The sequence below is a fragment of the Phyllobates terribilis genome, unplaced genomic scaffold (genome assembly GCF_046119375.1).
Source record: "Phyllobates terribilis strain yellow unplaced genomic scaffold, ASM4611937v1 Scaffold_2__4_contigs__length_985480577, whole genome shotgun sequence".
Lineage (NCBI taxonomy): Eukaryota > Metazoa > Chordata > Amphibia > Anura > Dendrobatidae > Phyllobates > Phyllobates terribilis.
This window is the reverse complement of record NW_027362762.1, coordinates 700,653,690-700,797,868: the sequence shown is the minus strand read 5'-3', so window position 1 is coordinate 700,797,868 and position 144,179 is coordinate 700,653,690. Positions and strand designations below refer to the sequence as shown.

Here is a 144,179-nt window from a genome sequence, read left to right as displayed (position 1 = left end):
GACCCTTGCTCTTTTTGGGCTTCCAATCTGGATAAATGGCCGGAGTTAGCCACTTACGCCTTGGAGATCTTGTCATGCCCCGCAGCCAGCGTTCTGTCTGAACGTGTGTTCAGCGCTGCTGGTGGTGTACTGACAGATAAGCGCACGTGGCTCTCCACTGATAATGTAGACAGACTCACGTTCATAAAGATGAACAAATCATGGATCCGAAACGACTTTTCTACCCCTGTGTCATCCTGGGGAGAGTAAAAGCTTGATGATTGGTTAAAATCACCCTAACAACCGTTTTAAGCTTTCAAATTACTAATCATGTTTATCTATATCTTGGCTGGAAAATAATTTGGGCTTTGTAGCAGTGTGCAGCACTGATTCTATTAGGCCATCTATAATAAGCTCCACCAGATTTAAAATTACTAATCATGTTTATCTGTATCTTGACTGGAAAATAATTTGGGCTTTGTAGCAGTGTGCAGCACTGATCCTATTAGGCCATCTATACTAAAGCTTCACCAGATTTAAAATTAATAATAATTTTTAGCTGCATCTAGCCCGGAAAATAATTTTGGGGCTCCGAGATGCGCAAGACACATAAGTGCCTTCTTGCTGCACTACCTGCAGCATGACCCTCATATTGTCAGAATTCGAAGTAATCATGACTACTGGGTTGCCACACTCTTAGATCCCCCAAACTTTTCGATCAACCTTTTCATTTTAATAAAGACCAAAAAAATGGTCATTTTTGAAATTATAAGCATTAGCAGGTTGTTAGAAACTGAAATCAAACAGTTTTCAACTCAAAACTTTATTCTAGGTGATGTTACATTTTCACATAGGACCCCTTGTTCGAAAGGAGCTTCTGAACTCTCTCGTCCATTGAATTTGTCAGGTTTTGGATGGTTTCTGCTTCAATTGTTTTGCATGAGGACAGAATACCCTCCCAGAGCTGTTGCTTAGATGTGAACTGCCTCCCGCCATCATAGACACTCCTTTTAATGATGCTCCAAAGGTTCTGAATGGGGTAGAGGTCAGGGGAGCATGGGGGTCACACCATAAGTTTGTCCCCTTTTATGCCCATATCAGCCAGAGATGCAGATGTTTTATGTGCAGCATGAGATGGTGCATTATCATGCAAAAAAATGATCTTGCTGTGAAATACACGGTTCTTCTTCTTGAACCATGGCAGGAAGTGCTGTTTGAGAAAATCCACATACATTATGGAGTTCATCTTTAGCGCCTTCAGGGATCCTAAAGGGGCCGACAATCTCTCTCCCCATGATTCCAGCCCAAAACATTACTCCACCTCCTCCTTGTTGGCGCTGTAGCCGTGTTTGCGTGGGGTGTCCATCAACCAGCCATCCTCCACTCCAGCCATCTGGACCATCGAGCGCTGCACGGCACTCATCCGTGAACAAAACAGTTTTGAAATCAGTCTTCATGTAATGTTTGGCCCACTGGAGCCATTTCTGCTTGTGTGAAGTGGATAGAGGAGGTCGACAGGATGGCGTATGCACAGCTGCAAACCTCTGAAGGACCCTGCATCTTGTTGTTCGGGGGATGTTGGAGGCACCAGCAGCTTCAAAAACTTGTCTGCTGCTATGACAAGGCTTTTTTGCCGCTGCTCTTTCAACCTGACGTAATTGCCTGTAGGAAAGAGTCCTCAATTTGCCCTTATCAGCACGCACACGTGTGTACTGTGAATCAGCTACATACTTCTTGATTGCCAAGACACTTCATCCTGATCATCGCACAATGTTGATTGTAGTCATGCCTTGACCTAAACACTCCACAATTTGTTGCTTCTCAGCAGCCGACACATCCTTTTTCTTTCCCATTTTGGCAGAAAATGTAGGCTGCTTAATAATGTGAGACAGCCTTCTTAAGTAGTCTTGCCTTTCATTGGACACACCTGCCAAACTAATTAGCACAGGTGTCTGCAATTGCTTACAGTGATATAAAGAGCCCTGACACACATCACCATCAATGAGTTTAACTGACAAACAAACAAATTCTTCCCTTATCACTCCTAAACACTTTTTGCATAATAATTTGGAACACAGTGTACATGTGCTTTTCCACAAAACACCAGTGGTTCACGTAGTGAATATTACAGTTCTAACTTGCCAACCGTGGTCTGTATGGAGTTGTTCAATAAAGGGCCCAAAATTAAGATAACATAGATGGGAGAGGTCTCTATGAATAGGAATTCCTAAGTATTTGATACCCTGTGAGGGCCAGGCAAAGGGAAAGTTGGACTGGATGGAATCCTATATGGATTTGGGGAGGGAGACATCGAGGGCCTCAGACTTCGCTGCATTGATTTTAAAATTTGACCATGTAACAAAGTGATCTATTTCAGCCATAACAGCATGGATGGATATATGTGATTGAATGATATATACTAGGACATCATCAGCAAATAGAGAGCACTTGTACTCGGTGCCTCCCACCTCAATCCACCTAATATTGGGGTTATGGCTAATTGATGAGAGCAGGTGCTCCGTCACTAGGATGTATAAGAGAGGGGACAGAGAACATCCCTGCCTTGTCCCATTGGTGATTGTGAAAGGTGATGAAAATGTTCTGACGCGGACCCTGGGCCTTGGGACACCCGGAGCCGGACCCTTTTTGGTGGATGCTGGTGGTTGTAGTCTCCGTGGCGGCGACCCGGTTCCGTGGCTCAGGGCGGTCAAACCAGTGGCGGAACTATTTATGTGGTTTTGATGTTTAAATGTCCGACTACGCCACCCGTGGATTGCGGTCAGAGTGAACCGCCGCTCCAGGGCAGACCGCTGAGGCTGGTGTTGTGGGTGCAGCAGAGCGTAGGAGTATAGCCTCAGGGCAGTGTATGCGGAGGATGGGGGTGATGGTGCAGGGCAGCAGCAGTAACGACACGGAGTCAGTGATGCAGTCCAGGGCCTTTACTCACAGTTCTTATTATCCAGACCACGTCTGCAGGTAACGGCTGCCCACGTCGTACTGTGCTCACCAGGTGAGGGGCTCAGACAACTCCCAGATAACTTTGGAGCGCTTCACAGGACCCCCTTTGTGTGTCCTTTGTCTGGCCTTTCTTACCAACCCTTCTGTCCGGCTGCCTCGGGCCTCCTCTTGGTAAACTTGGCGCCAGTTTCCCTGACCCTATGTGGTGCCTTCCTAGCGGGTGTAGCGAGGGGCTGCGCCACATAAAATGTCACAGCCTCCTGTTTCTGGCTGAGGGTCGTTTCCTGCCTCCACTAGTTTCGGGGACCGGTCTCCCCCTTTGGCCTGACCCCTCCACGCAGGTGGATTCGGGCGTGCGGTGGCGACTCGCCCGTCCGCACCCCTGGGATCCCTTCGTTCCTCGTTCCTGGAGCCTTCTCCGCTCCTCTTCCTTCCTTCTCCCTCTTCCAGGCCTGGGCCTCTGTTACTAGGCCCGCCTCCGGAGCAGAGCTCATGCAGAGCCCCTGCTCCCTGCCACTTCTGCTCAGACTTCTCTGCACTGAACTAAGATGGTGCCCACCTTTTATACTCCCTTCTCAATGCACCCAGGAACTGCTTCCTCCCTGCTCCTGCACTACAGGGTTCCCCTTCCTCAGTGTTCCCTCCCCCCACTCCAGCCAGGGACAGGGACTGTCGTGCCCATCTCAGGGGCATATTGGTCACCCTGCCCCACGGCAATGTGGTGTAATACATGCAGGTGTCGGGTCCTGATCCACACTACATCCTTACCTGAGAGTGAGATATCACACCTCTGGGTGAGGTGCAATACCTCTGTAGCAACCGAGCCCTCAGGGTGCTACAGTTCCATTTATCTTCAGCCTAGGTGACGTATTGCGATACAGGGCCGTGATTTTGGCTATAAAAGGGTCCCCTAGACCCCTACCCCAAGCTTTTTAAGAGAATCATATATGGCGTGCCAGGAGACTCTATGGAATGCTTTCTCAGCATCCAACGAGAGTATCTAATTACAAATTTTTAACTGCATCTAGCCCAGGAAATACTTTGTGCCTAGTAGCAGTATCTGCTAGTCAGCGGATTATCCCGGCTGTTAAGCAAGCTACACCACCTGTAGTTTGGACACTTAATTTTTTCAAAGGAAATGCTTCGGGACCACGGGATACTCAGTGAAGAGCATCAGGAGGCACCCCAAGGCATAGGGGCTGGGACTGGCAGTAGGATGCCTTGCGGTGGACAGCCGAGCTCGATCCTTATAAAAGCTTTTTAACTGCAGCAGCTTTAGTGGACGCTACTGGAGCTGGAATTACGCGGCTGCTGGCATGAGACTTGCCCTCCAATAGATCCTTGTAAATGGATTTAAAGTGTATTCATTCAAATTAGAGAGACAATTTAAATTAAAAAGCTTAGAGCTGCCTCCACCACAGGGGGGCTCGCTCGACCCACCAGCGGACAGGCACCAGTATTGGGAGAGGGGGGCTGGCCGTCAGGGTTCACCGCGGCTCTGGCACAAACCCGGCGACGCGGAGGTGGCACGGGCAGGAGCGGACTGAACGTGTCGGCTTCTCACTTTTTGGATTTTAGAAGGGCATGACATGCCTATATCTGTGTCTCCCCCTCCTTTTACTCCTCCACCTCTTTTCTTTTCGCATGACTATATGTACTTGTCACTTTTCCATGTGTTAGTTGTGTCTTCTGAGCAGTTTGTCAGCTTTTGGACACCTTTGAAGGTGTTTTCTATGTGTTTCTATGTGTTTTTGTTTGCCTGCCATTGGTTTTAACGGTGTTCGAAGGTGTTCGACGAACAGTTCGACGAACAGTTCGGCGAACACACGGGTGTTCGACGAACCGAACCGAACTCGAACACTACGGGGGTGGCTCAACACTAATTATTAGGGCCGTCATATGGGATAACGTCTGATGGCCACTGTTTCAGGCAGTCGCCTAATAGTATGGTATTTGTCAGCCACCAAGTGTCAATTGGTTGAACAAAGCACAGGTGGATGACTTTAAATGGAGTGGAATATTTGGCATGCTGAACAAAATTTCTGTATTATTATGGCAGTCATATGGATCACGTGAGTCTGATCATTGAAAAAACTTCCTCTGCTTTTACAATACCGTAATATGAATAAAACTAAAAAAATCTGTCTGTATTCTGCGAACAAGCAAATGGAGCTGTAAAATGGTGTAAACTGACACATTGCTACAATCTATAAAAGGAGGACAATATTTGCCACTTTCACTACAAATGGCTGGAATTGAACCGCAGTTATATGTGATACATATGACGGAGAACCACGGTTTTAAATAACAGGCCTGTAGTTTACTAATACTGTTCTTCACAAAGAACTAGTGTGAATAGCTTGACCGACACACTGTAACGAAATGGAAGGCAGAAATGGCTGCTTTTGGAACGCTGTTATATGTAATACGTCTGACAGAGAACCACAGTTTTAAATAGCAGGCCTGTAGTTTAATAATACTATTCTTCACAGAGCCCTAGTTTGAATAGCTTGACCGACACACTGCAACAAAATGGAAGGCAGAAATGGCTGATTTTGGAACACTATTATATGTGATATGTCTGACAGAGAACCACGGTTTTTAATAGCAGGCGTGTAGTTTACTAATACTATTCTTCACAGAGACCTAGTGTGTATAGCTTGACCGACACACTGCAATGAAATAGAAGGCAGAAATTACTAATTTTGGAACGCTGTTATATGTGATACATCTGACAGAGAACCACGGTTTTAAATCTCTCCCTGACTCAGCAGTAGCTCTCCCTACTCTGCCTGGTTCCACGGTAGAATATGACGAGCATAGTGGCGCCAGGTCTTATATAGACCTGATGACGCTGTGTGGCCAGCCAATCACTGCAATGCCCACAACCAACATGGCTGCTGCATTACAGTGTGTGACAAGCAATCCCTGCATGTTCATTGGCTCTCCGAAGAGTGCCAAACATGCAACCCGGAATACTCGCCGAGCTTGTTGAGCACCGTGATGCTCAGGCGAGTACTGAGCAATGGCGAGCACGTTCTCTCATCACTAGTGGCGAACCTTCCTAGGAGTGGCCGGCCAACCAAAATGACACCAAGAGCGCAGCGATGACTCATCCAAGAGGTCACTAAAGACCCAACAATAACTTTCAATGAACTGCAGGCCTCACTTGCCTCAGTTAAGGTCAGTGTTCATGACTTCACTATAAGAAAGGGACTGGGCAAAAATGGCATGCATGGTAGAGTTCCAAGATGAAAACCACTGCTGAGTAAAAAGAATGTAAAGGCTTGTCTCAGTTTTGGCAGAAAACATCTTGATGATTGCCAAGACAATTGGAAGAATACTCTGTGGGCTGACGAGACAAAAGAATAACTTTTTGGAAGGTGTATGTGACTCGCCCCCTGGGCCGTGGGGTACCCGGAACCGGGCCTCTGTACGATGCTGGGGGTAGTAGTGGCAACCCGATCCCGTGGCTCAGGGTGGTCAGACCAAATGTTGTGGCAGCCTAATTGTAGATTTATGAATGTCCGACTACGCCACCCGTGGAGATAACCGCCGCTGCGAGGCAGACCACTGAGGCTGGTGTTGGTGCGCAGCGCAGGGATGTGATAACTCCCCACGGGAAGAGTGTAGCCTCAGGGCAGTGTATATGGATGCTGGGGGTGATGGTACAGGCGCAGCAGAAATCACACAGAGTCCAATGATGCAGTCCAGGGTCTTTTACTCACAGTTGTTATCCAAGTCACTTCCGTCGGCAAGGACTGCCCGAGCCGTGCTGCGTCCACCAGGTGAAGAGCTCGGTCAACCCCCAGGCAATTCAGGAGTATGGCACAGGGCCCCCTTCTGTCCTTTCTCTGGCCTCTCGTGCCCCACCAGTGACCAAACTTCTGTCCAGCTACCGCAGACCGTGTCGGGTAAGCGTTGGCATCCACTTCCCGCTATCCTATATGGCGCCTTCCTAGCAGGTTTGGCGGGGGGTCGCACCAATAAATGATCACGACCTCAGGTTCTTGGCTGAGGGATGATTTACCTCCACCAACGTGGGAATCCGGTACCCTTCCACAGCCTGACCGTTCACCCGATATAACGCGGGTTTGCAACGGTTGCTGTCCGTTCTGCTCTCTTAGGGTCCCTTCTGCCTTCTTGTTTCTGGAGCCTTTCTACTCCTCTGTCTCTTCTCCTTCCTTCCTTCTCCTTCTTCTCTTCTCCTCTCTGGCCCCGGCCTTCTCTCTAGGCCTGCCTCGTGGAGCTGAGCTCAGGATGAGCCGCAGCTCCCTGTCAGCTCTCTCTCCTTTCTCAACTGAACTGAAATTCTCTACTGACTAAAGATGGCTCCCACCTTTTATCTGCTTCTCTGTGTCTGAGCTCAGGTGACCTTCACCCAATGAGCTCCTTCCTATGCTCCAGAAACTGTCCCCTTTCTGCTCCTACACCACTGAGTTCTCTCCCCCCTCCCCACTCCAGCCAGGGACATGGTCAGTTGTGCCTGCATAAATGTGAGCATCGTCGAGCTGTCCCCCGGAAATGGGGTGAGTGTGTGTATGCAGCTAACTGAGCCCTGGTCCACACTCCATCCTTACCTGGGAGTGGAATATCACACCTCTGGTTGAGGTGCAGTACCCCTGTAGCAACCGAACCCTCGGGGCACTACATAAGTCCCATTACATCTGGCAAAGAAGTAACACAGCATTTTAGAAAAGGAACATCATACCAACAGTAAAATATAGTGGTGGTAGTGTGATAGTCTGGGGCTGTTTTCTGCTTTAGGACCTGGAAGACTTGCTGTGGTAAATGGAACCATTAATTCTTTTGTCTACCAAAAAATTCTGAAGGAGAATGTCCAGCCATCTGTTCGTGACCTCAAGCTGAAGCACACTTGGGTTATGCAGCAGGACAATGATCCATAACACCCCAGCAAGTCTACCTCTGAATAGCTTAAGAAAAACAAAATTAAGACTTTGGAGTGGCCTATTCAAAGTCCTGACCTTAATCTGATTAAGATGCTGTGGCATGACCTTAAAAAGGTGGTTCATGCTCGGAAACTCTCCAATGTGGCTGAATTACAACAATTTTGCAAAGATGAGTGGGCCAAAATTCCTCCAGAGCATTGTAAAAGACTCATTGCCAGCTAAACGCTTCATTACAAATGTTGCTGCTAAGGGTGGCCCAGCCAGTTATTAAGTTTAGGGGGCAATCACTTTTTCACACAGAGCCCTGTAGGTTTGGATTTCTTGACACATTATGAGTAAATATTCAAATTACGTCTTGAGTGTACCCCAAAAAGAACATTACTATACAAATACCATCAAGCAAATAATAGTTCATGTACACAATATACTTTAAGCATGACTAGAAAAATGTATTTATGAAATTTCAATACATATAACAAGCACAACATATACAGATGAAATTCCCCTAAAAAATCTATAAAAAACACACTTAAAACCACAAAACTGGAAAATATACACTTGTTATGAAGTACATAACACATAGGTACTACTATGACAGTATGTAGTTGTGCATTGGGTCTTGATACCATATAAATGGGCTGCACTATAAATGTATATAATGCCTCCAAAGATTTCTAAACAGCCTCCTATCTGGACAAAGTGCTGTACTGTTAGCAGAGGTATAACATATAAGTGAAACATAGATAACTAGTCATGTAGACATAAATACAGATCTAAGTAGGTAGCAGTCCTAGAAAATCGATCCATTGAATATATACATTGCTCAAAAAATAAAGGGAACACTCAAATAACACATCCTAGATCTGAATGAATAAAATATTCTCATTGAATACTTTGTTCTGTACAAAGTTGAATGTGCTGACAACAAAATCACACAAAAATCATCAATGCATTAGGAGGAGCCCAGGGCCAACTGCACAAGCATATGGCCTCACAAGGGGTCTGAGGATCTCATCTCGGTACCTAATGGCAGTCAGGCTACCTCTGGCGAGCACATGGAGGGCTGTGCGGCCCTCCAAAGAAATGCCACCCCACACCATTACTGACCCACTGCCGAACCGGTCATGCTGAAGGATGTTGCAGGCAGCAGATTGCTCTCCACGGCGTTTCCAGACTCTGTCACGTCTGTCACATGTGCTCAGTGTGAACCTGCTTTCATCTGTGAAGAGCACAGGGCGCCAGTGGTGACTTTGCCAATCCTGGTGTTCTGTGGCATTTCTTTGGAGGGCCACAAAATGGTTGACAGCCATTTTCTGGTCTCTCCAGAGATGCTCAATTTGGTTTAGGTCAGGGCTCTGGCTGGGCCAGTCAAGAATGGTCACAGAGTTGTTCTGAAGCCACTCCTTTGTTATTTTAGCTGTGTGCTTAGGGTCATTGTCTTGTTGGAAGGTGAACCTTCGGCCAAGTCTGAGGCCCAGAGCACTCAGAGGCCCAGAGGTTTTCATCCAGGATATCTCTGTACTTGGCCGCATTAATGTTTCCTTCAATTGCAACCAGTCGTCCTGTCCCTGCAGCTGAAAAACACCCCCATAGCATGATGCTGCCACCACCATGTTTCACTGTTGGTATTGTATTGGGAAGGTGATGAGCAGTGCCTGGTTTTCTTCACATATACCGCTTATAATTGTCCAGAGAATCTTATTTCTCATAGTCTTGGAGTCCTTCATGTGTTTTTGAGCAAATTCTATGCGGGCTTTCATATGTCTTGCACTGAGGAGAGCATTTCGTCTGGCCACTCTGCTATAAAGGCCCGACTGGTGGAGGGCTGCAGTGATAGTTGACGTTGTGGAACTTTCTCCCATCTCCCTACTGCATCTCTGGAGCTCAGCCACAGTGATCTTGGGGTTCTTTTGTACCTCTCTCACCAAGGCTCTTCTCCCACAATTGCTCAGTTTGGCTGGACAGCCAGGTCTAGAAAGACTTCTGGTGGTCCCAAACGTCTTCCATTTAAGGATTATGGAGGCCACTGTGCTCTTAGGAACCTTGAGTACTGCAGAAATTCTTTTGTAACCTTGGTCAGATTTGTGCCTTGCTACATTTCTGTCTCTGAGCTCCTTGGGCAGTTCCTTTGAGCTCATGATTCTCATTTGATCTGACATGCACTGTGAGCTGTGAGGTCTTATATAGACAGGTGTGTGCCTTTCCAAATCAAGTCCTATCAGTTTAATTAAACACAGCTGGACTCCAATGAAGGAGTAAATCCATCTCAAGGAGGATCACAAGGAAATGAACAGCATGTGACTTAAATATGAGTGTCTGAGCAAAGGGTCTGAATACTGTAGGGATTTGTACTCATTGAGCCGCGTTGGAGGTAGGCACAGGTTCACACAATGATGCAGCCCACGGTTCAAACCAACTTTTGGTTTATTTAGTGTCCATACGCCAGTGAGGAAACAAAAGTAACAGCCTTTTCGTGGCACAAAAAAGGAATAACAGAACAAAGCTCAAAATAACAAGTTCATGCAGCACGGCCTCAGCTGTTTAAACAAAGTGCACACACATAGACAGACTTAGACAGGCACAGATGTCTTAAATCAGCCTTCCAAGACCTGGACTGGAGGTAAGTGAGCAGCTGTGTCCCGCCCCCCCCCCCCCAGCTCTTTCAGCTGCTCGTAAAACCCGGCCCTGTAATCCGGGCCCATTAAATTCCTCTCAGCACTATGTGTGCTGGAGCCTGCTTCTCCGGGTCCTATATCACTGAAGCTTGGCACTTCAGGGACACATACCTGCCGTCCACAACCTGTCCTGCAGCCACCTTACAATACTTATGACCATGTGATATTTCAGTTTTTCTATTTTAATAAATTTGCTAAAATTTCTACATTTCTGTTTTTTTCAGTCAAGATGAGGTGCAGAGTGTACATTAATGAGAAAAAAATTAACTTTTTAGAATTTACCAATGAAACAAAGAGTGAAAAATTTAAAGGGGTCTGAATACTTTCTGTACCCACTGTATATACAAGAGCAATCACATATATGCAGAGCATGGAAAGTTGATATACATAGCAGAGATAATACAGCTTTCTCAATGATATATATACAAATATAATGAGATCATCAGTGGTTCCGAAGGTGCTTGTTATTCTTCATTTCATATATGTGGCACATTCTTAATAATATTTTCTATATCTATAAGTATAAGGAGAGAGGGGTTTGAGAATAAATATACAGCCCACGAGAGGCATGTACAAAATTTACATGTTAAAAACAGATATATAAAGGGACCCAAACCCTTTAGCCCACAGCAAATTTATTAAGTTACAAAAGAAATAGAGCAAAATTCACAAGATCATTTAGACCCTTTGGTTTGACAGTGTTAAGGATAGTGATCCACTTTATTTCTCTCTGTGCAAGTATTTTCTTTAAGTATCCACCCCTTGCTCCTAAGTGGACCTGATCTATCCCTCTAAATCTTAAATGATGCCAATTACAGTTGTTCTATTCTTTGAAATGTTTGGAATATTTTTAAGCATTTGGATTTTGTCAGGTGTGTCCGCTTTTTTAGCATTTTTTATGTCACGAATATGTTCTAGGATCCTGACTCTAAATTTGTGGGATGTGAGGCCCACATACATTAGTCTATAAGGGCATATGGCCCAGTAGACTATGCCTGTGGACCGACAGTTTATGTATTGTAGAATTTTATAACTTTTAGAATTAATGGAGTTTAAAAATTCAAAGGATCTATCAATTTGGACACAGGCCCCACAAAAACCGCAGAGATAGCAGCCCCATTTTTGAATATGACTCTCTGAGAACACTGGTTGTGGAGGTGGTGGGACATAATCACTATGAACCAACAGGCCGTTAAGGTTTTTAGATCTTTTAAGTGTAATAGAAGGGTTTGGTGAAATGATCCTGTTAAGCGTGTTGTCAGCTAATAGAATTGGCCAGTATCGTTTGATAATATCGGTCATCTCCCTCCATTGGGCATGGTATGGCGTAATGAGCCTTACCTGGTCTTCTGTAGCTCGATGAGTAGGTTTCAAGCGTTGGCCCCTAGAGGTGTTTTTGGCCCAATCGAAACCACTCTGAATATTTCTGCTGTTTTAATTGCAAGCTTTAAATTGTCTTTCCAGTTCTTTTGCTTGCATGTTTAAAAGCTCATCCGTCAAGCAAATTCATTGCGCGCTAAGGAACTGTACCATTGGTATAGATTTCAACACCTGTGGAGGATGAGATGATAGGGCACTTAATAGAGCATTTACCACTATTTTTTTCCTATAAATATCCATTTTTAACGTCCATCATCTCCTTTGAAGATTCGTAAATCAAGAAAGTCAATTTCCGTCTAATTAGATGTATAGGTAAGGTGAATATTACAATTGTTACTGCTTAGTTTTTGAAGAAAATATTAGAGATTGCAAGATTCATCTTGTCAGATAATAAATACATCGTCTATAAATCGAACCTACATCTAGACCGCCCCATCTGTCTTGTCAGGGAAATTTATGCCCTGTTCCCAGTACCACAGGAAGAGGTTTGCACATGAGGGCGCACAAGATGCCCCCATTGCAGTACCTCTCTCCTGTAGGTACAGTCAGTCTTTAAATATAAAAAAGTTGTGTGTAATAGAAGCAGTAAGAGATCTATCAAACTTTGATCAAGGTTGGTTGTTTTTAGGTAGAACCTGTAAACAATCATCATGTTTGATGTCATGTAATGATGTCATAGTCGAATAAATGCGGGTCGCATTTATACATATAGCATTTATGCATATTTTTTCGAAGTCCTGCCACAGTTAGACATGGCAAATCTAATATTCATTTTTCTTCTCTTCTTACAGGTATATATATCTCATTCATCTGTTGTGTTTTAACCCTTCTGAAGTCTGCATTGCATCCCCATGCCTGTATTGCTCTGCTGCTATTCATTGGTACATATATCTCATTCATCGGCTGTGTTTTAACCCTTCTGATGTCTGCATTGCATCTCCATGCCTGTATTGCTCTGCTGCTATTCATTGGTATATATATCTCATTCATCTACATTTTTTAGCCATGATGCTTTAAGGTCATCACACTTACTTGACCACGTTTTATGATCCATATAGATCTGCTAGTCTGTTTTTGTTTCTGCAGTTTTAATGTCTCCTGTTGTCTTGGGCTAGCTGATTGATTGCTAATGGGTTAAATTTGTGTTAGATCTAAGCACATACTTCCCTATATATTGAGACATAGCTAAGGGGCAGAATTTATGCGGGGTGCATTTATGCATATTTTTTCAAAGTCCCATCATTATTTAAAGTCCCAGCACAGTTAGACATGACAGTTGGGCAGGGCAGGAGACAGGTAAGACCTGCAAGACAATTAAACAAACTTGCTTCCAGGTCATCTGCTTTGCAAACAGTGTTCACCATTTGTATTTGTGCCATTTATGTTCTGGCTGCTACAATCATCAACATTCACCTTTCTCCCACAAACTCGGCACACTTCATCCCATTAACCCTCTCTTCACAATGTTATACCGCACAAACCCATTCATTCACACCATATAACACAAGAAACATTCTCACAAATTGCTCAACCATCTGCTCACTCTCTCTCTATCTTCCTACTCTTATTCGCAGGTTATATTTCTCCTAATCCAGGACTTTCTTGTAATAATAACGCTAAGTCTTTCTGTGCTACATTCAGAAACCCTGCTAATCACATTAATATTCACTGCATGCCTTTTGTCTCCTTCAATTGTGTCCTTTGGAACGTGCGGTCACCATGTAATAAACTCTCCTACATCCATGACTTTTTCCTCTCAAATTCCCTCAACCTTCTGGCTTTCACTGAAACCTGGATCCAGCAGTCGGATGCCACCGCCGCTGCTGCTCTCTCATATGGTGGCCTACACTTCTCTCATACCCTGAGACCTGACAACAGATCAGGTGGAGGTGTTTGTCTTCTCCTTTCAACAAAATATATTTTTCAGGTTATCCCCCCAGTACCCTCACTTATCTTCCCTTCTTTTGAGGCCCACACAGTCAGACTCTACCGGCCCTTCTCCCTGCCAGTGGCGGTTGTGTATCGCCCTCCGGGCCCCTCCTATCAGTTTCTGGATCACTTTGCCACTTGGCTTCCAAACTTTCTATCCTGTGACATCCCCACTCTCATCATGGGGAACTTTTACATCCCAATTGGCGATCCCCTCTTCCCATCTGCCCCTCATCTTTATCGCTTCCTCCTTTGGCCTTTCACAGCTTACTAATACTCCTACACATGAAGATGGGAATACTCTTGACCTGATCTTCACCTGGCTCTGTTCAATAGATGACTTTACTAACTCTCCTCTTCCGCTCTCTAACCACAACCTTCTTTCATTCTCTGTCAAGAACTGTCACCCTGCTCTAGACTCCCCCACTTTCCACACTTATAGAAATATACATGCCATTAACACCCAGAAATTAATGAAAATGTTGCAATCATCATTGGCCCCAATCTTCTCCCTCTCATGTCCTGATTCTGCACTGAAGCATTATAGTGAAACATTGCAATGAGCCCTGGATGAAGCCGCAGCTCCTGCACAGAAAACAACTCGGCACAGACAGCGACAACCCTGGCACATGCAGCAAACACGTTTTCTACAGCGGAGCTCCAGGTGTACCGAACGGCTGTGGAGAAAATCTAATCTGGCCGAACATTTCCTCCATTATAAATTTATGCTTAAAACATATAATGCCGCCCTTCACCTCTCCAAACAAACCTACTTTAACAACCTCATCATATCACTGTCCAATAATCCTAAACGCCTCTTTGACACTTTTCACTCTCTCCTTATTCAAACAGCACAGGCCCGACCACTGACCTCAGCTCTGACGATCTGGCCAATTATTTCAAAGAAAAAATTGATCATATCTGACAGGAAATTTTCTCCCAATCCCCAAATGTTATGCATACTCCTCCCTCCCACAGTGCATCTTGCCCATTTTCTGACTTTGAACCAGTCACAGAAGAAGAAGTGACCAGGCTCATTGCTTCCTTCCAGTGACCCTATTCCCTCACATCCCCTTAAGTCCCTTTCTTCAGCTGTCACCACTCAGCTAACTAAAATATTCAATCTCTCCCTCTCATCTGGTATTTTTCCCTCTTTTAAACACGCCAGCATACATCCATTACTTAAAAAAAACAGCCCTCAACAAGAACTGTACTGCTAACTACAGACCTGTTTCCAATCTTCCTGGAATGTCTGGTCCACTCCCGTCTAATCCGCAGTCTCTCAGATAACTCTCTTCTTGGTCCTATACATTCTGGTTTTTGCTCTTTAGATTCTATTGAAACTGCACTCACTAAAGTCTCTAATGATCTAATAACAGCCAAATCGAATTGTTAGAACCCTCCTGTTTGTTTTTTCCATCTTGTGTTTTGCGGTCACGTGACCATCTGCCTTTATATTCCAGCTCCACCCTCCTGGCTGTGCTGGACTTCAGTGTTGTTTTAACTGTTTCTCTAGCCAAATGCTTAGGTGCCTTTCTCTGTCAGTTCGCTTGGTCCTTCTGGGACCTCTAGTACCCTTTTTTCAGTTTGTCTTATTGTGTTCTGCAACAACTTCTCTGTTTAGGAGGTGTTCCATTTTTGTTCCAGTCCTTAGTTCTTTTAGGGACCCCTCTCCTTATGCTATAGGTCTTCGTTCAGAATAGCCGAGGACTAAGGCGGGTCTGTTCGCTAGGAACAGGCAGCCCGCTACATCATAGGGATTCAGCTTAGTCTTACTGTAGGGACAGCTTTCCCCTTTCTTTCCTTAGTACTTGTTGCAGATCATAACAGTAAGTCCAGCCCAAAAAAATTAAAAGGAAAGAAATTCTGGGATCAGTATGGTTTCCGTCCAGGATTTGGCTCAACGCTTGCAGGGATTGTCTCTGGAGGTGGCCGAGCTCCAGCAACACGTGAGTAGCTGTTCTGGAGCGCATTTTGTGGAACCCAAGGTAGGACTGCCTGATGTTTTTTATGGTAAACAGCAAGATTTTTTTCCTTTAAAAATGCTTGTTTGTTATATTTTTGTTTGAGACCAAGGTCCTCTGGGAGTGAATCACAGCGCATTGGTTTTATTATGTCACTTTTGCGCAATGAACCACAGGGGTGGGCCTTTCTCTCCAACCTAATGATTCATGCTTAAGGTCGGTAGAAGAATTTTTTTCTGCTATGGGGCTGTTATATGACGATCCTGATTGAATCTCATCTGCTGAGGCAAGACTCAGGCATTTGAATCAGGGGTCAGGTGATGTTGAAAGTTATTGCACACACTTCAGAAGATGGGCTTCAGATGTTAAATGGAATGATCCTGCTCTGAAATGTTTATTTCTTGCTGGTCTGCGTGAAGGGGTTAAGGATTTGCTAATTGCATTCCCCGCACCTGAGACTCTGCAGGATGCCATGCAATTAGCTGTTTGTGTGGACAGGAGGCTGAGGTCCAGGCTGAATGAGGTAAAGACTCATGTAATGTCAGGTCATAGTCACTCCCTTGAAATGTATTACTCACAAGGTTGCTGCATTTCCCCTCATTATCAATGGAGTTCATCAAGAAATTTTGGACTTGGTTGTATTGGGTAATTTACCCTCTCCGGTCGTTCTAGGTTTGCCTTGGTTAAAACTGCACAATCCTTTACCGGACTGATCTACTAATGTGATTAAGTCTTGGAGTCCGAAGTGCTATGATAAATGTTGTAATGGTCGCATTGCGGCTGTGGAAAAAGGGGAATTACCGGTACCTATTCAAGATTTTTGGAGGTTTTTTTCGGAGGAGGAGTCGCAAGTTTTACCTCCTCATAGCGATTATGATTGTGCCTTCTTTTTGAAAAAAATTTCGGAAACCGAACTAAATTATGATGTTGGAAATCGGGAGTTGCTGGCTATTAAACTCATGTTTGAACATTGGCGTCATTTTTCGGAAGCCACTAGATTATATATTCAGGTTTTCACAGATCATAAGAATTTGATCTATCTGGATGCTGCCAAGCGCTTGAATGCCCATCAAGCTAGGTGGGCACTTTTTTTTCTCGGTTTCATTTTTCTGTTACCTATATCCCTGGTGCTAAGAATGTTAAAGCCGATGCTTTATCTCTCAGCTTCTCTCCTACGGTCGGTGCTGAGGAGGAGGAGAGCATTTTAGAGAAAGGAGTTGTGGTGGCGGCATTGGACTCCGTTTTGGAGAATGGGATTCTGAAATCTCTAAATGATGCCCCATCTAACACTCCCCAACGGAGGTTGTTCGTGCCTAGAACCTTTAGGAGAGATTTGTTTGTGAAGTGTTATGAGTCTCGGTTGGCAGGTCATCCAGGAATTTCTGAGACTAAGAGACTTATCAGTCGCAGTTTTTGGTGGCCTGTATGGCAGAAAGGAGTGCGTCAATGTACTGTGTGTGCTAGGTCAAAGGCTTCACATACTCCTGCTGAGGGGTTGCTTTGACCTCTGGAGGCTCCTAGTGCACCTTGGACGCATCTCACAATGGATTTTATTACTGATCTTCCTGTGTCCAAGGGTTTTACTGTCATCTGGGTGGTCGTGGACCATTTTAGTAAGATGTGTCATTTGGTTCCATTCATTAAGTTGCCCTGCGCCAAACACTCGCTAAGGCTTTTGTTAAGGAGACTGTCAAGCTTCAAAGCATTCGCACGGATATTGTTTCTGATAGAGGACCTCAGTTTGTTGCTTGCTTTTGACGTGCTTTTTGTGACAGGTTGCGAGTCCATTTGTCATTTTCGTCTGGGTATCATCCTGAGTCTAATGGACAGACTGAAAGAAAGAACCAGGATGTAGAACAGTTTTTGCGCTGTTTTGTGGTGGACAATCAAGAGGTGTGGTCTGAGTTTCTGCCTCTCACGGACTTTGCTCTTAACAATCATACATCCTCCTCTGCTGGGTGTTCTCCTTTTTTTTGTTGTACTGGGAGATATCTGTCTTTTGGTTCGTTCTCCAAATTGGGGTCGGCGGTGCCGGAGGAGGAGAATTTTTCCGGTGATTTGGAGAGAGTTTGGACTAATGTACGTTGCAACCTTCAAGAGGCTAACAAGAAGTCCAAGAAGTATTTTGACAGGAAACGTAAGGAGGTTTTGTTTACTATGGGCGACATGGTTTGGTTGTCCTCAAAGAACCTGCTGTTGAGGATTCCCTCTAAAAAACTGGGTCCTAAGTTTATGGGTCCATTTAAAGTGCTTCAGGTTGTTAACCCCTCTGCTGTTAGGTTGGATGTCCCTACTACCTGGAAGATTAATCCTGTGTTTCATGTTTCCTTGTTGAAAAAGGCTGATGTATCAGATAGGGATGCCACTGTCACAGTTCCTCCTGTGGTGGAAGACGGCGAATATGAAATTTCTTGTATCTTGAATTCTAGATGGCATAGAGGGAGATTACAGTATCTTGTCTCCTGGAAGGGTTTCGGTCCCGAAGACAACTCCTGGGTAAGGACATATGATGTCTCTGCTCCTAGGCTTGTTAAAGCTTTCCACAAGAGGTTTCCGGATAGGCCTGGGCCTAGAGGATCAGGAGGATCCTCATAAAAGAGGGGTTACTGTTAGAACTTTCCTGTTTGTTTGTTTTTTCCATCTTGTGTTTTGCGGTCACGTGACCATCTGCCTTTATATTCCAGCTCCGCCCTCCTGGCTGTGTTGGACTTCAGTGTTGTTTTGACTGTTTCTCTAGCCAGGTGCTTAGGTGCCTTTCTCTGTCAGTTCGCTTGGTACTTCTGGGACCTCTAGTACCTTTTTGTCTGTTTGTCTTTTTGTGTTCTGCAACAACTTCTCTGTTTAGGAGGTGTCCCATTTTTGTTCCAGTCCTTAGTTCTTTTAGGGACCCCCCCCCTTAATCTATAGGTCTTCATTCAGACTAGCCGAGGACTAAGGCGGGTCTGTTCGCTAGGAACAGGCAGCCTGCTACACCGTAGGGATTCAGCTTAGTCTTACTGTAGGGACAGCTTTCCCCTTTCTCATTCATCTCATTCATGCATCCCATGACACCTGACTTACAGGCAGCGATGGCCCTGCTGATCTTAGACGGGGAGGCTCAACAGACAATTATGTTCTGACAACCCCAAGACCGTGATACAGTAGATAAAGTGAATAGGATCCTTGAGGACATGCATGGTGACACTACTGACCTGGGTAATTTACGCATATGCCTATTCTGTCGGGTTCAGTGGGAAGAAGAGACAGTGCCCCAGTATGTGAATGTTCTCCAGGAACTAACGGCCCACATCACTAAGAAGACCCATGAAAAGTAATGGGGATTGGGACCACTGGATGAGGCGCTGAGGGACAAGTTAGTTGCGAACCTAAGGGACCCTTATCTGAGGCAGGCCCTGAAGGAACGTCTACACTATAACTCCGACATGAGTTCCTGGAGGTCGGGGAGGAAGCTAGAGTCTGAAAACGCGAAGCTCCAGCTGTGGTAGGTGTAGCCAAGAGCCATGAGGTAACAGCCTGTGCGCTGCCAAATGCCAAGCTGGATTGGGCCCGAGAATTACGGCAAGAAATGTGAGAAATTAGAGGGAACTTTTCAGCAATGTGAAACCCCCACAAATACCACAATGTTTACTACTGCGACCTGGTACGAAGAGAAGTCAGAGCAGGGGTACCCCCACCCCAAGGCCAACAGCATTGGCCGCGTCACACACCCGGGGAATGTGGCTCAAATGCTGGACCTGTGAAGGAAGAGAGTACATCTCCTGGAATTGCCCGACACAGACTTTGCCCTTTCCAGGGAGAAACCAACCATATGGCTGAAGGCTGCCAACCAGCTGCCTATTCCTATGGCAGGAGTAGTGAGGATGATATTCCAAGTATGCGGAAAGGATCTGTATAAGACAGGGATTGTATTAGTGAAAGGCCCCCTTGGAGAAGGATCCATCGTGACTTTGGGAATGAATGTTCTAAGAGAAGTGGGACAGTTCCTGGCAGGCAGACGGCGAGGGAGCGGCTGGACCCGCATGACTCGTTACCATCCAAGTAAGAGTGTGTTCCAACAGATCATCAGGATTAACAAGATTCAGAAATTGCCAACTGTGTCTCAGTACTTCAGAAAAGTGTCGAACCCTCAGAAGAAGGGGAAGCAATGCCAGGACTACTGGTTGCTTGTACCCTGGCACCTTGTAACAGGGATGGGTGCTGGTGAGGTGTATTAACCTAAGTGGGGCGAGCCTACAGCTGATTCACAGGAAGGAAGTGGCTCAAGTGTATATGATGCCAGAGGACCTCACACAATCTGATGCCATAGAATTGACTCCAGTGAAAAGGCACCCAGAGGAGGAAGCAAAAGAGTATACAGACCTTACAGCACGGGATCACAGCTGATTCTTTCTGTGAGGTTAAACATTTCACTGCCTGTTTTTAAGCAATGTTTCACTTCACAGAAAGAATCAGCTGTGATTCCATGCTGTAATGTGTGTATCCTTTCTTTTGCTTCCTCCCCTGCCCAGGAGATGTGGTATGATCAGACCATGTACCTGCACGGTCAGACACAGCCATTATTCAGTACATTGCAGGGGCACATTTATAAGATTATCTCAGCACCGGAACATTTTTGTAAACACATCCAATTGTGAAACTTACTGTTATTCAAAGATCTATTGATTATAATGTTGATTAAGATTAACTTTGTTCATGGAAAAACCCCTCTAAATACAATGCATGATCAGTTTTGTAGCTATTGATAACATTGTTCTGCATAAAAAGCATCTGATACCTGATGTAAACTTCACTGATTCTTCATATGTCAATTAAGAGAAAATGGAATCAGTCAAGAGATTTCTGAATTTAGTGGATCTGTCATATTCTTCATGGATTATGTATACTGTATCCTCACCCATCCCTTGTAGACTGTGAGCCCTCGCTGGCAGGTTTCTCTCTCCTCCTGTATCGGTTGCATTTTTCTTCAAGATTTTTGTAATTGTTTTTGCTCTGTATACCCCCTTTTCCCATGTAATACGCCATGGAATAAATGGCGCTATAATAATGAATAATAATAAAGGAAATACAAACGTCGGGGTGCACAGAGCCTTGGGCCTGGATCACATCACAATTCCTTGTTTCCCTTTATCTTATAGACAGCAAAAAGCTCATCACGCAAGGGTTAAATGGGAGCTGTGATGAATACAGAACCCAATAGCCAAAAGACAGTGTTTTGACCTTTTCCCCAAAATTAAAATGTGTGTGTGTGTAACGTGGTTCAGGGCGGTGGCAGCGGACTAGGCTCTTGTCTTCAGCGTCCCGGCATGTTACATGAAAGTGTGGGTCTTGACTGGGTGTGTAGACTTGTGCTGTGAGGGCCTTATGCTGTTGTGGGCTGGCCAAGACCAGATGTTTCATAGTTCAATGAGGGAGACCACCATTCAAAAATGAACTCTTTACTGAATGGTAACTTGGTAAGGGTTATATACAAGGGATATCGGGTACAAAGCCTTATAGACGTTTCCTTTACAGCATGAAACATTTTTCCACACAGTATCCTTCCCCTGTGGTATACTCTAGGGCTTTCAAGGCATACTACTTCTCCCTACTTTGCCACAATCCAGCTTTAATGCTACAGTCCTGATCAGCAAGTCCCTTTACTTGCTCAGGGCTCTGTGCCCTATTTCTTCCACTACTGGCGCCCAAGTCCTATTTCTTCCACTACTACGGTCAGACGTTTGACCTGCCGATCCATTTTAAAATGTGGATAAAAGTGTCCTGTCGGGGATAAAAGTTCCCCATTCTTCCGATCGGTGTGGTTTTCCAATGGTCGGAGTCTACCAATCAATAAGTTATCACCTACCTAACCTGTGGATCGGTGATAACTAGTGTTGAGCATTCCGATACTGTAATATCGGGTATCGGCCGATATTCGCGGTATCGGAATTCCGATACTTAATTCCGATACTTTGACAATATCGGATACCGGAATCGGAAGTTCCCATAATTCCTGTGCTCTGCAGTGTCTCTGAAGGATGACAAGCTGGATGGCAGCGCTCAGCTGAGATCCAGCCTGTCATCAGAATGCCATCCCAGCGTGGGAGAATTCTCCTGATTGTTTAAAAGCCAGCGGGCGGTAAAAAGCCGCCGGCTTTTAAACAATCACACAGCCCCATACTGCTTCCCCGCAGCCTCCCACCCCGATCCTCCGCTCCCCTCGCCACCTCCCATCCCGATCGTAAGCTCGGACCGGGCGGGGAGCGCAGCACCAAGGAGCGAAGGACCCGGGCGGGGAAGCCGGCAATGAAAAGACTTCACCGCCGGCTTTCCCGTTCTGTGCTGCGCTTTCCCGCCGATTATTTCAAATGAACAGCTGAGGTATCAGGTGATGCCGATCAGCTGTTCATTTGAAGTCGCCGCGGTGCCCTCAGAGGGTTCATGTGAGTTCATGCTTGACTGCATTGCATGAACTCACATGAACTTTCCCACGGCCGCACAGGTCAGCCTCACCTCCCAGACCATCAGCCCGTCATGATTAGTGTGTGTGCGGGTGTGTATGCGGGGTGTGTGTGCGGGGTGTGTGTGCGGGGTGTGTGTGCGGGGTGTGTGTGCGATGTGTGCGGGTGTGCGCGGTGTCTGTGCGATGTCTGCGAGTGTGTGCGGGTGTGCGCTGTGTCTGTGCGATGTGTGCGGGTGTGTGCGTGCAGGCAGACATAGGCCGATGTGACACTACTACTCCCATCGGCCTATGTCTGTCCCCCGTCCACTCGTGCCAGCAGGATCAGCTCGATGGGAGCAGTAGTTCCCATCAGCCTGATCCTGCTATATAAATTGCCCTACTGTGTCCCCAATAAATTTTAAATACATGTCATTGGTGGCCAGTGGTTACCTACAATAAATTAGTTCATACATTACCTGTCCCCGCCGATCGCCACCTAAAATAAAGTAAAAAATAAAAAACTACACCTATACTCACCTAGACACCTAATTCCCCAAAGCCATCGATCTCCTGTAATAAAATATAAAATAATAAACCACAACCTTATCCTTACCCCTCCGTAGTAGTCCACGAGTGTCCCACGATGATCTCCAGTTCAGAGCAGCCACATAGAATGTGACCGCTCTGAACCGCTGCCGCCGCTAGAATGACGGGGCCGTAAGGGTTCACCGGAGTTCAGGCAGCGCTGCTCCGGTTAGCTCCTTTACGGCCCTGCTGTATCGTGAGAAATTCCCACGGTACAGCAGTGCCGTAAAGGGGGTCTCCAGAGCTGCGCTGACTGAATGCACTCCGGTGACCTCAGTCAGTGGCTCCCGCTGCCGGGAGCGGACGTGTTCCCGGCAGCGTGAGCTTACAGCAGCCATGACAGCTGTCACCATCTCCAGATGTGACAGCTGTGCATGGGAGATCAGCGCAGGAACGTGGACAGGTAACTATTATTTTTAGTAAACTAAGAATTAAATAAAATGGTGTGTTTTATTTCAAATAAATTATTTTTTTCTGGGTGTAGTGTGTTTTTTCTTTTTAACACTTTGTAGGTTAGTAATGGGGGTGTCTTATAGACGCCCATCATTACTAACCTGGGCTTCATGGCAGCTGGCTCTGACATGAACCCCAGCCCTATTACCCCCTGCCACCGCACCAGGGCAGCGTGGAAGAGTGAGGCTAAGTGCCAGAATTGGCGCATCCTATGGATGCGCCATTTCTGGGGCGGCTGACGGCTGGTGTTTCTAGCCTGGGAGGGGGCCAATATTCATGGCACCCTTCCTGGGCTATTAATATCAGCCCCCAGCTGTCTGCCTAGCCTTTGCTAGCTATTAAAATAGGGGGGACCCCACGTCATTTTTTTGGGGGGGGTCCCCCATTTTAATAGCTAGTAAAGGCTAGGTATTCAGCTGGGGGCTGATATTAGTAGCCTGGGAAGCTCCGTGGGTATTACCCCCTTCCCAGGCTTCAAACATCTGGCCCAGCCGTCTGCTTAACCTCCGCTAGAGACTAAAATTATGGGGGATCCCACGTCATTTTTTTTTTAAATAAATCCTTTATTTTAACACTAAATGACATTTGAGGAGTTAATAAAGATGCAGTCCCTAAATTATTATTTATTTTTTAATAAATTTTTCCCAAAACTTTTGACGTGGGCTTCGCCATATTTTTGTATGCCAGCCAGGTACAGCATCCAGCTTCTATGAACGCGCCATTTTCCGGGGCGACTGCGGACTGCAATTTTCAGCGGGGGGGGGGGGCAGAAAGCTTGGGCCTCCCTGCGCTGCAGATTCCAGCCCCCAGCTGCCTAGTTGTACCTGGCTGGACACAAAAATAGGGAGAAGCTCCACGTTTTTTTTTTTTTTAATTATTTCATGAAATTCATGGAATAATTAAGAAAAAAAGGGCTTCCCTATATTGTTGTGTACAACCAGGTACAAATAGGCAGCTGGTGGTTGGGGGCAGCCCGTCCCTGCCTGCTGTACCTGGCTGGACACAAATATAGTGCAAAGCCCCACGTCAATTTTTTTTAATTATTTCAGGAAATTCATGAAATAATTAAAAAAAAATTATGTGGGGCTTCGCCCTATATTTGTGTCCAGTCAGGTACAGCAGGCAGGAACGGGCTGCCCCCAACCACCAGCTGCCTATTTGTACCTAGCCGGACACAACAATATAGGGAAGCCCTTTTTTTCTTAATTATTCCATGAATTTCATGAAATAATTTAAAAAAAAAATACGTGGGGCTTCGCCCTATTTTTGTGTCCAGCCAGGTACAACAAGGCAGCTGGGGGCTGGAATCCGCAGCGCAGGGAGGCCCAAGCTTTCTGGGCCCCACCCGCTGCAAATTGCAGTCCGCAGCCGCCCCGGAAAATGGCGCGTTCATAGAAGCGCCATCTTCTGGCGCTGTACCCAACTCATCCAGGGCCCTGGTGCGGTGGCTCACTGGGTAATAAAGGGGTTAAGGCCAGCTTGGCATTATCAGCTGGCCCTAAGCCCGAAATTCATGGGGTCACGCCAATATTAGACATGACCGCCATGAATTTCTAGTAAAGTATTTAAAAAAAACACAAACACCCAGAAAAAAGTCCTTTAATTGAAATAAAGACACAATTCTTTATTGTTCTAAATTAAACCATACTTACCGTCACGCCCATTCCAGCTGAAGCCAACGATCTCCTGCAATAAAAGAAAAATAATAAAGCAACCTCATCCTTACCTTTCCATGGTTCCCACGACAGCTTCAGCTCTGCTACATCGAGATGACAGGCTGGACCGCAGCAGAACGCTGCCATCCAGCCTGTCATCCCGCAGACACTGAGAAGCGCAGGCATGCTTGCGCTCCTCAGTGTCTGGCTGTGACGGCATAAAGATGAGCCGAGGTCATGTTCAATGAACTCAGCTCACCTCATGCACGTCACTGACAGCGTGGGAAAATTCTCCTGCACTCAGCGCTTCAGCGTGAGAATTTTCCCACGCTGTCAGTGACGTGCATGAGGTCAGCTGAGTTCATTGGACATGACCTCACCTCATGTATGTCACTGACAGCGTGGGAGAAGTCTCACGCTGAAGCGCTGAGTGCAGGAGAATTTTCCCACGCTGTCAGTGACGTGCATGAGGTGAGCTGAGTTCATTGAACATGACATCGGCTCATCTTTATGCCGTCACAGCCAGACACTGAGGAGCGCAAGCATGCCTGCGCTTCTCAGTGTCTGCGGGATGACAGGCTGGATGGCAGCGTTCTGCTGCGGTCCAGCCTGTCATCTCGATGTAGCAGAGCTGAAGCTGTCGTGGGAACCATATAAAGGTAAGGATGATGTTGATTTATTATTTTATTTTTATTACAGGAGATCGTTGGCTTCAGCTGGAATGGGCGTGACTGTAAGTATGGTTTAATTTAGAACAATAAAGAATTGTGTCTTTATTTCAATTAAAGGACTTTTTTTCTGGGTGTTTGTGTTTTTTTTAAATACTTTACTAGAAATTCATGGCGGTCATGTCTAATATTGGCGTGACCCCATGAATTTCGGGCTTAGGGCCAGCTGATAATGCCAAGCTGGCCTTAACCCCTTTATTACCCAGTGAGCCACCACACCAGGGCCCTGGATGAGTTGGGTACAGCGCCAGAAGATGGCGCTTCTATGAACGCGCCATTTTCCGGGGCGGCTGCGGACTGCAATTTGCAGCGGGTGGGGCCCAGAAAGCTTGGGCCTCCCTGCGCTGCGGATTCCAGCCCCCAGCTGCCTAGTTGTACCTGGCTGGACACAAAAATAGGGCGAAGCCCCACGTATTTTTTTTTTAAATTATTTCATGAAATTCATGGAATAATTAAGAAAAAAAGGGCTTCCCTATATTGTTGTTTCCGGCTAGGTACAAGTAGCCAGCTGGTGGTTGGGGGCAGCCCGTTCCTGCCTGCTGTACCTGACTGGACACAAATATAGGGCGAAGCCCCACATCAATTTTTTTTAATTATTTCATGAATTTGCTGAAATGATTTAAAAAAAATTGACGTGGGGCTTCGCACTATATTTGTGTCCAGTCAGGTGCAGCAGGCAGGAACGGGCTGCCCCCAACCACCAGCTGCCTATTTATACCTGGCCGGACACAACAATATAGGGAAGCCCTTTTTTAAAAAAATTATTTCATGAAATAATTAAAAAAAAATTGACGTGGGGCTTCGCACTATATTTGTGTCCAGCCAGGTACAGCAGGCAGGAATGGGCTGCCCCCAACCACCAGCTGCCTATTTGTACCTGGTTGGACACAACAATATAGGGAAGCCCTTTTTTTCTTAATTATTCCATGAATTTCATGAAATAATTTAAAAAAAAAATGCGTGGGGCTTCGCCCTATTTTTGTGCCCAGCCAGGTACAACTAGGCAGCTGGGGGCTGGAATCCGCAGCGCAGGGAGGCCCAAGCTTTCTGGGCCACCCCCGCTGCAAATTGCAGTCCGCAGCCGCCCCAGAAAATGGCGCGTTCATAGAAGCGCCATCTTCTGGCGCTCTACCCAACTCATCCAGGGCCCTGGTGCGGTGGCTCACTGGGTAATAAAGGGGTTAAGGCCAGCTTGGCATTATCAGCTGGCCCTAAGCCCGAAATTCATGGGGTCACGCCAATATTAGACATGACCACCATGAATTTCTAGTAAAGTATTTAAAAAAACACAACACCCAGAATAAAGTCCTTTAATTGAAATAAACACACAATTCTTTATTGTTCTAAATTAAACCATACTTACCATCACGCCCATTCCAGCTGAAGCCAACGATCTCCTGCAATAAAAGAAAAATAATAAAGCAACATCATCCTTACCTTTCCATGGTTCCCACGACAGCTTCAGCTCTGCTACATCGAGATGACAGGCTGGACCGCAGCAGAACGCTGCCATTCAGCCTGTCATCCCGAAGACACTGAGAAGCGCAGGCATGCTTGCGCTCCTCAGTGTCTGGCTGTGACGGCATAAAGATGAGCCGAGGTCATGTCCAATGAACTCAGCTCACCTCATGCACGTCACTGACAGCGTGGGAAAATTCTCCTGCACTCAGCGCTTCAGCGTGAGAATTTTCCCACGCTGTCAGTGACGTGCATGAGGTGAGCTGAGTTCATTGGACATGAACTCGGCTCATCTGGATGACGTCACAGAGAGACACTGAGGAGCGCAAGCACGCCTGCGCTTCTCAGTGTCTGCGGGATGACAGGCTGGATGGCAGCGTTCTGCTGCGGTCCAGCCTGTCATCTCGATGTAGCAGAGCTGAAGCTGTCGTGGGAACCATGGAAAGGTAAGGATGAGGTTGCTTTATTATTTTTCTTTTATTGCAGGAGATCGTTGGCTTCAGCTGGAATTGGCGTGCCAGTAAGTATGGTTTAATTTAGAACAATAAAGAATTGTGTGTTTATTTCAATTAAAGGACTTTATTCTGGGTGTTTGTGTTTTTCTTTAACTTTGACTATGGGGTTAGTAATGGGGGTGTCTTATAGACGCCTCTCCATTACTAACCTGGGCTTGATGTCAGCTGGCATTATAAGCTGACATCAACCCCAGCCCTATTACCCCCTGCCACCGCACCAGGGCAGCGTGGAAGAGCGAGGCTAAGTGCCAGAATTGGCGCATCCTATGGATGCGCCATTTCTGGGGCGGCTGACGGCTGGTGTTTCTAGCCTGGGAGGGGGCCAATATTCATGGCACCCTTCCTGGGCTATTAAAATCAGCCCCCAGCTGTCTGCCTAGCCTTTGCTAGCTATTAAATTAGGGGGGACCCCACGTTATTTTTTTGGGGGGGTTCCCCCATTTTAATAGCTAGTAAAGGCTAGGTATTCAGCTGGGGGCTGATATTAGTAGCCTGGGAAGCTCCGTGGGTATTACCCCCTTCCCAGGCTTCAAACATCTGCCCCAGCCGTCTGCTTAACCTCCGCTAGAGCCTAAAATTACGGGGAACCCCACGCCAATTTTTTTTTAAATAAATCCTCTATTTTAACACTAAATGACAAGTACAGTAATCAACACTGTCACTGTGCTTCTTATATGTGTGACTGACATGTTTCTATCTATCTAATCTTTGTGTGATTCTCTATTCCTTCTATTCTAAATTGTCGGGTACAGATGCTGAATTGCCGGCCGGCTTTTTTAAAGAGACGGTGCACGAAAACACTAATATTTTTTTAAATAAATCCTTTACACTAAATGACAAGTACAGTAATCAACACTGTCACTGTACTTCATATATATGTGACTGACATGTTTCTATCTATCTAATCTATGTGTGATTCTCTATTCTTTCTATTCTAAATTGTCGGGTACAGATGCTGAATTGCCGGCCGGCTTTCTTAAAGAGACGGTGCACGAAAACACTAATATTTTTTAAAATAAATCCTTTACACTAAATGACAAGTACAGTAAGCAACACTGTCACTGTACTTCATATATATGTGACTGACATGTTTCTATCTATCTAATCTATGTGTGAAGCTCTATTCTTTCTGTTGTAAATTGTCGGGTACCGGTGAATGCCGCTGATGAATTGCCGGCTTTTCATGTCATTCTACATTATTCTTAGTTGTTTTACTTCATGTAGAATTAACCTACAAGGAAAGAAAGGGTTTATTTTCATTCCGATATTAGTGTCCCATTGACTTGCATTGGTTTCCGGTATCGGAATCGGCGATATCCGATACTTTTTGGGTATCGGCCCGATCCAATCCGATACGATATTTCCTGATATCGGAAGGTATCGCTCAACACTAGTGATAACTTGTTTTAATCAAAGAACTTTTTTAATGAAAACTACCATAATTGTACATCCCAGTTATGGTATTCGCACAGTAGATGTGGAGGAGCCGCCTGTGTTGTACAGATGACGCTCCACTATAACAGGGATAACTGCTTACAGGTATTTGCATATAGCTGTAGGGTGGGCCCCTAGGGTCAATTCCCCTGTGGGCCCCAGACACCCCAGTCTGACCCTGCATACATTTACATCAATTATCAGGAAGGGCCTAAAGATGGGACACATTTATCAACTTCTCTGCCAGATTTATATAAATATGTCGTAAATAACAGCAAAGTTGCCTCCAGCAAAACAGAACTGAGAAATACTGCACATGATGAATTTCTTTCTTTCTGTGAAATATATGGGTTATGAATGCGAAGAAAACAAAAAATAAATGTGCAGTTATCACACTGTCATCATATCACTGCATTTGCTTTCTGTATGTATATAACTGTTTTTTACATGTTTTTATATTTGTCACAGTCAAATAAAATCTACTGCCCTCCATTGGCCGAAATGTACGATATGCAGACACTTGTGAGGTTTTATTAAAATACAATAAATGTACATCTATACAATAGTTAAGTATTCAATTTTGTAATACAAGGCAAAACCCACTCACGTCTACCCCTATACCCACCCGCCAAACACAACTGCCCTAAAACAGCTCCTTCTTCATATCCACCCATTTTCTTGAGTCATTTTCTTTAGACCTGCAGAACATTTTACCCTTGTACTATTTATGGAGAACATTCAGTTCTTGCTTCCAACACCACCTATAGAACCTCACCCGATTATTCTGTCCTTTGTGTCATCCATATCGTAATTGCTGATTCCAATATGTGATGTTTTCCTTTCTTGCTGTGTAGTCACTTTCAGTGTAATAATTTCCAATAATCTAGGTGGTTTCTCCTGTAACCAATGCTCTTCAATAATTTTCCTGGTATGATAAAGTATTTTCGCATAGCAGTTGTTCTGCAGCTGGACTTGTTAATTCCCCAACATATCCCAACAACCCCACTTTAGATTTCTTGGCTCCCTTACACCATATATTCTATCAATCAATTCTATTATCTCCTCCCACAAGTCCTGCAATGTCTCCACATGAGGCTCCTTTATGTTTCCAATTTGCCTAGACAGCAGTTTTTTATATGCTATTGACATTATTCCTTTTGTGGCTTTATATTAAATGTTAAGCTCTAGAACTGCTGAGAATCTTATATCTAAATTCATTGTTCCAGCTTGAGTATGTAAAACAGCTAGAGCTGAAGAAACTGATAGAAAAGGTTATTATACAACATAAACTCCTTTTTGAGCTGTTTTCAACTTTTCAAAGCTCCTCTGGTGAATACCTGACATAATTATTTAACAATCTTTAGTTTCCACTCTTGAAATCATTCTAGCTTATTTCCCAGAAATACGTTTTTTTGCCATAGTGGCACAGTGTGCATCCATGTAGACCAGGGGTCTCAAACTCGGCTAAGTATATGGGCCGCACATAGAAAAAATGTGAATTTGAAGGGCTGCATTCTTTGCAGAATGATATGAAGTTTTTAATGATACCATATTGTTTTTTCTATACACCTTGTGGATCATTTTTGAACATTTTTGGCTTTTTTATTTTATTCTTTTAAATGGCATTCATTTTATGGGCTATGGTACAGTTTTATAGTTTTTACAATTTTACAGTTTCTATAATTTTTATTTCCTTTTTATGTCCCCTAATTGGCCACATAGTGATTTTTTTCTTACAATTAGCACCATATAGTAATTCTGACCAACTTCTTATAGTAATGTGCCCATCTTGTAGTAGTTTCCCCATCTTGTAGTAATGTCCCCATCCTTGTCTGCATCTTGTAGTAATGTCCCCCATCTTGGTCTTCATCTTGTAGTAATGTGCCCATCCTGGTCTCCATCTTGTAGTAATGTGCCCATCCTGGTCCCCATCTTATAGTAATGTGCCCCTGCTGGTCTCAATCTTGTAGTAATGGCCCATCCTGGTCCCCGTCTTGTAGTAATGCCTCATCCTGGTCCTCGTCTTGTAGTAAGGTGCCCAACCTGGTCCCCATCTTGTAGTAATGTGCCCATTCTGGTCCCCATCTTGTAGTAATGTGCCCATCCTGGTCCCCATCTTGTAGTAATGTGCCCATCTTGGTCCCCATCTTTTAGTAATGTGCCCATCCTGGTCCCCATCTTGTAGTAATGTGCCCATCCTGGTCCCCATCTTGTAGTAATGTGCCCATCTTCGTCCCCATCTTATAGTAATGTGCCCATCTTGGTCTCCATCTTGTAGTAATGTGCTCACCCTGGTCCCCATCTTGTAGTAATATGCCGACTCTGGTCCCCATCTTGTAGTAATGTGCCCATCCTGGTCCACATCTTGTAGTAATGTGCCAATCCTGGTCCCCATGTTGTAGTAATGTGCCCATCCTGGTCCCCATCTTGTAGTAATGTGCCCATCCTGGTCCCCATGTTGTAGTAATGTGCCCATCCTGGTCCCCATGTTGTAGTAATGTGCCCATCCTGGTCCCCATCTTGTAGTAATGTGCCCATCCTGGTTCCCATCTTGTAGTAATGTGCCCAACCTGGTCCCCATCTTGTAGTAATGTGCCCATCCTGGTCCCCACCTTATAGTAATGTGACCAACCTGGTCCCCATCTTGTATTAATGTGCCCAACCTGGTCCCCATCTTGTAGTAATGTGCCCATTCTCGTCCCTAACTTGTAGTGATTGCCCATCCTGGTCCCCATCTTGTAGTAATGTGCCCATTCTCGTCCCTAACTTGTAGTGATTGCCCATCCTGGTCCCCATCTTGTAGTAATGTGCCCATCCTGGTCCCCATCTTATAGCAATGTGCCCATCCTGGTCCCCATCTTATATTAATGTGCCCAACCTGGTCCCCATATTGTAGTAATGTGCCCATTCTCGTCCCTATCTTGTAGTAATGGCCCATCCTGTTCCCTGTCTTGTAGTAATACCTCATCCTGGTCCCCATCTTGCAGAAATGGCCTATGCTAATCTCTAACTTGTAGAACATTCAACTGAAAAGAATCACTGACTTTGGCTGCCCTCAGGACTAGGCCGGAACAATTATGGGGGCTCTGGTGCCTGCGGGCCGCATTAAGCAGCCTCAGGGGCTGCATGCGGCCCTCGGGCCGCGTGTTTGAGACCCCTGATCTAGACCTAACAGTTTCTTGCCAGCCTACAACACTTTAAGCATTAAAAGTAAAGTTGGCTACCTCCTGCCACACTTTTAAGCTTATGACTTCCAAAGCTTCTAATGGTAAAATACCGACTCCTAAATGTCTCATTAGAGTTTCTTTTGACCCCTATCTTGTAACTACCAACCTCATATGTGCTGCTAAGAAATACATGCCTCAGGTAACGCCAATCCTCTTTTTTCTTTGGTAGCTGCTGTTTTTCCAATTTGTTTATTGGAATTCTACTCTTCCATATTAAATCTCTAAAAATATAATAGATTCTCTTGAATCAATATTTCAGAACCCAAATTGGTGCTTTATGAATCATATCACTGATGGACACAGACAGAAGAGGCCCCCTGTGAAAGAACATTATTTGGGCCCTTTGCTGTCCAATAGCTCATCATAATGCAAAATTCCACCTACTTTGAAGGCAGAAATGGACCCTCTTATCTCTTGGGCCCTTGTGCGGCTGCTCAAGTTGCCTCAATGATATGTCCACACCTGGGTCATATATATTTGTTGCATCAACATCATTTTGATCAAATTAGTTCTTCCTAGTGCCGGTAATGGCAATTTAGACCATATCCATCTTATCCTTGTTTGCATACATCTTAGCACTTACAGAGTTTTGCTGTATTCTTTAGTTTATATATTATGCAGTCAAATCAGCTTGCACCTGTTCACAGTCGCTTTATTCTTTTCGGAGGTGCTGGTCAGTTTTCTGTTTTTTTTTTTAGCAATTTTTCATACAACAGATCCAACACAGTGATGTGTGTTCAGTTATGAATGGAGAAGGGGAAAATATCGACAACCAATGGCCCCTTTACGTGACGTTGGTATCGTCAATTCAAGGTGGGTTGGCCTCCCGTCCCCCCTCTTAACTCTAACCCCAAAAACGACAGACATCATGGCTTGGATGTAATTGGCCACAGTGGCCTTTTATTATAACCGAAACAATAAAAACCGTGTTATATATGTACTGTATATAGATGAGTTAAGGTCCTTGAAGCTAAGAAGAGTCTGGTGATCCCAATGACACAACTCCACTTACTCCCAGTCGTGAACCTCAAGCTGTGGAGTACCAATAACCCCTAGAAATGGGGGTTCAGAAACAGTTTAAAACCGCCACACCTGGGACTCGACTTTTTGCCGTGAGTCCCACAAATCGCCAGACCCAAATACCACCATACCAATTTATAACCAACTTCAAGGACCCTAAGCATGCATGCTCTTGTAAGAGGGCCGCCTCAACAAAACATCTAACTCACTAGGAGTCCTCCTATAGCGCTCAGGAGAGGAAAAAACCCCTGTGGAGGAAACCTCTAGGGAACCATGGCTGACAGACTGCCCTTCCCTTGGCCTTAGAAGGATGCTGATCTTAAAGCTTTCAGGCATGTCACAGTTGAACATGTCACAAGATATACAATGATTAATTAGCAAATAAAGTAAAGCATCCCTCCAACTCAGGTTATGGTTGCCTACCGTATGCGAAATTGGCACTATGACCAGTGAATTTTACCAACACAGGGAGGTCGGGTGGGAACTTGCGTTCCCTGGAAGTGGTGAAAAGGGACCAGACCACTCCCACGGTGGCCTTATAAGCAGCCCCCACCCTCCCTATACCTGTCCCCACGTATGCCGCACCCCCGTCATGCCGACTTCCTTCCCAATGTCTTAGGCCAGTGCTCCAGCCTTTTCTTGACATTGGTATCGTCAATTCAAGGTGGGTTGGCCCATCGCCCCCCTCTTAACTCCAACCCCAAAAACGACAGACATCATGGCTTGGATGTAATTGGCCACAGTGGCCTTTTATTACAACCACAATAATAAAAACCGTGTTATATATACAGTACAGACTAAAAGTTTGGACACACCTTCTCATGTAAAGATTTTTCTGTATTTTCATGACTATGAAAATTGTACATTCACACTGAAGGCATCAAAACTATGAATTAACACATGTGGAATTATATACTTAACAAAAAAGTGTGAAACAACTGAAAATATGTCTTATATTCTAGGTTCTTCAAAGTGGCCACCTTTTGCTTTGATGACTGCTTTGCACACTCTTGGCATTCTCTTGATGAGCTTCAAGAGGTAGTAACTGGAAATGGTCTTCCAACAATCTTGAAGGAGTTCCCAGAGATGCTTAACACTTGTTGGCCCTTTTGCCTTCACTCTGCAGTCCAGCTCACCCCAAACCATCTCGATTGGGTTCAGGTCTGGTGACTGTGGAGGCCAGGTCATCTGGCGTAGCACCCCATCACTCTCCTTCTTGGTCAAATAGCCATTACACAGCCTGGAGGTGTGTTTGGGGTCATTGTCCTGTTGAAAAATAAATGATGGTCCAACTAAGCGCAAACTGGATGGAATAGCATGCCGCTGCAAGATGCTGTGGTAGCCATGCTGGTTCAGTATGCCATCAATTTTGAATAAATCCCCAACAGTGTCACCAGCAAAGCACCCCCACACCATCACACCTCCTCCTCCATGCTTCACGGTGGGAACCAGGCATGTAGAGTCCATCCGTTCACCTTTTCTGTGTCGCACAAAGACACGGTGGTTGGAACCAAAGATCTCAAATTTGGACTCATCAGACCAAAGCACAGATTTCCACTGGTCTAATGTCCATTCCTTGTGTTCTTTAGCCCAAACAAGTCTCTTCTGCTTGTTGCCTGTCCTTAGCAGTGGTTTCCTATCAGCTATTTTACCATGAAGGCCTGCTGCACAAAGTCTCCTCTTAACAGTTGTTGTAGAGATGTGTCTGCTGCTAGAACTCTGTGTGGCATTGACCTGGTCTCTAATCTGAGCAGCTGTTAACCTGCGATTTCTGAGGCTGGTGACTCGGATAAACTTATCATCAGAAGCAGAGGTGACTCTTGGTCTTCCTTTCCTGGGGTGGTCCTCATGTGAGCCAGTTTCTTTGTAGCACTTGATGGTTTTTGCAACTGCACTTGGGGACACATTCAAAGTTTGCCCATTTTTCAGACTGACTGACCTTCATTTCTTAAAGTAATGATGGCCACTCGTTTTTCTTTACTTAGCAGCTTTTTTCTTGCCATAATACAAATTCTAACAGTCTAGTCAGTAGGACTATCAGCTGTGTATCCACATGACTTCTGCACAGCACAACTGATGGTCCCAACCCCATTTTTAAGTCAAGGAATCCCACTTATTAAACTTGACAGGGCACACCTTTGAAGTGAAAACCATCTCCAGTGACTACCTCTTGAAGCTCATCAAGAGAATGCCAAGAGTGTGCAAAGCAGTCATCAAAGCAAAAGGTGGCTACTTTGAAGAACCTAGAATATAAGACATATTTTCAGTTGTTTCACACTTTTTTGTTAAGTATATAATTCCACATGTGTTAATTCATAGTTTTGATGCCTTCAGTGTGAGTGTACAATTTTCAAAGTCATGAAAATACAGAAAAATCTTTAAATGAGAAGGTGTGTCCAAACTTTTGGTCTGTACTGTATATATAGACTTGTTAAGGTCCTTGAATCTAAAAAGAGTCTGGTGATCCCAATGACACAACTCCACTTACTCCCAGGCGCGAACCTCAAGTTCGGGAGCACCAAGAACCCCTTGAAACAGGGGTTCAGAAAAGGTTTGAAACCGCCTCACCCGTGACTCGACATTCCTTTTTGCCTTGAGTGCCACAAATCACCAGACCCAAATACCACTTATAACCGAGGGATCCATGTCCTGTGGGCACTCCCATACCAATTTATGACCAACTTTAACCCCTTAAGCCCCGGAGCATTTTTCATTTTTGCATTTTCGTTTTTTGCTCCCCTTGTTCCCAGAGCCATAGCGTTTTTATTTTTTGGTCAATATGGCCATGTGAGGGCTTATTTTTTGCGGGACGAGTTGTACTTTTCAACGCCATTACTAGTTTTACCATATCCTGTACGAGAAAACGGGAAAAAAATTCCAAGTGCGGTAAAATTGCTAAAAAAGTGCAATACCACAGTGTTTTTTTATTTTTATTTTTTACCACGTTCACTGAATGCTAAAACTGACCTGCCATTCTTATTCTATAGGACATTACGAGTTCATAGACACCAAACATGTATAGGTTCTTTTATATTTAAGTGGTGAAAAAAAATTCCAAAATTTGGTAAAAAAAAAAAAAAAAAATAGTGCCATTTTCCGAGACCTATAGCGTCTCCATTTTTCGTGATCTGGGGCTGGGTGAGGGCTTATTTTTTGCGAGCCGGGCTGTCGTTGTTATTGATAACATTTTGGGGTAGATCCGATGTTTTGATCGCCCTCATTATTGCATTTTATTGCAATTTTGCGGCGACCAAAAAACGTAATTCTGGCGTTTAGAATTTTTTTCTCGTTACGCCGTTTACCGATCGGATTAATTCTTTTTTTATATTGATAGATCGGGCGATTCTGAATGCGGCAATCCCAAACATGTGTATGTAGGTTTTTTTTTATATATATATTTTATTTTGAATGGGGCGAAAGGGGGGTGATTTAAACTTTTACATTTTTTTATTTTTTTTTATATTTTTAAAAACTTTTTTTTTTTACTTTTTTCATGCTTCAATAGTCTCCATAGGAGACTAGAAGCAGCAACTGTCCGATCGCCTCTGCTACATACAGGGGACGAGCAGGTCCCCTGCATGCAGCAGAAATGGTCCTGTGCTATGAGCGCCGACCACTAGGTGGCGCTCATAGCGACAAGATCATGACAACCATAGGCGTCTGCTTTAGACCCTGGGTTGTCATGCCCACCCATCGGTGACCCGCGATCACGTGACGGGGTCGCCGGTGGGCGGGGCTTAGGACGCGCTTCCAGGAAGCGCGCGCTAAATGCCGCTGTCGGAGATTGACAGCGGCATTTAACATGTTAACAGCCGCGGGTGGATCGCGATTCCACCTGGGGCTGTTGCGGGCACATGTCAGCTATAAGAATCAGCTGACATGTGTTCCGTTCAGTGAGGGCTCAGCGCAGCAGCCCTCACTGAACGGGCAGTACGCAAATGTGCGTACTAATACGGCACCGGTAGTTAAGGGGTTAAGGACCTTAAGCACTCGAGACCCCCCTTCCTCTCATAAACCTCGCCTGCTCGATGCCCCCCGCAAGGTTTATGACCGTACATCAATTCCGACATCGTTCAAATGAACTCTGTCTCTCAACCAAAAATGCCGACTTGACACCGCATTGTTTTCGGAACCAACCTTGAAACCACCCTGTTCACCTTCCTCTGTGCCCTATTCAGACTCTCTATAGACCTGACGTTTCGCCAATTCTTGCGGAGAACAATCTCTGACCAGACTGACCAGACTGTTGTCATCCCCGGAAAAGATGCCCAAAGCCATGAAAAATTGTGTTTAACGTCTCTAATTTGTTCCCTCCACGACCGAACCCCTGAGTCATTACCCCCAACGTGTAATAGCAGTATGTCTGGGGTGCGATCCATACGAACGAACTTAGTCACTTCCTGCAATACTTGCTCCAACCCATCCCCCTAAACCCCAGCCAGCATATAACGGCTTTGTCCCTTGAGACGCCGAGTTGCCTTCCATCTCATCGCACGTCTCCCCGCACGGCGCCCCAATGGACATAGGAGTGGCCGATTATCCAAACCAGTAGAGAGGGACCTAAGCAGAAGACAATGTATAATTGAAAACACTAATACACATTTATCACCAGTTAACTATCGCTTCCCGTCTTGATTCCCACCTCCCTATGCGTTTTATGGTTTCTGCGTTCAAGCTGCAGGCCATAGCTTCCGTAGCAGCCCCTATCCAAAAGGAGTGAGAGGCAAAATTGCATGGATTCAATCCCAACTTACTCAGACACCTCCTAAAAATGCTAGTGAATTGGTACTGTGATAAAAATGTTCCATCTTCGTGACACAACAGTGGCCCGACCGAATTCCGCCCCAGCCCCCTGAAACGCTGGAAGGTTTTTTAAGGGCACATCCCTCACCCTCCCACCGCTCCCAACCATACCTTCTTCCCTCTCCCCAGCTGGTCTGTTTTTGAATGTCTCAACCCAAATTCAACCCCTTCTTTTTTGCAAACACATCCCCTGTTAGAACCCCCCACCTTTTTTCTTATATGGAGCTACCAGCTCGCTAACCAGAAGAGCCTTATCCCATGCTCAGAGCTGCAGACACCTTGCAGTTCTTTTCTCAAACATTCCAGGAGATTAAACGACACCGGACGTTGACCATCCCTCTGTGCCTACCCCTGATGAAAATCCTTAACTGCCTGCTTTACTAGGGGATTCTTCGTCTGATCCCTAACACCCCTGGTCCTAAAGCTGAATCCCAGGCCAGCGATCAACTGATTTACCTTGGATACTGACCAATCCTCCCGAGCCCCTTCACCTAACCATAGGAGCAGCAAGCCTACCTGGTCTTCTTCGAACAAGCCGTTACCTATACCCCTTCCCCAACCCTCCCACAGCCCCCAAGCTGCTTGATAGGCCTTCCATGTGCTAAGGGATAGGGATGAATTAACTAATGGTTGGGCTGAACAAATACCAAGTTCCATAAGTGTTGCGGGCACTCAAGCCCCCTCTCCTCTGCCTCCGGGGCCAGCGACCGAAAGCGATCCCACTGGAAGCGAGAAAGGGCGTCAGCAATTGAATTCCTTTCACCTGGTATGTGTGAAGCTGTTATGCATGCGTTTATTACTAAACAATCCAATACCAGTTGCCTTAACACCCTGATTACTGGTGGAGAAGATGCCATCATATTGTTAACCACCAACACTACCCCCATGATGTAACAGCGGAAACGAATCCATTTGTTGCGAAATTGCTGACCCTACAGTGTCACTGCCACCATTATCGGAAAAATTTCCAGCAATGCTGTTATGCACACGCCCGGGCTAAGCGGCGTGTGCGTGTGATTGGTAGTGATTCCACTGGACCGTGCCGGAGAGTGTATGCCTGGAGGGGCGTGACTAAGTATTCACCCGATCCGACCAGGGTCGCACGACGGCATACGACGCCAGTGCACCAAGGAGGAACCGAGCAGAGGGACCAGGTGCTACTCCAGGACAGACCCCGGACACGGCTGTTGACCCACACAGGGAATACAGGAACAGGCTGGTAGGCTGGCACACAGACTGGAGGGTATAGGCAGGCACGACTGGTATGCAGGCAGGCGGGTATGCAGGCAGGGGGGTAAAGGCAAGCACAGCTAGAGTGCAGACAGGAGGCACTAGCAGGTAGGAACACAGGCGGGATAGAACCCAGTACACACCGGGACTCAGGAACAATACAGGCAGGATAGGGCCCAGTACACACTGGGACTCAGGAACAATACAGGCAGGATAGGGTACAGGCAGGGCAGGACAGGACTGCCGGAGCAGCGGGCAGAAGCAGGGCAGGACAGGACTGCCGGAGCAGCGGGCAGAAGCAGGGCAGGACAGGACTCTGTTCACACGGAACAGACAGGAAGGGAAAGACAGAGCCAGACACCCACAGGGTACTTACAGTGAAGTAGCGAGTGGACCACAAACTCACAAACGGAAGTACAGAGACAACTGGCAGGAGTTAGGTACGAGTTCAGACTCTGCAGGAAAAGGAAGGGAATGGACATAGACAAAACAGGTAAAGGATAGGAGAGAGTTCAGACTGGAACTGAGTGTACGGAGGAGACCGACACTGCAGCGGGATACAGGAGCGGGTCTGGGAATACTGCCCCCAGAGAGGCGGGACGAACAGGCAAGGAGCGTGTTCAGACAGGACAGACAAGATACAGGAGCGGGTCTAGGTAATCGGCCCCTAGAAGGCGGGAGGAACAGGCTAGGAGCGTGTTCAGACAGGACAGACAAGATACACAGAAAGGACTCAGTTCAGACACGGGAACTAATACCGCAAAGCAGGAGACATACAGGACTCAGTTCAGACACGGGAGCTGACACCGCAAGGCAGGAGAAATACAGGACTTAGTTCAGACACGGGAACTAATACCGAAAAGCAGGAGACATACAGGACTTAGTTCAGACACGGGAACTAATACCGTAAAGCAGGAGACAAACAGGACTTAGTTCAGAAACGGGAACTAATACCGTAAAGCAGGAGACATACAGGACACAGTTCAGACACGGGAGCTGACACCGCAAGGCAGGAGAAATACAGGACACAGTTCAGACAGGCCTGGAAATACAGCCTCCAGGAAAGGCGGACAGGGAAACAGGAACGGGACCTGGCAACTTCAGAGTGCAAGCACACACTGAAAGAAACACATATGCACAGGCCGGGATAGAAGGGAGCTGCTGAGCTATATACCAAGTGTCAGACAGCAATAGGCTGAGGACGCACAAGGGGTGTGACCCACAGCAGGTACAAAAGACAGGAAGTGATCGGGCGCCGCCCTTAAGCAGCAGAGACAGACACAAACAGACAGCATGGAGGGAAGCCAGAGAGACATTCTGGACAGGAGATCAAGTGCGCTCTCTTGCACAGTGGGAGATGGACCACCATGCAAGGACGCCGCCAGGTATGTTACAAATGCTATGTTTTTTACCAGCCCTGCCCCCCTACAACACTTGAGCCATTCCTCCGCACACCACTGGCCCCTGAAATAAGCACCAAAACCTATGCTACCTGCTGCATCCGTGAACAGCTCTAAGTCAACATTGTCCATCACCTGCTCCATTATCAAAGAACGCCCATTATACCCTTCAAGGAAGGTGGCCCACACTGACAAATCCTCCTTATGCTCTTTTGACAAGCTAATGTAATGGTGAGGGGCCTTTACGCCCGCCGTCACCCCCGCCAACCTTCTGGAGAAGACACGCCCCATTGGCATTACCTTACATGCAAAATTCAACTTGCCTAACAGTGATTGTGTCTCCCTCAACGTCATCTTTTTTAGCCACCTAGCCCTTGCAACTTCGGCCCTTAATGCCACCACTTTCTCCTCTGGTAACCTGAGTTCCCACTTCTCTGAATCAATAACGATCCCCAGAAAACAAATACGCGAGGACGGGCCCTCAGCTTTCCCGGGTGCCAGGGGGACACCAAATAGCTCCGCCATCCATTCCATGGCGTGCAATGTGGATTCACACCGCGGTGACTCTTTTGGGCCGAAGCACAAAAAATCGTCCGGATAATGAATGATCGGTTACCCGACCAGACAAGTCCCCAACGACCCATTAAAGGAAGCAACTGAACAGAGAGCAAGGAATGGAACAGCCCATTGGCAGGCAGCGATCTATGAAATATGCTCTGTCCCAGAAACAACCCAGCAGTCGGACACTATCAGGGTGCACTGGCAGTAACCTGAACGCCCCCTCATTGGCCATAAGCTTCCCATCACATTTCCCTAATTTCCTTACCCACGCAACCACTTCATCAAGAGGTATAAACTATGAAAATTAATTCCGCCGCAATGCTGTCGTTCACCGAACTACCCCTCGGATACAAGAGATGGTGGATTAACCTAAATTTATTGGGTTTCTTTTTGGAACCACTACCATTTTCCAACGGTAAATCATTGAATGGCCCTGCCATTCTGCCTAATGCCACTTCCTTTTTTAATTTATCTATGACGACTGATGGATACTGGTAGGCTGATTTCAAGTTTCTATTGGTAAAGGGAACCTCAACCGAGATGGAAGGGGTCCTAAAACCCACCTCGAAGCCCGCCGCCAGCAGCTCCGCTGTTGCCCTATCTGGGAATCTATTTAGAAAGGGAAGCATTTCTAAATAGTCAGTTCTTTGGGAAATGCTGGGAGTGTCCCCCCATCCTTTCTTGAAACATCTATCTGCTCCGTGTGAGGAACCATTACAGAATGAGCAGACGTGCTTATATCTACACCCGGTACCGAACTTACACTGGCTCTCATTAAATTACCAGCATAATCCTGACCTCTGCCCATCTGCTTATCCCGACTGTCCATTATCTTTTCCCCTACTTCCGTGGCCGGGTAACCCGGCCCCGCCTGGTAAACACTGCCCGAACCTAGCCAGGGCCATTACCCTCAACCACAGCCGTATATCCTTCTGGTCCCATCTGTTCGATGGTCTGACTGCCTTTCTTTGCCAAAACTGTTCGTCGTACCTAAGCCAGGTTGCCCCCCGTATACTCTATATGCCTCCCTTATAGCATCTAGATAGCAAAACATGGCCTAACAGTTCTCCGGTGCCTCTTCCCCTATGACATTTGCTAGGATATTGAAAGCCTGCTACCAATTGGAGAAAGTTTGTGGGATTAACCGCCAACTCCGTTTTTTCTCGTCCTCCTTATTATCATCATCACTCTTATTCTTGTCTAAGTTAAACGGCAGGAGGGAAAATATTTTGACGTACTCATCCCTCCAAATCTGCTCTTTCACCTCTTTCTTTAAGTGGGCACCCAGGATGCACTCGTAGCAGACGTATACCTCGCCCCGTGCCCTATCGTCCTCATTACCCTTATCCTCTTTTTCTTTCATGGTCTGATCTGACATGGGCGCAGCACCTGCTGCTGGTGCCTGAGAAACTTCTTCCCCCTGCCTTACCCCCTCACTCCTCCCGACCCCAGCTCCCAATGGGACCCAGGCTGACACTGGAGCTGGTGTTAGACTGTGAGACTCCAGTGTGGCCGCGCAATTTTTCAAAACTGTGAGCATATTCTGGATACTCACCCCTTCTTGCGAGGATACAACTTCTGAGGTGGGTCCCACTGTATTCCCTCCTCCTGCACATCCCTCTAAATCGCCCGCAATCTGACTGCACTACACTCTGTGACATTAATATGGGGGGAAACAGACATGACATAGGGTAATACTCACCGGGCGTGGGTGCCGCCACACCGGCCGGAAATCCAGCATCCAGTCGACCGTCCTGGTCACCAGCTGTTGCCCGTCCTGGTGCTGCTGCTCCCGCTATGATGAAGGCATCCCCTGCTGCCGCTGAAGGGGGGAAGAAGGGAGGAATCTCCCCGGGGGCCAAGGTGCTGGGCTGACCTTGAGTACCAGGCACGTAGGGCTGTGCGAGACTAGCGGGCAGGGCGGACGAAAATGGGACTACAAAAACCTCCCTGCTACACGACCGCAGGTCCTCCTGGTCACATGACCGCTGGTCCTGCAGTTCGCGCCGCCGCTGCCTCTCCTGCACTAATGCCGCCCGCGGCCGCAATGCCTCCTCCAAGGCCAATCCAGGATGTTTCCTTTCATCGTGGCCGGGTGTGCAAGGCTTTCCGCTCACCGTTGCAGACACCGGCCACGACGGCAAATTCCTCCCGTCTGGCAGGAGGGGAGGGCACCGGAGGGTCTATGGAGGGGCTCTTCTGCCGGCGCCTGGGTCTTGGGGCTCAGTCAGGGGACAGCCTTACCGGCGACCTAGTGTGACGAGGGCGCCGCACTTGCAGGGACGATGATCCTGGTCCGCAGCCGGTGATCCGGGCCACTTGTTCCTCCAGCCAGCCAGGGAGGTGCTCCATGGCCACCATCATTAGGGCCTCTAGCAGCTGTTCCACCGACATTATCCAGGTGAGAGAACTTGCATTGTGCCCTGGAAGTGGGGAAAGAGACCAGACCACTCCCATCATGGCCTTATAAGCGGCCCCCACCTGTCCCCATCATCCCTATACCTGTCCCCACCTATGCCGCACCACCGTCATGCCGGCTTCCACCCCACAGTATTAGGCCAGTGCTCTATCCTTTTCTAGACCTGTGTTTGGGCTCCACTTTGTCATGATCCAGAGATGTATACGCACATAGATATTCATACACTCACTGTGTAGATACACAAGTATAATCACAGATAAGTCATCAATAATAGATCAGTCATGCTCCGTGTATTGGCACTCCTTCTAATCACCTGTTCGAGGAGATTTATACTGCTGCATTGTTCACTTCAATGGTACAACTTTGCAATATCTTGAAAAGCCGCTAAAAGAAAATATGATGCAGGCGAGTACGAACCCACCTGCAAGCTGACGTAAACACGAAAGACTCCGCTCTTTGGGTTTGTCTGGTCTACCTCTTTGTGCCTGTGCTGTTGTTACTCCTAGATGCTTCCACTTCACAATGACAGCACTTACACTTCTCCAATGCAGATCCAGCAGATAATACATTTCACAATGTAAATGCAGTATGCTTATCGAGACCCACTGAGCTATTTAGTTTGAGCCATACTATTACCAATGTATATCGATAAAGTTTGCATGGTTGTATTCTTGATTGTATGATCCTAAAAAGCATATTGCAAGCTATTGTTCCCATCTGTAAGCCAGGATGTACTTATCCTGTCAAGTACCATTAATAAAATGTATGTCGGAAAACTGGGAATTCTCACTCAGATTTATGATTGATTACTTCTATAATTCCTATAATAGAGGCTGCCCATATATGAGGGCACAGGACATTGAATGTAATGTGTGGATCTGTTAGAATCAAGGCCCAATCTGAGGCTTCTATGTGTTGGGGGAACCATATTTGCTCTATAAAGCCCTGTGAAGATATGTACAGAAGCTCATGTATACTGCTATTTCAGTATATACTGAATACTAACTTCATTCAAGGTGTCAAATATTCAATTTTTATTAATTCATTCCCTATCAGTATGTCTTTGGAGTGTGGGAGGAAACCGGAGTACCCGGAGGAAACCCACGCAAACACGGGGAGAACATACAAACTCCATGCAGATGTTGTTATTGGTTATTTGGTTATTTGAACCTCAGCACTGCAACATAACAGTGCTAACAACTGTGCTAACGTGCTGCCCAAAAGAGTGGGTACATCTGACTGCGGAAAGTTCAGTATATGTCATATCCAGTAGTGAGAACAGAAACCAAGCCTGGAATCTGTCTCTTTTTTTCCTGAAGCGCAGGTCATGTGATCATAACATGGAGGCCATTTCATGTCTCAAATGCAAATCTCTGCAGGAAGCAGCTGCAATGGTGGAACTAGTCTGGGGTAATGAGAAAGAAAAGTAAAAAGAGGTAGAGTGTTATTTACAGCAGGAGTGAGAGGTGCAAAGCATGCAACATATTTACTTATCTTCACAACTCAATCATATGGCTGCAAGAAGATTCCACGAAAAATTACCCAGATCCTTTTTTTTCGTTTCAGTGTTTTTTTTTAAATACAATTGATACATTCCTGAACACCGTCCTCACAACCAGTAGGGAAGTATGTGACTTTTGGCTAAAAAAAAAAAAGTAGTATAGTATTGTCATAATGATGTCCTAATAGCGTCTATTGTGTTTATCAGTTTCTAGCTAATAACAGGTTATGTAGATGTGAAGATGCTGGGTTTTACATTTGCAGATAATAGAGCTAATGCTAATCCAAGTTGGGGCTTTATTTTAATTCTGGAAAAAAAGAAAATAGAGGCAATCCGGCACCATTTATTACTGTCCTTAACTCCCGGACCACTCACTGGAACCATCCGACACATGGGAACCATACAAAAAAATCCATTAATAGAAAAGATTGAAAGGTGGCACTCACCGTCCCGTAAAAAAAGTTTTATTCAAACTAAATTAGTAACATGGATGCAGGAGAATCTGAGAAACATGGAGGATGACTGCCGTTTCACATCAAACTACGCTTCAACGGGTCCTAGTACGGTTGAATTTAGTTTGAATAAAACATTTTTTTACGGGATGGTTAGTGGCACCTTTCAATCTCCTCTATTATTTTTTTTAATTCTGCAAGATACATGAGAGGATAATGAACATATTTCTATACGCACCTTCAGACTCCATCTCTGCTTGCTTACGATCATTTTCAAAAAAGAGGGCAGTTGCGAAAAAGAAACCTCCTCCAATCACCACCACAAATGGACAAGTCACCATAAGGGTGTACTGGAGACTGTGGAACTGCCATAGAGCAGATTTTGCTTTTCCTTTTTTGATGAAGTCAGATATCTGTAGATATGAAGAGATTAATAGTTATGCATGGGATGGATAATAACTTTCATACATATAAATACATGCACACATTTACCCGGACAGCAGCCACTGGATACTTGTTAGGAGATGTGGTGGCTAGAAAGTTCATGGAAGGATAAGGTGCCTCACTATGGATAGTGGAGGAGCTCCCATCCGCCAGACCACAAACACTGGCTCCAATTCACTCAGCCTCAGTGCTGCAAGTTGTCAGGAGACAGGATTCATGTGGCCTCCTCCTACAGCAGATAATCTGACATAGCGCCAGGTCATCTTGTCTTTGGAGGTCTCTTGTCATGACCACAAGATTAGAATAGTTTGCTTGTATATACAGTAGGTTCTATTTGTTTTCTGTCGGGGTACTGGATTTGTACTGGATTTGTACTGATTCTGCATATTTCTACTGATTGTATGCAGCCTATAGATGTAGCAATAGTCAAACGACCATTTATTACCCAATGAACATTGATGTACAGGAAACAAAGTTCCATGCGTTCATTTTGCTTAATGCAGCCACCCCAATACAAAGAAAATCAGTGTCTGTTTTACAGTAATTGCAGAAGCACTATGCACACCTGTGAAAGATAATTTTACACCTGCTACATCGGTATATTCTGGGTGCTGTATGCAGACATGGAGGCCACAACAAATAATACTGCTTTACACAAGGTCCTGTATCAATAAGACCTCATGCTAAAATGTTCATAAGCCATTCCGGAAGCAATAACATCTACTTACCACTCCGATGAGATAGGGGCTCTCAACTTCTTCCAGCAGGACAGGCACCATATTCGCTATGGCCTGTGCTGTAGAACGTCTTGTGGGAGACACCACATACTGAAACAACAGGATATTCTGAGTAAGTAGAGCAAAGTCACAAAACCCAACAAAACAAGAGAACTTGGACAAAGTGACCAGATATAAAAATGACAATTTTTGAGACATAAGTAAACAGCTCAGTCCACAAGGATAGGCCTTTACTAATATAATTTCAGCTATGATAAGTCTAGCATTTTTCTTTACTCACCAGGTGGATGTCAGCCGCAATGGAGAAGTTCATGGAAAGTAATATCTCTACGATGACTATAAAGACCTGCAGAAAGATAAAAACATTACATATCTGTCTGTCTCTATATATGCATATCTATATATACCTTTGTGTATTGAATGCTTCTCCATACTGGGTTATGAGATACGCTATGTGCACAATACTATAATAACATTAATTATTTTGCTTTTTAATCTATTTATTCACTCTAATTTCCAAACATTTAAAGACCGTCCCCACCATATACCGTAACAATGATATCTAGAGCTCAATACATCAGATTTAATATAGACCCAGTAAATGGATTACAGCAATCTGTGAATCAGGACTTACATAAGTGGCCACAAGATTGAAATCTGCAATAAACAGCGCCAGAAACAAGAAAATGGCGGAGATCAGCAAGCCAACTCCACAAACGATTGGGTCCGCACAAGGGTTATATTTCTTGTATCTGTTAGCTATCTCCACTCCTGCTACAATTCCAAAGGCGCTGGAGAAGACTGTAAGTATGCCGGAAATCAGGCTGCAAGGAAATGTGATACAGAGATTAGTAAAGGAACTCCAAGTAATGCAATATAAATGATGGAATGCTCCAACTAATGTATCTTCTTCAGAGAATTGGTGTTTGAACATTCTCCACTGGTACAATGCCATATTTGTACTAATTGTCTCTAGATTAGCCTTCAAGGTCCCAACTTCAAGAGAAGTCATTGTGATAATCTGCGGCACATACCTAAAACTAACTTTTTAACATTTTAATGGCATGAGATGTGTTGAATGTTTAGTTGAGATATATTTGCCAACTCTAGCAGAGACTTTTTGAAAAAGGTAAGTCCTCGTGAATGAGTTGACACATCTCCAGGGCTTAGTAAAAGTCGTCCAAAACCTCCCAGAAAGTTGATTTTAATGTGACTTAAAGCTTCAGAGGCTTCAGAGGCAGCCAAATACAATTCCAAGGAGGGTGAGGAAGGTGTCAATGGATTGAGGGAAGTGGTCTAAAATGGAGGCATGGCTATATGAGAAAAATTTCTGCGGCACACTCTGAGCCGTGATTGCCCCTCTGGAGTGCCGATTCTGAAAAGATGGCAAGTATGAATTGAAATTTGTTATAACATGGTAAGTAAGAAATTGGAGAAAAATTTACTATGACAGGAGTTCTTTACACCTATCTTTATAAGAAATCTGTTAAAATAAGTTATGCCGAATTTATTAAGATGCAAACTCCTTGTTAAAAGTTTGCCATATGTATGGCAGTTAGTGTGCCAGAAAATCAAATATGCGCCAGCCAAGTTCTGGTGTAAATTATAGTAAATTTGTTACGTCATGGGCATCCATGCCCCCTTGCTTTGTGTGTATTTTTGGAAGCTGCTCATGGCAGAGAAAGAGAAAAAGTTGACAATTATTGAGCAAATATGACATCCACCATAATATGTGACTTTTTGTTAACACCAGGAAACTGGTCTGGCATAGAGAAAATATTATATCACCAACACCCCTCTCCAGTGAAAGTAAAATTAAGGTTTGATAAACTTGTACCTGTCATGATAGTTGCACACTTCAGTCTGACATGGCACCTTTTGTTGAATGACAATCCGTGTTTGTATCAGGAAAGAAGGAGCCCAGAACTCAATGGCACTAGCTACAAATTTTACACTCATAGTCCCAAGAGTAGAAAGTATAAAACTTTTGCTGCAGAGAATGAAAAAGGAAGAAACATGTCAATAACACAGAAGTCTGATGGTAAATCAGCAAAAACAGTCACTACACAGAAAACACTCACTTATTTAACAGCTGTTTCAAATCCATCATCCAACTATTACAGTTTGGTAATTCACTATTGTTCCAGTCAAAAGCTTCTCTGGGAGGTTCCTTGACAAAGCTGATAGTTAGCAGGACTGCTATAAGGCCCAGACCAGGGGTAACCTGTGTCACAGAAGAGAGACATAAGAGGCATTATATGTTATATACAGTGGTATCACCACAAAAAGAAAGTGACCACAGTCTAGTTTAAAGGGAACTTATGTTGAAAATGGTATCTGATCTCCATGCAGGATGTTATAGAGCAGGAGGAGCTGAGCAGATTGATATACATTCTTGTTAAAAAAGTTTCAGTAAAACTCGTATTATATTTATTGAGATCCATATTAGTATGTATATAAGTCCAGTGGGCGGTCCTAAACAGTGATTGATAATCTTGCCCGTATGACTGTGCATGCACAGATAGCTGTCAGTCACGTAGTAGGACCGCCACTGGACTCCTTACATACTACCACCAGGAATTTCAAAGAATAAAATGCAAGTTATACTGAATCTTTCCTAACATACATTCATATCATTCTGTTCAGCTTCTCCGCTATACTGTGCTGTCCGCAGATTAGACTGCATGTACAATGTAAGGTTACCTTTAGTAAACTGTGGATACGGAAGTAGTTCCATTAAGACTGTATAGGGATTATCTTTAAAATTTAGAGATTATCCACAAGAATCCCCCAGGTTTAGTACTTACCCAAAAGGCCCAGTGCCAGTCACCACCTGCCGCGCTTGTCACTTTAGATCCAATAGTGTATCCAAGGCCACTGTTATACAAACAAGAAACAAATTGGTCATCATTTCAGAACATTATATCTATATAGTACTGTGAAAAAGTCAGGCGGGGTAGTAGAAAAACAGCTGCGAAATAAGAATGCTGTACAAGAAATAGAAGTGTAAACCCACTCTCTTCCAATCTAGGAGATTTCAGTTGAACGTGCTGCGGCATGTGTAGGTTGTTTGTAAAATCCCATCCATATCCATTGTACATTTGCAATTAATTGATGGTGCTGAATCCTTATGGGAAATCCACAGCAAATCAATCCACCATGTCTAAACTTACTGTTAGGGTATGTTCCCACAACGTCTTTGTACCACTGGCAGAGTTACTAGGCGAGGCCACTTCCTGAAGAGGCTTCATTAGTGGTTCTTGCCCTCTTTATTTGTGGTTGCTCTACCACCAGAGTTTTTTCTTTTTATTTTACACTATAGTGGCAAAATCACACAATGACTATGTTACTTCATAGTTTCCAAACCAGAAGTTACAGAACACTGAATATGTGCACAGCAATGTTGTTTTCACATTGCTGTGCACTATCTTCATTTTTAGCAGCGGTTTTGAGAATCTTTTTCATGTGGATTTCAGGAGGAATCTGCCTGATGAAGAAGCCATTAGCACATGTTCAGGTAACACACTTACCAGCCAAGAGGTGCAGTGAAGTAATAGATGGAAAGCATGCGGCTGCGCTGTTCTGCCACAAACAGGTCAGCAATGATTGAAGGGGCAATTGTGGAAAAGCTTGCCTCCACGGTTCCAATCAGCCCTTTTATTCCCAGAAAAAGTGGAAAATTCTGTGAAAACATAAAAAAATATTCAGTTAATCTTTCAGGAACTTTTCTTAACAACTGCCTACTTGGTTCTGAAGAGGTATGGGAGTAGGTGTTTGAGGAACGTATTGAAAAAGACATTAAATCCACAAGTCATCATTTAAAATGTAACGGTCATTTTAACTTTTGTTTCATAAATTAAAATTATAAGACCAGCTAAATGTGGCCACCAATGGTGACAGTCACAGTTCTCTCTAGTAGAATTAATGTATATAACAAGCAATGAGAGTTCCAATAAAACGTAACCTTTAATTCAAAATGATAAAGAGTCGTGTTAAAGAAGATACATGTATATATAGACAAAAAGGTGTTAAAAGGAATTAATGCTGATGTGCATACATTCTGGACCATACATAACAATAAAGTGCCCACAGCGACAACAGTGCATGTTAAAAAGCCGGAAAGGTCTCACCCATCTCCGCAGTAATATTGATCAAACAAGTGCACTGCCACTACATTTAAGTGTTTGGGAAGCATAGACAAATTCTTGAGATATGAGAACTTGGGACCTCTTTTTTATTGATTGGGTGCAGAGGGGTAACTGTGATGCAAGACCCAAAAATTATGCATTGAATAGCAGATAAATGATTTTTGGAGGGATAACCCCTGTAAGGCCACTTTCACGCATCAGTATTTTGGACAGTAGTTTGCATAAGTACTTGTAAAAAAAAGTCAGGAACAGAACATAAAGTCAGAAAAAGTATAACAGATAGATTTGTAACTTTTTCCCAGTTTGTCCCGCTTCTGGTTTTAGGTTACAAAATACTGATCTGAATACCGACAAGTGAGAGGCCTACAGAAGATTTCCCATTCAATAGTGTGAGGGCGCCATGTGTCCACCCTTACAAGAGCCATAACAGTGGCCATATTAGTTGAACTAAGTTTTCTGAGAAAAACAATAGCAACAAAGGGCAGAGAAATAGCAATATGGCTTTGTTCACATCACTGTCACAGTTTTCATTGTAAACGGAAATCTGTCTCATGATGGACTAGGCGAGGTCTACCACATTACTTATGATATCCAATATTGACTTGGCTGTAAGAAATACTATTTTTCCCTCCAAAAAACCCTGAAACCGGCTCTAAAAGGATGTGACCTCAGCTTTAAAATAATAGATCTACTATGTTAGTGTTGCATCTGGAGAAAAAACATCTACGAAGATTATAAGCTTCTACCGAATCAGCTTATGTTCTACTTACCTCGTTGGGAATGAAGGAAATGCAGAGGTTCACGACTGTCCAGAAGGACATCCCTGCACACATTATGTTCTTCCTGTTACAGCGGTCACCCAGGTATCCAAAGACTTGATGAGCCAGTACATAGCTGATGATGGAAACTGAAGGGACGAGGGGAAAAAAGATGTCTTTGTAACAAATTATCACTTAAACCCTTATCACTTAACATAGACGTATCAGGACTTTTTTTTCAAGACAAGTTGTCTTTTTGAATAACAACGTTAAATTTACCACATAGTGTGCTTAAAAAAGGATAAAAATCCAACTGCGGTAAAATTGTAAAAAACGCAATTCTGACATTGTTTTTTGGGAATTGTTTTTATGGCTACAATGATCTGGCATCATGATTCTTCTTGTCAGTACGATTATGGCAACGTCCAGTTTTTGTAATAGTTTAAGTGGTGAAAAAATATGGACATTTTTTGTTTTACATTTTTTGATTGTTTTGCCATTTTCCGAGACCAGTAACATTTTCATTTTTCGGTTGATGGAACTGTGCATCGTTCATATTTTGTGGGGGGAAGCATCATTTTTATTGATATCATATTGGGATAGATATGACATTTTGATCGCTTCTTACAGCATTTTTGGATTTTTTTTTTTCTGTATATAGTGTTTACTGATCGGGTTATTTATTTTATATTTTGATAGATCAAACCTTTATGGATGTGTGATATCACATATGTGTATTTTTATTTAACATAAATGTATTTTTAATGGGGGGAAAGAGGGAGTAATTCGAACTTTTGTTTCTTTTTTCGTATAGTTTAAAACTTTTTATTTTTACTGTATTTGTTAGTCCCCTTAGATAACTAGAACCTGCAATCATCAGATCACTTGTACTATACTACAGTATAAAAAGCTGACCTTTTTTGCTGTATACAGGAAAATAAAAGTTCTCCTTTGAAGTCCAGCTCCCTGCTGACATTAAGGTCTATAACAGATCCTCACCCCCTGACTGTCTTACCAACCCATAGGCTTGTTCACAGGACAGCGTATGGGCGTATAGAATGATGCATCACCATGCCATTCCGTTGTTAATGCCGCTTTCAGAAAATGACACAGGTATTTAACAGGTTAACAGCTGAGGGCGGACTCGTCTCCAATCTCAGCTGTTAGGGCTCATACACATCTGTGTATAAATTGAACTAGTGCAATCCGATAGAAAATCGCACTCTGACTAATGTCATTCACTGATTCTGTGCTCATCTGTGATTTTTTTTTCTCAGCTCAGATCAGACTGAGAAAAAAATTGCAGCATGCTGCGAGTGCGGAAAAGAAAAAATCACACAGCAAACGAACCAGGCGCGTGCTTTCTGATTTCTACGCACCCAACTCATAGGCAACCTGGCATTTTATCAACCGAGTACAGTAAATATACAGCGTGAACCATCAGAATAGATAGATACAAAGATGTCAGTGAGCTATATAATTAGTGCAGTGTGTCTGTAGATTACTGTCCATGTATTTAGCTAATAAATATAAAACTAAATGAAAAAAATGGCATGGTGTCCCCCTTATTTTTTATACCCAGCTGAGAGCGGGGGCTGGGGTTATTATTCTTGGAAGAGGCCAATATCCATGAAGCTTCCCAGCCTTTTAATATCAGCTGCCTACATAGTCCATATTGGTTATTAAAAAGGGGGGACCCCACAAAAAATTATGTGGGGTCCCCCCTATTCTTAATAACCAGCTACTAATATCAGCCCACAGCTGTCTGCTTAGCCTTTGCTGGTTATTAAAAATAAGGGGGACCCAATGTAATTTTTTTTTTTCGCATCTTCCTTTTTAATAACCGGTAAAGGCTACGTAGACAGCTATAAGTCGATATTAATAGTCTCGGAAGATCCATGTTTATTGCCCCCTTCCCACAATAATAACACTAGCCTGCAGCTGTCTGCTTTCCCACAGCTGGTTAGTAAAAATAAGAGTGATCCTATGCTATTTTTTCAAAAAAATAATTATTCATTTAATAAGATTAAAAAGGCTAAACACCCTTTAGTTCCACATGAAAGGCACTAAAGGGTGGTAGTTTATTACATGTAGGGGTCTTGTGACAATGAATATCTACAGGACATCTATCCTATTTATTCTATCTGTTCTATCTATATATATCTGTATATAAGATTGTTTTATTACTTAGAAAACTAGCTTTAAATGACAGACAGTAACTGTATGTAAAAGCTGATGTTAAAAATGCATTGCATACGGATGTCATATGGCGGCTACTTGATAAAAATCTCATTGTACTCGCATGACACTCGTCCTACTTTCCTGGAACAACTTTGGAGCAATTTTAATTACGCTGATGCGTGCGAGCCCTTAGGCTATGGTCACACTATCAGTATTTGGTCAGTATTTCACATCAGTATTTGTAATTCAAAACCTGGATTGGGTCAAAAATGCAGAAGTGGTGACGCGTTCCTATTATACTTTTTGTCTGATTGTTCCCTCCTGGTTTTGGCTTACAAATAGTGTTGAGCGATACCTTCCGATATCAGGAAATATCGTATCGGATTGGATCGGACCGATACTCAAAAAGTATCGGATATCGCCGATTCCGATACCGGAAACCAATGCAAGTCAATGGGACACTAATATCGGAATGAAAATAAACCCTTTCTTTCCTTGTAGGTTAATTCTACATGAAGTAAAACAACTAAGAATAATGTAGAATGTATTATGCGAAAAGCCAGCAATTCATCAGCGCATACACCGGTACCCGACAATTTACAACAGAAAGAATAGAGCTTCACACATAGATTAGATAGATAGAAACATGTCAGTCACATATATATGAAGTACAGTGACAGTGTTGCTTACTGTACTTGTCATTTAGTGTAAAGGATTTATTTAAAAATATAATAGTGTTTTCATGCACCGTCTCTTTAAAAAAGCCGGCCGGCAATTCAGCATCTGTACCCGACAATTTATAACAGACAGAATAGAGCTTCACGCATAGATTAGATAGATAGAAACATGTCAGTCACATATATATGAAGTACTGTGACAGTGTTGGTTACTGTACTTGTCATTTAGTGTAAAGGATTTATTTAAAAAAATAATAGTGTTTTCATGCACCGTCTCTTTAAAAAAGCCGGCCGGCAATTCATCAGCGGTACCTGACAATTTATAACAGACAGAATAGAGCTTCACACATAGATTAGATAGATAGAAACATGTCAGTCACATATATATGAAGTACAGTGACAGTGTTGGTTACTGTACTTGTCATTTAGTGTAAAGGATTTATTTAAAAAAATATTAGTGTTTTCGTGCACCGTCTCTTTAAGAAAGCCGGCCGGCAATTCAGCATCTGTACCCGACAATTTAGAATAGAAGGAATAGAGAATCATACATAGATTAGATAGATAGAAACATGTCAGTCACATATATATGAAGTACAGTGATAGTGTTGATTACTGTACTTGTCATTTAGTGTTAAAATAAAGGATTTATTTAAAAAAAAATTGGCGTGGGGTTCCCCTTAATTTTAGTCACTAGCGGAGGTTAAGCAGACGGCTGGGGCAGATGTTTGAAGCCTGGGAAGGGGGTAATACCCACGGAGCTTCCCAGGCTACTAATATCAGCCCCCAGCTGAATACCTAGCCCTTACTAGCTATTAAAATGGGGGACCCCCCCAAAAAAATGACGTGGGGTCCCCCCTATTTTAATAGCTAGCAAAGGCTAGGCAGACAGCTGGGGGCTGATATTAATAGCCCAGGAAGGGAGCCATGAATATTGGCCCCCTCCCAGGCTAGAAACACCAGCCGTCAGCCGCCCCAGAAATGGCGCATCCATAGGATGCGCCAATTCTGGCACTTAGCCTCGCTCTTCCCACTGCCCTGTAGCGGTGGCAGTGGGGTAATAGGGCTGGGGTTGATGTCAGCTTATAATGCCAGCTGACATCAAGCCCAGGTTAGTAATGGAGAGGCGTCTATAAGACACCCCCATTACTAACCCCATAGTCAAAGTTAAAAAAAACACAAACACCCAGAATAAAGTCCTTTAATTGAAATAAAGACACAATTCTTTATTGTTCTAAATTAAACCATACTTACCGTCACGCCCATTCCAGCTGAAGCCAACGATCTCCTGCAATAAAAGAAAAATAATAAACCAACATCATCCTTACCTTTCCATGGTTCCCACGACGGCTCCAGCTCTGCTACATTGAGATGACAGGCTGGACCGCAGCAGAACGCTGCCATCCAGCCTGTCATCCCGTAGACACTGAGAAGCGCAGGCATGCTTGCGCTCCTCAGTGTCTCTCTGTGACGGCATCCAGATGAGCCGACAATGAACTCGGCTCACCTCATGCACGTCACTGACAGCGTGGGAGAATTCTCACTCTGAAGCGCTGAGTGCAGGAAAATTTTCCCACGCTGTCAGTGACGTGCATGAGGTGAGCCGAGTTCATTGGACATGACCTCACCTCATGCACGTCACTGACAGCGTGGGAAAATTCTCCTGCACTCAGCGCTTCAGCGTGAGAATTTCCCCACGCTGTCAGTGACGTGCATGAGGTGAGCTCATGTCCAATGAACTCAGCTCACTTCATGTACGTCACTGACAGCGTGGGAGAATTCTCACGCTGAAGCGCTGAGTGCAGGAGAATTTTCCCACGCTGTCAGTGACGTGCATGAGGTGAGCTGAGTTCATTGGACATGAACTCGGCTCATCTTTATGCCGTCACAGAGAGACACTAAGGAGCGCAAGCATGCCTGCGCTTCTCAGTGTCTGCGGGATGACAGGCTGGATGGCAGCGTTCTGCTGCGGTCCAGCCTGTCATCTCGATGTAGCAGAGCTGAAGCTGTCGTGGGATCCATGGGAAGGTAAGGATGAGGTTGGTTTATTATTTTTCTTTTATTGCAGGAGATCGTTGGCTTCAGCTGGAATGGGCGTGACGGTTTGGTTTAATTTAGAACAATAAAGAATTGTGTGTTTATTTCAATTAAAGGACTTTATTCTGGGTGTTGTGTTTTTTTTAAATACTTTACTAGAAATTCATGGTGGTCATGTCTAATATTGGCGTGACCCCATGAATTTCGGGCTTAGGGCCAGCTGATAATGCCAAGCTGGCCTTAACCCCTTTATTACCCAGTGAGCCACCGCACCAGGGCCCTGGATGAGTTGGGTACAGCGCCAAAAGATGGCGCTTCTATGAACGCGCCATTTTCCGGGGCGGCTGCGGACTGCAATTTGCAGCGGGTGGGGCCCAGAAAGCTTGGGCCTCCCTGCGCTGCAGATTCCAGCCCCCAGCTGCCTAGTTGTACCTGGCTGGACACAAAAATAGGGCGAAGCCCCACGTATTTTTTTTTTTAATTATTTCATGAAATTCATGAAATAATTAAGAAAAAAAGGGCTTCCCTATATTGTTGTGTCCGGCCAGGTACAAATAGGCAGCTGGTGGTTGGGGGCAGCCCGTTCCTGCCTGCTGTACCTGGCTGGACACAAATATAGTGCGAAGCTCCACGTCAATTTTTTTTAAATTATTTCATGAAATAATTTTTTTAAAAAAGGGCTTCCCTATATTGTCGTGTCCGGCCAGGTACAAATAGGCAGCTGGTGGTTGGGGGCAGCCCATTCCTGCCTGCTGTACCTGGCTGGACACAAATATAGGACGAAGCCCCACATCAATTTTTTTTAAATTATTTCATGAATTTTCTGAAATAATTTAAAAAAAATTGACGTGGGGCTTTGCACTATATTTGTGTCCAGCCAGGTACAGCAGGCAGGAACGGGCTGCCCCCAACCACCAGCTGCCTATTTGTACCTGGCCGGACACAACAATATCGGGAAGCCCTTTTTTTCTTTATTATTTCATGAATTTCATGAAATAATTTAAAAAAAAAATACGTGGAGCTTCGCCCTATTTTTGTGTCCAGCCAGGTACAACTAGGCAGCTGGGGGCTGGAATCCGCAGCACAGGGAGACCCAAGCTTTCTGGGCCCCACCCGCTGCAAATTGCAGTCCGCAGCCGCCCCGGAAAATGGCGCGTTCATAGAAGCTGGATGCTGTATCTGGCTGGCATACAAAAATATGGCAAAGCCCACGTCAAAATTTTTGGGAAAAATTAATTAAAAAATAAATAATAATTTAGGGACTGCATCTTTATTAACTCATCAAATGTCATTTAGTGTTAAAATAAAGGATTTATTTAAAAAAAAATTGGCGTGGGATCCCCCATAATTTTAGGCTCTAGTGGAGGTTAAGCAGACGGCTGGGGAAGATGTTTGAAGCCTGGGAAGGGGGTAATACCCACGGAGCTTCCCAGGCTAGTAATATCAGCCCCCAGCTGAATACCTAGCCTTTACTAGCTATTAAAATGGGGGACCCCCCCAAAAAAATGACGTGGGGTCCCCCCTATTTTAATAGCTAGCAAAGGCTAGGCAGACAGCTGGGGGCTGATATTAATAGCCCAGGAAGGGTGCCATGAATATTGGCCCCCTCCCAGGCTAGAAACACCAGCCGTCAGCCGCCCCAGAAATGGCGCATCCATAGGATGCGTCAATTCTGGCACTTAGCCTCGCTCTTCCACGCTGCCCTGGTGCGGTGGCAGTGGGGTAATAGGGCTGGGGTTGATGTCAGCTTATAATGCCAGCTGACATCAAGCCCAGGTTAGTAATGATGGGCGTCTATAAGACACCCCCATTACTAACCTACAAAGTGTTAAAAAGAAAAACACACACTACACCCAGAAAAAAATAATTTATTTGAAATAAAACACACAATTTTATTTAATTCTTAGTTTACTAAAAAATAATAGTTACCTGTCCACGTTCCTGCGCTGATCTCCCATGCACAGCTGTCACATCTGGAGATGGTGACAGCTGTGCATGGCTGCTGTAAGCTCACGCTGCCGGGAACACGTCCGCTCCCGGCAGTGGGAGCCACTGACTGAGGTCACCGGAGTGCATTCAGGCAGCGCAGCTCCGGAGACCTCCTTTACGGCACTGCTGTACCGTGGGAATTTCTCACGATACAGCAGGGCCGTAAAGCAGCTAACCGGAGCAGCGCTGCCTGAACTCCGGCGATCCCGCTTATGCAATGACGGGGCTGCTTTACGGCCCCATCATTCTAGCGGCGGCAGCGGTTCAGAGCGGTCACATTCTATGTGGCTGCTCTAAACTGGAGATCATCGTGGGACACTCGTGGACTGCTACGGAGGGGTAAGGATAAGGTTGTGGTTTATTATTTTATATTTTATTACAGGAGATCGATGGCTTCGGGGAATTAGGTGTCTAGGTGAGTATAGGTGTAGTTTTTTATTTTTTACTTTATTTTAGGTGGCGATCGGCGGGGACAGGTAATGTATGAACTAATTTCTTTTAGGTAACCACTGGCCACCAATGACATGTATTTAAAATTTATTGGGGACACAGTAGGGCAATTTAAATAGCAGGATCAGGCTGATGGGAACTACTGCTCCCATCGAGCTGATCCTGCTGGCACGAGTGGACGGGGGACAGACATAGGCCGATGGGAGTAGTAGTGTCACATCGGCCTATGTCTGCCTGCACGCACAGACACCGCGCACACCCGCACACATCGCACAGACACCGCACACATCGCACAGACACCGCACACATCGCACAGACATCGCACAGACACCACACACACTCGCAGACATCGCACAGACACCGCACACATCGCACAGACACCGCGCACACCCGCACACATCGCACAGACACCGCACACATCGCACAGACACCGCGCACACCCGCACACATCGCACAGACACCGCACACATCGCACAGACACCGCGCACACCCGCACACATCGCACAGACACCGCACACATCGCACAGACACCGCGCACACCCGCACACATCGCACAGACACCGCACACATCGCACAGACACCGCGCACACCCGCACACATCGCACAGACACCGCACACATCGCACAGACACCGCGCACACATCGCACAGACATCGCACACATCGCACAGACACCGCGCACACCCGCACACATCGCACAGACACCGCGCACACCCGCACACATCGCACAGACACCCACACACACCAATCATGACGGGTCTGGGAGGTGAGGCTGACCTGTGCAGCCGTGGGAAAGTTCATGTGAGTTCATGCAATGCAGTCAAGCATGAACTCATATGAACCCTCCGAGGGCACTGCGGCTACTTCAAATGAACAGCTGATCAGCATCACCTGATACCGCAGCTGTTAATTTGAAATAACCGGCGGGAAAGCGCAGCACAGACCGGGAAAGCCGGCGGTGAAGTCTTTTCATGGCCGGCTTCCCCGCCCGGGTCCTTCGCTCCCCGCTCCTTGGTGCTGTGCTCCCCGCCCGGTCCTAACTTATGATCGGGATGGGAGGTGGCGAGGGGAGCGGAGGATCGGGGTGGGAGGCTGCGGGCAAGCAGTATGGGACTGTGTGATTGTTTAAAAGCCGGTGGCTTTTTACCGCCCGCCGGCTTTTAAACAATCAGGAGAATTCTCTCACGCTGGGATGGCGTTCTGATGACAGGCTGGATCTCAGCTGAGCTCTGCCATCCAGCTTGTCATCCTTCAGAGACACTGCAGAGCGCAGGCATTATGGGAACTTCCGATTCCGGTATTCGATATTGGAAAAGTATCGGAATTAAGTATCGGAATTCCGATACCGCGAATATCGGCTGATACCCGATATTTCAGTATCGGAATGCTCAACACTACTTACAAATACTGATGTAAAATACTGACCAGATACTGATAGTGTGACCGTAGCCTTTAGAGGCACGCTCTGTGTGTCACAGCTATTATCTGCCGGGAATATCCTGCTCTATACACCCGCTTTCATCTTGCTCCATACATGTACGGCGGATGTCAGGAATAGGTTAAAGGGTCATGAAATCTTCCAAAGTGGATCATTTTGACACTGAGATGTTATCAAATTTGAGTCAGGGATTTGATATCAGTCCTCCTTCTAATGGCATCTTTCATGGTGACTTACAGAATATAATTTGATATTGACATTTACCTATGTTCTGCCATCCAAGTCCACTGTCCTCTATTATAAAGGCGCTTTGCAGATATGGCCTCACCCCTACAAGAACAAGAGAAGAGCACAAATGATCATTTGTAATTAGAGAACTGTTGTACTTTTTTTTTTTTTTAATAGGCTTCTCATATGCCCTGAAGAGTCAGACAGTCGTGGTGCTATTATAGACACCTTCACAGCTACAGGCTTAAAAAATCTTCCCCCCAGACGTAAAACCTTTTACCCCTCCTTCACCTACCTTTGTCAATAAAGGAATTCATGTAGATTACTAGATTTGTGTAGGACAGAATCAATATAGTAATGATGGAGCGTACATAAGAAATTACACTCCGGCCATTTGTGTCCTGCCTATCAAGTCTAGCTTTTTCCTCATCCTCATCATCAAACATCTGTATGACAGTATGAGCGCATTTCTGGAGAGATGCCATGTTAACAGAGCCCTGTAAACACTGGAGATAGACACAGAAAATGGAAAAAACATTTAATTACTCTCATCATCATCAATTATATAAAGTACAGAAAGTCTGATAGTCCAGTAATAGAAGATAACCTGGACTGGCCTACAAAAGCAGGTGCCATGTAATAATGTTATACTGCGCTATTTTCCTAAAGACCTTGGGGTAACAATTGTTTAATATTTATCTCATAAATCAATGATTTGTAATATATCTTATCACATAAATCAGTCTCTTTCTCCTCCTGGACTGATCTTTCATTTTAAAAAAATGTAATTCACCAGTAAAATCTGTATTCAGTGAAGACAGATTTTCCCATTACTGAGAAATGAAATGGCAGATACTACAGATAAGATACTATGTAAATGAGATGAATTAGAACAGAAGAGCTGGAGACAGATATCCTCCTTCTCCTCCTTCTTCTCTACATAGAATCTTATAAGTAGCAGCTGCCATCTCCTATCTCAGTAATGGGAAAATCTGTCTTCACTGAATACGGATTTTACCAGTGAATTGAGAATTTTGAAAATGAAAGATCAGCCCAAGAGGAGAAAGAGACCAATATCTTTTCTAAGATATATTACAAATTTTCTTAATTTCATGCGCACTATTGATTTATGAGATAAAAATTAAAATGATAACTACACTTTGAGCGATTGTTAATCTTACCTCTATTACCAAGAGGTAATACCAAGGCAAAGGGGATGACTTCCCGAAAATCAATGCTTTAATTTGACCGTGAGTGGAGCAGTGGTCGATTATGTGCTTTGCAGCTCCACTCATTCTAATGGGAGATGAAGACCAGCCGACCATTAATTCCATTAATGCCAGATTACTATAATGTGACTATACTGTACTGTGTATGGATAATTCCAGGCCTGGTAATCCAGAATGGGTTATCTGTCTATAATAGCCTGCAGGTCGTGTCTCAATGTCGGAAGTCCACTCTGACAGAATAGTGAAAATGTGCACCCAATCAGCAGCCACTGATTGGCTGCAGCAGTTTCATGACATAATACTGTCCCATGACTACTGGGAGACACAGTGCCAACATTATAGGAACGGAACCAGTCCAAGAGCTGTTGAGTGTTTTACTTGTATATTGTGCACTCAAGCTGTTAAGAGGGGTTGTCCAGTTATAGACAACCCATTTAGTCACTAGAAAAAGGTTAGACTTACCTTGTTCTCTCCACAAGAGGGCGCTGACAATTCCAATCACTTTTTAAAACTCTCTATACTGTAGTAAGTTTTGCAACACAAGTTGTGAGTGCAACACACAAGAGAAAGTGACTGGGACCAAGGCTTCTCCCATTGTTATAAGCGGGGGCTGATTGTGACATCATCACCTGTCACTCAGGGTTCTAAGCCATCGTGATGTATTTCATAATTAATATTGGGCTGCTATTTAATATAAACTAATTGGTAATGATGACCACCTCCATAGGCTTGGTTCATACTAGCGCTTGTTTGTGATTTAAAAATATGTCAAAAAATATATATAAACAGCAATACAGTAAAAGCAAAAAACAGACATAACACAGACACAGGCGACAAAGAAAGTTGGTGAGTGACAAACACATTCTCAATCTTCTATGTGATTTATTCACTCACCAACTTTCTTTGTCGCCTGTGTTGTGTCTGTTTTTTGCTTTTACTGTATTGCTGTTTATATATATTTTGACTGACTCAATAAAATTGATATTTTTATTAAAAACATTGTTGTACGTTGTTCCTGGCACATCCCCCTTTTTACTCTTTGGTTACATATTGGCTTTTGTGCCTTATGGTGACTCTAATTAATCTAAAAATTTGGGTTGAATTGAGATTTATCTGGCACCATTAGCTTACTTTTGCATTCATGTCATGGCCCACAATGTAGATTATGCTAGCGGTCAAAAATCTATGGTCATATATGCTGTAGAACTAAAGGTTCCAGCATTCCTATACCATCTAGACACACTAAAATGCATTGTTTCCCAGCAATTGGAGCTCTGGTAACCTCACTGTGTAGTGATCACAGTGATGCATGGCTGGGCTGTATAATTTGCAGGGAAATGCTCGCTGTACACATAGTTAGACTTACCTTGTTCTCTCCACCAGAGGGCGCTGACGAACTACTATTACTTTTTAAAACTCTATAGCAAGTTTTGCAACACAAGTTGTGAGTGCAACACACAAGAGAAAGTGACTGTAACCAAGGCTTCTCCCATTGTCATAAGCGGGGGCTGATTGTGACATCATCACCTGTCACTCAGGGTTCTAAGCCATTTTGATGTATATGATGATTTATATTTATATACCTTTCTAGATAGATAGATAGATATGGGATAGATATGAGATAGATATCTATTTATCTAATATCTATCTAGCCCATATCTATTTATCTGTGCCATATCTATCTACTATCTATCTAATATCTATCTATCTATCTATCTATCTATCTATCTAATATCTACAGCAGTGTGAAAAGGTGTTTGCCCCTTCCTGATTTCTTATTCTTTGACATGTTTGTCACACTTAAATGTTTCAGATCACAAAACAAATTAAATATTAGACAAAGATAACACAAGTAAACAAAAATGCAGCTTTATTATTAAGGAAAAAAAGAAAGCGAAACCTACAAGGCCCTGTGTGAGAAAGTGACCCCCCTCCCCCACACTTAAAACATAAATTAACTGGTTTATCACATCTTTGGGAAGCTGAGTTCAATTTCCCTTGTCATACACAGGCCTGATTACTGCCACACCTGTTCTCAATCAAGAAATCACTTAAATAGGAGCTGCCTGATAAAGTGAAGTAGACCAAAAGATCTGGACATCATGCTGCAATACAAAGAAATTCAGTAACAAATAAGAAACAAAGTAATTGAGATCTATCTGTCTGGAAAGGTTATAAAGCCATTTGTAAAGCTTTGGGACTCCAGCGAATCACAGTGAGCCATTATCCACAAATAGCGAAAACAGGGCACAGTGGTGCTCAGGTACTCGTTGCTTACGGTCGAGCAAATTGGAATGCTCGAGTGCTCAGTCCAAGTAATGAGACCAATCTAAGTCTATGGGAAACTCGAGCATTTTTCTGGCGCAACTCCCCACTTCCCCCAGCGGTCTGCGGAGAGCCTAAAAATTGCCCAAATCGATTGGAACAGTGCTCATATGACATGGGAACAGCATGGGGAAGACCCCTGGAAGCATCTCTGACTCCCAGATCACTGCTGTCAACAATGTTGTCAGAGGATTATGCCACTTTTACGGACTCACAATAAAACATACAAAAACTAAACCAAAATAGATTTTCTTGGGAAAAATGTTAAGGAAGATCCTTTCCAGTATAATGACTTGTATATAAGGCAAAATAAATATACAAGAACAAAAATGCTCCTCTACATCTTGGGCTATGTTCACACATTTATACAGTGTTGAAAAGACATGGGAACTGCATGGGAAAGACCCCTGGAAGCATCTCTGACCCCCAGGGCAGTACCTAAAACTGTGGTCATCTGAGCAGACGTAACCTATATAACTGCAGTAATAATATAGATATTTTTGGCAACGTGACAAATCTTAAACTCCATTTAAAATGGGCAAGGTGTGTGTCAAGGGACGGGGAAGTGGACGTTATGGTGATGGTGATAGTGTACGCAGAGGCCGTGGGCAAGGTGAAACTGTGCCTGCTGAGGGAGCACAACAAACACCCACGTCATGTCAAACTACCTTTCTGTCCCAATTTCTAGGGGGCCGTGGAACACCACTATTGAATCCAGTCACAAGAGGGGGATAATGATGAGACATAATTGCCAGAAAGTTAGGAAGAGGTCCAGGCTGCATAAGTGGAAGACGAAGCGGTGGACGATGAAGTCTCTGGCCCAATGTGGCAAGGGGACATGTAGAGCAAGGACAGCAGCACACAGGGGGAGGGAGGAGTAGCACCACATTAGGCTGGAACAAGCAGTGTGGTTGCCACAAACACAAGGCGGGCAACTGCTCCCCGGAACACCAGCAAGACGGAAATTGCCAGTACAACTGTTAGGTCTTCCCGAGTCTGGTTCTTTTTTAAAGACTGTTCAGATAACCCCAAAAAGGCCATTTGCAACATCTGCCAGGCCAGCATCAGCAGGGGCACCAAAACTACCAGCCTGACCACCACCAGCATGCTCAGGCACATGGCAGCAAAGCACCCGACTAGCTGGGCCGAACGCCAAGGTCCAGAAACAGTGTCTGCGGGTGACACCACTGCATCTTCCGCTGTTGTGCGTGCACGCAAATCTCCTGTCCATGGCACATGCGAAGTTGCCTTCCATGCCTGCACCTGTCGTTGCAGACTTGCAATCATCGCCGTCCACGTCCTTGTCCCTTTGCAGTGTTCAGTTGTCCCTACCACAGTCCTTGGAATGCAAGCACAAGTATGCAGCCAACCACCCACGCACACACAGGCCGCAATACTAAACTGCCACATTTCTGGACTGCTTGCACTTGAAATGTTGCCTTTTAGGCTTGTGGAGGCGGAAGCTTTCCACAACCTTATGGCGGTGGTTTCTCCCAGTATCCTTTCCGCCTTCCACAAGCATGGGTCCTAGAACATTACCCATGCCCTCCCCAGTGCACTTACTGGGAATGACTGCCTACCCACAAACACTTGGACAAGTGAAAGTGCCCAGGGATAGTACGGACAAAGTCCACCATAAAAAAGACAGACATAGAGCGTCCGGGAACCTTCCCACACACTTTTCTTATCCAGGGCTGCTTCTCGGCAGGGTTGGACTGGCCCACCGGAGAACCGGAGATTCATCCGGTGGGCCCTGGCTTCTCCTTCAGGAGAGTTCATAGTACCGAGGTGAGGTCGTGATGATGATAGAGATCACCATCTCCTTAGTTTTCTGTTTTTGGAAAGCAAGCGCAAGTATGCATCCAGCCACCCACCCACAGGCTGCAATACTAAACTGCCACATTTTTGGACTGCTTGCACTTGAAATGTTGCCTTTTAGGCTCGTAGTGGTGGAAGCTTTCCACAACCTTATGACGGCGGTGGCCGGGTGTCCATGCTCGGTCGACCACCGCCACTATTTCTCCCGGTATTGTCTCCGCCTTCCACAAGCGCGGGTCTCAGAACATTACCCGTGCCCTCCCCAGTGCACTTAAGTGGGAAGGACCGCCTAACCAGAAACACATGGACAAGTGAATGTGGCCAGGGACGGTTCAACCCAATGACACATTCCACTGGGTTAATATTGTGGAAACCGGGACCCAGTGGGACCCTGGGATGGAATACGTCCTCCTGACGCAGAGGATTGTGGGCACTGGGTCAATCAGGGTTGCCCCTACATTCTACAGCTCCTTCAACACCACCTCCTCCTCTTCAGCCTCCATCACTTGATTCATTTTTTCAGGACATATTCCAGATTATTTACTTACATTTTGAGTGTGCCAATAGCAATAAGCAGAACTGTATGATTAGGCGACAAACCCCACACCGTTGCAGAGTTGTTGAAAGCTGTATCAGAGAACCTGGTGGTGGCTCTGAAGCTAGGCAAGCTTGCACATGTACCATGCCTGGCCTATGTGCTCAGCTTAGTGGTTCTGCAGTTTCTCAAAATCTACATGGATCTGCCAGAGCGGCTTGTGAAAGTACGCCGTGTATGTGTCACGGGTGTGTCGGAGGTGACAGACAGCCGTCCTGCAGTGGCCTGTAGGAGATCACCACGTTTGGCATTGCAGACAGCTTCCTAGATAGGAGGTTATCTTTAAGACCCAGCAACTACCTCCCTCTGGCCTGGGTGTATGTATATCTGGTCTCTCTAGGTGGGCGTCGCCGGTTATACTCATTCCTTCTTGGAGCTTGGCTGAAGTAGCATCATGTCCTCTTTGGAGTCTTGAGGCCGTGTGCCCTGTTGGAGTTTCTTCTAAAGCTAAGTTGTAATTCCCCTGTGTTTTCTTCCCCTTTTGTCTTTAGAGTGCTAGCAGAGGTTGACTAGTGCTCATCTCCTTCCACCCCCAGTTGTAGCCTATGCCAGGGATAGTAGGGCGAGGCACGTGACTGGTGACAGCTGCGGAGGCTGTATAGGGACAGTAGGGGAAGACAGGGTGACGCTAGTCCAGTTTAGGAGGTCACCACTTCCCCTTTCCCTAGTGTCTGGACTCCCTTTACCTTCCCCCCTGTATTGCATTCACATCTGGTGTGATATTATAACCGGCCGAGCACGTTTTGGGGAAAAAAAAAAACGATGACACAAAAATGACTTTTTTTTTGTTTTTCTTTGTGTGTTTTTGGGCATGCACCTTTTTTTTCCTTACTCCCTTTAGTATGAGATCAGTTGCAGACCTAGCAGAGCAGTTCCGCTGTCTGTGTCTGGAGGTGAATGACCTCCGCTGTAAGGTTCAGCAGCGGTTACAGGCCGCCAATGTGGGGGTCTGTGCAGGTAGGCCTGTCCAGCCTGAACCCAAGGTTGCCCTCCCGGACAGGTTTTCAGGAAGTAGGGACAATTTTTTTGTGTTTAAGGAGGCATGCAAATTGTACTTCAAACTTCATCCCTACTCCTCCGGTATTGAGGAGTAACGGGTTGGTAATGTGATCTCTCTACTGCAGGGTGATCCTCAGTCATGGGCATTTTAGTTACCGCAGGATTCGGTTTGTCTCCAATCTGTGGAGGGGTTTTTTGGAGCTCTTGCCCTCATCTATGATGACCCTGACCGAGTCGCCTTGGCTGAGTCTAAGCTACGTCGCCTTCAGCAGGAGATTTGGTCAGTGGAAACATACAGTTCGGAATTCAGTAGATGGGCAACGGATTCCAAATGGAATAACTCAGCCCTTAAAAGTCAATTTTGTGAGGGGCTAACGGAAAGGTTGAAAGATGCCTTGGCTGTATAAGATACCCCTCAGTCCTTGGAGGCTGCCATGTCTTTGGCCATACGTGTGGATAGGCGCCTTTGGGATAGACGGGTGCGACCTCCTTCTCCGGGGCCTTCTTGACGGCGTTGTGTACCTTTTGCCAAGGGAGCGGTCTGGGGGTGAAACAGTACTGGGGGAAGTGGAGGAACCTATGCAGTTAGGGGATGTCTCTACATCATACATCTCTCCGGAGATTCGCAAGAAAAATGGCGTATGTTTTTTTGTGGGAAAAAAGGACACTTTGTTGGGACCTGTCCTTCTATTCCTAAACAAAAGGAGACTCGATTAACTCTTGGTAGTCTGGAGTTGGATAAACAAGGGGTGCATTTGTGGCCAAACTGCAGTTTCCGCTTTATCCTGACTGCAGAGGCGGTGCTAGAGAGTAAAATCGAAAATATTTCTGTGTTTGTTGACAGTGGAGCCGGGGTCAGCATTGTTGATGCTGAATTTGTGAAAACTCATGGTCTCGCTTGCTGTGCTTTAGCTGAGCCTATTTCCATCTTTGCCATTGACTCGGTGCCACTTGCACAGAAAGCATTTACTCAGATTGTACATAATGTGAAACTGAGGGTTGGGTCAGTTCATTGTGAAATCATTCCTTGCTATGTTTTGGAGAATCTCCGTACTCCGATTGTTTTAGGTATCCCCTGGCTTGTTAAATATAATCCACTGGTGGATTGGCAAACCGGGGAAATTATTGAATGGGGAGATTACTACCATGAGAACTGTCTGAATGTTTCCATTGCTGTTGTCTTTACGGAGTTTCTGCCTGCTTTTCTTTCTTTTTTTGAGGACGTTTTTTCTGAGAAGGGGTGTCAGGATTTGACTCCTCATCATGCTTATGACTGTCTACCCAAGTCCAGACTGTATAATCTTTCTGGCCCTGAGAGACAAGCCATGAAGGATTTCATTACGGAAAGTATGGAGAAGGGACATATCAGACCCTCATCTTTGCCCGTGGTGGCAGGGTTCTTCTTTGTGAAGAAAAAAGATGGCGGTCTACGTCCCTGTTTAGATTTCCGGGAATTAAATCAAATTACCATACGTGATCCATAGACTCTTCCTCTGATTCCTGATTTGTTCAGCCAGGATAATTTGCCATGAATAATCATCGTCAAGAATCCACTAGCAGGTCACCGTTCTTCGGAGCATATGGTTATCATCCACAGTTTGGTACCTTCAGTGGGAGTGGAGCTTTAGGAGTTGCTGAGGAGGAACGGTTTGCTTTGTCGCTCTCCTCGGTATGGCAGGGTGTTCTGTGTAATTTAAAAACTATGGGTGACAGGTATAAACGTATGGCTGACAGTAGTGATTGTTTAACCTAACCCGTGCAATGACTGGCACAGGGTAGAGGCGTCGGTGAAGCGGCTTGATAGAAATACGACCATGGCTGCTGCATTCAGAAGGGATTGGAGAGGAGACAGTTTGTTTAGAGGGAGACTGATTAGAAGAGAGTTGCACTAATGAATAAGCGCAACAGTAAGAGTTTTGCAGTATCAAAGGTGAGAAAAGGTTGACTTCTGGAGAAGTTTTTAAGGTGAAGGTGACATGAGCGAGTGAGTGATTTTCCATGTTGAATAAAGGAAAGTTGTGTGTCAAATATGACTCCAAGATAGCAGGCGTGCCAAATGGGAGTTATGGTGGCACCAGCTAAAGGAAATTGCAAAGTCAGGTATAGGTAGGTTAGTAGAGGGAGGAAACCAAAGGAGTTCATTTTGGGAGATATTAAGTTCAGGCTCTTATTGAAGAATTATAACAAAAAAAATTCCCATCTGACAACGCTGGCGGCAGAGGTCACAGTCAGACAGTTCATTGGACAACCAAGGAGTACAAGCGAGGAAGACACAAACCAGATGCGGCAGAGGCAGGAGAACGCTGTCAAAGGTCTGGGACAGTTTTCTCAGACCCTCCCAGTGCCCAGATGTTGATACATGGGGTACTCTGACATGGAAGGAAAAGTGTCATGAACTGTCTTTCTAAGCCTTGAAAGTCCTGGCCGCTAGCTTTTTGTCAGAGATGGTTTTTAGTGCTGCCGCGGGCATTATAACTGATTAAACTGATAGGCGCATCCGCCTATCATCTGAAAATGCTGACAGGCTGACACTTATAAAAATGAACAAGGGCTGGATTGGGTCAGACTTCTCTCAACCAGATGATAGCATCAAACATAAACTCAAATCCAGTGGTTATTTTTTTGAGTGTCTATTCCCATGCACACAGACATGGGTATACCCTTCAGGAATTGTTCTATTTTATATCGCCCTCCTCCTCCTCATCCTCCACCAACATATCACCAGGGAGACCATGATGCAACACCCACATCATTTTTTTAAGGGTGTTTCTGATTATAGACTAGCGAATATTTCAAGATTCGTTTCGGATTACAATCGCCATTTTTGCAATATTCGCCAATGTAATTGTCGAATATTCGCCAATGTAATTGTCGAATATTCGCCGAACATTGCTACAACACCGTACATTCGCTGAACATACACAACACCTTCAAATGGGACCAAAAGCTGCCAAAACACATCAATTTAGGGACAGTCACCAAGAAAGTGCCATCAATTGACCAAAAGTACAAGTAGTATAATTATTATTCATTATTATAGCACCATTTATTCCATTGCGCTTTACATGTGTAAAGAGGTCACTGACTGGTACAAGAGCAGAGAATACCCTGCCCATGAGGGCGCACAAACAGTTTATAAGGAATGGGGAAGGATACAGTAGGTGAGGCTACAGCTGGTCAGTCACCAGGAAAGTGCCATCAATTGACCCAGAGTACAAGTAGTAAAATTATTATTCATTATTATAACACCATTTATTCCATTGCGCTTTACATGTGTAAAGAGGTCACTGACTGGTACTAGAGCAGAGAGGACCCTGCCTGTGAGGGCGCACAAACAGTTTATAAGGAATGGGTGAGGATACAGTAGGTGAGGGTGCAGCGGTATGGTGGAGCGGGGGTTACTGCATGTTGTAGGCTTGCTGGGAAGAGGAGGGTCTTCAGCTTCATTTTAAAGGTTTCAACGGTAGGCGAGAGACTGATATGTTGGGGTACAGAGTTCAAGGGTAGAAGGGATGCACGGGAAAAATCTTGTGGGAAAAGGAGAGAAGACGGGAGTAGATAAGGAGATCTTGTGAGGATCGGAGGTTGCGTGCAGGTATGTATCGGGAGACTATGTCACTGATATATGGAGCAGACAGGTTGTGGATGGCTTTGCATGTCATGGTTACGATTTTTAACTAAAGTCTCTGGCTACTGGAGAGCCAGTGAAGAGATCATAGATTGCAATCTTATAGATTGCTGGAACCACTCCACAGTAAAAAAGCGGACATAGAGTCTACGGGAACCTTCGCACAGACTTTTCTTAGCCAGGGCTGCTTCTCGGCAGGGTTGGGCGAGCCCAACAGAGAACCAGGGAATCCTCCGGTGGGCCCTGGCTTCTCCATCAGGAGAGTTCATAGTGCCAATGTGAGGTTATGATGATGATAGAGGCCACCATCTCCTTAGCTTGCTGCTGGTACTTTTCTATGAGAATTAGCTTGGCTCCAACCAGCCTGGAATATTTCCAGTGAATTATGGCACGACTCCATGGTATTAGCAGTGCCACCAGTACCAGTAGCGAAGCCATCCACAATTTCCTTTTCTTCTGCCCAAATACATTAGTTTCTCACAAAGGAGCGGAAGATACTGAGTGTCAGTAGGTGCAAGCTTCTCCAGCATGTTAGATACCAGAGGGAGAGCAGAGAGGGCAGTGGCTCAGTGGTTAACACTGAAGCCTTGCAGTGCTGGGGTCCTGGGTTCAAATCCCACTAAGGACAACATCTGCAAGGATTTTGTATGTTCTACCCGTCTTTACGTGGGTTTCCCCTTCAGTAAAAAAAACAGCCATAGAGTGTCCAGGAACCTTCCCACAGACTTTTCTTAGTAGGGCTGCTTCTTGGCATTTGCAGGGTTGGACGGGCCCACCAAAGAATCCTCTGGTGGGCCCTGGCCTCTCCATCAGGAGAGTTCATGATAGTGCAAACTTTGCTGCTGCTATGAGGCTCTTGAGCGGGGTAGAGAGGTGGGCCCTCAGAATGATATCCTCTCGTGGGCCCAAAGTTTTTCAGTCTGACACTGCTTCTCGGTGAGTGTTGTATTTCACCACAGCCATATTCTTTAGCTCGGCGAAAGAACTGGCATAGAGGGAAACTGTATCTACTCTGACTGTCATTTCCCTGCCACCAAGTTCCGCCCATTGTCACACACGACCATGTCTGGCTATATGTTCAACGGTGAGAGCCACAGATCAGGCTGCTGTGTTGCAGCTTTCAAAAACTCTGCAGCGATGGGCGGTTTGTCACCTAAGCATTAAGCATGTTATCTTCAGCACAGCCTGTTGCCGCCTGGCCAAGGCAGTGCTGCAGTGCTTCCAGCTTGTGACTGATGTGGTCATTTCGGAGATGGAGGCCAAACAGGAGGAGGAGGAGGAGGTGCAGAAGCTGAACAATGTGATTACATTGAGGTTACATTGGTGAGTCTATTTTTTATACTAAAAAGATCCTACTGTGTTTTTATTTTTATTTATTTATTTTTTTACGTCTCTTCAAATATGTATTGGAGTTCGTCCTAATTTTTGGCAGCCCTTGAAATTGCTGCATATGCAATAACAGTATAGGAAACACACTCCTTAATAATGGGAAGGACAATTCAAATAGATTCTATATTCTAGAATATTAACTAACTTATCTGAAATTCTTTTATGGGTGAGGTATCGCAGTATGGATAGCGTATTACATCGATCCAGCCATGTATTATTGCCTTATACTGCGTGCTGCTGGTGCTGTCAGTCCTTAAAAGTGGTGTAATACTCTGACAACATAGTTCACAGATATGCTATTTGTCAGCGGCCAACTGTGAATAGGTTTGAAACCACAACTGAAATACTTTAAATGGAGTGTAATATTTGACATGCTCACAATAATTGTTGGATTATTAGTAGAGATGAGCGTTGTTCTACTTGAACTGTTCACCAATCTCAAATTCGAGCTGTTTTGGGCGGTGTTCGAGCCGTTCGGCGAACACGAACAATTTGAGAAAAATTCGGCTGTTCGAGGTTATGTTCGATAACTGTTCGTGCACCAAAATCATAACTGGATTTTTTCTCAGTAATGATGAAAATTAATGTTAATACGCAGTTTGAGTGTACAGCGGGGTGGGGGGAGGGGCAGGGGATGGATCTCTGCAGGAACAATGAAGATCTCCATTTTTTTTTTCTCTTTCCCGCATTTACAGTGGGGAGGTGCAATCTGTCAGCCTATCAGCAGCGCACACACGGAGCGAAGTGCTTTTTTTCACACAAGCAAGGGCATGTGTCATTGGCAGTGTATGTCACATGTCCTTGCCCTATAAGACCAAGCCATTTTCCCCGTCGCCACCATTTTCTCACTGCTGCAGCTGCGTGTTAGACGGCATCGCTGTTGCTGTGTGCGCTATACCTTGTTAATTTCAAGCCAGTTTTCGCACAAATCTACAGATAGCTTGGGAGTAGGGAATAGTTGTGATTGCAGTCCTTTTAAGGACTAGGTTACAGCATTTCCTACGACTTTTATCAGGCAGGTCTGTGCTCTTAAATAGATAGATTGTGGGAGTAAAGACTAATTGTAATTGGAGTCCTTTTCAGGACTAGGTTACATCAGTTACTATCAGTTCTTGCCAGGCAGGTCTGTGCCAGTGCTGTGCAAGTTTTTTTCACAGCATTTGGCTGAATCTAGCAAAGCTAATCCTTTTTGGCCTATTGCAGAGTGTGTTAGTCAGTGGAGTAGCCTATCTGTGTTGCAAGATATACCACCTGTGTATAGAATACCAAATTTTTTACTGTACCTAGTGAAGTAAAATCTTTTGGACATAGCATCATTCTATTAGTCCATCTATACTGACCTCCATCAGGTTGCAAATTGAATATAATTTTTTTCTGCATCTAGCTCTGAAAAAATATTGGGCTTCTAGCTGTGTGTGAGACTTGTTGTATTAGTCCATCTATACTGACCTCCATCAGGTTGCAAACTGAATATATTTTTTTCTGCATCTACCTCTGAAAAAATATTGGACTTCTAGCTGTGTGTGGGACTTGTTCTATTAATCCATCTATACAGACCTCCATCAGGTTGCAAACTGAATATATTTTTTTCTGCATCTACCTCTGAAAAAATATTGGGCTTCTAGCTGTGTGTGGGACTTGTTCTATTAATCCATCTATACAGACCTCCATCAGGTTGCAAACTGAATATATTTTTTTCTGCATCTACCTCTGAAAAAATATTGGGCTTCTAGCTGTGTGTGGGACTTGTTGTATTAGTCCATCTATACTGACCTCCATCAGGTTGCAAACTGAATATATTTTTTTCTGCATCTACCTCTGAAAAAATATTGGGCTTCTAGCTGTGTGTGGGACTTGTTCTATTAATCCATCTATACAGACCTCCATCAGGTTGCAAACTGAATATATTTTTTTCTGCATCTACCTCTGAAAAAATATTGGGCTTCTAGCTGTGTGTGGGACTTGTTGTATTAGTCCATCTATACTGACCTCCATCAGGTTGCAAACTGAATATATTTTTTTCTGCATCTACCTCTGAAAAAATATTGGGCTTCTAGCTGTGTGTGGGACTTGTTCTATTAATCCATCTATACAGACCTCCATCAGGTTGCAAACTGAATATATTTTTTTCTGCATCTACCTCTGAAAAAATATGTGGCCTTCTAGCAGTGTGTGGGACTTTCTCTATTAGTCCATCTATACTGACTTCCATCAGGTTGCAAACTGAATATATTTTTTTCTGCATCTACCTCTGAAAAAATATTGGGCTTCTAGCTGTGTGTGGGACTTGTTGTATTAGTCCATCTATACTGACCTCCATCAGGTTGCAAATTAAAAATAATTTTTATCTGCATCTACAGTACCTCTGAAAAAATATTTGGGCTTCTAGCTGTGTGTGGGACTTGTTCTATTAGTCCATCTATACTGACCTCCATCAGGTTGCAAATTGAATATAATTTTTATCTGCATCTAGCTCTGAAAAAATATTTGGCCTTCTAGCAGTGTGTGGGACTTTCTCTATTAGTCCATCTATACTGACCTCCATCAGGTTGCAAATTGAATATAATTTTTATCTGCATCTAGCTCTGAAAAAATATTTGGCCTTCTAGCAGTGTGTGGGACTTGTTCTATTAGTCCACCTATACTGACCTCCATCAGGTTGCAAATTCAAAATAATTTTTTGTCTGCATCTAGCTCTGAAAAAATATTTGGCCTTCTAGCAGTGTGTGGGACTTTCTCTATTAGTCCATCTATACTGACCTCCATCAGGTTGCAAACTGAATATATTTTTTTTCTACATCTACCTCTGAAAAAATATTGGGCTTGTAGCTGTGTGTGGGACTTGTTCTATTAATCCATCTATACAGATCTCCATCAGGTTGCAAACTGAATAAAAAAAATTTCTGCATCTACCTCTGAAAAAATATTTGGTCTTCTAGCTGTGTGTGGGACTTGTTCTATTAGTCCATCTATACTGACCTCCATCAGGTTGCAAATTGAATATAATTTTTTTCTCCATCTAACCCAGCCAATAGTTTTGGCCTAATACCACAGTTTGGCCACTCAGCTCTGCTTGGTTCCTATCCATTGTTTTTTGTGCAAACAACTCCAGAGTTGTGGATTAGTTAACCACCAAAATGAGTGGAAAAAGGCCTGCTGCTGGTGGAAAGGGGAATAGGCGTGTTGGGAAGGGGAAAAAAAGGATGTGTCCGTGGGGTAGGTGTTAAAGCAACAGTAACATCTGCAGAAGAAAGACCATCTTCCAGCCAAACTAAAATGTCTACTTCTTTTAGCGGACAATGTGATAAGATCCCTTTCTTACGGCCACGCCAATCGCTACAAATTCCAGATGAGGCACAAAAACAGCAGGTGCTTCAACGGATATCAAGTGCTCCTTTAAGTGGGCTCTCCTCCACATCAACTTCAACATCACAAATACTCCAGTCCTCAAAGGTGTCACCCCAATCGCACTTGCTTCCTCACAGCTCCCAAATCTCCAGCTGCCCGTCTGAGTATGAGGTAGAACAGATGGTTGAGTCTGCAGAGCTGTTTACTCATACTATAGCCTGGGAATCAGAGGTCGACTCCAGCGCTTCTGTGAATCCAGACGAGGAAATGATCTGCACTGATGCCCAGAATCTTTATGAGTCGGATCCAGGACCAGACGCAGAAGGTTCTGACCATAATGTAGACCCTCATTCCCAAACTGTAACTCCTGTTGGTGGAGACAATGAGGAAGACGATGATAAGACTCAAATACCTGATTGGAGCGACAACTTTAGTTTTTTGTCAGGGCAGGAACAGGTTGGCTCTGAGGACGACGGGTGTGATAACGCACAGGGTGATGATGATGAGGTTGGAGATCCCACTTACTGTCAACCCACAGTCAGCCAAGAGATGAGGTCAGCAGAGGAGGTGGAGGAAGATGCTAGTGACGACGAGGTCAGGTTGCGCCTTCCTGGACAGAGACGTAGTACTGGAAGCACGTCAACAACTGCATCCTCAAACACAACTCTGCCTCTCACCACAAGTCGTGGTGGCTCTTCAGGTCGCATGGGTGCTAAGCCTTGCATAGCCTGGGCATTTTTTCAGATCGATAAAGATGACCCAACTCGTGTTATCTGTAACATTTGTCAGCAAAAGCTAAGTAGAGGCCAAAAAATACATAGTTTGAGTACTTCATGCATGAACCGGCACATGGACATGAAGCATAAGTTGCAGTGGGAAGCTCAGTGTGCTACAATGCGGCCTAGCCGGCCGGGCCAACCACCGTCTGCCATATCTTGTGCATCCGCGGCCTCTTCATCCTCTGTGACTGGGGGGACAGCAGTCACACCTGTTTTGGGGCGCAGACCTGCCACCTCTTTACCCGCAACAGCCAGCGTGATTGGCAGGTCATCATTTTCTTTGGAGGTGGTAACACCAGCTGGTGTTGAGCGCTGTCCGACATCGATAGCACCACCTTTGGATCAAGGCAACCTAACATGTCCGCCTGCATCTTCCTCACAGACCGGCAGTTTGCCGGGGACACCCTTATCAACCCCGTCTAAGCACAATAGCCAGCCCTCGGTCCCTCAGATGTGGACAAGAAAAAGACCATTTCCTCCTAGCCATGAGAAAGCTAAGAGGTTGAATTTCACCATCTGCAAGCTCTTGGCTACAGAAATGCTGCCTTTCTGCCTGGTGGACACAGAGGATTTTCGAGACCTTATGTCCGTCGCAGTGCCCCAGTACCAGATGCCCAGTCGGCACTACTTCTCAAAGAAAGGTGTGCCTGCGCTCCACCAGCATGTCGCACACAACATCACTGCTTCTTTGAGAAACTCTGTGTGTGACAGGGTGCATTTCACCACAGACACTTGGACGAGTAGGCATGGACAGGGGCGTTACATGTCGCTGACTGGGCACTGGGTAACTATGGTGACAGCAGGACAAGGGGCTGCTGTCCAAGTCTTGCCGTCCCCACGAGTTGTGCGTCAATCCTCTTTATGTCAATGTTCCTCCACTGCTTCTGCCTCCTCAACCTCCTCTCGGTCTTCCACCTGCACCCAAAGCCTGTCTGGTCATGCCACAAGCTTTCTAACTGCGCAGAAGGGATCCTGCACACCTCCTTACTATGCTGGCAGTAGGGCTCAACGTCATCAGGCGGTTTTTACATTGAAATGTCTGGGAAATGTGAGTCACACAGCTGAGGAGTTGTGGTCAGCTCTGGAGAACCAATTTCATGAATGGTTGTCTCCACTGGACCTGAAACCAGGGAAGGCCGTGTGCGACAATGCTGCAAACCTGGGTGCGGCCCTTCGCCGGGGCAATGTCACACACGTGCCTTGTATGGCTCACGTGTTGAACCTGGTTGTCCAGCAATTTTTAGCCCACTATCCCAGACTAGATGGCCTTCTGCAGAGGGCACGGTCGCTGTGTGCTCACTTCCGCCGTTCGCATCCCGCAGCTCAGCGACTTACATCTCTACAGAAGTCGTTGGGCCTGCCACTTCACCGGCTAAAATGCGATGTACCTACCCGGTGGAATTTAACTCTGCACATGTTGCAGCGACTGTGGCAGCACCGACAAGCCCTGGTGCAATACGTTCTGACGTATAGCCTGGGCCAACGAGATCCAGAGGTGGGGCAAATCACGCTGGAGGAGTGGTCTCAGATCAGGGACCTATGCACCCTTCTGCACAGTTTTGAAAGGGCGACGAAGATGTTTAGTGCTGACGATGCCATTATCAGCATGACTATTCCGGTGATTTAGATGCTGGAGCACATGTTAAACAGAATTCGGAGTCAGGTGGTGGCACAAGAGGAGGTGGAGGAAGTAGAGGAGGAGGAGTTGTATGCGGAAGGGCTAACATCTGCAAGGTCCAGACGGTCGGCAGCACCAAGGCGGCAGGCATGTGAGGGTGGGGGAGATGGTTTTACCAGGGCGCATGGTAGCAGCCAAACTAGTGAGGAAGGTGCAGGAGCCCAGGAAGAAGTGGAGGACGAACTGATGGAAGACTCATCAGATGAGAGAGACCTTGATCACATTTCTGTTGTGCGAGGTTGGGGGGAGAGGACAGAGGAAGGAAGCATGATTGTTACCTCGCCACCAACACAACAGGGACTTGGTGCTCCTGGATGCACAACACACATGAGTGCCTTCTTGCTGCACTACCTGCAACATGACCCTCGAATTGTGAGAATTAGAAATAATCCTGACTACTGGGTTGCCACACTGTTAGATCCCCGATACAAAAGTAAATTTGCAGAAATTATTCCTGCCATAGAAAGGGATGCACGCATGCAGGAGTATCAGCAGAGACTGTTGCAGAATCTTACATGTGCTTTTCCACAAAATACCAGTGGTGCACGTAGTGAATCTCACAGTTCCAACTTGCCAACCGTGGGACCGTCAAGTGTTCAGCACTCAAACCGTAACAGAACCACAGTATCTGCTGGTAACATCAATTTTGCGGAATCATTTCACCACTTTTTTAGCCCATCCTTTGCAAGGCCACAGGAGACAAGAAGTCTGACACATAGTCAACGCCTAGAGACGATGGTACAGCAGTATCTCCAAGTAAACATTGAAGCCATGACTGTGTCACTGGACCCTTGCTCTTTTTGGGCTTCCAATCTGGATAAATGGCCGGAGCTAGCCACTTACGCCTTGGAGATCTTGTCATGCCCCGCAGCCAGCGTTCTGTCTGAACGTGTGTTCAGCGCTGCTGGTGGTGTGCTGACAGATAAGCGCACGCGGCTCTCCACTGATAATGTAGACAGACTCACGTTCATAAAGATGAACAAATCATGGATCCGAAACGACTTTTCTACCCCTGTGTCATCCTGGGGAGAGTAAAAGCTTGATGATTGGTTAAAATCACCCTACCAACCGTTTTAAGCTTTCAAATTACTAATCATGTTTATCTGTATCTTGGCTGGAAAATAATTTGGGCTTTGTAGCAGTGTGCAGCACTGATTCTATTAGGCCATCTATAATAAGCTCCACCAGATTTAAAATTACTAATCATGTTTATCTGTATCTTGACTGGAAGATAATTTGGGCTTTGTAGCAGTGTGCAGCACTGATCCTATTAGGCCATCTATACTAAAGCTTCACCAGATTTAAAATTAATAATAATTTTTAGCTGCATCTAGCCCGGAAAATAATTTTGGGGCTCCGAGATGCGCAAGACACATAAGTGCCTTCTTGCTGCACTACCTGCAGCATGACCCTCATATTGTCAGAATTCGAAGTAATCATGACTACTGGGTTGCCACACTCTTAGATCCCCCAAACTTTTCGATCAACCTTTTCATTTTAATAAAGACCAAAAAAATGGTCATTTTTGAAATTATAAGCATTAGCAGGTTGTTAGAAACTGAAATCAAACAGTTTTCAACTCAAAACTTTATTCTAGGTGATGTTACATTTTCACATAGGACCCCTTGTTCGAAAGGAGCTTCTGAACTCTCTCGTCCATTGAATTTGTCAGGTTTTGGATGGTTTCTGCTTCAATTGTTTTGCATGAGGACAGAATACCCTCCCAGAGCTGTTGCTTAGATGTGAACTGCCTCCCGCCATCATAGACACTCCTTTTAATGATGCTCCAAAGGTTCTGAATGGGGTAGAGGTCAGGGGAGCATGGGGGTCACACCATAAGTTTGTCCCCTTTTATGCCCATATCAGCCAGAGATGCAGATGTTTTATGTGCAGCATGAGATGGTGCATTATCATGCAAAAAAATGATCTTGCTGTGAAATACACGGTTCTTCTTCTTGAACCATGGCAGGAAGTGCTGTTTGAGAAAATCCACATACATTATGGAGTTCATCTTTAGCGCCTTCAGGGATCCTAAAGGGGCCGACAATCTCTCTCCCCATGATTCCAGCCCAAAACATTACTCCACCTCCTCCTTGTTGGCGCTGTAGCCGTGTTTGCGTGGGGTGTCCATCAACCAGCCATCCTCCACTCCATCCATCTGGACCATCGAGCGCTGCACGGCACTCATCCGTGAACAAAACAGTTTTGAAATCAGTCTTCATGTAATGTTTGGCCCACTGGAGCCGTTTCTGCTTGTGTGAAGTGGATAGAGGAGGTCGACAGGATGGCGTATGCACAGCTGCAAACCTCTGAAGGACCCTGCATCTTGTTGTTCGGGGGACGTTGGAGGCACCAGCAGCTTCAAAAACTTGTCTGCTGCTATGACAAGGCTTTTTTGCCGCTGCTCTTTCAACCTGACGTAATTGCCTGTAGGAAAGAGTCCTCAATTTGCCCTTATCAGCACGCACACGTGTGTACTGTGAATCGGCTACATACTTCTTGATTGCCAAGACACTTCATCCTGATCATCGCACAATGTTGATTGTAGTCATGCCTTGACCTAAACACTCCACAATTTGTTGCTTCTCAGCAGCCGACACATCCTTTTTCTTTCCCATTTTGGCAGAAAATGTAGGCTGCTTAATAATGTGAGACAGCCTTCTTAAGTAGTCTTGCCTTTCATTGGACACACCTGCCAAACTAATTAGCACAGATGTCTGCAATTGCTTACAGTGATATAAAGAGCCCTGACACACATCACCATCAATGAGTTTAACTGACAAACAAACAAATTCTTCCCTTATCACTCCTAAACACTTTTTGCATAATAATTTGGAACACAGTGTACATGTGCTTTTCCACAAAACACCAGTGGTTCACGTAGTGAATCTTACAGTTCTAACTTGCCAACCGTGGTCTGTATGGAGTTGTTCAATAAAGGGCCCAAAATTAAGATAACATAGATGGGAGAGGTCTCTATGAATAGGAATTCCTAAGTATTTGATACCCTGTGAGGGCCAGGCAAAGGGAAAGTTGGACTGGATGGAATCCTATATGGATTTGGCGAGGGAGACATCGAGGGCCTCAGACTTCGCTGCATTGATTTTAAAATTTGACCATGTAACAAAGTGATCTATTTCAGCCATAACAGCATGGATGGATATATGTGATTGAGTGATATATACTAGGACATCATCAGCAAATAGAGAGCACTTGTACTCGGTGCCTCCCACCTCAATCCACCTAATATTGGGGTTATGGCTAATTGATGAGAGCAGGTGCTCCGTCACTAGGATGTATAAGAGAGGGGACAGAGAACATCCCTGCCTTGTCCCATTGGTGATTGTGAAAGGTGATGAAAATGTTCTGACGCGCCCCCTGGGCCTTGGGACACCCGGAGCCGGACCCTTTTTGGTGGAGGCTGGTGGTTGTAGTCTCCGTGGCGGCGACCCGGTTCCGTGGCTCAGGGCGGTCAAACCAGTGGCGGAACTATTTATGTGGTTTTGATGTTTAAATGTCCGACTACTCCACCCGTGGATTGCGGTCAGAGTGAACCGCCGCTCCAGGGCAGACCGCTGAGGCTGGTGTTGTGGGTGCAGCAGAGCGTAGCATAACTCCCCACGGGAGGAGTATAGCCTCAGGGCAGTGTATGCGGAGGATGGGGGTGATGGTGCAGGGCAGCAGCAGTAACGACACGGAGTCAGTGATGCAGTCCAGGGCCTTTACTCACAGTTCTTATTATCCAGACCACGTCTGCAGGTAACGGCTGCCCACGTCGTACTGTGCTCACCAGGTGAGGGGCTCAGACAACTCCCAGATAACTTTGGAGCGCTTCACAGGACCCCCTTTGTGTGTCCTTTGTCTGGCCTTTCTTACCAACCCTTCTGTCCGGCTGCCTCGGGCCTCCTCTTGGTAAACTTGGCGCCAGTTTCCCTGACCCTATGTGGTGCCTTCCTAGCGGGTGTAGCAAGGGGCTGCGCCACATAAAATGTCACAGCCTCCTGTTTCTAGCTGAGGGTCGTTTCCTGCCTCCACTAGTTTCGGGGACCGGTCTCCCCCTTTGGCCTGACCCCTCCACGCAGGTGGATTCGGGCGTGCGGTGGCGACTCGCCCGTCCGCACCCCTGGGATCCCTTCGTTCCTCGTTTCTGGAGCCTTCTCCGCTCCTCTTCCTTCCTTCTCCCTCTTCCAGGCCTGGGCCTCTGTTACTAGGCCCGCCTCCGGAGCAGAGCTCATGCAGAGCCCCTGCTCCCTGCCACTTCTGCTCAGACTTCTCTGCACTGAACTAAGATGGTGCCCACCTTTTATACTCCCTTCTCAATGCACCCAGGAACTGCTTCCTCCCTGCTCCTGCACTACAGGGTTCCCCTTCCTCAGTGTTCCCACCCCCCACTCCAGCCAGGGACAGGAACTGTCGTGCCCATCTCAGGGGCATATTGGTCGCCCTGCCCCACGGCAATGTGGTGTAATGCATGCAGGTGTCGGGTCCTGATCCACACTACATCCTTACCTGAGAGTGAGATATCACACCTCTGGGTGAGGTGCAATACCTCTGTAGCAACCGAGCCCTCAGGGTGCTACAGTTCCATTTATCTTCAGCCTAGGTGACGTATTGCGATACAGGGCCGTGATTTTGGCTATAAAAGGGTCCCCTAGACCCCTACCCCAAGCTTTTTAAGAGAATCATATATGGCGTGCCAGGAGACTCTATGGAATGCTTTCTCAGCATCCAACGAGAGTATCTAATTACAAATTTTTAACTGCATCTAGCCCAGGAAATACTTTGTGCCTAGTAGCAGTGTATGCTAGTCAGCGGATTATCCCGGCTGTTAAGCAAGCTACACCACCTGTAGTTTGGACACTTAATTTTTTCAAAGGAAATGCTTCGGGACCACGGGATACTCAGTGAAGAGCATCAGGAGGCACCCCAAGGCATAGGGGCTGGGACTGGCAGTAGGATGCCTTGCGGTGGACAGCCGAGCTCGATCCTTATAAAAGCTTTTAACTGCAGCAGCTTTAGTGGACGCTACTGGAGCTGGAATTACGCGGCTGCTGGCATGAGACTTGCCCTCCAATAGATCCTTGTAAATGGATTTAAAGTGTATTCATTCAAATTAGAGAGACAATTTAAATTAAAAAGCTTAGAGCTGCCTCCACCACAGGGGGGCTCGCTCGACCCACCAGCGGACAGGCACCAGTATTGGGAGAGGGGGGCTGGCCGTCAGGGTTCACCGCGGCTCTGGCACAAACCCGGCGACGCGGAGGTGGCACGGGCAGGAGCGGACTGAACGTGTCGGCTTCTCACTTTTTGGATTTTAGAAGGGCATGACATGCCTATATCTGTGTCTCCCCCTCCTTTTACTCCTCCACCTCTTTTCTTTTCGCATGACTATATGTACTTGTCACTTTTCCATGTGTTAGTTGTGTCTTCTGAGCAGTTTGTCAGCTTTTGGACACCTTTGAAGGTGTTTTCTATGTGTTTCTATGTGTTTTTGTTTGCCTGCCATTGGTTTTAACGGTGTTCGAAGGTGTTCGACGAACAGTTCGACGAACAGTTCGGCGAACACACGGGTGTTCGACGAACCGAACCCAACTCGAACACTACGGGGGTGGCTCAACACTAATTATTAGGGCCGTCATATGGGATAACGTCTGATGGCCACTGTTTCAGGCAGTCGCCTAATAGTATGGTATTTGTCAGCCACCAAGTGTCAATTGGTTGAACAAAGCACAGGTGGATGACTTTAAATGGAGTGGAATATTTGGCATGCTGAACAAAATTTCTGTATTATTATGGCAGTCATATGGATCACGTGAGTCTGATCATTGAAAAAACTTCCTCTGCTTTTACAATACCGTAATATGAATAAAACTAAAAAAATCTGTCTGTATTCTGCGAACAAGCAAATGGAGCTGTAAAATGGTGTAAACTGACACACTGCTACAATCTATAAAAGGAGGACAATATTTGCCACTTTCACTACAAATGGCTGGAATTGAACCGCAGTTATATGTGATACATATGACGGAGAACCACGGTTTTAAATAACAGGCCTGTAGTTTACTAATACTGTTCTTCACAAAGAACTAGTGTGAATAGCTTGACCGACACACTGTAACGAAATGGAAGGCAGAAATGGCTGCTTTTGGAACGCTGTTATATGTAATACATCTGACAGAGAACCACAGTTTTAAATAGCAGGCCTGTAGTTTACTAATACTATTCTTCACAGAGCCCTAGTTTGAATAGCTTGACCGACACACTGCAACAAAATGGAAGGCAGAAATGGCTGATTTTGGAACACTATTATATGTGATATGTCTGACAGAGAACCACGGTTTTTAATAGCAGGCGTGTAGTTTACTAATACTATTCTTCACAGAGACCTAGTGTGTATAGCTTGACCGACACACTGCAATGAAATAGAAGGCAGAAATTACTAATTTTGGAACGCTGTTATATGTGATACATCTGACAGAGAACCACGGTTTTAAATCTCTCCCTGACTCAGCAGTAGCTCTCCCTACTCTGCCTGGTTCCACGGTAGAATATGACGAGCATAGTGGCGCCAGGTCTTATATAGACCTGATGACGCTGTGTGGCCAGCCAATCACTGCAATGCCCACAACCAACATGGCTGCTGCATTACAGTATGTGACAAGCAATCCCTGCATGTTCATTGGCTCTCCGAAGAGTGCCAAACATGCAACCCGGAATACTCGCCGAGCTTGTTGAGCACCGTGATGCTCAGGCGAGTACTGAGCAATGGCGAGCACGTTCTCTCATCACTAGTGGCGAACCTTCCTAGGAGTGGCCGGCCAACCAAAATGACATCAAGAGCGCAGCGATGACTCATCCAAGAGGTCACAAAAGACCCAACAATAACTTTCAATGAACTGCAGGCCTCACTTGCCTCAGTTAAGGTCAGTGTTCATGACTTCACTATAAGAAAGGGACTGGGCAAAAATGGCATGCATGGTAGAGTTCCAAGATGAAAACCACTGCTGAGTAAAAAGAATGTAAAGGCTTGTCTCAGTTTTGGCAGAAAACATCTTGATGATTGCCAAGACAATTGGAAGAATACTCTGTGGGCTGACGAGACAAAAGAATAACTTTTTGGAAGGTGTATGTGACTCGCCCCCTGGGCCGTGGGGTACCCGGAACCGGGCCTCTGTACGATGCTGGGGGTAGTAGTGGCAACCCGATCCCGTGGCTCAGGGTGGTCAGACCAAATGTTGTGGCAGCCTATTTATAGATTTATGAATGTCCGACTACGCCACCCGTGGAGATAACCGCCGCTGCGAGGCAGACCACTGAGGCTGGTGTTGGTGCGCAGCGCAGGGATGTGATAACTCCCCACGGGAAGAGTGTAGCCTCAGGGCAGTGTATATGGATGCTGGGGGTGATGGTGCAGGCGCAGCAGAAATCACACAGAGTCCAATGATGCAGTCCAGGGTCTTTTACTCACAGTTGTTATCCAAGTCACTTCCGTCGGCAAGGACTGCCCGAGCCGTGCTGCGTCCACCAGGTGAAGAGCTCGGTCAACCCCCAGGCAATTCAGGAGTATGGCACAGGGCCCCCTTCTGTCCTTTCTCTGGCCTCTCGTGCCCCACCAGTGACCAAACTTCTGTCCAGCTACCGCAGACCGTGTCGGGTAAGCGTTGGCATCCACTTCCCGCTATCCTATATGGCGCCTTCCTAGCAGGTTTGGCGGGGGGTCGCACCAATAAATGATCACGACCTCAGGTTCTTGGCTGAGGGATGATTTACCTCCACCAACCTGGGAATCCGGTACCCTTCCACAGCCTGACCGTTCACCCGATATAACGCGGGTTTGCAACGGTTGCTGTCCGTTCTGCTCTCTTAGGGTCCCTTCTGCCTTCTTGTTTCTGGAGCCTTTCTACTCCTCTGTCTCTTCTTCTTCCTTCCTTCTCCTTGTTCTCTTCTCCTCTCTGGCCCCGGCCTTCTCTCTAGGCCTGCCTCGTGGAGCTGAGCTCAGGATGAGCTGCAGCTCCCTGTCAGCTCTCTCTCCTTTCTCAACTGAGCTGAAATTCTCTACTGACTAAAGATGGCTCCCACCTTTTAGCTGCTTCTCTGTGTCTGAGCTCAGGTGACCTTCACCCAATGAGCTCCTTCCTATGCTCCAGAAACTGTCCCCTTTCTGCTCCTACACCACTGGGTTCTCTCCCCCCTCCCCACTCCAGCCAGGGACATGGTCAGTTGTGCCTGCATAAATGGGAGCATCGTCGAGCTGTCCCCCGGAAATGGGGTGAGTGTGTGTATGCAGCTAACTGAGCCCTGGTCCACACTCCATCCTTACCTGGGAGTGGAATATCACACCTCTGGTTGAGGTGCAATACCCCTGTAGCAACCGAACCCTCGGGGCACTACATAAGTCCCATTACATCTGGCAAAGAAGTAACACAGCATTTTTTAAAAGGAACATCATACCAACAGTAAAATATAGTGGTGGTAGTGTGATAGTCTGGGGCTGTTTTCTGCTTTAGGACCTGGAAGACTTGCTGTGGTAAATGGAACCATGAATTCTTTTGTCTACCAAAAAATTCTGAAGGAGAATGTCCAGCCATCTGTTCGTGACCTCAAGCTGAAGCACACTTGGGTTATGCAGCAGGACAATGATCCATAACACCCCAGCAAGTCTACCTCTGAATAGCTTAAGAAAAACAAAATTAAGACTTTGGAGTGGCCTATTCAAAGTCCTGACCTTAATCTGATTAAGATGCTGTGGCATGACCTTAAAAAGGTGGTTCATGCTCGGAAACTCTCCAATGTGGCTGAATTACAACAATTTTGCAAAGATGAGTGGGCCAAAATTCCTCCAGAGCATTGTAAAAGACTCATTGCCAGCTAAACGCTTCATTACAAATGTTGCTGCTAAGGGTGGCCCAGCCAGTTATTAAGTTTAAGGGGCAATCACTTTTTCACACAAAGCCCTGTAGGTTTGGATTTCTTGACACATTATGAGTAAATATTCAAATTACGTCTTGAGTGTACCCCAAAAAGAACATTACTATACAAATACCATCAAGCAAATAATAGTTCATGTACACAATATACTTTAAGCATGACTAGAAAAATGTATTTATGAAATTTCAATACATATAACAAGCACAACATATACAGATGAAATTCCCCTAAAAAATCTATAAAAAACACACTTAAAACCACAAAACTGGAAAATATACACTTGTTATGAATAGAGATGAGCGTTGTTCTACTCGAACTGTTCGCCAATCTCAAATTCGAGCTGTTTTGGGCGGTGTTCGAGCCGGTCAGCGAACAGGAACAATTTGAGAAAAATTCGGCTGTTCGAGGTTATGTTCGATAACTGTTCGTGCACCAAAATCATAACTGGATTTTTTCTCAGTAATGATGAAAATTAATGTTAATACGCAGTTTGAGTGTACAGCGGGGCGGGGGGAGGGGCAGGGGATGGATCTCTGCAGGAACAATGAAGATCTCCATTTTTTTTTCTCTTTCCCGCATTTGCAGTGGGGAGGTGCAATCTGTCAGCCTATCAGCAGCGCACACACGGAGCGAAGTGCTTTTTTTCACACAAGCAAGGGCATGTGTGATTGGCAGTGTATGTCACATGTCCTTGCCCTATAAGACCAAGCCATTTTCCCCGTCGCCACCATTTTCTCACTGCTGCAGCTGCGTGTTAGACGGCACCGCTGTTGCTGTGTGCGCTATACCTTGTTAATTTCAAGCCAATTTTCGCACAAATATACAGATAGCTTGGGAGTAGGGAATAGTTGTGATTGCAGTCCTTTTAAGGACTAGGTTACAGCATTTCCTACGACTTTTATCAGGCAGGTCTGTGCTCTTAAATAGATAGATTGTGGGAGTAAAGACTAATTGTAATTGGAGTCCTTTTCAGGACTAGGTTACATCAGTTCCTATCAGTTTTTGCCAGGCAGGTCTGTGCCAGTGCTGTGCAAGTTTTTTTCACAGCATTTGGCTGAATCTAGCAAAGCTAATCCTTTTTGGCCTATTGCAGAGTGTGTTAGTCAGTGGAGTAGCCTATCTGTGTTGCAAGATATACCACCTGTGTATAGAATACCAATTTTTTTACTGCACCTAGTGAAGTAAAATCTTTTGTGCATAGCATCATTCTATTAGTCCATCTATACTGACCTCCATCAGGTTGCAAACTGAATATAATTTTTTTCTGCATCTAGCTCTGAAAAAATATTTGGGCTTCTAGCAGTGTGTGGGACTTGGTCTATTAGTCCATCTATACTGACCTCCATCAGGTTGCAAATTAAAAATAATTTTTTTCTGCATCTAGCTCTGAAAAAATATTTGGGCTTCTAGCAGTGTGTGGGACTTGGTCTATTAGTCCATCTATACTGACCTCCATCAGGTTGCAAATTAAAAATAATTTTTTTCTTCATTTATCTCTGAAAAAATATTTGGGCTTCTAGCAGCGTGTGGGACTTGTTCTATTAGTCCATCTATACTGACCTCCATCAGGTTGCAAATTAAAAATAATTTTTTTCTGCATCTAGCTCTGAAAAAATATTTGGGCTTCTAGCAGTGTGTGGGACTTGGTCTATTAGTCCATCTATACTGACCTCCATCAGGTTGCAAATTGAATAAAAAAATTTTCTGCATCTAGCTCTGAAAAAATATTTGGGCTTCTAGCAGTGTGTGGGACTTGGTCTATTAGTCCATCTATACTGACCTCCATCAGGTTGCAAATTAAAAATATTTTTTTTCTGCATCTAGCTCTGAAAAAATATTTGGGCTTCTAGCAGTGTGTGGGACTTGTTCTATTAGTCCTTCTATACTGACGTCCAGCAGGTTGCAAATTGAATATAATTTTTTTCTGCATCTAGCTCTGAAAAAATATTTGGGCTTCTAGCGGTGTGTGGGACTTGGTCTATTAGTCCATCTATACTGACCTCCATCAGGTTGCAAATTAAAAATATTTTTTTTCTGCATCTAGCTCTGAAAAAATATTTGGGCTTCTAGCAGTGTGTGGGACTTGGTCTATTAGTCCATCTATACTGACCTCCATCAGGTTGCAAATTAAAAATAATTTTTTTCTGCATCTAGCTCTGAAAAAATATTTGGGCTTCTAACAGTGTGTGGGACTTGGTCTATTAGTCCATCTATACTGACCTCCATCAGGTTGCAAATTAAAAATAATTTTTTTCTTCATTTAGCTCTGAAAAAATATTTGGGCTTCTAGCAGTGTGTGGGACTTGTTCTATTAGTCCTTCTATACTGACCTCCAGCAGGTTGCAAATTGAATATAATTTTTTTCTGCATCTAGCTCTGAAAAAATATTTGGGCTTCTAGCGGTGTGTGGGACTTGGTCTATTAGTCCATCTATACTGACCTCCATCAGGTTGCAAATTAAAAATAATTTTTTTCTGCATCTAGCTCTGAAAAAATATTTGGGCTTCTAGCGGTGTGTGGGACTTGGTCTATTAGTCCATCTATACTGACCTCCATCAGGTTGCAAATTGAATAAAAAAAATTTCTGCATCTAGCTCTGAAAAAATATTTGGGCTTCTAGCGGTGTGTGGGACTTGGTCTATTAGTCCATCTATACTGACCTCCATCAGGTTGCAAATTAAAAATAATTTTTTTCTGCATCTAAACCAGCCAATAGTTTTGGCCTAATACCACAGTTTGGCCACTCAGCTCTGCTCGGTTACCATCCATTGTTTTTTTGTGCAAACAACTCCAGAGTTGTGAATTAGTTAACCACCAAAATGAGTGGAAAAAGGCCTGCTGCTGGTGGAAAGGGGAATAGGCGTGTTGGGAAGGGGAAAAAAGGTTGTGTCCGTGGGGTAGGTGCAGAAGAAAGACCATCTTCCAGCCAAACTAAAATGTCTACTTCTTTTAGCGGACAATGTGATAAGATCCCTTTCTTACGGCCACGCCAATCGCTACAAATTCCAGATGAGGCACAAAAACAGCAGGTGCTTCAACGGATATCAAGTGCTCCTTTAAGTGGGCTCTCCTCCACATCAACTTCAACATCACAAATACTCCAGTCCTCAAAGGTGTCACCCAAATCGCACTTGCTTCCTCACAGCTCCCAAATCTCCAGCTGCCCGTCTGAGTATGAGGTAGAACAGATGGTTGAGTCTGCAGAGCTGTTTACTCATACTATAGCCTGGGAATCAGAGGTCGACTCCAGCGCTTCTGTGAATCCAGACGAGGAAATGATCTGCACTGATGCCCAGAATCTTTATGAGTCGGATCCAGGACCAGACGCAGAAGGTTCTGACCATAATGTAGACCCTCATTCCCAAACTGTAACTCCTGTTGGTGGAGACAATGAGGAAGACGATGATAAGACTCAAATACCTGATTGGAGCGACAACTTTAGTTTTTTGTCAGGGCAGGAACAGGTTGGCTCTGAGGACGACGGGTGTGATAACGCACAGGGTGATGATGATGAGGTCGGAGATCCCACTTACTGTCAACCCACAGTCAGCCAAGAGATGAGGTCAGCAGAGGAGGTGGAGGAAGATGCTAGTGACGACGAGGTCAGGTTGCGCCTTCCTGGACAGAGACGTAGTAATGGAAGCACGTCAACAACTGCATCCTCAAACACAACTCTGCATCTCACCACAAGTCGTGGTGGCTCTTCAGGTCGCATGGGTGCTAAGCCTTGCATAGCCTGGGCATTTTTTCAGATCGATAAAGATGACCCAACTCGTGTTATCTGTAACATTTGTCAGCAAAAGCTAAGAAGAGGCCAAAAAATACATAGTTTGAGTACTTCATGCATGAACCGGCACATGGACATGAAGCATAAGTTGCAGTGGGAAGCTCAGTGTGCTACAATGCGGTCTAGCCGGCCGGGCCAACCACCGTCTGCCATATCTTGTGCATCCGCGGCCTCTTCATCCTCTGTGACTGGGGGGACAGCAGTCACACCTGTTTTGGGGCGCAGACCTGCCACCTCTTTACCCGCAACAGCCAGCGTGATTGGCAGGTCATCATTTTCTTTGGAGGTGGTAACACCAGCTGGTCTTGAGCGCTGTCCGACATCGATAGCACCACCTTTGGATCAAGGCAACCTAACATGTCCGCCTGCATCTTCCTCACAGACCGGCAGTTTGCCGGGGACACCCTTATCAACCCCGTCTAAGCACAATAGCCAGCCCTCGGTCCCTCAGATGTGGACAAGTAAAAGACCATTTCCTCCTAGCCATGAGAAAGCTAAGAGGTTGAATTTCACCATCTGCAAGCTCTTGGCTACAGAAATGCTGCCTTTCCGCCTGGTGGACACAGAGGATTTTCGAGACCTTATGTCCGTCGCAGTGCCCCAGTACCAGATGCCCAGTCGGCACTACTTCTCAAAGAAAGGTGTGCCTGCGCTCCACCAGCATGTCGCACACAACATCACCGCTTCTTTGAGAAACTCTGTGTGTGACAGGGTGCATTTCACCACAGACACTTGGACGAGTAGGCATGGACAGGGGCGTTACATGTCGCTGACTGGGCACTGGGTAACTATGGTGACAGCAGGACAAGGGGCTGCTGTCCAAGTCTTGCCGTCCCCACGAGTTGTGCGTCAATCCTCTTTATGTCATTTTTCCTCCACTGCTTCTGCCTCCTCAACCTCCTCTCGGTCTTCCACCTGCACCCAAAGGCTGTCTGGTCATGCCACAAGCTTTCTAACTGCGCAGAAGGGATCCTGCACACCTCCTTACTATGCTGGCAGTAGGGCTCAACGTCATCAGGCGGTTTTTACATTGAAATGTCTGGGAAATGCGAGTCACACAGCTGAGGAGTTGTGGTCAGCTCTGGAGAACCAATTTCATGAATGGTTGTCTCCACTGGACCTGAAACCAGGGAAGGCCGTGTGCGACAATGCTGCAAACCTGGGTGCGGCCCTTCGCCGGGGCAATGTCACACACGTGCCTTGTATGGCTCACGTGTTGAACCTGGTTGTCCAGCAATTTTTAGCCCACTATCCCAGACTAGATGGCCTTCTGCAGAGGGCACGGTCGCTGTGTGCTCACTTCCGCCGTTCGCATCCCGCAGCTCAGCGACTTACATCTCTACAGAAGTCGTTGGGCCTGCCACTTCACCGGCTAAAATGCGATGTGCCTACCCGGTGGAATTCAACTCTGCACATGTTGCAGCGACTGTGGCAGCACCGACAAGCCCTGGTGCAATACGTTCTGACGTATAGCCTGGGCCAACGAGATTCAGAGGTGGGGCAAATCACGCTGGAGGAGTGGTCTCAGATCAGGGACCTATGCACCCTTCTGCACAGTTTTGAAATGGCGACGAAGATGTTTAGTGCTGACGATGCCATTATCAGCATGACTATTCCGGTGATTTACATGCTGGAGCACATGTTAAACAGAATTCGGAGTCAGGTGGTGGCACAAGAGGAGGTGGAGGAAGTAGAGGAGGAGGAGTTGTATGCGGAAGGGCTAACATCTGCAAGGTCCAGACGGTCGGCAGCACCAAGGCGGCAGGCATGTGAGGGTGGGGGAGATGATTTTACCAGGGCGCATGGTAGCAGCCAAACTAGTGAGGAAGGTGCAGGAGCCCAGGAAGAAGTGGAGGACGAACTGATGGAAGACTCATCAGATGAGGGAGACCTTGATCACATTTCTGTTGTGCGAGGTTGGGGGAGAGGACAGAGGAAGGAAGCATGATTGCTACCTCGCCACCAACACAACAGGGACTTGGTGCTCCTGGATGCGCAACACACATGAGTGCCTTCTTGCTGCACTACCTGCAACATGACCCTCGAATTGTGAGAATTAGAAATAATCCTGACTACTGGGTTGCCACACTGTTAGATCCCCGGTACAAAAGTAAATTTGCAGAAATTATTCCTGCCATAGAAAGGGATGCACGCATGCAGGAGTATCAGCAGAGACTGTTGCAGAATCTTACATGTGCTTTTCCACAAAATACCAGTGGTGCACGCAGTGAATCTCACAGTTCCAACTTGCCAACCGTGGGACCGTCAAGTGTTCAGCACTCAAACCGTAACAGAACCACAGTATCTGCTGGTAACATCAATTTTGCGGAATCATTTCACCACTTTTTTAGCCCATCCTTTGCAAGGCCACAGGAGACAAGAAGTCTGACACATAGTCAACGCCTAGAGACGATGGTACAGGAGTATCTCCAAGTAAACATTGAAGCCACGACTGTGTCACTGGACCCTTGCTCTTTTTGGGCTTCCAATCTGGATAAATGGCCGGAGCTAGCCACTTACGCCTTGGAGATCTTGTCATGCCCCGCAGCCAGCGTTCTGTCTGAACGTGTGTTCAGCGCTGCTGGTGGTGTGCTGACAGATAAGCGCACGCGGCTCTCCACTGATAATGTAGACAGACTCACGTTCATAAAGATGAACAAATCATGGATCCGAAACGACTTTTCAACCCCTGTGTCATCCTGGGGAGAGTAAAAGCTTGATGATTGGTTAAAATCACCCTACCAACCGTTTTAAGCTTTCAAATTACTAATCATGTTTATCTGTATCTTGACTGGAAAATAATTTGGGCTTTGTAGCAGTGTGCAGCACTGATCCTATTAGGCCATCTATAATAAGCTTCACCAGATTTAAAATTAAAAATAATTTTTAGCTGCATCTAGCCCGGAAAATAATTTTGGGGCTCCGAGATGCGCAAGACACATAAGTGCCTTCTTGCTGCACTACCTGCAGCATGACCCTCATATTGTCAGAATTCGAAGTAATCATGACTACTGGGTTGCCACACTCTTAGATCCCCCAAACTTTTCGATCAACCTTTTCATTTTAATAAAGACCAAAAAAATGGTCATTTTTGAAATTATAAGCATTAGCAGGTTGTTAGAAACTGAAATCAAACAGTTTTCAACTCAAAACTTTATTCTAGGTGATGTTACATTTTCACATAGGACCCCTTGTTCGAAAGGAGCTTCTGAACTCTCTCGTCCATTGAATTTGTCAGGTTTTGGATGGTTTCTGCTTCAATTGTTTTGCATGAGGACAGAATACCCTCCCAGAGCTGTTGCTTAGATGTGAACTGCCTCCCGCCATCATAGACACTCCTTTTAATGATGCTCCAAAGGTTCTGAATGGGGTAGAGGTCAGGGGAGCATGGGGGTCACACCATAAGTTTGTCCCCTTTTATGCCCATATCAGCCAGAGATGCAGATGTTTTATGTGCAGCATGAGATGGTGCATTATCATGCAGAAAAATGATCTTGCTGTGAAATACACGGTTCTTCTTCTTGAACCATGGCAGGAAGTGCTGTTTGAGAAAATCCACATACATTATGGAGTTCATCTTTAGCGCCTTCAGGGATCCTAAAGGGGCCGACAATCTCTCTCCCCATGATTCCAGCCCAAAACATTACTCCACCTCCTCCTTGTTGGCGCTGTAGCCGTGTTTGCGTGGGGTGTCCATCAACCAGCCATCCTCCACTCCATTCATCTGGACCATCGAGCGCTGCACGGCACTCATCCGTGAACAAAACAGTTTTGAAATCAGTCTTCATGTAATGTTTGGCCCACTGGAGCCGTTTCTGCTTGTGTGAAGTGGATAGAGGAGGTCGACAGGATGGCATATGCACAGCTGCAAACCTCTGAAGGACCCTGCATCTTGTTGTTCGGGGGACGTTGGAGGCACAAGCAGCTTCAAAAACTTGTCTGCTGCTATGACAAGGCTTTTTTGCCGCTGCTGTTTCAACCTGACGTAATTGCCTGTAGGAAAGAGTCCTCAATTTGCCCTTATCAGCACGCACACGTGTGTACTGTGAATCAGCTACATACTTCTTGATTGCCAAGACACTTCATCCTGATCATCGCACAATGTTGATTGTAGTCATGCCTTGACCTAAACACTCCACAATTTGTTGCTTCTCAGCAGCCGACACATCCTTTTTCTTTCCCATTTTGGCAGAAAATGTAGGCTGCTTAATAATGTGAGAGAGCCTTCTTAAGTAGTCTTGCCTTTCATTGGACACACCTGCCAAACTAATTAGCACAGGTGTCTGCAATTGCTTACAGTGATATAAAGAGCCCTGACACACATCACCATCAATGAGTTTAACTGACAAACAAACAAATTCTTCCCTTATCACTCCTAAACACTTTTTGCATAATAATTTGGAACGCGGTGTACATGTGCTTTTCCACAAAACACCAGTGGTTCACGTAGTGAATCTTACAGTTCTAACTTGCCAACCGTGGTCTGTATGGAATTGTTCAATAAAGGGCCCAAAATTAAGATAACATAGATGGGAGAGGTCTCTATGAATAGGAATTCCTAAGTATTTGATACCCTGTGAGGGCCAGGCAAAGGGAAAGTTGGACTGGATGGAATCCTATATGGATTTAGGGAGGGAGACATCGAGGGCCTCAGACTTCGCTGCATTGATTTTAAAATTTTACCATGTAACAAAGTGATCTATTTCAGCCATAACAGCAGGGATGGATATATGTGATTGAGTGATATATACTAGGACATCATCAGCAAATAGAGAGCACTTGTACTCGGTGCCTCCCACCTCAATCCACCTAATATTGGGGTTATGGCGAATTGATGAGAGCAGGTGCTCCGTCACTAGGATGTATAAGAGAGGGGACAGAGGACATCCCTGCCTTGTCCCATTGGTGATTGTGAAAGGTGATGAAAATGTTCTGACGCACCCCCTGGGCCTTGGGACACCCGGAGCCGGACCCTTTTTGGTGGATGCTGGTGGTTGTAGTCTTCGTGGCGGCGATCCGGTTCCGTGGCTCAGGGCGGTCAAACCAGTGGCGGAACTATTTATGTGGTTTTGATGTTTAAATGTCCGACTACGCCACCCGTGGATTGCGGTCAGAGTGAACCGCCGCTACAGGGCAGACCGCTAAGGCTGGTGTTGTGGGTGCAGCAGAGCGTAGCATAACTCCCCACGGGAGGAGTATAGCCTCAGGGCAGTGTATGCGGAGGATGGGGGTGATGGTGCAGGGCAGCAGCAGTAACGACACGGAGTCAGTGATGCAGTTCAGGGCCTTTACTCACAGTTCTTATTATCCAGACCACGTCTGCAGGTAACGGCTGCCCACGTCGTACTGTGCTCACCAGGTGAGGGGCTCAGACAACTCCCAGATAACTTTGGAGCGCTTCACAGGACCCCCTTTGTGTGTGCTTTGTCTGGCCTTTCTTACCAACACTTCTGTCCGGCTGCCTCGGGCCTCCTCTTGGTAAACTTGGCGCCAGTTTCCCTGACCCTATGTGGTGCCTTCCTAGCGGGTGGAGCAAGGGGCTGCGCCACATAAAATGTCAGAGCCTCCGGTTTCTAGCTGAGGGTCGTTTCCTGCCTCCACTAGTTTGGGGACCGGTCTCCCCCTTTGGCCTGACCCCTCCACGCAGGTGGATTCGGGCGTGCGGTGGCGACTCGCCCGTCCGCACCCCTGGGATCCCTTCATTCCTCGTTCCTGGAGCCTTCTCCGCTCCTCTTCCTTCCTTCTCCCTCTTGCAGGCCTGGGCCTCTGTTACTAGGCCCGCCTCCGGAGCAGAGCTCATGCAGAGCCCCTGCTCCCTGCCACTTCTGCTCAGACTTCTCTGCACTGAACTAAGATGGTGCCCACCTTTTATACTCCCTTCTCAATGCACCCAGGAACTTCTTCCTCCCTGCTCCTGCACTGCAGGGTTCCCCTTCCTCAGTGTTCCCTCCCCCCACTCCAGCCAGGGACAGGGACTGTCGTGCCCATCTCAGGGGCATATTGGTCGCCCTGCCCCACGGCAATGTGGTGTAATGCATGCAGGTGTCGGGTCCTGATCCACACTCCATCCTTATCTGAGAGTGAGATATCACACCTCTGGGTGAGGTGCAATACGTCTGTAGCAACCGAGCCCTCGGTGCTACAGTTCCATTTATCTTCAGCCTAGGTGACGTATTGTGATACAGGGCCGTGATTTTGGCTATAAAAGGGTCCCCTAGACCCCTACCCCAAGCTTTTTAAGAGAATCATATATGGCGTGCCAGGAGACTCTATGGAATGCTTTCTCAGCATCCAACGAGAGTATCTACTTACAAATTTTTAACTGCATCTAGCCCAGGAAATACTTTGTGCCTAGTAGCAGTGTCTGCTAGTCAGCGGATTATCCCGGCTGTTAAGCAAGCTACACCACCTGTAGTTTGGACACTTAATTTTTTCAAAGGAAATGCTTCGGGACCACGGGATACTTAGTGAAGAGCATCAGGAGGCACCCCAAGGCATAGGGGCTGGGACTGGCACTAGGATGCCTTGCGGTGGACAGCCGAGCTCGATCCTTATAAAAGCTTTTTAACTGCAGCAGCTTTAGTGGACGCTACTGGAGCTGGAATTACGCGGCTGCTGGCATGAGACTTGCCCTCCAATAGATCCTTGTAAATGGATTTAAAGTGTATTCATTCAAATTAGAGGGACAATTTAAATTAAAAAGCTTAGAGCTGCCTCCACCACAGGGGGGCTCTCTCGACCCACCAGCGGACAGGCACCAGTATTGGGAGAGGGGGGCTGGCCGTCAGGGTTCACCGCGGCTCTGGCACAAACCCGGCGACACGGAGGTGGCACGGGCAGGAGCGGACTGGCCGTCTCGGCTTCTCACTTTTTGGATTTTAGAAGGGCATGACATGCCTATATCTGTGTCTCCCCCTCCTTTTACTCCTCCACCTCTTTTCTTTTCGCATGACTATATGTACTTGTCACTTTTCCATGTGTTAGTTGTGTCTTCTGAGCAGTTTGTCAGCTTTTGGACACCTTTGAAGGTGTTTTCTATGTGTTTCTATGTGTTTTTGTTTGCCTGCCATTGGTTTTAACGGTGTTCGAAGGTGTTCGACGAACAGTTCGGCGAACACACGGGTGTTCGACGAACCGAACCGAACTCGAACACTACGGGGGTGGCTCAACACTAGTTATGAAGTACATAACACATAGGTACTACTATGACAGTAAGTAGTTGTGCATTGGGTCTTGATACCATATAAATGGGCTGCACTATAAATGTATATAATGCCTCCAAAGATTTCTAAACAGCCTCCTATCTGGACAAAGTGCTGTACTGTTAGCAGAGGTATAACATATAAGTGAAACATAGATAACTAGTCATGTAGACATAAATACAGATCTAAGTAGGTAGCAGTCCTAGAAAATCGATCCATTGAATATATACATTGCTCAAAAAATAAAGGGAACACTCAAATAACACATCCTAGATCTGAATGAATGAAATATTCTCATTGAATACTTTGTTCTGTACAAAGTTGAATGTGCTGACAACAAAATCACACAAAAATCATCAATGCATTAGGAGGAGCCCAGGGCCAACTGCACAAGCATATGGCCTCACAAGGGGTCTGAGGATCTCATCTCGGTACCTAATGGCAGTCAGGCTACCTCTGGCGAGCACATGGAGGGCTGTGCGGCCCTCCAAAGAAATGCCACCCCACACCATTACTGACCCACTGCCGAACCGGTCATGCTGAAGGATGTTGCAGGCAGCAGATTGCTCTCCACGGCGTTTCCAGACTCTGTCACGTCTGTCACATGTGCTCAGTGTGAACCTGCTTTCATCTGTGAAGAGCACAGGGCGCCAGTGGTGACTTTGCCAATCCTGGTGTTCTGTGGCATTTCTTTGGAGGGCCACAAAATGGTTGACAGCCATTTTCTGGTCTCTCCAGAGATGCTCAATTTGGTTTAGGTCAGGGCTCTGGCTGGGCCAGTCAAGAATGGTCACAGAGTTGTTCTGAAGCCACTCCTTTGTTATTTTAGCTGTGTGCTTAGGGTCATTGTCTTGTTGGAAGGTGAACCTTCGGCCAAGTCTGAGGCCCAGAGCACTCAGAGGCCCAGAGGTTTTCATCCAGGATATCTCTGTACTTGGCCGCATTAATGTTTCCTTCAATTGCAACCAGTCGTCCTGTCCCTGCAGCTGAAAAACACCCCCATAGCATGATGCTGCCACCACCATGTTTCACTGTTGGTATTGTATTGGGAAGGTGATGAGCAGTGCCTGGTTTTCTTCACATATACCACTTATAATTGTCCAGAGAATCTTATTTCTCATAGTCTTGGAGTCCTTCATGTGTTTTTGAGCAAATTCTATGCGGGCTTTCATATGTCTTGCACTGAGGAGAGCATTTCGTCGGGCCACTCTGCCATAAAGGCCCGACTGGTGGAGGGCTGCAGTGATAGTTGACGTTGTGGAACTTTCTCCCATCTCCCTACTGCATCTCTGGAGCTCAGCCACAGTGATCTTGGGGTTCTTTTGTACCTCTCTCACCAAGGCTCTTCTCCCACAATTGCTCAGTTTGACTGGACAGCCAGGTCTAGAAAGACTTCTGGTGGTCCCAAACGTCTTCCATTTAAGGATTATGGAGGCCACTATGCTCTTAGGAACCTTGAGTACTGCAGAAATTCTTTTGTAACCTTGGTCAGATCTGTGCCTTGCTACATTTCTGTCTCTGAGCTCCTTGGGCAGTTCCTTTGAGCTCATGATTCTCATTTGATCTGACATGCACTGTGAGCTGTGAGGTCTTATATAGACAGGTGTGTGCCTTTCCAAATCAAGTCCTATCAGTTTAATTAAACACAGCTGGACTGCAATGAAGGAGTAAAACCATCTCAAGGAGGATCACAAGGAAATGAACAGCATGTGACTTAAATATGAGTGTCTGAGCAAAGGGTCTGAATACTGTAGGGATTTGTACTCATTGAGCCGCGTTGGAGGTAGGCACAGGTTCACACAATGATGCAGCCCACGGTTCAAACCAACTTTTGGTTTATTTAGTGTCCATACACCAGTGAGGAAACAAAAGTAACAGCCTTTTCGTGGCACAAAAAAGGAATAACAGAACAAAGCTCAAAATAACAAGTTCATGCAGCACGGCCTCAGCTGTTTAAACAAAGTGCACACACATAGACAGACTTAGGGTATGTGCACACGATGCAGAAATGAAGCAGAAAATTTCTGCATCATTTCTGCATCTCCCTGGCAGAAAAAACGCATGCAGATTGTGCATGCGTTTTTCCTGCAGAATACATGCGGATCCACATGCAGATTCACATGCGTTTCCGCATGCAGATTGACAAGCGCTTTCCAGGCGATGTTAGCATCACCTGGAAAGTGCTTGATAACTAGGTCACACTATATAAATCCATGCAAACAGCATGGATTTATACAGTGTGAACCGAGAGCGTGTATATACTTACCTCCGATGGCCCGCGCTGTCCTGCTCAATCTGTTCTCCCGGCTGCCGGCAACTTTGAATTGAAAGACCTGCCGACGTCAGCGTCACGTGACCCGTCACATGACTCTGACGTCACCGCAGGTCCTACAACTCACTGCAAAGTGCCGGGAACCAAGCGGGAGCGCTGCGCGGGCCGACAGAAGGTAAGAATACATTATTTTTTATTTTATTCTTCTTTTTACAGCTTTTTTAATGGTACCTGGGTGTGGATGAGACTCTCCTCTCCTCCACACCCGGGTACCATCCGCACATTAGAACGCACCAATTACGCAAGTACAGATGCTGTCTTGCGGAATTGGCGCGTTCTAATGCAAGTCAATGGCGGCGAAATCGCCGCGTTTCCGCAAAATTAATTGACATGCTGCGGATTTTTGACCGCAGCGTTAACGCTGCGGAAAAATCCGCATCATGGGCACAGCACATGCGGATTTCCATTGGGGAACATTGCTTCCCTTCTACCATGCGTTTTTCATGCGTTTCCGCGGCGTTTACGCAACTGCAAAAACGCCGCGGAAACGCATGAAATACGCATCGTGTGAACACAGCCTTAGACAGGCACAGATGTCTTAAATCAGCCTGCCAAGACCTGGACTGGAGGTAAGTGAGCAGCTGCCCCCCCCCCCCCCAGCTCTTTCAGCTGCTCGTAAAACCCGGCCCTGTAATCCAGGCCCATTAAATTCCTCTCAGCACTATGTGTGCTGGAGCCTGCTTCTCCGGGTCCTATATCACTGAAGCTTGGCACTTCAGGGACACATACCTGCCGTCCACAACCTGTCCTGCAGCCACCTTACAATACTTATGACCATGTGATATTTCAGTTTTTCTTTTTTAATAAATTTGCTAAAATTTCTACATTTCTGTTTTTTTCAGTCAAGATGAGGTGCAGAGTGTACATTAATGAGAAAAAAATTAACTTTTTAGAATTTACCAATGAAACAAAGAGTGAAAAATTTAAAGGGGTCTGAATACTTTCTGTACCCACTGTATATACAAGAGCAATCACATATATGCAGAGCATGGAAAGTTGATATACATAGCAGAGATAATACAGCTTTCTCAATGATATATATACAAATATAATGAGATCATCAGAGGTTCCGAAGGTGCTTGTTATTCTTCATTTCATATATGTGGCACATTCTTAATAATATTTTCTATATCTATAAGTATAAGGAGAGAGGGGTTTGAGAATAAATATACAGCCCACGAGAGGCATGTACAAAATTTACATGTTAAAAACAGATATATAAAGGGACCCAAACCCTTTAGCCCACAGCAAATTTATTAAGTTACAAAAGAAATAGAGCAAAATTCACAAGATCATTTAGACCCTTTGGTTTGACAGTGTTAAGGATAGTGATCCACTTTATTTCTCTCTGTGCAAGTATTTTCTTTAAGTATCCACCCCTTGCTCCTAAGTGGACCTGATCTATCCCTCTAAATCTTAAATGATGCCAATTACAGTTGTTCTATTCTTTGAAATGTTTGGAATATTTTTAAGCATTTGGATTTTGTCAGGTGTGTCCGCTTTTTTAGCATTTTTTATGTCACGAATATGTTCTAGGATCCTGACTCTAAATTTGTGGGATGTGAGGCCCACATACATTAGTCTATAAGGGCATATGGCCCAGTAGACTATGCCTGTGGACCGACAGTTTATGTATTGTAGAATTTTATAACTTTTAGAAGTAATGGAGTTGAAAAATTCAAAGGATCTATCAATTTGGACACAGGCCCCACAAAAACCGCAGAGATAGCAGCCCCATTTTTGAATATGACTCTCTGAGAACACTGGTTGTGGAGGTGGTGGGACATAATCACTATGAACCAACAGGCCGTTAAGGTTTTTAGATCTTTTAAGTGTAATAGAAGGGTTTGGTGAAATGATCCTGTTAAGCGTGTTGTCAGCTAATAGAATTGGCCAGTATCGTTTGATAATATCGGTCATCTCCCTCCATTGGGCATGGTATGGCGTAATGAGCCTTACCTGGTCTTCTGTAGCTCGATGAGTAGGTTTCAAGCGTTGGCCCCTAGAGGTGTTTTTGGCCCAATCGAAACCACTCTGAATATTTCTGCTGTTTTAATTGCAAGCTTTAAATTGTCTTTCCAGTTCTTTTGCTTGCATGTTTAAAAGCTCATCCGTCAAGCAAATTCATTGCGCGCTAAGGAACTGTACCATTGGTATAGATTTCAACACCTGTGGAGGATGAGATGATCGGGCACTTAATAGCGCATTTACCACTATTTTTTTCCTATAAATATCCATTTTTAACGTCCATCATCTCCTTTGAAGATTCGTAAATCAAGAAAGTCAATTTCCGTCTAATTAGATGTATAGGTAAGGTGAATATTACAATTGTTACTGCTTAGTTTTTGAAGAAAATATTAGAGATTGCAAGATCCATCTTGTCAGATAATAAATACATCGTCTATAAATCGAACCTACATCTAGACCGCCCCATCTGTCTTGTCAGGGAAATTTATGCCCTGTTCCCAGTACCACAGGAAGAGGTTTGCACATGAGGGCGCACAAGATGCCCCCATTGCAGTACCTCTCTCCTGTAGGTACAGTCAGTCTTTAAATATAAAAAAGTTGTGTGTAATAGAAGCAGTAAGAGATCTATCAAACTTTGATCAAGGTTGGTTGTTTTTAGGTAGAACCTGTAAACAATCATCATGTTTGATGTCATGTAATGATGTCATAGTCGAATAAATGCGGGTCGCAATTATACATATAGCATTTATGCATATTTTTTCGAAGTCCCGCCACAGTTAGACATGGCAAATCTAATATTCATTTTTCTTCTCTTCTTACAGGTATATATATCTCATTCATCTGTTGTGTTTTAACCCTTCTGAAGTCTGCATTGCATCCCCATGCCTGTATTGCTCTGCTGCTATTCATTGGTACATATATCTCATTCATCGGCTGTGTTTTAACCCTTCTGATGTCTGCATTGCATCTCCATGCCTGTATTGCTCTGCTGCTATTCATTGGTATATATATCTCATTCATCTACATTTTTTAGCCATGATGCTTTAAGGTCATCACACTTACTTGACCACGTTTTATGATCCATGTAGATCTGCTAGTCTGTTTTTGTTTCTGCAGTTTTAATGTCTCCTGTTGTCTTGGGCTAGCTGATTGATTGCTAATCGGTTAAATTTGTGTTAGATCTAAGCACATACTTCCCTATATATTGAGACATAGCTAAGGGGCAGAATTTATGCGGGGTGCATTTATGCATATTTTTTCGAAGTCCCATCATTATTTAAAGTCCCAGCACAGTTAGACATGACAGTTGGGCAGGGCAGGAGACAGGTAAGACCTGCAAGACAATTAAACAAACTTGCTTCCAGGTCATCTGCTTTGCAAACAGTGTTCACCATTTGTATTTGTGCCATTTATGTTCTGGCTGCTACAATCATCAACATTCACCTTTCTCCCACAAACTCGGCACACTTCATCCCATTAACCCTCTCTTCACAATGTTATACCGCACAAACCCATTCATTCACACCATATAACACAAGAAACATTCTCACAAATTACTCAACCATCTGCTCACTCTCTCTCTATCTTCCTACTCTTATTCGCAGGTTATATTTCTCCTAATCCAGGACTTTCTTGTAATAATAACGCTAAGTCTTTCTGTGCTACATTCAGAAACCCTGCTAATCACATTAATATTCACTGCATGCCTTTTGTCTCCTTCAATTGTGTCCTTTGGAACGTGCGGTCACCATGTAATAAACTCTCCTACATCCATGACTTTTTCCTCTCAAATTCCCTCAACCTTCTGGCTTTCACTGAAACCTGGATCCAGCAGTCGGATGCCACCGCCGCTGCTGCTCTCTCATATGGTGGCCTACACTTCTCTCATACCCTGAGACCTGACAACAGATCAGGTGGAGGTGTTTGTCTTCTCCTTTCAACAAAATATATTTTTCAGGTTATCCCCCCAGTACCCTCACTTATCTTCCCTTCTTTTGAGGCCCACACAGTCAGACTCTACCGGCCCTTCTCCCTGCCAGTGGCGGTTGTATATCGCCCTCCGGGCCCCTCCTATCAGTTTCTGGATCACTTTGCCACTTGGCTTCCAAACTTTCTATCCTGTGACATCCCCACTCTCATCATGGGGAACTTTTACATCCCAATTGGCGATCCCCTCTTCCCATCTGCCCCTCATCTTTATCGCTTCCTCCTTTGGCCTTTCACAGCTTACTAATACTCCTACACATGAAGATGGGAATACTCTTGACCTGATCTTCACCTGGCTCTGTTCAATAGATGACTTTACTAACTCTCCTCTTCCGCTCTCTAACCACAACCTTCTTTCATTCTCTGTCAAGAACTGTCACCCTGCTCTAGACTCCCCCACTTTCCACACTTATAGAAATATACATGCCATTAACACCCAGAAATTAATGAAAATGTTGCAATCATCATTGGCCCCAATCTTCTCCCTCTCATGTCCTGATTCTGCACTGAAGCATTATAGTGAAACATTGCAATGAGCCCTGGATGAAGCCGCAGCTCCTGCACAGAGAACAACTCGGCACAGACAGCGACAACCCTGGCACATGCAGCAAACACGTTTTCTGCAGCGGAGCTCCAGGTGTACTGAACGGCTGTGGAGAAAATCTAATCTGGCCGAACATTTCCTCCATTATAAATTTATGCTTAAAACATATAATGCCGCCCTTCACCTCTCCAAACAAACCTACTTTAACAACCTCATCATATCACTGTTCAATAATCCTAAACGCCTCTTTGACACTTTTCACTCTCTCCTTATTCAAACAGCACAGGCCCGACCACTGACCTCAGCTCTGACGATCTGGCCAATTATTTCAAAGAAAAAATTGATCATATCTGACAGGAAATTTTCTCCCAATCCCCAAATGTTATCCATACTCCTCCCTCCCACAGTGCATCTTGCCCATTTTCTGACTTTGAACCAGTCACAGAAGAAGAAGTGACCAGGCTCATTGCTTCCTTCCAGTGACCCTATTCCCTCACATCCCCTTAAGTCCCTTTCTTCAGCTGTCACCACTCAGCTAACTAAAATATTCAATCTCTCCCTCTCATCTGGTATTTTTCCCTCTTTTAAACACGCCAGCATACATCCATTACTTAAAAAAAACAGCCCTCAACAAGAACTGTACTGCTAACTACAGACCTGTTTCCAATCTTCCTGGAATGTCTGGTCCACTCCCGTCTAATCCGCAGTCTCTCAGATAACTCTCTTCTTGGTCCTTTACATTCTGGTTTTTGCTCTTTAGATTCTACTGAAACTGCACTCACTAAAGTCTCTAATGATCTAATAACAGCCAAATCTAATTGTTAGAACCCTCCTGTTTGTTTTTTCCATCTTGTGTTTTGCGGTCACGTGACCATCTGCCTTTATATTCCAGCTCCACCCTCCTGGCTGTGCTGGACTTCAGTGTTGTTTTAACTGTTTCTCTAGCCAAATGCTTAGGTGCCTTTCTCTGTCAGTTCGCTTGGTCCTTCTGGGACCTCTAGTACCCTTTTGTCAGTTTGTCTTATTGTGTTCTGCAACAACTTCTCTGTTTAGGAGGTGTTCCATTTTTGTTCCAGTCCTTAGTTCTTTTAGGGACCCCTCTCCTTATGCTATAGGTCTTCGTTCAGAATAGCCGAGGACTAAGGCGGGTCTGTTCGCTAGGAACAGGCAGCCCGCTACATCGTAGGGATTCAGCTTAGTCTTACTGTAGGGACAGCTTTCCCCTTTCTTTCCTTAGTACTTGTTGCAGATCATAACAGTAAGTCCAGCCCAAAAAAATTAAAAGGAAAGAAATTCTGGGATCAGTATGGTTTCCGTCCAGGATTTGGCTCAACGCTTGAAGGGATTGTCTCTGGAGGTGGCCGAGCTCCAGCAACACGTGAGTAGCTGTTCTGGAGCGCATTTTGTGGAACCCAAGGTAGGACTGCCTGATGTTTTTTATGGTAAACAGCAAGATTTTTTTCCTTTAAAAATGCTTGTTTGTTATATTTTTGTTTGAGACCAAGGTCCTCTGGGAGTGAATCACAGCGCATTGGTTTTATTATGTCACTTTTGCACAATGAACCACAGGGGTGGGCCTTTCTCTCCAACCTAATGATTCATGCTTAAGGTCGGTAGAAGAATTTTTTTCTGCTATGGGGCTGTTATATGACGATCCTGATTGAATCTCATCTGCTGAGGCAAGACTCAGGCATTTGAATCAGGGGTCAGGTGATGTTGAAAGTTATTGCACACACTTCAGAAGATGGGCTTCAGATGTTAAATGTAATGATCCTGCTCTGAAATGTTTATTTCTTGCTGGTCTGCGTGAAGGGGTTAAGGATTTGCTAATTGCATTCCCCGCACCTGAGACTCTGCAGGATGCCATGCAATTAGCTGTTCGTGTGGACAGGAGGCTGAGGTCCAGGCTGAATGAGGTAAAGACTCATGTAATGTCAGGTCATAGTCACTCCCTTGAAATGTATTACTCACAAGGTTGCTGCATTTCCCCTCATTATCAATGGAGTTCATCAAGAAATTTTGGACTTTGTTGTATTGGGTAATTTACCCTCTCCGGTCGTTCTAGGTTTGCCTTGGTTAAAACTGCACAATCCTTTACTGGACTGATCTACTAATGTGATTAAGTCTTGGAGTCCGAAGTGCTATGATAAATGTTGTAATGGTCGCATTGCGGCTGTGGAAAAAGGGGAATTACCGGTACCTATTCAAGATTTTTGGAGGTTTTTTTCGGAGGAGGAGTCGCAAGTTTTACCTCCTCATAGCGATTATGATTGTGCCTTCTTTTTGAAAAAAATTTCGGAAACCGAACTAAATTATGATGTTGGAAATCGGGAGTTGCTGGCTATTAAACTCATGTTTGAACATTGGCGTCATTTTTCGGAAGCCACTAGATTATATATTCAGGTTTTCACAGATCATAAGAATTTGATCTATCTGGATGCTGCCAAGCGCTTGAATGCCCGTCAAGCTAGGTGGGCACTTTTTTTTCTCGGTTTCATTTTTCTGTTACCTATATCCCTGGTGCTAAGAATGTTAAAGCCGATGCTTTATCTCTCAGCTTCTCTCCTACGGTCGGTGCTGAGGAGGAGGAGAGCATTTTAGAGAAAGGAGTTGTGGTGGCGGCATTGGACTCCGTTTTGGAGAATGGGATTCTGAAATCTCTAAATGATGCCCCATCTAACACTCCCCAACGGAGGTTGTTCGTGCCTAGAACCTTTAGGAGAGATTTGTTTGTGGAGTGTTATGAGTCTCGGTTGGCAGGTCATCCAGGAATTTCTGAGACTAAGAGACTTATCAGTCGCAGTTTTTGGTGGCCTGTATGGCAGAAAGGAGTGCGTCAATGTACTGTGTGTGCTAGGTCAAAGGCTTCACATACTCCTGCTGAGGGGTTGCTTTGACCTCTGGAGGCTCCTAGTGCACCTTGGACGCATCTCACAATGGATTTTATTACTGATCTTCCTGTGTCCAAGGGTTTTACTGTCATCTGGGTGGTCGTGGACCATTTTAGTAAGATGTGTCATTTTCTTCCATTCATTAAGTTGCCCTGCGCCAAACACTCGCTAAGGCTTTTGTTAAGGAGACTGTCAAGCTTCAAAGCATTCGCACGGATATTTTTTCTGATAGAGGACTTCAGTTTGTTGCTTGCTTTTGACGTGCTTTTTGTGACAGGTTGGGAGTCCATTTGTCATTTTCGTCTGGGTATCATCCTGAGTCTAATGGACAGACTGAAAGAAAGAACCAGGATGTAGAACAGTTTTTGCGCTGTTTTGTGGTGGACAATCAAGAGGTGTGGTCTGAGTTTCTGCCTCTTACGGACTTTGCTCTTAACAATCATACATCCTCCTCTGCTGGGTGTTCTCCTTTTTTTTGTTGTACTGGGAGATATCTGTCTTTTGGTTCGTTCTCCAAATTGGGGTCGGCGGTGCCGGAGAAGGAGAATTTTTCCGGTGATTTGGAGAGAGTTTGGACTAATGTACGTTGCAACCTTCAAGAGGCTAACAAGAAGTCCAAGAAGTATTTTGACAGGAAACGTAAGGAGGTTTTGTTTACTATGGGCGACATGGTTTGGTTGTTCTCAAAGAATCTGCTGTTGAGGATTCCCTCTAAAAAACTGGGTCCTAAGTTTATGGGTCCATTTAAAGTGCTTCAGGTTGTTAACCCCTCTGCTGTTAGGTTGGATGTCCCTACTACCTGGAAGATTAATCCTGTGTTTCATGTTTCCTTGTTGAAAAAGGCTGATGTATCAGATAGGGATGCCACTGTCACAGTTCCTCCTGTGGTGGAAGACGGCGAATATGAAATTTCTTGTATCTTGAATTCTAGATGGCATAGAGGGAGATTACAGTATCTTGTCTCCTGGAAGGGTTTCGGTCCCGAAGATAACTCCTGGGTAAGGACATATGATGTCTCTGCTCCTAGGCTTGTTAAAGCTTTCCACAAGAGGTTTCCGGATAGGCCTGGGCCTAGAGGATCAGGAGGATCCTCATAAAAGAGGGGTTACTGTTAGAACTTTCCTGTTTGTTTGTTTTTTCCATCTTGTGTTTTGCGGTCACGTGACCATCTGCCTTTATATTCCAGCTCCGCCCTCCTGGCTGTGTTGGACTTCAGTGTTGTTTTGACTGTTTCTCTAGCCAGGTGCTTAGGTGCCTTTCTCTGTCAGTTCGCTTGGTACTTCTGGGACCTCTAGTACCTTTTTGTCTGTTTGTCTTTTTGTGTTCTGCAACAACTTCTCTGTTTAGGAGGTGTCCCATTTTTGTTCCAGTCCTTAGTTCTTTTAGGGACCCCCCCCCTTAATCTATAGGTCTTCATTCAGACTAGCCGAGGACTAAGGCGGGTCTGTTCGCTAGGAACAGGCAGCCTGCTACACCGTAGGGATTCAGCTTAGTCTTACTGTAGGGACAGCTTTCCCCTTTCTCATTCATCTCATTCATGCATCCCATGACACCTGACTTACAGGCAGCGATGGCCCTGCTGATCTTAGACGGGGAGGCTCAACAGACAATTATGTTCTGACAACCCCAAGACCGTGATACAGTAGATAAAGTGAATAGGATCCTTGAGGACATGCATGGTGACACTACTGACCTGGGTAATTTACGCATATGCCTATTCTGTCGGGTTCAGTGGGAAGAAGAGACAGTGCCCCAGTATGTGAATGTTCTCCAGGAACTAACGGCCCACATCACTAAGAAGACCCATGAAAAGTAATGGGGATTGGGACCACTGGATGAGGCGCTGAGGGACAAGTTAGTTGCGAACCTAAGGGACCCTTATCTGAGGCAGGCCCTGAAGGAACGTCTACACTATAACTCCGACATGAGTTCCTGGAGGTCGGGGAGGAAGCTAGAGTCTGAAAACGCGAAGCTCCAGCTGTGGTAGGTGTAGCCAAGAGCCATGAGGTAACAGCCTGTGCGCTGCCAAATGCCAAGCTGGATTGGGCCCGAGAATTACGGCAAGAAATGTGAGAAATTAGAGGGAACTTTTCAGCAATGTGAAACCCCCACAAATACCACAATGTTTACTACTGCGACCTGGTACGAAGAGAAGTCAGAGCAGGGGTACCCCCACCCCAAGGCCAACAGCATTGGCCGCGTCACACACCCGGGGAATGTGGCTCAAATGCTGGACCTGTGAAGGAAGAGAGTACATCTCCTGGAATTGCCCGACACAGACTTTGCCCTTTCCAGGGAGAAACCAACCATATGGCTGAAGGCTGCCAACCAGCTGCCTATTCCTATGGCAGGAGTAGTGAGGATGATATTCCAAGTATGCAGAAAGGATCTGTATAAGACAGGGATTGTATTAGTGAAAGGCCCCCTTGGAGAAGGATCCATCGTGACTTTGGGAATGAATGTTCTAAGAGAAGTGGGACAGTTCCTGGCAGGCAGACGGCGAGGGAGCGGCTGGACCCGCATGACTCGTTACCATCCAAGTAAGAGTGTGTTCCAACAGATCATCAGGATTAACAAGATTCAGAAATTGCCAACTGTGTCTCAGTACTTCAGAAAAGTGTCGAACCCTCAGAAGAAGGGGAAGCAATGCCAGGACTACTGGTTGCTTGTACCCTGGCACCTTGTAACAGGGATGGGTGCTGGTGAGGTGTATTAACCTAAGTGGGGCGAGCCTACAGCTGATTCACAGGAAGGAAGTGGCTCAAGTGTATATGATGCCAGAGGACCTCACACAATCTGATGCCATAGAATTGACTCCAGTGAAAAGGCACCCAGAGGAGGAAGCAAAAGAGTATACAGACCTTACAGCACGGGATCACAGCTGATTCTTTCTGTGAGGTTAAACATTTCACTGCCTGTTTTTAAGCAATGTTTCACTTCACAGAAAGAATCAGCTGTGATTCCATGCTGTAATGTGTGTATCCTTTCTTTTGCTTCCTCCCCTGCCCAGGAGATGTGGTATGATCAGACCATGTACCTGCACGGTCAGACACAGCCATTATTCAGTACATTGCAGGGGCACATTTATAAGATTATCTCAGCACCGGAACATTTTTGTAAACACATCCAATTGTGAAACTTACTGTTATTCAAAGATCTATTGATTATAATGTTGATTAAGATTAACTTTGTTCATGGAAAAACCCCTCTAAATACAATGCATGATCAGTTTTGTAGCTATTGATAACATTGTTCTGCATAAAAAGCATCTGATACCTGATGTAAACTTCACTGATTCTTCATATGTCAATTAAGAGAAAATGGAATCAGTCAAGAGATTTCTGAATTTAGTGGATCTGTCATATTCTTCATGGATTATGTATACTGTATCCTCACCCATCCCTTGTAGACTGTGAGCCCTCGCTGGCAGGTTTCTCTCTCCTCCTGTATCGGTTGCATTTTTCTTCAAGATTTTTGTAATTGTTTTTGCTCTGTATACCCCCTTTTCCCATGTAATACGCCATGGAATAAATGGCGCTATAATAATGAATAATAATAAAGGAAATACAAACGTCGGGGTGCACAGAGCCTTGGGCCTGGATCACATCACAATTCCTTGTTTCCCTTTATCTTATAGACAGCAAAAAGCTCATCACGCAAGGGTTAAATGGGAGCTGTGATGAATACAGAACCCAATAGCCAAAAGACAGTGTTTTGACCTTTTCCCCAAAATTAAAATGTGTGTGTGTGTAACGTGGTTCAGGGCGGTGGCAGCGGACTAGGCTCTTGTCTTCAGCGTCCCGGCATGTTACATGAAAGTGTGGGTCTTGGCTGGGTGTGTAGACTTGTGCTGTGAGGGCCTTATGCTGTTGTGGGCTGGCCAAGACCAGATGTTTCATAGTTCAATGAGGGAGACCACCATTCAAAAATGAACTCTTTACTGAATGGTAACTTGGTAAGGGTTATATACAAGGGATATCGGGTACAAAGCCTTATAGACGTTTCCTTTACAGCATGAAACATTTTTCCACACAGTATCCTTCCTCTGTGGTATACTCTAGGGCTTTCAAGGCATACTACTTCTCCCTACTTTGCCACAATCCAGCTTTAATGCTACAGTCCTGATCAGCAAGTCCCTTTACTTGCTCAGGGCTCTGTGCCCTATTTCTTCCACTACTGGCGCCCAAGTCCTATTTCTTCCACTACTACGGTCAGACGTTTGACCTGCCGATCCATTTTAAAATGTGGATAAAAGTGTCCTGTCGGGGATAAAAGTTCCCCATTCTTCCGATCGGTGCGGTTTTCCAATGGTCGGAGTCTACCAATCAATAAGTTATCACCTACCTAACCTGTGGATCGGTGATAACTTGTTTTAATCAAAGAACTTTTTTAATGAAAACTACCATAATTGTACATCCCAGTTATGGTATTTGCACAGTAGATGTGGAGGAGCCGCCTGTGTTGTACAGATGACGCTCCACTATAACAGGGATAACTGCTTACAGGTATTTGCATATAGCTGTAGGGTGGGCCCCTAGGGTCAATTCCCCTGTGGGCCCCAGACACCCCAGTCTGACCCTGCATACATTTACATCAATTATCAGGAAGGGCCTAAAGATGGGACACATTTATCAACTTCTCTGCCAGATTTATATAAATATGTCGTAAATAACAGCAAAGTTGCCTCCAGCAAAACAGAACTGAGAAATACTGCACATGATGAATTTCTTTCTTTCTGTGAAATATATGGGTTATGAATGCAAAGAAAACAAAAAATAAATGTGCAGTTATCACACTGTCATCATATCACTGCATTTGCTTTCTGTATGTATATAACTATTTTTTACATGTTTTTATATTTGTCACAGTCAAATAAAATCTACTGCCCTCCATTGGCCGAAATGTACGATATGCAGACACTTGTGAGGTTTTATTAAAATACAATAAATGTACATCTATACAATAGTTAAGTATTCAATTTTGTAATACAAGGCAAAAACCCACTCACGTCTACCCCTATACCCACCCGCCAATCACAACTGCCCTAAAATGGCTCCTTCCTCATATCCACCCATTTTCTTGAGTCATTTTCTTTAGACCTGCAGAACATTTTACCCTTGTACTATTTATGGAGAACATTCAGTTCTTGCTTCCAACACCACCTATAGAACCTCACCCGATTATTCTGTCCTTTGTGTCATCCATATCGTAATTGCTGATTCCAATATGTGATGTTTTCCTTTCTTGCTGTGTAGTCACTTTCAGTGTAATAATTTCCAATAATCTAGGTGGTTTCTCCTGTAACCAATGCTCTTCAATCATTTTCCTGGTATGATAAAGTATTTTCGCATAGCAGTTGTTCTGCAGCTGGACTTGTTAGTTCCCCAACATATCCCAACAACCCCACTTTAGATTTCTTGGCTCCCTTACACCATATATTCTATCAATCAATTCTATTATCTCCTCCCACAAGTCCTGCATTGTCTCCACATGAGGCTCCATTATGTTTCCAATTTGCCTAGACAGCAGTTTTTTATATGCTATTGACATTATTCCTTTTGTGGCTTTATATTAAATGTTAAGCTCTAGAACTGCTGACAATCTTATATCTAAATTCATTGTTCCAGCTTGAGTATGTAAAACAGCTAGAGCTGAAGAAACTGATAGAAAAGGCTATTATACAACATAAACTCCTTTTTGAGCTGTTTTCAACTTTTCAAAGCTCCTCCGGTGAATACCTGACATAATTATTTAACAATCTTTAGTTTCCACTCTTGAAATCATTCTAACTTATTTCCCAGAAATACGTTTTTTTGCCATAGTGGCACAGTGTGCATCCATGTAGACCAGGGGTCTCAAACTCGGCTAAGTATATGGGCCGCACATAGAAAAAATGTGAATTTGAAGGGCTGCATTCTTTGCAGAATGATATGAAGTTTTTAATGATACCATATTGTTTTTTCCATACACCTTGTGGATCATTTTTTGAACATTTTTGGCTTTTTTATTTTATTCTTTTAAATGGCATTCATTTCATGGGCTATGGTACAGTTTTATAGTTTTTACAATTTTACAGTTTTTACAATTTTTCTTTCCTTTTTATGTCCCCTAATTGGCCACATAGTGATTTTTTTCTTACAATTAGCACCATATAGTAATTCTGACGAACTTCTTATAGTAATGTGCCCATCTTGTAGTAGTTTCCCCATCTTGTAATAATGTCTCCATCCTTGTCTGCATCTTGTAGTAATGTCCCCCATCTTGGTCTTCATTTTGTAGTAATGTGCCCATCCTGGTCCCCATCTTGTAGTAATGTGCCTATGCTGGTCCCCATCTTATAGTAATGTGCCCGTGCTGGTCTCCATCTTGTAGTAATGGCCCATCCTGGTCCCTGTCTTGTAGTAATGCCTCATCCTGGTCCTCGTCTTGTAGTAAGGTGCCCAACCTGGTCCCCATCTTGTAGCAATGTGCCCATTCTGGTCCCCATCTTGTAGTAATGTGCTCATTCTGGTCCCCATCTTGTAGTAATGTGCCCATCTTGATCCCCATCTTGTAGTAATGTGCCTATCCTGGTCCCCATCTTTTAGTAATGTGCCCATCCTGGTCCCCATCTTGTAGTAATGTGCCCATCTTCGTCCCCATCTTATAGTAATGTGCCCATCTTGGTCTCCATCTTGTAGTAATGTGCCCACCCTTGTCCCCATCTTATAATAATATGCCCACCCTGGTCCCCATCTTGTAGTAATGTGCCCATCCTGGTTCCCATCTTGTAGTAATGTGCCAATCCTGGTCCCCATCTTGTAGTAATGTGCCCATCCTGGTCCCCATCTTGTAGTAATGTGCCCATCCTGGTCCCCATCTTCTAGTAATGTGCCCATCCTGGTCCCCATCTTGTAGTAATGTGCCCAGCCTGGTCCCGATCTTATAGCAATGTGCCCATACTGGTCCCCATTTTGTATTAATGTGCCCAACCTGGTCCCCATATTGTAGTAATGTGCCCATTCTCGTCCCTAACTTGTAGTAATGGCCCATCCTCGTCCCCGTCTTGTAGTAATACCTTATACTGGTCCCCATCTTGCAGAAATGGCCCGTGCTAATCTCTAACTTGTAGAACATTCAACTGAAAAGAATCACTGACTTTGGCGGCCATCAGGACTAGGCCGGAACAATTATGGGGGCTCTGGTGCCTGCGGGCCGTATTAAGCAGCCTCAGGGGCTGCATGCGGCCCTCGGGCCAAGTGTTTGAGACCCCTGATCTAGACCTAACAGTTTCTTGCCAGCCTTACAAGCATTAAAAGTAAAGTTGGCTACCTCCTGCCACACTTTTAAGCTTATGACTTCCAAAGATTCTAATGGTAAAATACTGACTCCTAAATGTCTCACTAGAGTTTCTTTTGACCCCTATCTTGTAACTACCAACCTCATATGTGCTGCACTTGTGCTGCTAAGAAATACATGCCTCAGGTAACGCCAATCCTCTTTTTTTCGTTGGTAGCTGCTGTTTTTCCAATTTGTTTATTGGAATTCTACTCTTCCATATTAAATCTCTAAAAATATAATAGATTCTCCTGAACCAATATTTCAGAACCCAAATTGGTGCTTTATGAATCATATCACTGATGGACACAGACAGAAGAGGCCCCCTGTGAAAGAACATTATATGGACCCTTTGCTGTCCAATAGCTCATCATAATGCACAATTCCACCTACTTTGAAGGCAGAAATGGGCCCTCTTATCTCTTGGGCCCTTGTGCGGCTGCTCAAGTTGCCTCAATGATATGTCCACACCTGAGTCATATATATTTGTTGCATCAACATCATTTTGATCAAATTAGTTCTTCCTAGTGCCGATAATGGCAATTTAGACCATATCTATCTTATCCTTGTTTGCATACATCTTAGCGCTTACAGAGTGCTGCTGTATTCTTTAGTTTATATATTATGCAGTCAAATCAGCTTGCACCTGTTCACAGTCGCTTTATTCTTTTCGGAGGTGCTGGTCAGTTTTCTGGGTTTTTTTAAAAATTTTTCATACAACTGATCCAACACAGAGATGTGTGTTCAGTTATGAATGGAGAAGGGGAAAATATCGACAACCAATGGCCCCTTTACATGACGTTGGTATAGTCAATTCAAGGTGGGTTGGCCTCCCGCCCCCCTCTTAACTCTAACCCCAAAAACGACAGACATCATGGCTTGGATGTAATTGGCCACAGTGGCCTTTTATTATAACCAAAATAATAAAAACCGTGTTATATATATACTGTATATAGATGCGTTAAGGTCCTTGAAGCTAAGAAGAGTCTGGTGATCCCAATGACACAACTCCACTTACTCCCAGTCGTGAACCTCAAGCTCTGGAGTACCAAGAACCCCTCGAAATGGGGGTTCAGAAACAGTTTGAAACCGCCACACTTGGGACTCGACTTTTTGCCGTGAGTCCCACAAATCACCAGACCCAAATACCACCATACCAATTTATAACCAACTTCAAGGACCCTAAGCATGCATGCTCTTGTAAGAGGGCCGCCTCATCAAAACCTCTAACTCACTAGGAGTCGTCCTATAGCGCTCAGGAGAGGAAAAAATCCCTGTGGAGGAAACCTCTAGGGAACCATGGCTGACAGACTGCCCTTCCCTTGGCCTTAGAAGGATGCTGATCTTAAAGCTTTCAGGCATGTCACAGTTGAACATGTCACAAGATATACAATGATTAATTAGCAAATAAAGTAAAGCATCCCTCCCACTCAGGTTATGGTTGCCTACCGTATGCGAAATTGTCACTATGACCAGTGAATTTTACCAACACAGGGAGGTCGGGTGGGAACTTGCGTTCCCTGGAAGTGGGGAAAAGGGACCAGACCACTCCCATGGTGGCCTTATAAGCAGCCCCCACCCTCCCTATACCTGTCCCCACCTATGCCGCACCCCCGTCATGCCGACTTTCTTCCCAATGTCTTAGGCCAGTGCTCCAGCCTTTTCTTGACATTGGTATCGTCAATTCAAGGTGGGTTAGCCCATCGCCCCCCTCTTAACTCTAACCCCAAAACCGACAGACATCATGGCTTGGATGTAATTGGCCACAGTGGCCTTTTATTACAACCACAATAATAAAAACCGTGTTATATATATATATATAGACTTGTTAAGGTCCTTGAATCTAAAAAGAGTCTGGTGATCCCAATGACACAACTCCACTTACTCCCAGGCGCGAACCTCAAGTTCGGGAGCACCAAGAACCCCTTGAAACAGGGGTTCAGAAAAGGTTTGAAACCGCCTCACCCGTGACTCGACATTCCTTTTTGCCTTGAGTGCCACAAATCACCAGACCCAAATACCACTTATAGCCGAGGGATCCATGTCCTGTGGGCACTCCCATACCAATTTATAACCAACTTTAAGGACCCTAAGCACGCCACCATGAGAGTACTTGATAACCTTAAGCACTCGAGACCCCCCTTACTCTAATAAACATCGCCTGCTTGATGCCTCCCGCAAGGTTTATGACCATATATCAATTCCGATATTGTTCAAATTAACTCTGTCTCTCAACCAAAAATCCTCCAAGCCATTCTCCAAGTCAAAATGCCGAATTGACACCCCCTTGTTTTCGGAACCAACCTTGAAACCACCTTGTTCACCTTCCTCTGTGCCCTATTCAGACTCTCTATAGACCTGGCGTTTCGCCAACTCTTGCGGGGAACAATCTCTGACCAGACTGTTATCATCCCCGGAAAAGATGCCCAAAGCCATGAAAAATTGTGTTTAACGTCTCTACTTAGTTCCCTCCACGACCGAACCCCTAAGTCATTACCCCCAACGTGTAATAGCAGTATGTCTGGGGTGCGATTCATACAAACGAACTTAGTCACCTCCTGCAATACTTGATCCAACCCATCCCCCTAAACCCCAGCCAGCATATAACGGCTTTGTCCCTTGAGACGCCGAGTTGCCTTCCATCTCGTCGCACGTCTGCCCGCACGGTGCCTCAATGGACATAGGAGTGGCCCATTATCCAAACCAGTAGAGAGGGACCTAAGCAGAAGACAATATATAATTAAAAACACTAATACACCTTTATCACCAGTTAACTATCGCCTCCGGTCTCACTTACGATAAAAACCGTCTTGATTCCCACCTCCCTATGCGTTTTATGGTTTCTGCGTTCAGGCTGCAGGCCATAGCTTCTGTAGCTGCCCCTATCCAAAAGGAGTGAGAGGCAAAATTGCATGGATTCAATCCCAACTTACTCAGACACCTCCTAAAAATGCTGGTGAATTGGTACTGTGATAAAAATGTTCCATCTTCATGACACAACAGTGGCCCGAACGAATTCCGCCCCAGCCCCCTGGAATGCTGGAAGGTTTTTTAAGGGCACATCCCTCACCCTCCCACCGCTCCCAACCATACTTTCTTCCCTCTCCCCAACTGGTCTGTTTTTGAATGTCTCAACCCAAATTCAACCCCTTCTTTTGTTGCAAACACATCCCCTGTTAGAACCCCCCACCTTTTTTCTTATATGGAGCTACCAGCTCGCTAACCAGAAGAGCCTTATCTCATTCTCAGAGCTGCAGACACCTTGCAGTTCTTTTCTGAAACATTCCAGGAGCTTAAACGACACCGGACGTTGACCATCCCTCTGTGCCCACCCCTGACGAAAATCCTTAACTGCCAGCTTTACTAGGGGATTCTTTATCCGATCCCTAACACCCCTGGTCCTAAAGCTGAATCCCAGGCCAGCGATCAACTGATTTACCTTGGATACTGACCAATCCTCCCGAGCCCCTTCACCTAACCATAGGAGCAGCAAGCCTACTTGGTCTTCGGACAAGCCGTTACCTATACCCCTACGCCAACCCTCCCACAGCCCCCAAGCTGCTTGATAGGCCTTCTATGTGCTAAGGGATAGGGATGATTTAACTAATGGTTGGGCTGAACAAATACCAACTTCCATATGTGTTGCGGGCACTCGAGCCCCCTCTCCTCTGCCTCTGGGGCCAGCGACCGAAAGCGATCCCACTGGAAACGAGAAAGGGCGTCAGCAATTGAATTCCTTTCACCTGGTATGTGTGAAGCTGTTATGCAGGCATTTATTACTAAACAATCCAATACGAGTTGCCTTAACACCCTGATTACTGGTGGAGAACATGCCATCATATTGTTGACCACCAACACTACCCCCATGATGTAACAGCGGAAACGAATCCGTTTGTTGCGAAATTGCTAACCCTACAGTGTCACTGCCACCATTATCGGAAAAATTTCCAGCAATGCTATGTTTTTTTATGAGCCCTGCCCCCCTACAACACTTGGGCCATTCCTCCTCACACCACTGGCCCCTGAAATAAGCGCCAAAACCTATGCTACCTGCTGCATCCGTGAACAGCTCTAAGTCAACATTATCCATCACCTCCTCCATTATCAAAGAATGCCGTTATACCCTTCGAGGAAGGTGGCCCACACTGACAAATCCTCCTTATGCTCTTTTGACAAGCTAATGTAATGGTGAGGGGCCTTTACGCCCACCGTCACCCCCGCCAACCTTCTGGAGAAGACACGCCCCATGGGCATTACCTTACCTTACATGCAAAATTCAACTTGCCTAACAGCGATTGTGTCTCCCTCAACGTCATCTTTTTTAGCCGCCTAGCCCTTGCAACTTCGGCCCTTAATGCCACCACTTTCTCCTCTGGTAACCTGAGTTCCCACTTCTCTGAATCAATAACGATCCCCAGAAAACAAATACGCGAGGACAGGCCCTCTGCTTTCCCGGGTGCCAGGGGGACACCAAATAGCTCTGCCACCCATTCCATGGCGTGCAATGTGGATTCACACCGCGCTGACTCTTTTGGGCCGAAGCACAAAAAATCGTCCGGATAATGAATGATCGGTTACCCAACCAGACAAGTCCCAGACGACCCATTCAAGGAAGCAACTGAACACGTCAAACATAGAGCAAGGAATGGAACAGCCCATAGGCAGGCAGCGATCTATGAAATATGCTCTGTCCCAGAAACAACCCAGCAGTCGGACACTATCAGGGTGCACTGGCAGTAACCTGAACGCCCCCTCATTGGCCATAAGTTTCCCATCACATTTCCCTCATTTCCTTACCCACGCAACCACTTCATCAAGAGGTATAAATTACGAAACTTAATTCCGCCGCAATGCTGTCGTTCACCGAACTACCCCTCGGATACGAGAGATGGTGGATTAACCTAAATTTATTGGGTTTCTTTTTGGAACCACTACCATTTTCCAACGGTAAATCCTTGAATTCTGCCTAATGCCACTTCCTTTTTTAACTTATCTGTGACTACTGATGGATACTGGTAGGCCGATTTCAAGTTTCTATTGGTAAAGGGAACCTCAACCGAGATGGAAGGGATCCTAAAACCCACCTCAAAGCCTGCCGCCAGCAGCTCCGCTGTTGCCCTATCTGGGAATCTATTTAGAAAGGGAAGCATTTTTGCTAGTTTCACTGGCGTCAGTCCATTGGGAATTGCTGGGAGTGGCCCCCCCTCCTTTCTTGAAACATCTATCTGCTCCGTGAGAGGAACCATTACAGAATGAGCAGACGTGCTTGTATCTACACCCAGTACCGAACTTACACTGGCTCTCATTAAATTGCCAGCATAATCCTGACCTCTGCCCACCTGCTTGTCCCGACTGTCCATTATCTTTTCCCCTACTTCCGTGGCCGGGTAACCCGGCCCCGCCTGGTAAACACTGCCCGAACCTAGCCAGGGCCATTACCCTCAACCACAGCCCTATATCCTTCTGTTCCCATCTGTTCGATGGTCTGACTGCCTTTCTTTGCCAAAATTGTTCGTCGTACCTAAGCCAGGTTTGCTCCCCGTATACTCTATATGCCTCCCCTATTGCATCTAGATAGCGAAACATGGCCTAACAGTTCTCCGGTGCCTCTACCCCTATGACACTTGCTAGGATATTGAAAGCCTGCAACCAATTAGAGAAAGTTTGTGGGATTAACCGCCAACTCCGCTTTTTCTCGTCCTCCTTATTATTATCATCACTCTTATTCTTGTCTAAGTTAAACGGCAGGAGGGAAAATATTTTGACGTACTCATCCCTCCAAATCTGCTCTTTCACCTCGTTCTTTAAGTGGGCACCCAGGAGGCCCTCATAGCAGACGTATACCTCGCCCCGTGCCCTATCGTCCAGATGACCCTTATCCTCTTTTTCTTTCATGGTCTGATCTGACATGGGCGCAGGACCTGCTGCTGGTGCCTGAGAAACTCCTTCCCCCTGCCTTACCCCCTCACTCCTCCCGACCCCACCTCCCAATGGGACCAAGGCTGACACTGGAGCCGGTGTTAGACTGTGAGCCTCCAGTGTGGCCGTGCAATTTTTCAAAACTGTGAGCATATTCTGGATACCCAGCCCTTCTTGCGAGGATACAACTTCTGAGGTGGGTCCCACTGCATTCCGTCCTCCTGCACATCCCTCTAACTCGTCCGCAATCTGACTGCACTACACTCTGTGACATTAATATGGGGGGAAATGGACATGACATATGGTAATACTCACCGGGCGTGGGTGCCGCCACACCGACCGGAAATCCAGCATCCAGTCGACCGTCCTGGTCACCCGCTGTTGCCCGTCCTGGCGCTGCTGCTCCCGCTGTGATGAAGGCATCAACCTCTGCCACTGAAGGGGGGAGGAAGGGAGGAATCTCCCCGGGGGCCAAGGTGCTGGGCTGGCCTTGAGTAGCAGGCACGTAGGGCTGCGTGAGACTAGCGGGCAGGGGGGACGAAAATGGGACTACAAAAACCTCCCTGCTACACGACCGCAGGTCCTTCTGGTCACATGACTGCATGTCCTGCAGTTCGCGCCGCCGCTGCCTCTCCTGCACTGATGCCACCCACGGCTGCAATGCCTCCTCCAAGGCCAATCCAGGGTGTCGCCTTTCATCGTGGCCGGGTGTGCAAGGCTGTCCAGCCAGCACCTTACCACCGTGGCCTGCCGGAGCACTTCCTGCCCCATCAGCGCACGCAGGCCCCGCCCACCTCGTGGGCAGAGGCCCGCTCACCGTTGCAGACACCGGCCGAGACGGCAAATTCCTCCCGTCTGGCTGGAGGGGAGTGCACCGGAGGGTCTATGGAGGGGCTCTTCTGCCGGCGCCTGGGTCTTGGGGCTCAGTCAGGGGACAGCCTTACCGGCGACCTAGTGTGACGAGGGCGCCGCACTTGCAGGGACGATGATCCTGGTCCGCAGCCGGTGATCCGGGCCACTTGTTCCTCCAGCCAGCCAGGGGGGTGCTCCATGGCCGCCATCATTAGGGCCTCTAGCAGCTGTTCCACTGACATGATCCAGGTGAGTGAACTTGCATTGTGCCCTGGAAGTGGGGAAAGAGACCAGACCACTCCCATCGTGGCCTTATAAGCGGCCCCCACCTGTCCCCATCCTCCCTATACCTGTCCCCACCTATGCCGCACCACCGTCATGCCGGCTTCAGCCCCACAGTCTTAGGCCAGTGCTCTATCCTTTTCTAGACCTATGTTTGGGCTCCACTTTGTCATGATCCAGAGATGTATACGCACACAGATATTCATACACTCACTGTGCAGATGCACAAGTATAATCACAGATAAGTCATCAGTAATAGATCAGTAGTGCTCCGACTATTGGCACTCCTTCTAATCACCTGTTCGAGGAGATTTATACTGCTGCATTGTTCACTTCAATGGTACAACTTTGCAATATCTTTAAACAGCCACTAAAAGAAAATATGATGCAGGCGAGTACGAACCCACCTGCAAGCTAATATAAACACGAAAGACTCCGCTCTTTGGGTTTGTCTGGTCTACCTCTTTGTGCGTGTGCTGTTGTTACTCTTAGATGCTTCCACTTCACAATGACAGCACTTACACTTCTCCAATGCAGATCCAGCAGATAATACATTTCACAATGTAAATGCAGTATGCTTATCGAGACCCACTGAGCTATTTAGTTTGAGCCATACTATTACCAATGTATATCGATAAAGTTTGCATGGTTGTATTCTTGATTGTATGATCCTAAAAAGCATATTGCAGGCTATTGTTCCCATCTGTAAGCCAGGATGTACTTATCCTGTCAAGTACCATTAATAAAATGTATGTCGGAAAACTGGGAATTCTCACTCAGATTTATGATTGATTACTTCTATAATTCCTATAATAGAGGCTGCCCTGTGAAGATATGTACAGAAGCTCATGTATACTGCTATTTCATTATAGACTATTAACTTCATTCAAGGTGTCAAATATTCAATTTTTATTAATTCATTCCCTATCAGTATGTCTTTGGAGTGTGGGAGGAAACCGGAGTACCCGGAGGAAACCCACGCAAACACGGGGAGAACATACAAACTCCATGCAGATGTTGTTATTGGTTATTTGAACCTCAGCACTGCAACATAACAGTGCTAACAACTGTGCTACCGTGCTGCCCAAAAGTCTTCAGTGTGGCCCCAATGATGATAGGCCATGTGACGTAGAGATAGGTTGATCCTTGAATACGTCTAACTGCATAAAGTATTTAAATGTCATGTCCAGTAGCGAGAACAGAAACCGAGCCCGGAATCTGTCTCTTGATGCAGTAGGAAACTCACTCTTTGAGTGGGTACATCTGACTGTGGAAAGTTCAGTATATGTCATATCCAGTAGTGAGAACAGAAACCGAGCCCGGAATCTGTCCCTTTTTTCCTGAAGCGCAGGTCATGTGATCATAACATGGAGGCCATTTCATGTCTCAAATGCAAATCTCTGCGGGAAGCAGCTGCAATGGTGGAACTAGTCTGGGGTAATGAGAAAGAAAAGTAAAAAGAGGTAGAGTGTTATTTACAGCAGGAGTGAGAGGTGCAAAGCATGCAACATATTTACTTATCTTCACAACTCAATCATATGGCTACAAGAAGATTCCACCAAAAATTACCCAGAACCTTTTTTTCGTTTCAGTGTTTTTTTTTAAATACAATTGATACATTCCTGAACACCGTCCTCACAACCAGTAGGGAAGTATGTGACTTTTGGCTAAAAGTAGGTATAGTATTGTCATAATGATGTCCTAATAGCGTCTATTGTGTTTATCAGTTTCTAGCTAATAACAGGTTATGTAGATGTGAAGATGCTGGGTTTTACATTTGCAGATAATAGAGCTAATGCTAATCCAAGGTGGGGCTTTATTTTAATTCTGGAAAAAAAGAAAATAGAGGCAATCCGGCACCATTTATTACTGTCCTTGACTTCCGGACCGCTCACTGTAACCATCCGACACACAGGAACCATACAAAAAAATCCATTAATAGCAAAGATTGAAAGGTGGCACTCACCGTCCCGTAAAAAAAGTTTTATTCAAACTAAATTAGTAACATGGATGCAGAAGGATCTGAGAAACATGGAGGATGACTGCCGTTTCACATCAAACTACGCTTCAACGGGTCCTAGTACGGTTGAATTTAGTTTGAATAAAACATTTTTTTACAGGATGGTTAGTGGCACCTTTCAATCTCCTCTATTATTTTTTTTAATTCTGCAAGATACATGAGAGGATAATGAACATATTTCTATACGCACCTTCAGACTCCATCTCTGCTTGCTTACGATCATTTTCAAAAAAGAGGGCAGTTGCGAAAAAGAAACCTCCTCCAATCACCACCACAAATGGACAAGTCACCATAAGGGTGTACTGGAGACTGTGGAACTGCCATAGAGCAGATTTTGCTTTTCCTTTTTTGATGAAGTCAGATATCTGTAGATATGAAGAGATTAATAGTTATGCATGGGATGGATAATAACTTTCATACATATAAATACATGCACACATTTACCCGGACAGCAGCCACTGGATACTTGTTAGGAGATGTGGTGGCTAGAAAGGTCATGGAAGGATAAGGTGCCTCACTATGGATAGTGGAGGAGCTCCCATCCGCCAGACCACAAACACTGGCTCCAATTCACTCAGCCTCAGTGCTGCAAGTTGTCAGGAGACAGGATTCATGTGGCCTCCTCCTACAGCAGATAATCTGACATAGCGCCAGGTCATCTTGTCTTTGGAGGTCTCTTGTCATGACCACAAGATTAGAATAGTTTGCTTGTATATACAGTAGGTTCTATTTGTTTTCTGTCGGGGTACTGGATTTGTACTGGATTTGTACTGATTCTGCATATTTCTACTGATTGTATGCAGCCTACAGATGTAGCAATAGTCAAACGACCATTTATTACCCAATGAACATTGATGTACAGGAAGCAAAGTTCCATGCGTTCATTTTGCTTAATGCAGCCACCCCAATACAAAGAAAATCAGTGTCTGTTTTACAGTAATTGCAGAAGCACTATGCACACCTGTGAAAGATAATTTTACACCTGCTACATCTATATATTCTGGGTGCTGTATGCAGACATGGAGGCCACAACAAATAATACTGCTTTACACAAGGTCCTGTATCAATAAGACCTCATGCTAAAATGTTCATAAGCCATTCCGGAAGCAATAACATCTACTTACCACTCCGATGAGATAGGGGCTCTCAACTTCTTCCAGCAGGACAGGCACCATATTCGCTATGGCCTGTGCTGTAGAACGTCTTGTGGGAGACACCACATACTGAAACAACAGGATATTCTGAGTAAGTAGAGCAAAGTCACAAAACCCAACAAAACAAGAGAACTTGGACAAAGTGACCAGATTTAAAAATGAAAATCTTTGAGACATAAGTAAACAGCTCAGTCCGCAAGGATAGGCCTTTACTAATATAATTTCAGCTATGATAAGTCTAGCATTTTTCTTTACTCACCAGGTGGATGTCAGCCGCAATGGAGAAGTTCATGGAAAGTAATATCTCTACGATGACTATAAAGACCTGCAGAAAGATAAAAACATTATATATCTGTCTGTCTCTATATATGCATATCTATATATACCTTTGTGTATTGAAAGCTTCTCCATACTGGGATATGAGATACGCTATGTGCTCAATACTATAATAACATTAATTCTTTTGCTTTTTAATCTATTTATTCACTCTAATTTCCAAACATTTAAAGACCGTCCCCACCATATACCGTAACAATGATATCTAGAGCTCAATACATCAGATTTAAAATAGACCCAGTAAATGGATTACAGCAATCTGTAAATCAGGACTTACATAAGTGGCCACAAGATTGAAATCTGCAATAAACAGCGCCAGAAACAAGAAAATGGCGGAGATCAGCAAGCCAACTCCACAAACGATTGGGTCCGCACAAGGGTTATATTTCTTGTATCTGTTAGCTATCTCCACTCCTGCTACAATTCCAAAGGCGCTGGAGAAGACTGTAAGTATGCCGGAAATCAGGCTGCAAGGAAATGTGATACAGAGATTAGTAAAGGAACTCCAAGTAATGCAATATAAATGATGGAATGCTCCAACTAATGTATCTTCTTCAGAGAATTGGTGTTTGAACGTTCTCCACTGGTACAATGCCATATTTGTACTAATTATCTCTAGATTAGCCTTCAAGGTTCCAACTTTAAGAGAAGTCATTGTGATAATCTGCGGCACATACCTAAAACTAACTTTTTAACATTTTAATGGCATGAGATGTGTTGAATGTTTAGTTGAGATATATTTGCCAACTCTAGCAGAGACTTTTTGAAAAAGGTAAGTCCTTGTGAATGAGTTGACAAATCTCCAGGGCTTAGTATAAGTCTTCCAAAACCTCCCACAAAGTTGATTTTTAAGTGACTTAAAGCTTCAGAGGCTTCAGAGGCAGCCAAATGCAATTCCAAGGAGGGTGAGGAAGGTGTCAATGGATTGAGGGAAGTGGTCTAAAATGGAGGCATGGCTATATGAGAAAAATTTCTGTGGCACACTCTGAGCCGTGATTGCCCCTCTGGAGTGCCGATTCTGAAAAGATGGCAAGTATGAATTGAAATTTGTTATAACATGGTAAGTAAGAAATTGGAGAAAAATTTACTATGACAGGAGTTCTTTACACCTATCTTTATAAGAAATCTGTTGAAATAAGTTATGCCGAATTTATTAAGATGCAAACTCCTTGTTAAAAGTTTGCCATATGTATGGCAGTTAGTGTGCCAGAAAATCAAATATGCGCCAGCCAAGTTCTGGTGTAAATTATAGTAAATTTGTTACGTCATGGGCATCCATGCCCCCTTGCTTTGTGTGTATTTTTGGAAGCTACTCATGGCAGAAAAAGAGAAAAAGTTGACAATTATTGAGCAAATATGACATCCACCATAATATGTGACTTTTTGTTAACACCAGGAAACTGGTCTGGCATAGAGAAAATATTATATCACCAACACCCCTCTCCAGTGAAAGTAAAATTAAGGTTTGATAAACTTGTACCTGTCATGATAGTTGCACACTTCAGTCTGACATGGCACCTTTTGTTGGATGACAATCCGTGTTTGTATCAGGAAAGAAGGAGCCCAGAACTCAATGGCACTAGCTACAAATTTTACACTCATAGTCCCAAGAGTAGAAAGTATAAAACTTTTGCTGCAGAGAATGAAAAAGGAAGAAACATGTCAATAACACAGAAGTCTGAGGGTAAATCAGCAAAAACACTCACTACACAGAAAACACTCACTTATTTAACAGCTGTTTCAAATCCATCATCCAACTATTACAGTTTGGTAATTCACTATTGTTCCAGTCAAAAGCTTCTCTGGGAGGTTCCTTGACAAAGCTGATAGTTAGCAGGACTGCTATAAGGCCCAGACCAGGGGTAACCTGTGTCACAGAAGAGAGACATAAGAGGCATTATATGTTATATACAGTGGTATCACCACATAAAGAAAGTGACCACAGTCTAGTTTAAAGGGAACTTGTGTTGAAAATGGTATCTGATCTCCATGCAGGATGTTATAGAGCAGGAGGAGCTGAGCAGATTGATATACATTCTTGTTAAAAAAGTTTCAGTAAAACTCGCATTATATTTATTGAGATCCATATTAGTATGTATATAAGTCCAGTGGGCGGTCCTAATCAGTGATTGATAATCTTGCCCGTATAACTGTGCATGCACAGATAGCTGTGAGTCACGTAGTAGGACCGCCACTGGACTCCTTACATACAACCACCAGGAATTTCAAAGAATAAAATGCAAGTTATACTGAATCTTTCCTAACATACATTTATATCATTCTGCTCAGCTTCTCCGCTATACTGTGCTGTCCGCAGATTAGACTGCATGTACAATGTAAGGTTACCTTTAGTAAACTGTGGATACGGAAGTAGTTCCATTAAGACTGTATAGGGATTATCTTTAAAATTTAGAGATTATCCACAAGAATCCCCCAGGTTTAATACTTACCCGAAAGGCCCAGTGCCAGTCACCACCTGCTGCGCTTGTCACTTTAGACCCAATAGTGTATCCAAGGCCACTGTTATACAAACAAGAAACAAATTGGTCATCATTTCAGAACATTATATCTATATAGTACTGTGAAAAAGTCAGGTGGGGTAGTAGAAAAACAGCTGCGAAATAAGAATGCTGTACAAGAAATAGAAGTGTAAACCCACTCTCTTCCAATCTAGGAGATTTCAGGTGAACTTCCTGCAGCATGTGTAGGTTGTTTGTAAAATCCCATCCATATCCATTGTACATTTGCAATTAATTGATGGTGCTGAATCCTTATGGGAAATCCACAGCAAATCAATCCACCATGTCTAAACTTACTGTTAGGGTATGTTCCCACAACGTCTTTGTACCACTGGCAGAGTTACTAGGCGAGGCCACTTCCTGAAGAGGCTTCATTAGTGGTTCTTGCCCTCTTTATTTGTGGTTGCTCTACCACCAGAGTTTTTTCTTTTTATTTTACACTATAGTGGCAAAATCACACAATGACTATGTTACTTCATAGTTTCCAAACCAGAAGTTACAGAACACTGAATATGTGCACAGCAATGTTGTTTTCACATTGCTGTGCACTATCTTCATTTTTAGCAGCGGTTTTGAGAATCTTTTTCATGTGGATTTCAGGAGGAATCTGCCTGATGAAGAAGCCATTAGCACATGTTCAGGTAACACACTTACCAGCCAAGAGGTGCAGTGAAGTAATAGATGGAAAGCATGCGGCTGCGCTGTTCTGCCACAAACAGGTCAGCAATGATTGAAGGGGCAATTGTGGAAAAGCTTGCCTCCACGGTTCCAATCAGCCCTTTTATTCCCAGAAAAAGTGGAAAATTCTGTGAAAACATAAAAAAATATTCAGTTAATCTTTCAGGAACTTTTCTTAACAACTGCCTACTTGGTTCTGAAGAGGTATGGGAGTAGGTGTTTGAGGAACGTGTTGAAAAAGACATTAAATCCACAAGTCATCATTTAAAATGTAACGGTCATTTTAACTTTTGTTTCATAAATTAAAATTATAAGACCAGCTAAATGTGGCCACCAATGGTGACAGTCACAGTTCTCTCTAGTAGAATTAATGTATATAACAAGCAATGAGAGTTCCAATAAAACGTAACCTTTAATTCAAAATGATAAAGAGTCGTGTTCAAGAACACACAAGTATATATAGACAAAAAGGTGTTAAAAGGAATTAATGCTGATGAGCATACATTCTGGACCATACAGGATAATAACAATAAAGTATCCACAGCGACAACAGTGCATGTTAAAAAGCCGGAAAGGTCTCACCCGTCTCCGCAGTAATATTGATCAAACAAGTGCACTGCCACTACATTTAAGTGTATGGGAAGCATAGACAAATTCTTGAGATATGAGAACTTGGGACCTCTTTTTTATTGATTGGGTGCAGAGGGGTAACTGTGATGCAAGACCCAAAAATTATGCATTGAATAGCAGATAAATGATTTTTGGTGGGATAACCCCTCTAAGGCCACTTTCACGCATCAGTATTTTGGTCAGTATTTTGCATCAGTACTTGTAAAAAAAAGTCAGGAACAGAACATAAAGTCAGAAAAAGTATAACAGATAGATTTGTAACTTTTTCCCAGTTTGTCGCGCTCCTGGTTTTAGGTTACAAAATACTGATCTGAATACTGACAAGTGAGAGGCCTACAGAAGATTTCCCATTCAGTAGTGTGAGGGCGCCATGTGTCCACCCTTACAAGAGCCATAACAGTGGCCATATTAGTTGAACTAAGTTTTCTGAGAAAAACAATAGCAACAAAGGGCAGAGAAATAGCAATATGGCTTTGTTCACATCACTGTCACAGTTTTCATTGTAAACGGAAATCTGTCTCATGATGAACTAGGCGAGGTCTACCACATTACTTATGATATACAATATTCACTTGGCTGTAAGAAATACTATTTTTCCCTCCAAAAAACCCTGAAACCGGCTCTAAAAGGATGTGACCTCAGCTTTAAAATAATAGATTTACTATGTTAGTGTTGCATCTGGAGAAAAAACATCTACGAAGATTATAAGCTTCTACCGAATCAGCTTATGTTCTACTTACCTCGTTGGGAATGAAGGAAATGCAGAGGTTCACGACTGTCCAGAAGGACATCCCTGCACACATTATGTTCTTCCTGTTACAGCGGTCACCCAGGTATCCAAAGACTTGATGAGCCAGTACATAGCTGATGATGGAAACTGAAGGGACGAGGGGAAAAAAGATGTCTTTGTAACAAATTATCACTTAACCCCTTATCACTTAACATAGACGTATCAGGGCTTTTTTTTTCAAGACAAGTTGTCTTTTTGAATAACACCATTAAATTTACCACATAGTGTGCTTAAAAAAGGATAAAAATCCAACTGCGGTAAAATTGTAAAAAACGCAATTCTGACATTGTTTTTTGGGAATTGTTTTTTCGGCTACAATGATCTGGCATCATGATTCTTCTTGTCACTACGATTATGGCAACGTCCAGTTTTTGTAATAGTTTAAGTGGTGAAAAAATATGGACATTTTTTGTTTTAAATTTTTTGATTGTTTTGCCATTTTCCGAGACCAGTAACATTTTCATTTTTCGGTTGATGGAACTGTGCAGTGTTCATATTTTGTGGGGGAAAACATCATTTTTATTGATATCATATTGGGATAGATATGACATTTTGATCGCTTCTTACAGCATTTTTGGATTTTTTTTTTTCTGTATATAGTGTTTACTGATCGGGTTATTTATTTTATATTTTGATAGATCAAACCTTTATGGATGTGTGATATCACATATTTGCATTTTTATTTAACAAAAATGTATTTTTAATGGGGGGAAAGAGGGAGTAATTCGAACTTTTGTTTCTTTTTTCGTATAGTTTAAAACTTTTTATTTTTACTGTATTTGTTAGTCCCCTTAGATAACTAGAACCTGCAATCATCAGATCACTTGTACTATACTACAGTATAAAAAGCTGACCTTTTTTGCTGTATACAGGAAAATAAAAGTTCTCCTTTGAAGTCCAGCTCCCTGCTGACATTAAGGTCTATAACAGATCCCCACCCCCTGACTGTCTTACCAACCCATAGGCTTGTTCACAGGACAGCGTATGGGCGTATAGAATGATGCATCACCATGCCATTCCGTTGTTAATGCCGCTGTCAGAAAATGACACAGGTATTTAACAGGTTAACAGCTGAGGGCGGACTCGTCTCCAATCACAGCTGTTAGGGCTCATACACATCTGTGTATAAATTGGACTAGTGCAATCCGATAGAAAATCGCACTCTGACTAATGTCATTCACTGATTCTGTGCTCATCTGTGATTTGTTTTTCTCAGCTCAGATCAGACTGAGAAAAAAATTGCAGCATGCTGCGAGTGCGGAAAAGAAAAAATCACACAGCAAACAAACCAGGCGCGTGCTTTCTGATTTCTACGCACCCAACTCATAGGCAACCTGGCATTTTATCAACCGAGTACAGTAAATATACAGCGTGAACCATCAGAATAGATAGATACAAAGATGTCAGTGAGCTATATAATTAGTGCAGTGCGTCTGTAGATTACTGTCCATGTATTTAGCTAATAAATATAAAACTAAATGAAAAAAATGGCATGGTGTCCCCCTTATTTTTTATACCCAGCTGAGAGAAAGCAGACAGTCGGGGGCTGGGGTTATTATTCTTGGAAGAGGCCAATATCCATGAAGCTTCCCAGCCTTTTAATATCAGCTGCCTACATAGTCCATATTGGTTATTAAAAAGGGGGGACCCCACAAAAAATTATGTGGGGTCCCCCCTATTCTTAATAACCAGCTACTAATATCAGCCCACAGCTGTCTGCTTAGCCTTTGTAGGTTATTAAAAATAAGGGGGACCCAATGTAATTTTTTTTTCGCATCTTCCTTTTTAATAACCAGTAAAGGCTACGTAGACAGCTGTCAGTTGATATTAATAGTCTCGGAAGATCCATGTTTATTGCCCCCTTCCCACAATAATAACACTAGCCTGCAGCTGTGTGCTTTCCCACAGCTGGTTAGTAAAAATAAGAGTGATCCTATGCCATTTTTTTTTTTAAATAATTATTCATTTAATAAGATTAAAAAGGCTAAACACCCTTTAGTTCCACATGAAAGGCACTAAAGGGTGGAAGTTTATTATATATAGGGGTCTTGTGACATTGAATATCTACAGGACATCTATCCTATTTATTCTATCTGTTCTATCTATATATATCTGTATATAAGATTGTTTTATTACTTAGAAAACTAGCTTTAAATGACAGACAGTAACTGTATGTAAAAGCTGATGTTAAAAATGCATTGCATACGGATGTCATAAAGGGGCTACTTGATAAAAATCTCATTGTACTCGCATGACACTCGTCCTACTTTCCTGGAACAACTTTGGAGCAATTTTATTTACGCTGATGCGTGCGAGCCCTTAGGCTACGGTCACACTATCAGTATTTGGTCAGTATTTCACATCAGTATTTGTAATCCAAAACCTGGATTGGGTCAAAAATGCAGAAGTGGTGACGCGTTCCTATTATACTTTTTGTCTGATTGTTCCCTCCTGGTTTTGGCTTACAAATACTGATGTAAAATACTGACCAGATACTGATAGTGTGACCGTAGCCTTTAGAGGCACGCTCTGTGTGTCACAGCTATTATCTGCCGGGAATATCCTGCTCTATACACCCGCTTTCATCTTGCTCCATACATGTACGGCGGATGTCAGTAATAGGTTAAAGGGTCATGAGATCTTCCAAAGTGGATCATTTTGACACTGAGATGTTATCAAATTTGAGTCAGGGATTTGATATCAGTCCTCCTTCTAATGGCATCTTTCATGGTGACTTACAGAATATAATTTGATATTGACATTTACCTATGTTCTGCCATCCAAGTCCACTGTCCTCTATTATAAAGGTGCTTTGCAGATATGGCCTCACCCCTACAAGAACAAGAGAAGAGCACAAATGATCATTTGTAATTAGAGAACTGTAGTACTTTTTTTAATAGGCTTCTCATATGCCCTGAAGAGTCAGACAGTCGTGGTGCTATTATAGACACCTTCACAGCTACAGGCTTAAAAAATCTTCCCCCCAGACGTAAAACCTTTTACCCCTCCTTCACGTACCTTTGTCAATAAAGGAATTCATGTAGATTACTAGATTTGTGTAGGACAGAATCAATATAGTAATGATGGAGCGTACATAAGAAATTACACTCCGGCCATTTGTGTCCTGCCTATCAAGTCTAGCTTTTTCCTCATCCTCATCATCAAACATCTGTATGATAGTATGAGCGCATTTCTGGAGAGATGCCATGTTAACAGAGCCCTGTAAACACTGGAGATAGACACAGAAAACGGAAAAAACATTTAATTACTCTCATCATCATCAATTATATAAAGTACAGAAAGTCTGATAGTCCAGTAATAGAAGATAACCTGGACTGGCCTACAAAAGCTGGTGCCATGTAATAATGTTATACTGCGCTATTTTCCTAAAGACCTTGGGGTAACAATTGTTTAATATTTATCTCATAAATCAATAATGCACATGATTTGTAATATATCTTATCACATAAATCAGTCTCTTTCTCCTCCTGGACTGATCTTTCATTAAAAAAAAATGTAATTCACCAGTAAAATCTGTATTCAGTGAAGACAGATTTTCCCATTACTGAGAAAGGAAATGGCAGATACTACAGATAAGATACTATGTAAATGAGATGAATTAGAACAGAAGAGCTGGAGACAGATATCCTCCTTCTCCTCCTTCTTCTCTACATAGAATCTTATCATTGGCAGCTGCCATCTCCTATCTCAGTAATGGGAAAATCTGTTTTCACTGAATACGGATTTTACCAGTGAATTGAGAATTTTGAAAATGAAAGATCAGCCCAAGAGGAGAAAGAGACCAATATCTTTTATAAGATATATTACAAATTTTCTTAATTTTATGCGCACTATTGATTTATGAGATAAAAATTAAAATAATAACTACACTTTGAGCGATTGTTAATCTTACCTCTATTACCAAGAGGTAATACCAAGGCAAAGGGGATGACTTCCCGAAAATCAAGGCTTTAATTTGACCGTGAGTGGAGCAGTGGTCGATTATGTGCTTTGCAGCTCCACTCATTCTAATGGGAGACGAAGACCAGCCGACCATTAATTCCATTAATGCCAGATTACTATAATGTGACTATACTGTACTGTGTATGGATAATTCCAGGCCTGGTAATCCAGAATGGGTTATCTGTCTATAATAACCTGCAGGTCGTGTCTCAATGTCGGAAGTCCACTCTGACAGAATAGTGAAAATGTGCACCCAATCAGCAGCCACTGATTGGCTGCAGCAGTTACATGACATAATACTGTCCCATGACTACTGGGAGACACAGTGCCAACATTATAGGAACGGAACCAGTCCAAGAGCTGTTGAGTGTTTTACTTGTATATTGTGCACTCAAGCTGTTAAGAGGGGTTGTCCAGTTATAGACAACCCATTTAGTCACTAGAAAAAGGTTAGACTTACCTTGTTCTCTCCACAAGAGGGCGCTGACAATTCCAATCACTTTTTAAAACTCTCTATACTGTAGTAAGTTTTGCAACACAAGTTGTGAGTGCAACACACAAGAGAAAGTGACTGGGACCAAGGCTTCTCCCATTGTTATAAGCGGGGGCTGATTGTGACATCATCACCTGTCACTCAGGGTTCTAAGCCATCGTGATGTATTTCATAATTAATATTGGGCTGCTATTTAATATAAACTAATTGGTAATGATGACCACCTCCATAGGCTTGGTTCATACTAGCGCTTGTTTGTGATTTAAAAATATGTCAAAAAATATATATAAACAGCAATACAGTAAAAGCAAAAAACAGACATAACACAGACACAGGCGACAAAGAAAGTTGGTGAGTGACAAACACATTCTCAATCTTCTATGGGATTTATTCACTCACCAACTTTCTTTGTCGCCTGTGTTGTGTCTGTTTTTTGCTTTTACTGTATTGCTGTTTATATATATTTTGACTGACTCAATAAAATTGATATTTTTATTAAAAACATTGTTGTACGTTGTTCCTGGCACATCCCCCTTTTTACTCTTTGGTTACATATTGGCTTTTGTGCCTTATGGGGACTCTAATTAATCTAAAAATTTGGGTTGAATTGAGATTTATCTGACGGCTTACTAAAAGAAGCAAAAACAAATGCAAATGTATTTATATGTAAAGGTTTCTGCGTAAATCCCTTTGCCGTTGGCTTATCCACTTATTCTATTTCCATTTTTTTCTCTTGGAAAGAGTGCAGTAAGTCGTGCTATTGTTCATTTGAAAATAAATAACTAAAAAATGAACAGGGCAGAAAGAAACTGACCAATTACATCACCCATTGAAATCAATAAGTTGTTGAACCGATCAGTTACATTGTGGTTTTCTGCTTCTGAAGCAGAATGAGAAGACTAAAGATCACTAATAAGTTCTAGGGTGAACCCGGCCTTACCTGCCTACCTGTCTCTACCTTACACATTGCCTGCACAAGTTTACTAGCCATTAGTCTACATCAGTGCTGAGAAATCGTAACATCTAGTGGAATATATATATGTATATATATATATATATATGTTATACACATACATACATACACAGTATACAACTCTTTTAGATTGTTTAAGGTTCTTTGTTGGTACAAGTAATAGCAATTATTATTGTATATATCTGGCACCATTAGCTTACTTTTGCATTCATGTCATGGCCCACAATGTAGATTATGCTAGCGGTCAAAAATCTATGGTCATATATGCTGTAGAACTAAAGGTTCCAGCATTCCTATACCATCTAGACAAAGTAAAATGCATTGTTTCCCAGCAATTGGAGCTCTAGTAACCTCAATGTGTAGTGATCACAGTGATGCATGGCTGGGCTGTATAGTTTGCAGGGAAATGCTCGCTGTACACATAGTTAGACTTACCTTGTTCTCTCCACCAGAGGGCGCTGACGATTCCTATCACTCTTTAAAACTCTCTATAGCAAGTTTTGCAACACAAGTTGTGAGTGCAACACACAAGAGAAAGTGACTGGAACCAAGGCTTCTCCCATTGTCATAAGCGGAGGCTGATTGTGACATCATCACCTGTCACTCAGGGTTCTAAGCCATTGTGATGTATATGATGATATATAATTATATACCTTTCTAGATAGATAGATAGATATGGGAGAGATAAATATCTATTTATCTATCTATCTATCTATCTATCTAATATCTATCTATCTATCTATCTATCTATCTATCTATCTAATATCTACAGCAGTGTGAAAAGGTGTTTGCCCCTTCCTGATTTCTTATTCTTTGACATGTTTGTCACACTTAAATGTTTCAGATCACAAAACAAATTAAATATTAGACAAAGATAACACAAACAAACAAAAATGCAGCTTTATTATTAAGGAAAAAAAGAAAGCGAAACCTACAGGGCCCTGTGTGAGAAAGTGACCCCCCTCCCCCACACTTAAAACATAAATTAACTGGTTTATCACATCTTTGGGAAGCTGAGTTCAATTTCCCTTGTCACACACAGGCCTGATTACGGCAACACCAGTTCTCAATCAAGAAATCACTTAAATAGGACCTGCCTGATAAAGTGAAGTAGACCAAAAGATCTGGACATCATGCTGCAATCCAAAGAAATTCAGTAACAAATAAGAAACAAAGTAATTGAGATCTATCTGTCTGGAAAGGTTATAAAGCCATTTGTAAAGCTTTGGGACTCCAGCGAATCACACTGAGCCATTATCCACAAACGGCAAAAACATGGCACAGTGGTGCTCAGGTACTCGTTGCTCGGGTCGAACAAATTGGAATGCTCGAGTGCCCAGTCCAAGTAATGAGACCAATCTAAGTCTATGGGAAACTCGAGCATTTTTCTGGCACCCCTCCCCTCCCCACTTTCCTCAGCGGTCTGCGGAGAGCCTTAAAATTGCCCAAATCGATTGGAACAGTGCTCATATGACATGGGAACAGCACGGGGAAGACCCCTGAAAGCATCTCTGACTCCCAGATCACTGCTGTCAACAATGTTGTCAGAGGATTATGCCACTTTTACGGACTCACAATAAAACATACAAAAACTAAACTAAAATAGATTTTCCTGGGAAAAATATTAAGGAAGATCCTTTCCAGTATAATGACTTGTATATAAGGCAAAATAAATATACAAAAACAAAAATGCTCCTCTACATCTTGGGCTATGTTCACACATTTATACAGTGCTGAAAAGACATGGGAACTGCATATGGAAGACCCCTGGAAGCATCTCTGACCCCCAGGGCACTGCCTAAAACTGTGGTCATCTCAGCAGACATGATCCTATATTACTGCAGTAATAATACAGATATTTTTGGCAACGTGACAAATCTTAAACTCCATTTAAAATAGGCAAGGTGTGTGTCAAGGGACGGGGAAATGGACGTTATGGTGATGGTGATAGTGCACGCAGAGGCCGTGGGCAAGATGAAACTGTGCCTGCTGAGGGAGCACAACTAACACCCACATCATGTCAAACTACCTTTCTGTCCCAATTTCTAGGGGGCCGCGGAACACCACTATTGAAGCCAGTCACAAGAGGGGGATAATGATGAGATACAATCGCCAGAAAGTTATGAGGAGGTCCAGGTTGCATAAGTGGAAGACGAAGCGGTGGACGATGAAGTCACTGACCCAACCTGGCAAGGGGACATGTAGAGCAAGGACAGCAGCACACAGGGGGAGGGAGGAGTAGCACCACATTAGGCAGGAACAAGCAGTGTGGTTGCCACAGACACAAGGCGGGCAACTGCTCCCCGGAACACCAACAAGACGGAAGTTGACAGTACAACTGTTAGGTCTTCCCGAGTCTGGTTCTTTTTTAAAGACTGTTCAGATAACCCCAAAAAGGCCATTTGCAATATCTGCCAGGCCAGAATCAGCAGGGGCACCAAAACTACCAGCCTGACCACCACCAGCATGCTCAGGCACATGGCAGCAAAGCACTCGACTAGCTGGGCCGAACGCCAAGGTCCAGAAAGAGTGTCTGCGGGTGACACCACTGCCTCTTCCGCTGTTGTGCGTGCCCGCAAATCCCCTGTCCATGGCACATGCGAAGTTTCCTTCCATGCCTGCACCTGTCGTTTCAGACTTGCAACCATCGCCGTCCACGTCCTTGTCCCTTTGCAGTGTTCAGTTGTCCCTACCACAGTCCTTGGAATGGAAGCATAAGTATGCAGCCAACCACCTACCCACCCACAGGCCACAATACTAAACTGTCACATTTCTGGACTGCTTGCACTTGAAATGTTGCCTTTTAGGCTTGTGGAGGCACAAGCTTTCCACAATCTTATGGCGGCGGGTCCAGGTGTCAATACTCGTTCCCCAGCAGCCATTATTTCTCCCAGTATCGTCTCCGCCTTCCACAAGCGCAGGTCCCAGAACATTATCCATGCCCTCTCCAGTGCACTTACTGTGAAGGACCGCCTACCCACAAACACGTGGACGAGTGAAAGTGCCCAGGGATGGTACGGACAAAGTCCACAGTAAAAAAAACAGACATAGAGCGTCCGGGAACCTTCCCACACACTTTTCTTATCCAGGGCTGCTTCTCGACAGGGTTGGACGGGCCCACCGGAGACTCATCCGGTGGGCCCTGGCTTCTCCCTCAGGAGAGTTCACAGTACCGAGTTGAGGTCATGATGATGATAGAGACTACCATCTCCTTAGTAGAGATGAGCGTTGTTCGACTCGAACTGTTCGCCAATCTCAAATTCGAGCTGTTTTGGGCGGTGTTTGAGCCGTTCGGCGAACACGAACGATTTGAAAAAAATTCGGCTGTTCGAGGTTATGTTCGATAACTGTTCGTGCACCAAAATCATAACTGGATTTTTTCTCAGTAATGATGAAAATTAATGTTAATACGCAGTTTGAGTGTACAGCGGGGTGGGGGGAGGGGCAGGCGATGGATCTCTGCAGGAACAATGAAGATCTCCATTTTTTTTTTCTCTTTCCCGCATTTACAGTGGGGAGGTGCAATCTGTCAGCCTATCAGCAGCGCACACACGGAGCGAAGTGCTTTTTTTCACACAAGCAAGGGCATGTGTCATTGGCAGTGTATGTCACATGTCCTTGCCCTATAAGACCCAGCCATTTTCCCTGTCGCCACCATTTTCTCACTGCTGCAGCTGCGTGTTAGACGGCACCGCTGTTGCTGTGTGCGCTATACCTTGTTAATTTCAAGCCAATTTTCGCACAAATCTACAGATAGCTTGGGAGTAGGGAATAGTTGTGATTGCAGTCCTTTTAAGGACTAGGTTACAGCATTTCCTACGACTTTTATCAGGCAGGTCTGTGCTCTTAAATAGATAGATTGTGGGAGTAAAGACTAATTGTAATTGGAGTCCTTTTCAGGACTAGGTTACAGCATTTCCTATCAGTTTTTGCCAGGCTGGTCTGTGCCAGTGCTGTGCAAGTTTTTTTCACAGCATTTGGCTAAATCTAGCAAAGCTAATCCTTTTTGGCCTATTGCAGAGTGTGTTAGTCAGTGGAGTAGCCTATCTGTGTTGCAAGCTACACCACCTGTGTATAGAATACCAATTTTTTTACTGCACCTAGTGAAGTAAAACCTTTTGGGCATAGCATCATTCTATTAGTCCATCTATACTGACCTCCATAAGGTTGCAAATTGAATATAATTTTTTTCTGCATCTAGCTCTGAAAAAATATTTGGCTATCTAGCTGTGTGTGGGACTTGTTCTATTAGTCCATCTATACTGACCTCCTTCAGGTTGCAAATTGAATATAATATTTTTCTGCATCTAGCTCTGAAAAAATATTTGACCTTCTAGCAGTGTGTGGGACTTGTTCTATTAGTCCATCTATACTGACCTCCATCAGGTTGCAAATTCAAAATAATTTTTTGTCTGCATCTAGCTCTGAAAAAATATTTGGCCTTCTAGCAGTGTGTGGGACTTGTTCTATTAGTCCATCTATACTGATCCCCATCAGGTTGCAAATTAAAAATAATTTTTATCTGCATCTAGCTCTGAAAAAAATATTTGGCCTTCTAGCAGTGTGTGGGACTTGTTCTATTAGTCCATCTATACTGACCTCCATCAGGTTGCAAATTCAAAATAATTTTTTGTCTGCATCTAGTTCTGAAAAAATATTTGGCCTTCTAGCAGTGTGTGGGACTTGCTCTATTAGTCCATCTATACTGACCTCCATCAGGTTGCAAATTAAAAATAATTTTTTTCTGCATCTAGCTCTGAAGAAATGTTTGGCCTTCTAGCAGTGTGTGGGACTTGTTCTATTAGTCCATCTATACTGACCTCCATCAGGTTGCAAATTCAAAATAATTTTTTGTCTGCATCTAGCTCTGAAAAAATATTTGGCCTTCTAGCTGTGTGTGGGACTTGTTCTATTAGTCCATCTATACTGACCTCCATCAGGTTGCAAATTGAATATAATATTTTTCTGCATCTAGCTCTGAAAAAATATTTGGCCTTCTAGCAGTGTATGGGACTTGTTCTATTAGTCCATCTATACTGACCTCCTTCAGGTTGCAAATTGAATATAATATTTTTCTGCATCTAGCTCTGAAAAAATATTTGACCTTCTAGCAGTGTGTGGGACTTGTTCTATTAGTCCATCTATACTGACCTCCATCAGGTTGCAAATTCAAAATAATTTTTTGTCTGCATCTAGCTCTGAAAAAATATTTGGCCTTCTAGCAGTGTGTGGGACTTGTTCTATTAGTCCATCTATACTGACCTCCATAAGGTTGCAAATTGAATATATTTTTTTCTGCATCTAGCTCTGAAAAAATATTTGGGCTTCTAGCTGTGTGTGGGACTTGTTCTATTAGTCCATCTATACTGACCTCCATCAGGTTGCAAACTGAATATAATTTTTTTCTGCATCTACCTCTGAAAAAATATTTGGGCTTCTAGCTGTGTGTGGGACTTGTTCTATTAGTCCATCTATACTGACCTCCATCAGGTTGCAAATTGAATATAATATTTTTCTGCATCTAGCTCTGAAAAAATATTTGGCCTTCTAGCAGTGTGTGGGACTTGTTCTATTAGTCCATCTATACTGACCTCCATCAGGTTGCAAATTCAAAATAATTTTTTGTCTGCATCTAGCTCTGAAAAAATATTTGGCCTTCTAGCAGTGTGTGGGACTTGTTCTATTAGTCCATCTATACTGACCTCCATCAGGTTGCAAATTAAAAATAATTTTTATCTGCATCTAGCTCTGAAAAAATATTTGGCCTTCTAGCAGTGTGTGGGACTTTCTCTATTAGTCCATCTATACTGACCTCCATCAGGTTGCAAATTAAAAATAATTTTTATCTGCATCTAGCTCTGAAAAAATATTTGGCCTTCTAGCAGTGTGTGGGACTTGTTCTATTAGTCCATCTATACTGACCTCCATCAGGTTGCAAATTCAAAATAATTTTTTGTCTGCATCTAGCTCTGAAAAAATATTTGGCCTTCTAGCTGTGTGTGGGACTTGTTCTATTAGTCCATCTATACTGACCTCCATCAGGTTGCAAATTCAAAATAATTTTTTGTCTGCATCTAGCTCTGAAAAAATATTTGGCCTTCTAGCAGTGTGTGGGACTTGTTCTATTAGTCCATCTATACCAGGGGTCTCAAACACGCGGCCCGCGGGCCGCATGCGGCCTCTGAGGCTGCTTTATGCGGCCCGCAGGCACAGACCCCTTGATGATCCCGACCTGGTCCAGGAGGAGCCGCCGACAGCAGCGCTGAATTGCCGCACAGAGACTGTTTCCCAGCACAGCATTTCTAATGACAGCCGCTGACCAATCAGAGGCCAGCAGCTGATATCTGCGTGTCGGCGCAGTGAGTATGATGTCATTGCCGTACGCTGATGTCAGCTGCTGGCCTCTGATTGGCCGGCGGCTGGCATTGGAAATGCAGTGCTGGGAGACAGTCTGTGTGCGGCAATGCAGCGCTGCTGTCGGCGGCTCCTCCTGGACCAAGTCGGGATCGTCAAGGGGTCTGACTCTGTGGTGCCTGCGGGCCACATCTGCAGGAAGGACGCAGAGGGAACGGAGGACAGGTGAGAATCATCTTTTTTTTTTTATGTGTGTGAAGAACAGCACAGGGGGCACATAGCCAAAAGATGGGGACCTGGATGGGGCACATAGCCACAAGATGGGGACCTGGATGGGGCACATAGCCTCAAGAGGGGGACCTGGATGGGCACATACCCACAAGATGGGGACCTGGATGGGGCACAGAGCCACAAGATGGGGACCTGGATGGGGCACATAGCCACAAGAGGGGGACCTGGATGGGCATATACCCACAAGATGTGGACCTGGATGGGGCACATAGCCACAAGAGGGGGACCTGGATGGGGCACATAGCCACAAGAGGGGGACCTGGATGGGCACATACCCACAAGATGGGGACCTGGATGGGGCACAGAGCCACAAGATGGGGACCTGGATGGGGCACATAGCCACAAGATGGGGACCTGGATGGGGCACATAGCCACAAGAGGGGGACCTGGATGGGCACATACCCACAAGATGGGGACCTGGATGGGGCACAGAGCCACAAGATGGGGACCTGGATGGGGCACATAGCCTCAAGAGGGGGACCTGGATGGGCACATACCCACAAGATGTGGACCTGGATGGGGCACATACCCACAAGATGGGGACCTGGATGGGGCACATACCCACAAGATGGGGACCTGGATGGGGCACATAGCCACAACAGGGGTGCCTGGATGGGCACATACCCACAAGATGTGGACCTGGATGGGGCACATAGCCACAAGAGGGGGACCTGGATGGGGCACATAGCCACAAGAGGGGGACCTGGATGGGCACATACCCACAAGATGGGGACCTGGATGGGGCACAGAGCCACAAGATGGGGACCTGGATGGGGCACATAGCCTCAAGAGGGGGACCTGGATGGGCACATACCCACAAGATGGGGACCTGGATGTGGCACATAGCCACAAGATGGGGACCTGGATGGGCACATACCCACAAGATGTGGACCTGGATGGGGCACATAGCCACAAGAGGGGACCTGGATGGGCACATACCCACAAGATGGGGACCTGGATGGGGCACATAGCCACAGGATGGGGACCTGGATGGGGCACATAGCCACAGGATGGGGACCTGGATGGGGCACATAGCCACAGGATGGGGACCTGGTTGGGGCACATTAGTACAAGATGGGGACATTACTACAAGATGTTTGCCATTATTACTATATGATGCTAATTGTAAGACAATTTTACTGTATGTGGCCAATTGGGGGAAACAAAATTGTAAAAATCAAAAAAATAAAAATAAAGCATGAAAAAATATTGGGCACTAAAAATGCTGTTTTATATGTAAACTAAAGTAAACACAAAAAAGTACACGTTTATTATCGCCACATCCATAAGGACCCAAGCTATAAAAAAATAAACACGGCAAAAATGTTCAAAAGGTGTATACAAAAAAAAATGGTATCACTAAAAATGTCACATTGAACAAAAAATGCGGCCCCCCAAATTCAAATTTTTTCCATTTGCGGCCCATATACCCAGCCGAGTTTGAGA

The 144,179-nt window shown here is 44.7% G+C and overlaps 2 protein-coding genes across 2 annotated transcripts; both read right to left on the bottom strand.

Moving 5' to 3' along the window:
• Positions 1–45,807: 45,807 nt before the first annotated feature.
• LOC141247353 (protein spinster homolog 1-like) lies at positions 45,808–121,389 on the bottom strand. Its single transcript, XM_073669209.1, has 13 exons — positions 121,093–121,389; positions 61,032–61,242; positions 60,773–60,838; positions 51,754–51,917; positions 50,366–50,517; positions 49,643–49,712; positions 48,917–49,059; positions 48,673–48,825; positions 47,470–47,659; positions 47,116–47,181; positions 46,827–46,925; positions 45,893–46,067; positions 45,808–45,848 (listed from the first exon to the last, which is right to left on the bottom strand). The coding sequence occupies exons 1-13, from the start codon at positions 121,387–121,389 to the stop codon at positions 45,808–45,810; spliced, it is 1,827 nt and encodes a 608-aa protein (XP_073525310.1).
• A 3,268-nt stretch (positions 121,390–124,657) lies between these two features.
• Positions 124,658–134,686, bottom strand: LOC141247337 (protein spinster homolog 1-like). The gene is made up of 13 exons (XM_073669208.1): positions 134,573–134,686; positions 133,678–133,888; positions 133,426–133,491; positions 130,610–130,746; positions 129,216–129,367; positions 128,493–128,562; positions 127,767–127,909; positions 127,523–127,675; positions 126,320–126,509; positions 125,966–126,031; positions 125,677–125,775; positions 124,743–124,917; positions 124,658–124,698 (listed from the first exon to the last, which is right to left on the bottom strand). Exons 1-13 carry the CDS (start codon positions 134,684–134,686, stop codon positions 124,658–124,660), a joined length of 1,617 nt encoding a protein of 538 aa, XP_073525309.1.
• Positions 134,687–144,179: the final 9,493 nt, after the last annotated feature.

Bases quoted from the DNA above. Each gene is read 5' to 3' on its own strand.
- LOC141247353 (XM_073669209.1), bottom strand. From the start codon at position 121,389: ATGTCAGATCAGACCATGAAAGAAAAAGAGGATAAGGGTCATCTGGAC. The intron at 61,243-121,092 runs GTAGAGGCACCG...GTCTATCTCCAG, and splicing joins TCCTAGCAAGTGTCATAGGG to TGTTTACAGGGCTCTGTTAA. The intron at 48,826-48,916 runs GTGAGTGTTTTC...CATTCTCTGCAG, and splicing joins TTGAAACAGCTGTTAAATAA to CAAAAGTTTTATACTTTCTA.
- LOC141247337 (XM_073669208.1), bottom strand. From the start codon at position 134,686: ATGAGTGGAGCTGCAAAGCACATAATCGACCACTGCTCCACTCACGGT. The intron at 125,776-125,965 runs GTGAGTAAAGAA...CTGTTGTTTCAG, and splicing joins TTGCGGCTGACATCCACCTG to TATGTGGTGTCTCCCACAAG. The intron at 124,699-124,742 runs GTGCGTATAGAA...TGTATCTTGCAG, and splicing joins AGCAGAGATGGAGTCTGAAG to AATTAAAAAAAATAATAGAG.